Source organism: Stegostoma tigrinum, chromosome 7 (assembly GCF_030684315.1).
Source record: "Stegostoma tigrinum isolate sSteTig4 chromosome 7, sSteTig4.hap1, whole genome shotgun sequence".
NCBI lineage: Eukaryota > Metazoa > Chordata > Chondrichthyes > Orectolobiformes > Stegostomatidae > Stegostoma > Stegostoma tigrinum.
The window spans coordinates 19450437-19574965 of record NC_081360.1 but is presented as its reverse complement, the minus strand read 5'-3'; the positions used below and the strand labels follow the sequence as shown (position 1 = coordinate 19574965).

The 124529-nt window shown below is 55.6% G+C and overlaps 1 protein-coding gene across 2 annotated transcripts; it reads left to right on the top strand.

Moving 5' to 3' along the window:
* Positions 1–15569: 15569 nt before the first annotated feature.
* Positions 15570–123967, top strand: cdk15 (cyclin-dependent kinase 15). Of its 2 annotated transcripts, XM_048535285.2 has the most exons (15): positions 15570–16225; positions 24162–24193; positions 28524–28673; positions 29283–29377; positions 29572–29651; positions 30766–30860; positions 32706–32768; positions 33897–34020; positions 108289–108409; positions 111859–111952; positions 112443–112506; positions 113181–113229; positions 114976–115115; positions 117902–118023; positions 121409–123966. In XM_048535285.2, exons 1-14 carry the CDS (start codon positions 16180–16182, stop codon positions 118000–118002), a joined length of 1254 nt encoding a protein of 417 aa, XP_048391242.1. In that variant the 5' UTR covers positions 15570–16179; the 3' UTR covers positions 118003–118023; positions 121409–123966. The 2 variants fall into 2 exon arrangements, with proteins under 2 accessions (XP_048391242.1, XP_048391243.1); XM_048535286.2 differs by lacking the exon at positions 28524–28673 and having other exon boundaries at positions 121409–123967.
* The last annotated feature ends 562 nt before the right edge of the window (positions 123968–124529 follow it).

Sequence of the window (124529 nt, the reverse complement as noted above, 5' to 3'; positions counted from 1 at the left end):
GGCAGCTTGGCTGTATCTCCTAGGGGAGCCAATTCTGGCATCTATCGGCCCCTTTCTCAGACACACGGAGTTGGGTGGGGGTGAGGGGTGGTTAATGGTTTGCGGCGGGGCAATGGATTTGGCGGTTGGGGCTTGCTTCCAGCCCCGCCACCTCAACAGGGTCCAAACAACAGTCAGTTGGTGATCAGAGATAATGGGAACTGCAGATGCTGGAGAATCTGAGATAACAAAGTGTGAAGCTGGATGAACACAGCAGGCCAAGCAACATCTTAGGAGCACAAAAGCTGACGTTTCGGGCCGAGACCCTTTATCAGAGAGGGGGATGGGGAGAGGGTTCAGGAATAAATAGGGAGAGAGGGGGAGGCGGACCGAAGATGGATAGAGGAGAAAATAGGTGGAGAGGAGAGTATAGGTGGGGAGGTAGGGAGAGGATAGGTCAGTCCGGGGAGGACGGACAGGTCAAGGAGGCGGGATGAGGTTGGTAGGTGGGAAATGGAGGTGCGACTTGAGGTGGGAGGAGGGGATACGTGAGAGGAAGAACAGGTTAGGGAGGCGGGGATGAGCTGGGCTGTTTTGGTGATGCAGTGTGGGGAGGGGATGAGCTGGGCTGGTTTTGAGTTGAGTTGATAGCCGCTCACGGGATGACAGTCAATTAGTGGGGAGTCAGGAGGTGAGTGAGTGACAGGTTTAGAAGGCTGCGAAGGGTGGTTTGGGGGCGTGGTGTGTCCGGGGAGTTGGGAGGGTGTGAGTGAAGGGGTGCAGGGAGGTTTTCAGAGGGAAGTGGGTGGGGGTAGAGGAGAGTGGGGAGATTGGGGAGGGGTTGTGAAAGTAGAGGTGGGAGGAGATGGGGTGGAGAATGGAGGGGAGAGTGTGGGAAGTAGTTAGTGGAGAGAGTGTGGGGATTTGGGGAGAATCTATGCAGCTGGGGTTGGGGGGGAGAGTGGGGCTGGGGTGTTGGGGAAGGGGGTGGGGGCTGGGAAATGGAGGGGTAGTGTGGGGATGGGGAGTAAAGGAGGAGTGGGGGAAACGTGTGGACGGTGTGGAGTGGGGCAGAGAGTGTGGGTTTTGGGAATAGAGTGTAGGGGCTGGGAAATGAGGGAGAGTGTGGGAGCTAGAGTGTGGGGGTACAGTGTGGAAGCTGGGGAATGAGGGGAGAGTGTGAGGGTGGGGAGTGGGGATAGAGTGTGGGGGCTGGGGAATGGGGGTGAGAGCGTTGGAGTGGGCAGTAGGGGGAGTGGAGGGGTTGGGGAGGACGGAGACTGGGAGTAGGGAGTGGAGGATGTGCATGAGGAGTGGGCCGACAATGGGGTGATGAGTGGGGGTTGGGGAGATGGGAGAGTGGGGGTGGGAGGGGTGGGAGCAGGCGGGCAGATAGTGGGTAGTGAGAGTGTGGGAAATAAAGTGTGGGGGTGTATAGGAAGCAGGGAAATGCGGGGTGGTGAGTAGGGGGTGGGGTGAGAGCAGGGGTTGGGGAATGGGGGAGGGTGGGGGTGGGAGTATGGGGGTGGGACGTGGGAGTGGGCGTTAGAAAGTGGGTTTGAGGGGAGTAGGAAGCAGGGAAAATGGAGTGGGAGGCGGTAAGTGGGGGTAGGATTGAGATGGTGGGGTGGGGGCTTGTTGGTGGACACCACATCTAATCAGGTGTCTAGGCAGAGCACCATCAGGAGTTTTGGGGTGGGGGTAGTTTATTCTGTGGTTGACAGCATCCTGAGACACCCAGTCTCACAGTCTCTCCTGGCTTTTTATTGGGAGCCTCAGGACAGTGAGTGAATGGTGTCAGGTACACAGTGCCACCTTTCCCAGCTGACACTGCCATGTTGTGCAGTCATAGTCCCATTGATGGGTGTCTTCCACCCGGTGTGAAGCATTGCCGAACCTCATCCCAGCCAGCTCCCGGGAAATGCAATGAAGTGACACAGAAAAAAAAAACAATTGCAGGTGATCGGATCTTTGGCACACTCAATACCTATTTCCATAATTGGTTATTTTGCAAGGTGAGGGTCTTTTGATTTCAACTTGCTCGAAAACACAGTCCCTTTGTCGTCACCCAGCAACTGTCAATCTCCCACTGCCCAGAAGGAAAAAAACCAGTGAAAGTGATGAATGAGACAAACTGGCCCATATTGTCTTGTGAGAGTTGAGTTCCCCCAGCTCCACACTGTGTTACTCATATCATCTTGTGTTCTTCAAAACGGTGCTCCAGTATGACCAGTATGTTCATTTCCACGATGACTGGTTCTTCACTGGTTCTTATGTGATGATGCAGTGCTGTCCTACCTGCTTTTTAGCCAATTGTTCATATCAGATGGAGGGTTTGACAATAATGGCATCAGAAAGCAAGCTTGCACCAAGGGACAATTGCTACAAAATTAAAATGAAAGACGCTACAAGCAAATTCACAGATTGGGGAAGTCAGCAAAGTGTTTTGATACACTTCTCATGTCTTTTTCCTTTAATCACTCACTTGATGTGGGCATCACTGGCTAGGCCAGCATTTATTGCCCATCCCTAATTGCCCAGAGTGTGGTTAAGAGTTCACAACATTATCGTGGGTCTGAAGTCATATGTAGGCCAGCCCAGGGAAGGATGTGAACCAGATAGGTTTTTCCAACAATCGACAATGGATTCGTGGTCATCACTAGATTCTTAATTCCAGATATGTACTGCATTCAACTTCAGACACCTGCCATGGCAGGATTCAAACCCCGGGTCCCCAGAACATTAACTAGGTTAACAGTTCAGTGAAAATACCACTAGGCCATCACCTTTCCCTGACTGAAAGGTGCTTGCACCTGGATTAATCCATGTTCGTAACAGGGAACATGGTGGGCATATGTTTACCCACTCAAAGGTCCTGGTGAGACCATCACTACAGGTTTCCCCAAAGCCATTTATGGAAAGCCATCTACTCCACCTTGCAGTATGAGTCAGCATCCCAGTCTGTGTGTTGAAGCCCTCAACATGCCTTAATGTCCTCCTGTACTGGGACCAGAGTATCTGGACCATTGAGAGGAACAGGTAAGGGAGATAGAGAGGACCCTCTTCCATCGCTGGCAATTCTAGGACATGGTCAAAACAAAAAACAGACTTTTTATGGGTGAAATTAAGAGGATTTTCTTTTGTAAAGGGTGGTAGAAGTTTGGAACTCTGCAACAAATGGCAACTATTCAGATTATTTGTCAAATTTAAATCTGAGTTGGATGGATGTGTTATCCAAAGGTATTAAATGTTATGGGTATATAGACAGGCAAATGGAATGGATCAACCCTGATCTCACTGAATGGCAGTACGGATTCAAGAGTTGAATACTTATATGTTTTGTGGGAGATTGTGGTATAGTGGTAATGACCAGAAATCCCATAGCTCAGATTATGCTCTAGGTACATACATTCAAATCCCACACTGGCAGCTGGTGAGTTTGATGCATAAATCTGAAATGTAAAGCTAATCTCAGTAATGGTAACCATGAAAGTATTGTAGAAACCCATCTGATTCACTCACATTCTTGGGAAGGAAATATGCCAGTCTTACTTGGTCTGGGTCTGCAGATGCCTGCAGAATCCAAAGCAAATTGGTTGACTCTTAACTGCCCTCTAGAAACGTCCTAATCCTAATCATATAGCTCAAGGTCAATTAGGGATGGTCAACAACTGCTGCATTTGTCAACAATGCCCACTTTCCATAAAAGAAAAAATTCTCCTATGACCACAAAACTAAAGTAGTCCACTCAGCTTGTTGAGCCTACCCTACCATTCTATAAGATTGTGGCTGAATTGATTTTAACATCAGCTCTATGTTCCTACGTATCGCCAATAGTCTTTCATCCCCTTGGTAATCAAGAATTTATCTACCTCTGCCCTAAAATATTTAAAGATTCTGCATCCACTGCTTTTTGAGGAAGGGAATTCCAAAGACTCATAACGCTCTGAGAAAAATATGTTTCCTCATCTTTTTTTTTAAATGGGCATCTCCTCACTTTTAAACAACATAGAGCATAGAACATTACAGCGCAGCGCAGGCCCTTTGGCCCTTGATGTGCACCAACCTGTGAAACCAAACCCCAGGTTTGGATTCTCCCACAAGAAACATCCTTTCTACAGCCACCAGGTCATGTCCCCTCAGGATCTTAGATATTTCAATTAAGTCAGCTCTGATAGGCCTATCTGATTTGATTTGATTGATTTATTGCCATGTGTACCTAAGTACAGTGAAAAGCTTTGTTTGCAAGCAGTATGGGTAGATCATAGCAGGCAAGGACATACAGATCATGTGGTGAAGAAAACTAGACAGAGGCATACAAGTCACATCGCACAGGGCATGTGCAAGGCAAGATCAACATTAACTTCAAATAATGCTGATCTTGCTAGACAGTCCATCTGTCAGTCTAATAACAGCAGGGAACAAGCTGTTCTTGACCCTGCTGGTGTGTGTGTTGAAGCTTCTGTATCTACTGCCTGAGATTAAGGGGTCATAGGAAAGCATTGCTGGGGTACAATGGTTCTTTGATGATGTTGGCAGCCTTTCTGCAGCAACGGGCTGTGTAAATGGAGTCCAGGGATAGAAGGTTGGCTTCCGTGATGGTCTGGGCTGTGTACAAAACCTTCTGTAGTTTCTTACGGTCCTGGGCAGAGCAGTTGCCATACCAGGCTGTTATGCACCTGAACAGTATGTTTCAATGGTGCATCTGTAGAAGTTGGTCAGGGTCCTTATGGACATGGCAAATTTCCTGAGCTGCCTCTGGAAGAAGAGGCATCGTTGTGTCTTCTTGACCGTCACATCTACTTGGGAAATCCAGAACAGGTTGTCCATTGTTGTCACAGGTTGTTTAGCGTTTCCTTCAATCTGCTCACTCCAAGTATTAGCTGTTAAAAATCCACTCAGACCATTGATTTTGGTCCTCTTACTTGAGAAGAATGTAATTGTAATGGAGGCAGTTCTGAGGAGGTTTACTCTCTTGATTCCAGAAGTGGATTGTTTGATTTATGAAGAGAAATTGAGCAGCTTAGGCCAGTATTGAGGATATAGAAAGACCTCACATATGGACCAGATACTCAATTACACTAGCAACCTCCCCTACACTCACAAATAGCACTGCATCAGGACATACTTAAATGAGCCACAACACATTGCAGCAACCCGGAACTATGCAAAACAGAACAGGAGCACCAACATGGGGTTTTCAAAAGGAATGGATACCCGTAAAGCACAATCCACCTTTATCTCCGAGACAGACCACAAAAGGAAGACACAACACGACCAGACACACTAGTCACCCTACTGTACATCAAGGAGATTTCAGCGATGAACACAAGCCTACTCAGGCCCCTAGGTATCAAGGTAGCCAACAAACCAACAACCACCCTACGAAATCTAATGACGAATGTAAAGGATCCCATATTCAAACCCAGCTAAACCGATGTAATATAGAAAATAACATACAAGGACCGTGAGAAACACTACACAGGCCAAACTGGAAGAAAACTGATAATATGGATACATGCACATCAACTAGCCGCCACGAGACATGACCAATTCTCACTTTGTCTCACTACACACACCGATAACGAGAGACACGAATTCAATTGGGACAACACATCCATAATTGCACAAGCCAAACAGAGACATGCCAGGAAATTCCTGAAGGCCTGGTATTCCAACCAGAATTTTGTCAACAAACACATTGAATTAGACCATGGGTACAAACTACTGAAAAACGGAACAGGAAGTAGTACTAGCCACCCCAGCAAACTGAGGCATATAAATAACACACAAGACAGAACACAGACGCTTCACCAGAGACATACTGACGATGTTACCTAGCAGGGTGACGAGACGTCGGCAACCAAACTCACAGCTTGGCAAGCAAAGTCTACAACCTCATCCATAATCTGAGCTACAAATCTTCTCGAAAACTTTAAAGAATAGGCAAGACTGGGACATGGGCAGTAGGCATGGTCAGAGATAGGGCAGGGGTCCCATGTCAACTTAAACCAACTGTTACTTAGTAGTTAGGGCAGGAAGTCACTGATTGTTTGGGACAAGGGGATGTAATGATGCAACAGAGACAGGATGGCCAAAGAGAGATGTTCACAGCTGCTGAACTGCCAAAGCAGCTGCCAGTGATGAAGACTAGTTACACCTCAATAACGAATTAAAGTTCACGATATTAGCCACCTGAAAGCAACATTGAATCCTACAAAATCAAAGTGTATTGAGTTGGTCAACTTGCTGTCTCCTTCTGTCTCTGCCTCTGTCTCTCTCGCCATCATCATCACCACCACCATTGGTCAGATGTTAGGAGTTCACTGCTCTGCATTTGGTTGGTCAATTTGTACAGCTCAATTTGTAAAAGTCTATTCTGTCCAATCCTTATGAATAATAGTGAAACGAGTAAATGCCAAGTAGTGAGGGTAGGATGGGACTACTGGTGGCTACCCATATACAGGAACCAGAAAAATTACAGGGGAGGCATACATGTTTGCACCCATGTTACAGGCTCTGCACACTACCTGTTAACCAATCTACACACATATCATTTGAAACTGAGAAAAATGCATGGCACAATATTACTGATGTCAACTAGTATGTGGAACTGAGTCAAGTTTTGTCTTAATTTTGAATAAGATACTGGAGGAACCTGAACATGTCTGATTGCATCTGTGGAGAGAGAAACAGTTAATGTTTCAAATCCAGTACGAATCTTGTTCAGAATTGCTTCTGTCACCACAAATGCTGCCAGACCTGTTGAGGCTGTTTCTGTTTTCTTTCAGCTTTCCTCCATCCACTGTATTTTGCTTTTGTTGTCCTAATTTCTCTTTGCTTTAGCTTTTAAGCACTGAAGAGAAATCACGTGATTCTAGGTGCAAATGCTGAAATGCTGTGATATTCCATTAAATGGCAATGATGCCAGTTGATAACCACTTGGTTCATTTCATAGTGGTTGTTCTTCACTAAAGTTGAGATCAACTGATTGCATTTCAATGCAAATTAGATCAAGTGATGCCTGAACGATTATCTTTAGTGGCAAAAGGAAAATACTGCAGATGCTGGAAATTTGGAAAATAAAGAACACTTTTGGAGATCATCAATAATATTCCAGCATCTGTGGAAGGAGAAAAATAGACCTCGACTCCCCCATGCTGTAAGGATGTCTCACTTTGATGAGGGTTTGAGGACTAGGTTTAAAAATAAGGACCCTCCCAGATATTTGAGCTGAAGAGGAGCAGAATTTTTGCCTGTGAATCTGCTGAACCACCTTCTCCAGAGTTCAGTGGAGGTGCGTTAATTAAACGTTTTTTAAAGCTGAGGTACATGGACCAGCTCAGTTGGCTAGCACTACTGCCCCACAGCGCCGGGGACCCAGGTTCAATTCCACTATGGGGGTGACAGTCCGTGTGGAGTGTGCACATTCTCCCTGTGAATGGTGTGTTTCCTCCGGGTGCTCTGGTTTCCTCCCACAATCCAAAGATGTGCAGATCAGGTGGATTGGCCATCTGCCCTGTAATGCCCACGCAAGTGCAGGCTTGGTGGGATTAGCCACAGGAAATGCAAGTTACAGGGATAGGTTAAGGGACTGAGCCTGGATAGGATGCTGTTCAGAGGGTCAGTGCAGACTCAATGGTTAGAATGGCCTCTTTCCGCACTGTAGGCATGCTACGACTCTAACAAAAGAGTCCAATATTAGCCAGGTAGGCGGCAGTGTGAAATTCAAACCACAATCAGATCATCCACAATCTCACTAAATTGCAAAGCAGGCTGGAAGGGCCAAGGAGCTTACTTCTGCCCCACTGACATATCAGACACAAACTATGTTAAATCTGTGTCTGATTATTGTCCTCTCTGCTGAAGGAGAAAGATGCTTCCCAGAAAGTTCTCACAGGTATCGCAAAGTTGTGTTTCAGGCCAATTCAACTTGGTCTCAGGCTCCTCTACAGTCCACCCAGTTGTCTTCAGCGCTAAAGTTTACAATGTAAGGGAACATAGATGCAAATTGTTAATCATTTAAGCCGGCAAACATTCGGAATTTACAAAAACATTCTTGGAAGAAGGCAGTTGTGTTTTCATTGGATGAGTCTGACAGTCAGTCCCTGTTGTTGTGTGAATGATTTTGCTGTGATGTGCTTAGGGGTGCAAATCCAGCTCTGACCGAGATGCAGTTGCTTGGTGTGACACCGACATGTCAGTAACGTTTATTTGAGAAGTAGAAACACATAGCCCTGTACCGGGAATACAGGCCTTCTGCGCCCGGTGAAGTCAACAAACTCGTCTTCAATTAGCTGCAGAGGAAGGTGAGAAGGTGCGAGCTATGTAAAAGTCAGACAGCCCGGGTTGCAAAGCGAAGTCCCACTCGGAAAACTTGGCCCTGGTTGTAGATTCCAATGTTGCGCCAATGGCTTGCTGCGCCATCCGAGTTGCTGGAGTTGGTGGACCTGCCCCATTGCGGGTAAAAATCCTGGCCATCAGGCGTGAGCCACTCTCTCTGTTGTTGTGCACGGTGAAGGTCTGGCTCATTCCCCAAAACTGGGCTGTTCCACTCACCCGAGCCGTCTTCCACGTTACCCGGAGGTTTGAGGTGGACTGAGTCTGCGGGGACCCCACGTACAGAACTCTGGATAAGATGGGCCGAAAGGCTACAAGTTACTGACGATATTCAGCAGTTGCATGAGAAAACAGGTCTCACAGAATGGGAAAATAGACTGGGAAAGTTTAGAACGATACTTGACAAGCTGCGTGACTTTGAATGAATCCTGGGAGCATTCCCTTATGAGCCGAAGATGACACCCCGCAGCTGGTTTTCGCATCCTGTGTTTTCTGTACCAGCCAACAGTTTTGTCTTTTTCTCTATCTGCTTTCTTTGTGCTGGCTGCTTGTTACATTGTATAAGAGAGAGAGAGTTTTCATTCCAAATCATGGGACTTCACGTCGGACTGGGATCGCGAACGGTGCTTCCAGACCAGTTATCAATCGAGGGGCTCCCGGTGGGCAGAAGGGCGTGAGATTTGTTTCTTTTTTGCTTCCCTCTTCCATTTATTACTATCTCTATAATCGTCATTATTACTTAATAAATATTCATTTTTAACCAAATTGTTGCGGTCGAGCCTTTTCTTAAATATTTTCCCAAATCCCGTCCCTCGCCACCAAAAATGTGCCTTGGATCACAGCGTGTATCCGAATGGTTCTTTTCAGGTTCAGGAAAATATAATCAAGAGAAGGTTCGACAGTAGAGACTGTCACACACCTCCTTTCGGGTTGTGCCTTTGCAAAGGAAGTCTGGAGAGAGGTGCAGCAGTTCTTGTCGAGGTTCTTCCCCAGCAGCTCCATGGTGCAGCTCTCTCTGCTCCACCATCTGTTCCGTGTGACGCACACCGAGACAAACATTGACCATACCTGGAGCACCATCAACTTGGTGAAAGCCGCTCTTTGGTTTGCCTGAAACATGTTAGTCTTCCAGTGCAAGGAGTTGACCCTGACTGAGTGTTGCAGACTGGCACGTCCAGGGCTACGTGCTGAGGGACGCACTAAAGCTTTGGGCAGCTACCGCCAAGGCTCAGTGGGGAAGGACTACGTCTGAGGTCTTTCTGCTGAAGTTAAATGGGAGTTTGTTTAGTTATTGGACCCTCCTGGTACCTCAAATATAATTAAACATAGTCTTGCACAAGTAAGTGATATCTTTGGTCTTGTTTATAGGATAGAGTCAAACTCCCATATTTATTTATTTTCTTCATATGCCTCTGTATAGAACCAAACTCTTTAGTGCCTACCATTTGTATATATTTTTGAAATATAAAATAAACGTTGCTGGAGATGGTGAAGCCCCATGAAGAAGGATGAAGGGGAACTCTTCCCAGTGGCCTGGCCAATATCACTCTCCAAATAATGTCACAAAAGCAGATTGGCTGATGGTTTCTCATTGTTGATTGCAAGGTCTTGCTGTATCCACACTTGTGGGTTGCTTGCTACATTAAAGCAAAACTACACTTCAAAAGGAACACCCTTAACTGTAAAATATGTTCAGAAAGATGGATCAGATGTATGCAGTGTTTTGTTTTAAATGTAGCAAGTGTTTAGAATCTGGAAAACTGTTGCCTGACAGTGTGGTGAGGGCAGGTTCATCTGCTTTCAAATGGGAAATTGAGCAAGGAGCTATAGAGCCTGTGGAGGAATGGACAATGCAGTGGGGTGAGGCAATTTGCTCCTGCAGCAAGCTGACATACGCATAGCAGGGCCGAATGGCCTCCCCCCATGCTGTAACTGTCCTGTGACTCTACAATGAATCTTTCATTTCAAGCAGTCAATCTGTTCCACTCTGATCTGTTTTAAATACATTTTAATGTGTGGTATGGCGTTTAAATACTATTCAGGAGGGACTGGGATTTATAGACAGGTGTAAAATAAAACAAAAACAGAAAAACGCAGCATGAAAGCTTGGTAGTTTTCAGGGTGGTCATCACTAACAGAATTGTGGTTAAATGTTGGGAGCACTTTTCCAATATCTTAGCCACCTCTGGATGATATCCTATCTCTAAGACTATCCAATTTTGCATGCTTATGTTTCAGTGAGAGACTACCTTGTTAAACAAAACAAAATAAAATATGATTTATGAAGCAAAGTTGCAGTCTGGGATCTAACTTGTCCAGTAATAACATCGACTGGGATCATAACACATGTCCTTTAGGGAAGGAAATCTGCCATCTTTACCCAGTCAGGCCTACATGTGACTCCAGGCCCACAGTGATATGGTTGACTCTGAACTGTTTTGAGGTGGCCCTGCAAGCCAATCAGTTCAAGGACAATTGGGGATGGGGAGCAAATGCTGGGCTTTCGCATAATACACATATGTCTGAAAGAATAAAGAAAATGAGTTGCCACAAACCTGTCCTGAATGGTGTTGTAAATCTCTTTAAATAACATTCAGCCCTCAATCACCCACCTGTATTGCATAAGATGATGGTTCCAAAACAGTTAACATTGAAGCTGCAATAAACTTCACTGAACCCTTTGATGTCGCACAGTCTTTGTGCAAAGAAGAGGGAGTCTAGCACAAAGTTCTGATGAAAACAGACATTTCTGGCTCCTTGAGATAACAAGGTGCAGAGCTGGATGAACACGGCAGGCCAAGCAGCATCAGAGGACCAGGAAGGCTGACATTTCGGGCCTAGACCTTATAGTTTCTGCAATTAAGCCAAGTCTATCAATGAAACTTTTACCTATTGCTGAATAAGAACCAAAAGAACTGCAGATGCTGTAAATAAGGAATATTTACAGAGGTTGTTGGAAAAGCTCAGCAAGTCTGACAGAAACAAAATCAGAGTTAACGTTTCGGGTCAGTGACTCTTCCTCAAAACTTTGTTTGAGGTGTCCCTGCAAGCCAATGACTTCAAGGTCAATCAGTTGCCAACGGCAACTGTGTTGTGAGGAAGGGTCACCAGACCCAAAAGTGCTAACTCTGATCTTTTCTTCACAGATGCTGCCAGACCTGTTGAGCTTTTCCAGAAACTTCTGTTTTTGTTGTCTTGCACACATTGGGAGCAGCCTCATGGGACTAGGATGCTGTGAGCTGAGTTTTCACTTAACCCTCTATTCCCCGAGTCATAGGAAATACAGAAATAACTTTCCTCCTGATGACTGGGTCATTTTTAACGTGGAAGTTTCCCTCCACCCCAAAGTTTCCCTCTCCTCCCCCGAAACGTTAACTCTGATCTTTCTTCACAGATGCCGCCAGACTTGTTGAGCTTTTCCAGCAACTTCTGTTCTTGTTCCTTTTTTAAAGAACCTATAGCTACCACACAATAAACTACATCTTATATAAGACAAGGGCCCCATCTCATGAAGACTCAGTAGTGGTTTATCCTGAATTACTATGAGTTAATCAGTCCCTTAGACTCAGCAAAGAGAGGATGATTGACTTTAGGGACTGGTGGGCACCGCTGCGGCTGGGATGCACTATCCACTGGATAATGATATTTTGGTTGGACTCGATGAGTTTCTGTTCCAGTACTGTAAGTTTCTATTAACCATTTGATTCTGTCACAATGCCCTACCAAATGCTGTCCAACCTTTTTGGTTATTTAACTGAACAATCGTCACCTCAGATGACAATGCTTTGATTTAAGTTTGTTAAGTTTCTGGCGCAGTTCTGTAATTTAGTGTTGGCACTTTGATTTAGTTCCACTGCAGTGCCCCACTGGGAACTGTCCAATCTGTTTACATTTTGTTTTGGAACAGGGGAGCCCTGGCTTCTAACTACAAGCCTAGTACCGCAACATCTGACATGCGTTTCCATATGGTTAATGGACAGGTTGAAGTAACAAAAATGGGATGGTGAATTGGCAGGAAAAGAGTATAGAGGGCTCTACCCATATTAATTAACACCTACTTAAATTTGCAATTTCACGACATCAGCCTTGCAAATCTGCTTTCCTTGGAAACGCTGGAAGCTAAGGAAAAGCAAGGAGGAAATTGCACTTCTCTGGGCTCTTTCAAAACCTTGTATCATCTAAGAGAAAATGATCAGTACTTTTGACATTTAGTTACTGTGGAAAAGTGGGAGATGATAAGCTCAGTTGGCGAATGTTTAGAATGTGATACAGAACAATTCTGCACAGATGTAACTCCCTGTACAGAACACGTAATAAATCAAAGAAATGCATGTGTTGAAGATCTGAAACAAAAACAGAAATTTCCGGAAAATTAGCAAGCCCGGCTGCATCTGTGGAGAGAAAGCAGTTAACATTTTGGGTCCAGTGACCTTTCTTCATAAGCTCATATGCTGCCAGAGCATCTCCCTTCCCCCACTGCATCCCAAAACCAGACCAGCTTATCTCCGCCTCCCTAACCTGTTCTTCCTCTCACCTATCCCCTCCTCCCACCTCAAGCCGCACCCCCATTTACTGCCCACTAACCTCATCCTGCCCCCTTGACCTGTCGGTCCTCCCTGGACTGACTTATCCCCTCCCTACCTCCCTATCTACACTCACCTCTACAGGCTCCATTCCAACCTCTTTAACTTGCCTGTCTCCTCTCCACTTATCTTCTCCTCTATCCATCTTCGATCTGCCTCCCCCTCTCTCACTATTTATTTCAGAACCGTCTCCCCCTCCCCCTTTTCCGATGAAGCGTCTAGGCCCGAAACGTCAGCTTTTAAGCTCCTAGCATGCTGCCTGGCCTGCTGTGTTCATCTAGCTCCACACTTTGTTATCTCTCTTTCTCCAAAAGATTCGGCTTTTATCACATACAAACTGTTGTCACTCCACTTTCAGATGTAATCAAAATGTTGTGAGGCGAGTAAAATCAGCTCCATTCAAACTAGTTTTTATTGGAACAAGTCTGCAGATCTGAACTTTTTATAATTGATTCTTTACAGATAATAGTTTGGACAATGTCTAAGAAAATACTTAAAGGACTATTCACGGGATCTTTCTACACATGATGTCCCTGTCAGCTGATAATGTGGTAATTTATTTATAATTATTTCAATGTGAAGACAGCCAGCACGACAACTTCAAACCATGATTTGTTTTTCTAACTTCCGAAACAGTTCACTCAAACATAAAAGATGTTTAAATTATTTTTCCCTCACTCCTAAGGAAGGTTTCTCCCAGTGATGACATCATGGAAAGGTTTACTTTTTCTTTAACAGGCTAGTTTAACATAATCAATATGGAATCAAACTGGAATGTAAGCACAGAGTCTAGCTGGATGCTCAGAGCAGCACTGGGGGATCATCATACTGTTGAATGAAACTGTTATTAGCATAGGATCAACAGAAAGCAATTTCACCCCCTTGATCATGTTAAGCATTTCAATGCGATCCTGACCGAACAATGACTTATCTCCATTTCCCTAAATCCATTTGATTAACAAAAAAGGCACAGATCTAAAATTGCTGACAACAATCTTGCAGAAAATGCTCGAAGAAGGTTTCAAATATTTGCCATTCTAATATTTGTAGTGCACGAGTGCTGTCTCCAATAAGACAGAATCTAATAACCATCATCCCTTGACGTTCAGTGGTGTTACCATCACTGAGTCCCTCGCCGTCAACATACTGAAGATTTTCATTGGCCAGGGACTGAAGTGGACGAGCTACATAAGTACTGCAGCTACCAGAGCAGATCAGAGGCTGTCAATTCTGCAGCGACTAATTCACCCTGTCTCTCCAAAGGTTTCTCCAACATCTAGAAGGCACAAGTCAGGAGTACGATGAAATCCTCGATGATTGCAACTTCAAAGGAGCCTAACACCGGGACAAAGCAGCCCGGTTGTTCAGCACTCCACCATACATTTTCTGCCTTCACCCTGAATCCCAGTGGCAGCTGTGCACACCATCCCGAGAGGCACTAAAACAACTCACCAAAGTCTCCTTCACAGCACCTTCCAAGCTTGCAACCTCTACTGGCGAGGAGGAATGGGGCAGAGGTACACACAAACATCACCACCTTCCCTTCCGTGCCACACACTATCCTCTCCTAGAAATATATTGCAACTCTTGGGCGGGTTGAAACCCCGGAACTGCCTTCCTAAAAGCATTGTCGATGCACTTCCATCCCATGGCTCGCAGTGGAGGGAGGGAGTGGCTCACCAGCACCTTTTCAGGGGTAATTAGGAAGGAGCATTAAATGCTGGTCTTGTCAGCAAAGTCTACATCCCTCGAATGAATAAAAGAATTTCTATCAATTTTTGCATCTAAAAGTGCTTTTCAGTTTCATTCCTGAAAGATCTTTCTAAAAAAAAATTACACTATGCCCACAATCTCAGACTCCCCAACCATTGACAATAGTTCTTTTTTGCTCTATCTAATCTAAATCGAGACCTTTTGGGTCTAGACCCTTCTTCAGAAAGTCTTCAGATTTCTGAAGGGTCTAAGCCCGAAACGTCAGCTTTCCTGCTCCTCTGATGCTGCTTGGCCCGCTGTGTTCATCCAGCTCTACACCTTGCTATATCTTTTTACATTGCATAGTACCATTTTAACTAGTAAAGCATCCCAAGGGCTCTTATCAAACAAAAATCTGACACTGAACCACATAAATTGATGCAAGGACATGTGATCAAAGAGGTTGGTTTTAAAGGAACATCTTAAAAGGAAAGATAAAGTTACGCAGGGAGATTTACAGAAGGAATTACATCACTTAGGACCCAGGCAACAGAGAATACAGGCTCTAATTGTGGAGTGAAAATTGGGAGTTCTCAAAAGATCGAATTAATGGAATGTAGTATCCTTGGATCAACGTGGTACCAGACTGGGAATCAGTGTAGGTCAATGAGCACAGAGCTAATGAATAAATGGGAATTGAAGTGATCGGCAAACAACCAGGACAGTTTTATGGCAACAGTGTTCTACAAACCACTCCTCTTTTCTCCCCCCCGCCTAAAGTACAGACCATCTGGGAGAAAAACAAGATTTAACTTAAGAGTTCCATAGACAGTGCTGACAATTATTTCTGAACAAAGATAACTTGTAGGCATGACTGCAGAGTCTAATTAGTATTGGTTATATTTTGCTCAAAGCTCTGGTGGGAGTTGCTTGGAACCTGAGCTTCAAGACAAGCCTCCATTAGCTTGGATAACGTTCAGTCCGATCATCCCGATCTAACAAGAAACAGATAGAATTAGCCCTTCGGGTTGCATCTCCAACCCTTTTGTCAGTGCATTCCAAGCCAAATCAGATTGGAAGTGAAATCCACCCCCAACCCCCACTCTGGCTCTTTGCTGGATGGTTTATTAACAACTGGTCCTGCCTGGTTCAGTTTATGTGGGGCTGCTCGGGGAGCTGTGGACCACATGATATCCGTCCTTCTGAGAAAGTGGGCCCTGTGTACGTTGGGGGCAATCTGCTGGGGCCGGTTTACTTTCCAGTGTATAGTTTATGGTGTGAATACTGAGAATAATTAAGCAAAAAAAGAACCGTGCCTGGGATTAGTTAATCAGTGTGTTGTTTTTAATGTGCCCGCTGGGAAGAGAGTGTGCTTGTTGTGCTGGTTTTTTTTGAAAGGACAGCTGGATTCAGTCATGTGCCTGGACTAGTTATTACGAACACACAGGCAGTGTGGGCCGGCAGCCTGAGTGCTTGCATGGATCCGGTGAGACAGAGTGGAGCTGCCATCTGTGGGCTGCTGGAGCGCCGGGATGCTCTGCTGGTTTAGACTCAGTGCCTCCTTCATCGAAGCAGTGTCTCCGGAATGAAGACCCTCAGGCAGGCTGCAGCGGAGACTCTGAGCCGGTTAGGTGAGCCCTCACTGAACCCATGGTTATTCCCGCCCGATGTCTGTCTGCCTCGCACTCCCACCTCAATGTTATATACACACACTCACACAGAGACAGCATCTTAGCAAGGCTCCCGGCTCTGGATACGCTGCCGATCACTGTTAACCCCTTCCAGGTCAAGGACGGAGGGTTCATGTCCTATCCTCCGAGATGGAGGAGAAAGCGGCTGCGGCATTTCCTCCAGATCCGGGCATCGTTGCAGAAAAGATTGAGGCACTTGCAAACCCCGAAACCCAGTGCAGAGATTACTGCATGATCTTGTGCAGATCCCAATCTGCAGTGCCTTGCTGTGGGATGTTTTGTGTGTGCGTTTGTTTTTGCATATTTTTATCGGTATCATCTTGTCTATGTATGTATGTGAATGTGTTGCTATGTTTCTACGTTTTTTTTGTATGCAGGTGTGTGTATCTGCATGCGTAGATGTGTTTCTATGTGGATGTGTGTTTGCATGTGTGGATATGAATCTGTGAGTTTCAATATATGTATGTATATCTGTGTGTGTTGTGTAAATGGATGTATATCTGTGTGTAGATGTATGTTTCTGTGTAAGTGTGTGTGTATATTTGGAAATGTATCATTGTGTGGATATGCATTAATTTCTCTGTGTATGGTTGCATGCATGGATGTGCGTGTGTGTGTATATGTGTGTGTTTCGGATGCATGTCTGTGTGTGTGTGTGCAGGGCTGTGTCTCTGTGCTGGTGTGTCTATGTTGCTGTGTCTCTGACTCCAGACCCACAGCAAAATGGCTGATACTTAACTGCATCTGAAATGATCCAGGAAGCTGCTTGATCAGATCAAACCCACTGCCATTAGTTCCTGAAGGCCCTGACTCAGCAGCACCATCTCGGGGCAACTGGGGACGAAGAGCTGTAAATAGACTCCCTGGCTAGGACGATTAGATTAGATTAGATTAGATTACCTACATTACCTACAGGCCCTTCGGCCCAACAAGCCCACACCGCCCCTTGAAGCATCCCACCCAAACCCATCCCCATTCCCCTATAACCCACATACACCCAAACACTACGGGAAATTTAGCACGGCCAATCCACCTAGTCTGCACATCTTTGGGCTGTGGGAGGAAACCGGAGCACCCAGAGGAAACCCACACAGGCACGGGGAGAATGTGCAAACTCCACACAGACAGTCACCTGAGGCTGGAATCGAACCCGGGTCCCTGGCGCTGTGAGATAGCAGTGCTAAGCACTGAGCCACCGTGCCGCCCCTATCCTGCAAATGAGTCACCTGCCATGGTTCCACATCTCCAACTACCATTACCTGAATCGTAGAATCATAGGGTCCCTACAGTGTGGAAACAGGCCCTTCGACCCAACACGTCCACAACGACACTCAGAGCATCCCACCCAGACCCGCCCCCCTAATCTACATATCCCTGAACACCATGGGCAATTTCCCATGGCCAATCCACCTAGTCTTGTAACGGCTTGTCTCCACCTGCCCCAATTCACACCTAAATTCTATCACCCCTTTCATCTTTTTCATTTCAGCACTAGTTTTATCCGACTTCTCCTCATTATTTTTCATATTTTAGCCCCAGGATCATTCTGATCCAACTATACTCCCTCCAAAGCCATTATGTCCTCCCTGAGTTATGGAATCCAGTCCCATCACCCTCTCTCTGTGCCATAATCTGATTGGCCGCAGGCCCCAACTGTGAATGAATTGATCCTCTTGGGTTCCGTGTGGGCCTATTCAAAGGGAGATTTCGAGTCCTTGAGGCTATAGAAACTAAACGAAAAGCAGGATTAGGCCATTCAGCCCATCAAGCCTTCTCCATCATTTGATAAGATCATGGCTTATTTGACTGTGGCCTTAAATTCCTGCCAACACCGACAACCCCTAACTCCCATATCGATTAAAAGGCTGTCTATCTCAGCCTTGGACAAACTCAATGACCCAGAACTTCCACTGCTGTCAATTGAAGAGAATTCCAAGGGCTGAGGATCCTCTGAGAAGAGATTTTTCCTCATCTCCCTCTGAAATGGGAAACCCTTAAACTGTGCCCACACTTCTCGTGCCCCCACACAAGGGCAAACATCCTCTAAGCATGGAGTGCTTCGCAGGGCGGCTGCCTGGATCCCCTTGGGGTCGGGGAATGAAGGGCCAGGAGAAGCAAGAAAATCCTATCTTTGAGTGATGTTGGAGAAGCCTTGTAGTGAATCTGCCTTCCGACTTGCTGAGCCTTTGCGGCCCATTCTATCTCGGTCAGGGTTTCGCTTATAGATTCTGGTCTTTCCATGTCCTGGGCCATGTGACCCACCACAAGCAAAATATGGTCACTTTCTCAGAAATGGAAGGGAGACCTGGGATTGAAAATGACCTGCAGCAGGATGTAGAAGGAGATTGCCATGGAAACTATAAGGGTTGCCATGGCGAGTACTCCTTCTCACAGGATAAATGTGTTCTTACTTCACACTTTTGAAGGGGTTGCTCATTGGGTCTTGTGACAGGAATGAGAAGACATCAATGCAGCTTGGTTAAAGACCAAGAGAGCTGAATTAAAGGTAGGGGCTGTGGATTTCCCCTTCAATATTAGGCAGGAGTTGGAGTGTAATGCAGAATCTTTTCTGTTCTCATGTATCATCAGCTCCTACCCCACTTAAAGCATTTACAGATATCACACCAAGATGGAGACTGCCGATCACTGCTGGAGAAAGTGGGGAAAGGCTTAGGGAAGTTCAACATCCAGAGTCAGGAGGAGTGAAGGGTTCAGACTGTACTCCCTGAAGATCAGACCATGAGACGCAGTAGACCATTTGACCCATTGACCTGCTCCATCATTTCATGAAGTCATAGCTGATCTGGTAATTCTGAATTCCCTTTACCCCAATAGCCCTTGACACCCTTACAGAAGAAAAATTTGTCTTGCTGAACTGTGACAGCCCTCGGCAGTGAAAAATTCCACAGATTCACTATCTCGAGAGAAGAAATTCCTCCTGATCTGTCTTAAATGGGTGACTCCTTACTCTGAGACCATGTCCCCTGGTACAGTGCTAATGTACTATTTCCAACACAGTGGGCTGTTAATAAATAGTCTTACATGTTGTACCTTAAACACCTGAAAATGCAAATACATCACATCCACTATTTTTCCTTTATCCATCCTTCTTGTCACCTCCTCAAATAATTCTAATAAATTTGACAGGTATGATTTTCCCTTCATGAAGTCATGCTGACTCTGCTCAATCATGTTGTGTCTTTCTAAATCCCCTGTTATTACTTGTTTTATGACAAGCTGTAATATTTTCCCAATAACTGGCTATTAGGAGGTTAAAGCCAATCTGATCGAAGTCTTCAAGTTATTAACAGGAAAAACACAGGGTAGATAAAGATAAACAACTTCCACTGGTTGGGGATTCTAGAAGTAGGGGACAGAGTCTGAGAATTAGGATTTGACCATTGGGAAGAGACGATAGGATGCACTTCCACCCATAAAGAGTAGGAGAGGTTTGGAACTCTCTTTAGATAAATCCTTGTTAAACAAAAATATTAAGGGGTATGGGCTGAAGGAAAGTATATGGAGTTAGGCCACAGATCAGGTATGATCTTAGTGAATGGCAGAACATGCTCAAGGAGTTGAATAGCCTACCCCTTTTCTTATAGGTACCTATTTCTTGTCTCTTCTCCTTCCTATTAACATAATTGAGATTTTTGAAGAAGTGATGACGAGGATTGGTGAAGGCAGAGTGGATCGGCGTGGTCTATATGGACTTCAGTGAGGCATTCAACAATGTTCCTCATGGTAGACGTGTTAGCAAGGTTAGATCACCAAGTATACAGGGAGAACTAGCCATTTGGTTGCAGAACTGGCTTGAAGGAAGACGACAGAGAGTGGTGGTGGGGTGTTACTATTCAGACTGGAGGCCTGTGGCAGCTGTGTGTCACAAGGATCAGGGCTGGGTCCACTGCTTTTTGTCATTATATGTGTGATTTAGATGTGCACATAGAAGGTACGGTTAGTGAGTTTGAAGATGACACCAAAATTGGCGTTGTAGTGAAGAAGGTTACTTCAGGGTACAATGGGATCTCGATCAGATGGCGCAATAGGCTGAGGAGTGGCAGATAGAGTTTAATTTAGGTAAATATGAGGTGCTGCATTTTGGAAAGGATTATCAGAGCAGGACTTGTACACTTAAGGGTAAAGTCCTGGGCAGTGTTGCTGAACAAAGAGACCTTGGAATACAAGTTCATAGTTCATTGAAAGTCGAATCACAGGGGTAGGCAGGATAGTGAAGGCGGAATTTGATAACAGTTGCTTTTTTTGGTCAGTGCATTGAGTATAGGAGTTGGGACAGTTGCAGTTGTACAGGACATTGGCTAGGCCACTTTTGGAATACTGTGTTCTATTCTGGTCTCCCTGCTTTAGGAAGGATGTCATGAAATTTGAAAGGGTTCAGAAAAGATTTACAAGGATGTTGCCAGGGTTTGAGCTATAGGGAGAGGCTGAATAGGCCGGGTCTATTTTCCCCGGAGTATTGGAGCCTGATGGGTGATCTTATAGCAGTATGCAAAATCATGAGGGGGCATAGATAGGGTGAATTGCCAAGGTCTTTCTCCTAGGGTAGCAGAGTCCAAAACTAGAGGGCATAGGTTTAAGGTGAGAGGGGAAAGATTTAAAAGGGACCTGAAGGGCATAGGGCGGTGCGTTTATGGAATGAGCTGCCAGAGGAGGCGGTGGAGGCTGGTACAATTACAACATTTAAAAGGCATCTGGATGGGTAGGTGAATAGGAAGGGTTTAGAGGGATATGGGTCAAATGTTGGTAAGTGGTACTAGATTAATTTAGGATATCTGGTCAACATTGACAAGTTAGACTGAAAGGTCTGTTTCCATGCTGTACAACTCGATGATCCTTTAAGTAAAAGGTGTTACATTGGCAGTTTTGTAATCCTCTGGGACTTTTTCTATGTTTTTTAGTGCAGTTTCTTCCACTCTGGGTTTTGCTATCCAAATAGCTGCCCTCTAATGTCGCAATATGCTTTTGCTTTGTAGGCCTACATTTCCCCTCTCCCAAACCCTTCCCCCTCGATAACCTCAGACTAGACAGGACACTGGTGCCAGCACAGTTTAAGTGAGGTCCATTCCAGCAGAACAGCTCCCTTCTACCCCGGTACTGGTGCCATTGTCCCGTGAACTGAAACCCACTCCACACACACCAATCTTTAAACCACCCATGTTCACTGCTTGACTTTATTTACCCTCATCCAGTCTGCCTGTGGTTCAGACAGTAATCCAGAGAATATCACTAAAAGGGTTCCGCCTTCTAATTTAGCTCCTAGCTGTTCAAAACCTTTCAGCAGAACCTCCTTTCCAGTTCTATCAATGTTGCTGGTACCAACATGTTTGACAATAACTAGGTCCCTCCCATTTCCTCCCATTCCACCTTCTGCAGGGCTGGAGAAGATGCCCTTAATCTGGCACTGAGCAGGCATCACACCCTTTGAGATTCCGGCTCACGGCTGCAGAGATCACTATCTACCCCCTAAAATCATTCTGACCCCTGCCCCCACCCAGTTCCTCCTCCAACTGAATGGCACTCTGTACGAAGCTACTGTGGCCAGTTTACTCAACTCTCTGCAGTCTCTATTCTCATCCATACAGCTTGCCTCATAACTGTTGGACAACTGCAGGGGTCAAGGATCCTCAGTTGCAACTCCAACCCCTGTCCTCATACTTGCCTTATCCTGTTGACCTGAATTGCAGAGCAGCTTTGAATGACCGAGCCTGAGGGCTGTCTGACTGCCGTCAAGTGAAAAGTGTCCAGGTAACTTCCCGTTTCCCTGATCTGGCGCAACATCTGCAGTTCTGAATGGACCTCCCTACCTCAGATCTGAAGCTGCTCGATCTGCAAACGCTTGGATTCAGACGTGCTTGCTCCAGGATACATTAGTGTCCAGCTGCATACACATGCTATAGCCACAACGCATCACCCATCCTCCCTTCACCATTGTGTCTGATTCAATTCAAAAATTAATTATTTTAGATTTGCTACATTTTACACTTGAATGATATTTTTTGTGTTTATAAAATAAGAAAAATCACCAGCATCAATTTGACACTTAGGTAGCTATGAGAAGGAAAGAGAGATGAGAAGAAGAAAACCACTAGGGGCCGAAACACAAACTGAAAACCTTACTTTTACTTGGAAGGCTAGAAACATTGACTGATCCGACTCTGCTATTAGCTCCTTCCCTTGTTCTCACCTGGTGCTGTGGATTGGGACATCTCTCTGCTGCTGGTCTCACTGTAGGTCGGCCTCTCAGTCCTCGACTTTATCCTCTCCCACTTACGTCTTGATCTGAAGGGTTCGCTCCTTTCAGTAAAGCCTTAGATAAAGCACCACTGCCCCATTCTGCAGTGAACTCCCAAAGTGAACCAAATTTCCAACAGGATAGTCACTTACCCAGCTTTCGTCTCACTCCTGCGCCCTGACTGTGCACCTTATTGACCATGCAGTGGAAGTATTTCCTTTCTTATATGGATCTGCTTAGAGACACCTTTTAGCTTCAGTGATAATGCCTCATTTAGTTAGAGGAAATTCAGGTGCTTGAATTTTAACAGTCAGATTCAGGCAGGAATTACTTCCTTTAATTAGGCTGCTTTAAATTACTTTAAAGGCTACTGTCTAAATTTGACCTTCAAACTGAACTTGAAAAGGGTCCTACCAGTTGAATTGCTTTTGAACCAAATTTCCAAGAGCACTCTCATTCAGACTTCATCTCCCTCCACTGAGATCTGCTGTACTCTGACCATTACTGATATACTTGCCATGGGGGAAGTGCAGTGAGCGTTCACCAGACTGATCCCTGGGGCCTTGGAGTTGACATCTGGGGTAAGATTGAGCAGGCTGGATTTGTATTCCCTGGAGTTTCGAAGAACCAAGAGACCGTCTCATAGGAACTTGCAAAATTCTTAGGGGGCTCAACAGTGCAGATGCAGGAAGGATCAATCGGGACACACAATCTCACAATAAGATGCAGACCGTTTGGGATTGTGATGAACAGGCACTTCTTCACTTAGAGGGTAGTTAATCTGTGGATTTCACTACCTGAGAGGGCTGTGGAGGCTCAGCGGTTGAATATGTTCAAGACAGAGCTCAATAAATTTCTGTATTTGAAGATAGCGAGATATGGGGACAGTGTGGGAAAATGGCATTGATTGTGGTGGATTGATCATGATCTAGGTGGAACCGGCTCAAGGAGCTGAGTGGATTATTCCTGTTCCTGTGCTCTTGTCACCTCTAAACACAACTACTCCAGTGCACTGCTGGATGCTCCCCCATGTTGTACCGTTGACGTCATCCCAAGCCCTGCTTCCTATGGCCTGACTTGCACTAAGTCCCATTCCCCTACCAGCTCTGTCCTCATCCGGTCCAATACCCTAGTGAAGCAACTCTTTGATTTAAATATTCACGCCCTTGTTTTTAAAAGGCCTCACTCCTCTCTCTCTCTGCGATCCTACAACTCTTCTGGTCTCTTGCGCGTCCCGGGTATGTATCACTTCACCATCACTAACTGTGGTTTCAACCAGTTTCACGTGCGAATTCCTTCCCAAACCTCTTCAACTCTCAACCTGTCTTTTTTTAAAAAAGAAATCCCATAAACCTGCCCTTGTGCAGAAGATTTTGACCACTTGACCTTACAAGGCAGATTGTCGCACTTTTGTTTCATTGTGTTGTTGTGAAGTGGATTACTTTGTTATTTTACAGGAGCTGTATAATTATAAGCTGTAACTGTTGGCCAGCTATTGAGATGTGCAGTGAAATCCGAATATTTGCCATTCTTATTTCTGTTTCTGCTTTTCCTTGTTCTCTTACAATTGACTATATTGACCAAGTTCTTCAGAACATTCACTTTGCTGTTTATTCTTAACAGGTCTGACCCAGCGACACCCTGGATACAATGAGGTAAAGGGTTTCTGCTGCTCACAGACAGTGAGGTTGAGGCCACTGAGTTTTTAAATTGGCTCTTGCTTTACTGAGGGCTGACCTATGTTGTTTGCCTTGGGAGAAGACTGAGGGTTTGAGAGTGCTGAATCGATTGGGCAGATGAGGAAGAATGGAGAGGATAGTACAGATCTTCCCTGTATCCCGTCACTTCCATCCACAAATTGACTGAAACCCAACTCTGGGGGGTGGCAGGGAGTGGCCTGGCTCCAGGGGTGTTTAGCCTCACCCCCTCCGTTCTGGCCCCACCCCTTCCATTGGCTGCTTCCCTTAGCACCACCCTTCTCTCGAGCCCCACCTCTTCTTTGTCACAGTCATAGAATCCCAACAATGCAAATGGAGACCATTTGGCCCATCAAGTCCGCCCTGATCCCCTGAACAGCATCTCACCCAGATCCACTCTGCCACCCTATCCCTGTAACTCTGCCTAAACACGGCTAATCCACCCAGCCTGCACATCCCTAGCTCCACCTCCTCTTCCCTACCTCCACCCTGTCCTCAGAACCACCTTACTCTTCCCTAGCTTCTTCCTCCCACACCACCCCTGTGCCCTGACTCCACCCCAATGGTCTCTAACTGCTCCCCGAGGACCTGACACACTCCACCCTCTTCGGGCTAATGTTCCTCTCTGCGCTCTCCTCTCCTCTCATCTCCATCTAGCCTTTTCTTTATTGCAGCCCCCCCCCCACATCTCGGGGGAAAAGCTCCATTCCACACTGGGCTTCACTCCAACGACCTGCTGTATTCCCTGGGTCGTTAGCTCTTCCCTTGCTGAAGAATGGTCGGTTGCCTGGGCAATAGCACCCCAGCCCCGGCACCTTTTAGTCCCAGCTCTCCCTCCTTGGGAATAGCCCCCCACCCCCAACTTTAACTCCACTCTGCTGGGTTCCTGTTCCAACCTTCCAGCTATTTCAAAGCAAAGTTCCAAACTCACGCGACAATCCCAGTTCCTTTCCTGACTCCATCCGTTTTGTCCATCTCTTTACCTCATCTTTGAAATCTCTATTATCTCGGCAGGAATTTGGTTACGTGGAATATCTCCTGAATTCTTGTCCGACATCGCCATTATATTCTCTCATCCTGACCAGCCAGCTTGCCTGGTAAATGATGGGCTTGATGCTCGGTCTGTTTTGTGATATTTTTGTCTCCTGACGAGAGAGAGAGAGAAAGAGAGAGCCTTGTTGTAACAAGTCATGGGACTGTAGCCCTGTGCCTGAGCAGTGATAGGTTTAAAGTCTAGCTCTACGGCTTCTGTACAGTGAGGAAGATAATGTCCAAGAGAAGGGCCTGGGGAAGAATCTGCTGCTGCAGTTCAGGCTCTGAGCGCAGTCTGGCGAATGGAGGGGATGCTTCCTTTGAGGTAACTGCACCCTGTCAGCGATCACCAAACATGGGGAAAGAAAAACACCAGCAATGAGATGTTGGTGTTAATGCTTTGAAGGGGAAGCCCTTTCGCAGCGGAAGCACGTGGAGAGTTGTACTGATTGGGTGGGATGAGGAAGTTTGGAGAATAGGCTCAAGTGGGTTTCGTCTGAAGAAGTTACCTTCCTCCCTTCACCCATTATCTCTCTTCCTCTGGGTACTCTCAGTTTCCTCCCACAGTCTAAAGATGTGCAGGTTAGTGGATCGACCGTAATAAATTGCCCGTAGTGTTCAAGGATGTGTAGCTTAGGTGGGTTATAGGGGGATGGGTTTGGGTGGGATGCTCCAAGGGTCAGTGTGGATTTGTTGGGCCGACAGTAGGGATTCTATGGTAAACCCTGGCTATGGGAGGGTTGGGACGAGTGGTCTATTTCTGAGATAATAAAATGTGAGGCTGGATGAACACAGCAGGCCAAGCAGCATCTCAGGAGCACAAAAGCTGACGTTTCGGGCCTAGACCCTTCATCAGAGAGGGGGATGGGGGCAGGGAACTGGAATAAATAGGGAGAGAGGGGGAGGCGGACCGAAGATGGAGAGTAAAGAAGATAGGTGGAGAGAGTGTAGGTGGGGAGGTAGGGAGGGGATAGGTCAGTCCAGGGGAGACGGACAGGTCAAGGAGGTGGGATGAGGTTAGTAGGTAGCTGGGGGTGCGGCTTGGGGTGGGAGGAAGGGATGGGTGAGAGGAAGAACCGGTTAGGGAGGCAGAGACAGGTTGGACTGGTTTTGGGATGCAGTGGGTGGGGGGGAAGAGCTGGGCTGGTTGTGTGGTGCAGTGGGGGGAGGGGATGAACTGGGCTGGTTTAGGGATGCAGTAGGGGAAGGGGAGATTTTGAAACTGGTGAAGTCCACATTGATACCATATGGCTGCAGGGTTCCCAGGCGGAATATGAGTTGCTGTTCCTGCAACCTTCGGGTGGCATCATTGTGGCAGTGCAGGAGGCCCATGATGGACATGTCATCAAGAGAATGGGAGGGGGAGTGGAAATGGTTTGCGACTGGGAGGTGCAGTTGTTTGTTGCGAACTGAGCGGAGGTTTTGCAGAACACCTCCGCTCAGTTCGCAACAAACAACTGCACCTCCCAGTCGCAAACCATTTCCACTCCCCCTCCCATTCTCTTGATGACATGTCCATCATGGGCCTCCTGCACTGCCACAATGATGCCACCCGAAGGTTGCAGGAACAGCAACTCATATTCCGCCTGGGAACCCTGCAGCCATATGGTATCAATGTGGACTTCACCAGTTTCAAAATCTCCCCTTCCCCTACTGCATCCCTAAACCAGCCCAGTTCATCCCCTCCCCCCACTGCACCACACAACCAGCCCAGCTCTTCCCCCCCACCCACTGCATCCCAAAACCAGTCCAACCTGTCTCTGCCTCCCTAACCGGTTCTTCCTCTCACCCATCCCTTCCTCCCACCCCAAGCCGCACCCCCAGCTACCTACTAACCTCATCCCACCTCCTTGACCTGTCCGTCTCCCCTGGACTGACCTATCCCCTCCCTACCTCCCCACCTACACTCTCTCCACCTATCTTCTTTACTCTCCATCTTCGGTCCGCCTCCCCCTCTCTCCCTATTTATTCCAGTTCCCTGCCCCCATCCCCCTCTCTGATGAAGGGTCTAGGCCCGAAACGTCAGCTTTTGTGCTCCTGAGATGCTGCTTGGCCTGCTGTGTTCATCCAGCCTCACATTTTATTATCTTGGAATCTCCAGCATCTGCAGTTCCCATTATCTCTGGTCTATTTCTGAGCTGCACGTTCCGTGCAATTTTACATGAAACACTCGGTGGTCTGTCCGCACGAGAACTGTGCATGACAAAGGCCCATCCTTTGGGTAGCATTGCGAGGGGAACTCCAACCGTACAAGGCAGGAAAGGTCAGGGAGGGGGCAGCAAATAGGAGCTGCAGTCGCTGGGAGACCGGGAATTAAGCGCAGTGCTCAAAGTGGCCCCAATTGTTGGTCTGCATTTGAAATCTTCAGATTTGAACCACTGTCATCTAAAGCCTTGCTCGGGTTTTCGCCCTGTGTTATGCATTGTGAAGGGGAAGGTCCCAGCAGGGGTACTGTTTCTTTAATGGCTTAATAATTGTGCGGGTCATTATCGCTGTTTTCAGCCCGGCCTGCATGGAATCACGAGCTGGCAATGGCCCTACTCACTGAATCGGGCCTGGGTGGTGGGGGGGGTGGTGGTGGGTGTGGGGGCGGTAATCCCTTCCTCAACAACAAGCCCCTCCCATGTGAGGGACTGGGGTAACCACACCCACTAACAACAGGCCCCTCCCACATCAGGTGCTTGGCTCCCCCCCACCAGCAAGCCCTGTCCAGTTTGAGCTGGGGTAACCACACCTCCTAACAACAGGCCCCACCCACATCAGGTGCTGGGGCTATGCCCCACCAGCAAGCCCCTCCCAGTTTGAGCTGGGGTAACCACACCCCCTAACAACAGGCCCCTCCCACATCAGGTGCAGCAGCTATCCCCCACCAGCAAGCCCCTCCCAAGCTGGGGTAACCCTGCTCCTTACTGTAGGAGCTGGAAGAACCTTAATTATAACATCCACCGCCCCCTGCCCCCCCATATTATGGGAGCCTAGCTGGTCGTGTCCTGTGCCTACCTGGATGATGCACTGAAGTCTCCGGAATAATGGGCCTTGAATCCATGACCTTCTCTCCCAGAGAGTGCGCTGCCCATTGAGCCGAGCTGCAAGGGGGCAGGAAGGGCGAGGGTGGTCGCTGGTGGTCATGTGCCGTTGACCGGGGAGGAGGCCCGTGGGCTGTCTTGAGGCTGACGTTTGTCACAGCGGTGGGCGGTTAACTCGGCATGTGTCCCCAGCACTGTCTCGATACGAACGCTGTTTTCTCTTTTTGCAGCTGACTGAGGTTGCTGAGTCGCCGAGAAGTCCGTTTGTCTGCGAGCCCCGTCTCTACCACACACTGCAGGCCCAAAAACCCAGCAGGCACAGGAACCGCAGCCACAGCATTCCGATAGGGTGCAAGAACTACACCCAGGGCCTCCAATGGGTACGCTGCATCAACACTAATCTCCATACAACAGCCACTATCCTGTACAATAGGTCGCCTCCTCCCCAGGTCCGCTAATCCTTAAGATAATTCTTCCTGTTACTGTGTTTCCCCCTCCCCCGATTCCAAAACCGGGAGCCCTCCCTGGACCTGTCTGTGGGTTGAGCAGTGTCAGCTGTGGCTCAATGGGTATCACTCTCGTCTCTGAGTCAGGGAAGTTCTGGGTTCAAGTCCTGCCCCGGAGAATTGAGCTCGAAAGTCAGGGCTGCAGCACCAACGCAGCGCAGAGCTGTAGGAGGTGTCATCGTCCAGACAGCCTGTTAAATGGTGAGCGCCCCCCCCCCCCCCCCCAAGCCCCGTCTGCCTTCTTGGAATAGCTGAAACGTTGACCCTGGTGTCTTGGCCAACATTCGTCCCTCGACCTACATCATTAGAGCAGATTATTTTGCTGTTAGTGGGGGCCTGCTGTGCGCCGATTGGCAGGTGTGTGTTTACAACACTAACTGCACTTGAGGGAGCACTTTATTGGCGACAGGTTGGTCCTCAGGCTGGCAAAATGTAAGCCTTTCGTTGAAAGAAAACTGCAATGTTAGTTCTTGTGTATTTCAGAGAAGTGGCCTACGATTTGGGACCGCAGCCTCCTATCTAAACCTGGAGAAACTGGGGGAAGGATCCTACTCCACCGTGTACAAGGGGATCAGCAGGTTAGTCGGTGATGTTTTTCATCATCCTCCTTGTCTCCATTCCACCTGCCGCGGTCCGCTAAAGACTGCGTTCCCTAGCCTTCCAAACCTTCCCCCCAACTCCCCAGCGTCCCTCCAAGAGAAGGAATCAGTGTTTGAAGATGCGCTTAAAACAAAAATGAAACAGATGTTAACCGTCCTCTCACTCTGCGCAGGATAAATGGCAACCTCGTTGCCTTGAAGGTGATTAAAATGCAAGAAGAAGAAGGTGTCCCTTTCACTGCAATCCGTGAGGGTAGGTATACAGTGAGGGTGTGTAATATATAGCATAATGCACTCCAGTCAAGCATGGTACAGAATAGCAGTGTAAGTCAAGGCAGTGGGTACAGATGAGTTGCACATACCATAATTGTAGGTGATCATACGACGTGAGTGTTATATGTACCGTAATTCAAAGTGGTCAGGGTGGGATGAGGGTGAGTTACATATACTGTAATTAATTCCAGTGTGGGATTGTGCAGAGTAAGAGTGCAATATCTGTGCCATAGTTCACAGGAGTGAGGAGTGGTACAGAGTGAGGATGTGTTATATGTGCTGTAATGCACTCTAGTAAGGGGTAATACAGATTGAGGGTGTGTTAAGAGCACTGAAATTTACACCGTGGAGAGATGGCAGGGTACGTTACATATACTGTGTGTCTTTGCAATGTGTGGTAGCTCAGAGTGAGGGTATGCAATATATATTCAATATAAATCATTGTGGTGTGTGGATACAGAATGAGGGTGTGTCATATATACTGTAATTTGTAGCAGAGGTGTTAGGGACAGACTGAAGGCGTGTACAATTCACTCCAGTGAGTAATGGTAGAGATTGAGGATGTGTTTTGTATGTCATAATTTGCTTCTGTAAATAATTATACAATGGGGCTGTGTTATGTATACTGTAATTCACAGTAGATTTAGAATGAGCGTGAGTACATTTACCGCAATTCACTGCAGTGAGGGTAGGTACAGAGTGAAGATGTGTTAGAGATACCATAATTCATTGCAGCAAGAGATTGTATGGATTGAGGATATGTTATATATGCCATAATGCCCCCTCCTGAGGTTGGGTACACAGTGACAGAGTACTGTATATGCGGTGCATCATTGCAGTGGGGGATGAGTTGGAGTGAAGGTCTGAAATGATTATCATACATCATGGCAGGCCCCAGAGTAAGGAAATGTTATTCAGTACAGTAGGGGGGGGGGAATGGTACAAAGATGGAGTTATTCGGTGCGGTGGGTGGATCAATGTGAGTGAATACTGCAGGGAAACAGGGTGGACTTGCTATTCTGCATGACCTTTTCTCTATTCCTGGGAACGAAAGAAGGCCTCGACTCTGAATGCTTTTCCCCTTCTGTCTGCAGCCTCGCTACTGAAGGGTTTAAAACACAGCAACATTGTGCTTCTGCACGACATCATCCACACGCAGGAGACTCTCACCTTTGTCTTTGAGTATGTGGTGAGTTTACAGCAGCCAGAAGGGACAGGGTGAAGTGTGTGTGTGTGTGTGTAAAATCAAACAGAGCTGCGGTGTGGCGATTCAACACTAGTTTGTATTCAGGAGCAAAGAGAAAGGGGAAAGCCAACTTTTTTTGTGCAGAGACTGGAAGGAGTGAACTGTGTGATGTAGTCATTAGTGAACAAGACTTAAAAAAATATATACAGAGCCCGTGGACAGGATTTGGAGCTTGGTGCCCTGAGTTAAGAACTAGTATCGCTCATGCTCATACAGTAAAATGACACATGGTATTTCACAGGGGTGAGCTGGGACAAAACGTTGACGTCCAGTCACACAAGGAAATCGTCAGGACGGGCGTCCAAGAGCTGGCCCCAGCTTCCTGCGTTTCAAGAAGGGTCTCAAAAAGGGGGAAGAGGGAGGTAAAAGAAAATTCCAGAATCCAGGCCCACAGGACACGGCCGCCGATGGATGGGGTCGGGGGGGGGGTGTAGAGCTGCAGAAATAGACTCAGGGTTGTATGAGAGTTCTGGGGAAGGCAGAGGATTTCGGAGACATGAGATTTGATTTCTGCTGAGGCAGGAGGTGGTGGGAACAAGGGCGGTTCACCCCTGGAGGTTGTCTGGTTGGTCCAGGGCTTCAGCCCCAGGAGGCACCGTGTGGTAGCCTGCGATACAGCGACAGAACCACCACAGACACAATAACGTGGAAAGCTCACAGCAGGCGGGGAGCGAGAGGACGAGGCACAGATGCCGTGATCCACAGGGCTGTGCCTGGGAGCGGGGGCCCGGGAGGGCAGGGGGGGAGATGGCCCACAATCAGGGTGCGGATCAGATTTCCCTTGGACATGTTTTGCAAAGGGGCAGATGCGACTGAGGACCTCTGTCCTGGGGAGAAGTGAAGATGTACATACAGGACAGGGCAAAGCAGGGAGAGAGGATTTTTTGTTTGGTGCTTGTGGTCGTGAGAATTGCCGATACCTCAAAGAAGTAGTCGACTGTATTCCGAGACATTAAGGATCCCGAAGTCAATTCAGCGGGAGCAAGAGCCCAGTGGAGATGGGGGGGCATGGTGGGACGGAGAGGACGGAGAGTCCAGCGAGGGTCGGGGGTATCAGCCCTGGGATTTTCGAGCTGACACGTGGGGGTGAGAGGAAGCGTTCAGGCTGGTGGGGCCTGTGTTTGGATGCGCCGAGGCATCTTAGCTGGGCACTCCGAAGCACGTTAACGGGATCTATAAGAACCCCGGGCCGAATGGACTGTTTCTGAGTTATGGATGAAGAGGGGAAGAAGTGACCAGTTGGGCCTGTGCGGGTAATCTTAGGCACCATGTGAGATCCCGAAGGTACTTGGGAGAATGGATGTTGAAAGGAATTTTTCCTCATTATGAGGGGAGACTAGAACTAAGGGACACAGTTTCAAAATAACAGTTCTCCCTGTTATTGGCAGATGAGATTAGTTTATGGAGCTCTGTGGGGGTGTTATTCAATATTTTTAAAGGCAGAAATAGATAAATTTGTGACCTACAAGGGAGTTAAGGTTTTACAGTGCAGACCGGCTGAGTCCCGATTCGATCAGCTGTGATATTAATGCATGGCAGAATGGGTTTGAGGGAGCTGAATATTGCCCCCCCCCCACAGCCGGCTTGTGGCCGCATGTCTGTACTTTTAAAGGAGAGAGGGAGGAGGGGCAGCTGAAGCGAAGAGAAAATTGCCCTCAGCGAGGGTAAAATTGACAACAGCAACAGGCAGCTGGACCAAGAAAGGGGAAGCAGGGCTGCAGCACGCATTAGCATTGCACTGCTACTCGGCATTGCTTGCGGCTCATTGCAGTTTCTTCCTCCCCCTAGCAAACTGACCTCGCACAGTACATGACCCAGCACCCAGGAGGCCTGCACACGCACAACGTCAAGGTAAGATGTAGTACCAGGCGCAGAGTTTCCCTGCCCCCCAACAATTGACAAGGCCGGCACCCGTGAGCGAGGGTGAAGAAGTGACCCACCATTCTACGATAACAAATTGTGGAGCTGGATGAACACAGCAGGCCAAGCAGCACCTCAGGAGCACAAAAGCTGACGTTTCGGGCCTAGACCCTTCATCAGAGAGGATTTGTTCTCTTGGATTCTCCAGCATCTGCAGTTCCCATTATCTCTCTCACCCACCGTTCTACGACGAGTCCCAAGTTGAGCCTGTAAAGTGCAGCATTAACCCGACGACGATGCGCCCGAACTGCACCTCCTCCCGTTTGTTCCATTCACCCTCCAAACGTCCCTTCCCTGAAGATGCTATCACAGACAGCAGTGAGTCTCCATTGCTACTTGGTGGTCACACGTTGGCATCATCAGCCTACACGTCTCCTAAAGGCCTGCGTGTCCTTCCAAACATATTCCACTGACAGCGCTTTCCCCTGACTGATTCTGTGCCAGTAAACCATTTTTGTTTTGGGGCACCTCTTTCCCAACGTGTGCATTGTCTTACTTTCACCTGCCCCTGAAACCCTGTCCTTCCACAGTTTCCCGCTGTCTGTTGGGCATTGAACACAGTTAGTCCGGGTGTAATCTGTTCAAAACTGTACACAACCAAAGTGCATTAGTTTCCCTTTGAGACAGCAAGAGCTGCCGATGCTGGAGTCAGAGATAACTCAGTGTGGAGCTGGAGGAACACAGCAGGTCCAGGCAGCATCAGAGGAGCAGGAAGGCTGACGTTTCGGGCCGGGACCCTCCTTCCTGATCCGAAGTGTCAACTTTCCTGCTCCTCTGATGCTGCCTGGCCTGCCGTGTTCCTCCAGCTCCACACTGTGTTATCATTGTTTCCCTTTGAATTCTTGCCCCTTTGGGAGTAAGGTCAACATGCCATTAGCTTTTATGATCAAATTGGGACTATGATTCAGATAAACAGGATGGACAGTGAAACCGGTTACAGGGGCAGCTGAAAATGCTGACCATTCCTGATGTCAACTTGCCAGACTGGCCTCAGCTCTGAGAACCCTGTTTACGGCGCTGTTTCCTGAATAACAAACCAGCAGGTTTCTTCCCTTCCAGCTCTTTCTCTTTCAACTCCTGCGAGGCCTAGCATACATTCATCACTGCCACATCCTTCATCGTGATCTGAAACCACAGAACCTGCTCATCAGCTGTGTTGGGGAGCTCAAGCTGGCAGACTTTGGTCAGTCTATTATATGCGTGTGGGTGCATGCACACACGTGTGTATGTGTGGGAATGTGTGTATGTGCGGGAATGGGTTTGTGTGGGAATGTGCGTGTGGGTGTGCGCGGGAATGTGCGTGTGGGTGTGTGCGGGAATGTGCGTGTGTGTGTGCATGGGAATATGTGTGTGTGCGCGGGAATGTGTGTGTGCGCGCGCGCGGGAATGTGTGCGCGCGCGCGGGAATGTGTGCGCGCGCGCGGGAATGTGTGCGCGCGCGCGAGAATGTGTGTGGGTGTGCGCGAGAATGTGTGTGTGGGTGTGCGCGAGAATGTGTGTGTGGGTGTGCGCGAGAATGTGTGTGTGGGTGTGCGCGAGAATGTGTGTGTGGGTGTGCGCGCGAGAATGTGTGTGTGGGTGTGCGCGCGAGAATGTGTGTGTGGGTGTGCGCGCGGGAACATGCGTGTGGGTGTGCGCATGGGAGCTTGTGTGTGTGTGCGCGCGCGGGAGTGTGTGTGCGCGCAGGAATGTGTGTGTGCGCGCGCGGGAATGTGTGTGTGCGCGCGGGAATGTGTGCGCGCGCGCGCGGGAATGTGTGTGCGCGCGCGCGGGAATGTGTATGCGCGCGCGCGGGAATGTGTGTGTGTGCGCGCGGGAATGTGTGCGCGCGCGCGCGGGAATGTGTGTGAGCGTGTGTGTGTGCGGGAATGCGCGCACGTGTGTGTGTGTGCGGGAATGCGCGCGTGTGTGTGTGTGCGGGAATGCGCGCGTGTGTGTGTGTGCGGGAATGCGCGCGTGTGTGTGTGTGCGGGAATGCACGCGTGTGTGTATGTGTGCGGGAATGCGCGTGTGTGTGTGTGTGCGGGAATGTGTGTGTGTGTGCGGGAATGTGTGTGTACGCGCGCGTGTGTGTGTGTGCGGGAAAGTGTGTGTGTGTGTGTGCGGGAATGTGTGTGTGCGCGCGCGTGTGTGTGTGTGTGGGGATGTGCGTGTGTGTGTGCGGGAATGTGCATGTGTGTGTGCGTGTGGGTATGTGCATTGCGTGTGCGTGTGTGCGTGTGGGTATGTGCGTGTGTGTGTGCGGGAATGTGCGTGTGTGGGAATCTGCGTGTGGGTGTGCAGGAATGCGTGTGTGCGTGTGTGCGTGTGTGTGTATGTGTGTGTGCGTGCGGGAATGTGCGTGTGTGCGTGCGGGAATGTGCGTGTGTGCGTGCGGGAATGTGTGCGTGCGGGAATGTGTGCGTGCGGGAATGTGTGCGTGCGTGTGCGGGAATGTGCGTGAGCGTGTGTGTGTGCGTGTGTGCGTGTGGGTGTGTGCGTGTGTGTGTGTGTGTGTGTGGGAATGAGCGTGTGTGTGTGCGGGAACGTGCGTGTGTGTGTGCGGGAACCTGCGTGTGTGCGTGCGGGAACGTGCGTGTGTGTGAGCGCGCGGGAACGTGCGTGTGGGTGTGCGCGCGGGAACGTGCGTGTGGGTGTGCGCGCGGGAACGTGCGTGTGGGTGTGCGCGCGGGAACGTGCGTGTGGGTGTGCGCGCGGGAACGTGCGTGTGGGTGTGCGCGCGGGAACGTGCGTGTGTGTGTGCGCGCGGGAGTGTGCATCTGTGTGTGTGCGGGAATGTGTGTGCGCGTGCGGGAATATGCGTGTGTGCGTGCATGTGCGCGGGAATGTGCATGTGTGTGTGCATGCGGGAATGTACTTGTGTGCGTGTGTGTGCGCGCGGGAATGTGTGTGTGCGCACGGGAATGTGTGTGCGTTCGCGAGTGCGTGCGGGAATGTGTGTGTGTGCAGCAACGTGAGTGTGGGTGTGCGGGAATGAGTGTGGGTGTGCGGGAATGAGTGTGGGTGTGCGGGAATGAGTGTGGGTGTGCGGGAATGAGTGTTTGTGTGCGGGAATGAGTGTTTGTGTGCGGGAATGATTGTTTGGGTGCAGGAATGTGTGTGTGTGCGCGGGAATGTGTGTGTGTGCGTGTGGGAGTGTGTGTGCGGGAATGTGTGTGTGTGTGCGGAAATGTGTGTGTGTGTGCGGGAATGTGTGTGTGTGTGCGGGAATGTGTGTGTGTGCGGGAATATGTGTGTGTGTGCGGGAATGTGTGTGTGTGTGCGGGAATGTGTGTGTGTGTGCGGGAATGTGTGTGTGTGTGCGGGAATGTGTGTGTGTGTGCGGGAATGTGTGTGTGTGTGCGGGAATGTGTGTGTGTGTGCGGGAATGTGTGTGTGTGTGCGGGAATGTGTGTGTGTGTGCGGGAATGTGTGTGTGTGTGCGGGAATGTGTGTGTGTGCGTGTGCGGGAATGTGTGTGTGTGTGTGGGAATGTGTGTGTGTGCGTGCGGGAACGTGTGTGTGCGCGTGCGGGAACGTGTGTGTGCGCGTGCGGGAACGAGCGTGTGCGCGTGCGGGAATGTGTGTGTGCGCGTGCGGGAACGAGCGTGTGGGTTCGCGTGCGGGAACGAGCGTGTGGGTGCGCATGCGGGAACGAGCGTGTGTGTGCACGCAGGAGTGTGTGTGTGCACGCGGGAGTGTGTGTGTGCGCGCGCGGGAGTGTGTGTGCGCGCGCGCGGGAATGTGTGTGGGTGTGCAGGAATGTGCGTGCGTGTGTGCGGGAATGTGCGTGCGTGTGTGTGTGTGTGTGTGGGAATGTGCGTGCGGGTGTGTGCGTGTGGGTGTGCGGGAATGTGCGTGTGTGTGTGTGCATGTGTGTGCGTGTGCGCGTGCGGGAACGAGCGTGTGTGTGTGCACGCGGGAGTGTGTGTGTGCGCGCGGGAGTGTGTGTGCGCGCGCACGGGAATGTGCGTGCGTGCGGGAATGTGCGTGCGTGTGTGCGGGAATGTGCGTGCGTGTGTGTGTGTGTGTGTGTGCGGGAATGTGCGTGTGTGTGTGTGTGTGTGCGGGAATGTGCGCGTGTGTGTGTATGTGTGTGTGCGGGAATATGCGTGCGGGTGTGTGCGTGTGGGTGTGCGGGAATGTGCGTGTGTGTGTGTGCATGTGTGTGCGTGTGTGTGTGCGGGAATGTGCGTGTATGTGTGCGTGTGGGTATGTGCATTGCGTGTGCGTGTGTGCGTGTGGGAATGTGCGTGTGTGTGTGGGAATGTGTGTGCGTGTGGGTGTGCGGGAATGTGCGTGTGCGTGTGTGCATGTGTGTGCGTGTGTGTGTGCGGGAATGTGCGTGTGTGTGTGCGTGTGGGTATGTGCATTGCGTGTGCGTGTGTGCGTGTGGGAATGTGCGTGTGTATGTGCGGGAATGTGCGTGTGTGTGTGCGGGAATGTGCCTGTGTGTGTGCGGGGAATGTGCGTGTGTGTGTGCGGGTGTGTGCGTGCGGGTGCGTGCATGTGTGGGAATCTGCGTGTGGGTGTGCAGGAATGCGTGTGTGTGTATGTGCGTGTGGGTGTATATGTGTGTGTGCGTGCGGGAATGTGCGTGTGTGTGTGCGGGAATGTGCGAGTGTGTGCGTGTGTGTGTGTGTGTGCGGGAATGTGCGTGTGTGTGTGCGGGAATGTGCGTGTGTGTGTGTGGGAATGTGCGTGTGTGTGTGCGGGAATGTGCGTGTGTGTGCGGGAATGTGCGTGTGTGTGCGGGAATGTGTGTGTGCGCGCATGCCGGAATGTGTGTGCGCGCGCGTGCCGGAATGTGTGTGTGGGTGTGCGCGCGGGAACATGCGTGTGGGTGTGCGCGCGGGAACGTGCGTGTGGGTGTGCGCGCGGGAACGTGCGTGTGGGTGTGCGCGCGGGAACGTGCGTGCGGGTGTGCGCGCGGGAACGTGCGTGTGTGTGCGTGCGGGAATGTGTGTGTGCGCGCGCGGGAATGTGCGTGTATGTGCGTGTGCGCGGGAATGTGCGTGTGTGTGCGTGTGCGCGGGAATGTGCGTGTGTGTGCGTGTGTGCGGGAATGTGCGTGTGTGTGTGCATGCGGGAATGTACGTGTGTGCGCGCGGGAATGTGTGTGCGCGCGGGAATGTGTGTGTGCGTGCGGGAATGTGTGTGTGCGTGCGGGAATGTGTGCGTGTCTGTGCGGGAATGCGTGCGTGTCTGTGCGGGAATGCGTGCGTGTCTGTGCGGGAATGTGTGCGTGTCTGTGCGGGAATGCGTGCGTGTGTGTGCGGGAATACGTGCGTGTGTGTGCGCACGGGAATGCGTGTGCGTGCGCGTGCGGGAATGCGTGTGCGTGCGCGCGCGGGAATGCGTGTGCGCGCGCGCGCGGGAATGCGTGTGCGTGCGCGCGCGGGAATGCGCGCGCGTGTGTGTGTGCGGGAATGCGCGTGTGTGTGTGTGCGCGGGAAAGTGTGTGTGTGTGCGTGTGCGCGGGAATGTGCGTGTGTGTGCGTGTGCGCGGGAATGTGCGAATGTGTGTGTGCGTGCGGGAATGTGTGCGTGTCTGTGCGGGAATGCGTGCGTGTCTGTGCGGGAATGCGTGCGTGTCTGTGCGGGAATGCGTGCGTGTGTGTGCGGGAATACGTGCGTGTGTGTGCGCGCGGGAATGCGTGTGCGTGCGCGTGCGGGAATGCGTGTGCGTGTGCGCGCGGGAATGCGTGTGCGTGCGCGCGCGGGAATGCGAGTGCGTGCGCGCGCGGGAAAGTGTGTGTGTGTGCGTGCGGGAATGTGTGTGTGCGTGCGGGAATGTGTGTGTGCGCGCGCGTGTGTGTGTGTGCGGGAATGTGCGTGTGTGTGTGCGTGTGGGTATGTGCATTGCGTGTGCGTGTGTGCGTGTGGGAATGTGCGTGTGTGTGTGTGGGAATGTGCGTGTGCGTGTGGGTGTGCGGGAATGTGCGTGTGTGTGTGTGCATGTGTGTGCGTGTGTGTGTGCGGGAATGTGCGTGTGTGTGTGCGTGTGGGTATGTGCATTGCGTGTGCGTGTGTGTGTGTGGGAATGTGCGTGTGTGTGTGCGGGAATGTGCGTGTGTGTGTGCGGGAATGTGCGTGTGTGTGTGCGGGAATGTGCGTGTGTGTGTGCGGGTGTGTGCGTGCGGGTGCGTGCGTGTGTGGGAATCTGCGTGTGGGTGTGCAGGAATGTGTGTGTGTGTATGTGCGTGTGGGTGTATATGTGGGTGTGCGCGCGGGAACGTGCATGTGGGTGTGCACGCGGGAACGTGCGTGCGGGTGTGTGCGCGGGAACGTGCGTGTGTGTGTGCGTGCGGGAATGTGTGTGTGCGCGCGCGGGAATGTGCGTGTGTGTGCGTGTGCGCGGGAATGTGCGTGTGTGTGTGCGTGCGGGAATGTACGTGTGTGCGCGCGGGAATGTGTGTGTGTGCGCGCAAATGTGTGTGCGTGCGGGAATGTGTGTGTGCGTGCGGGAATGTGTGTGTGCGTGCGGGAATGTGTGTGCGTGCGGGAATGTGTGTGTGCGTGCGGGAATGCGTGCGTGTGCGTGCGGGAATGCGTGCGTATGCGTGCGGGAATGCGTGCGTGTCTGTGCGGGAATGCGTGCGTGTCTGTGCGGGAATGCGTGCGTGTGTGTGCGGGAATACGTGCGTGTGTGTGCAGGAATGCGCGCGGGAATGCGCGCGGGAATGCGTGTGTGTGCACGCGTGGGAATGCGTGTGCGTGCGCGGGAATGCGTGTGTGTGTGTGTGTGTGTGCGGGAATGCGCGCGCGTGTGTGTGTGCGGGAATGCGCGTGTGTGTGTCTGTGTGCGGGAATGTGGGTGTGCGCGGGAAAGTGTGTGTGTGTGCGTGCGGAAATGTGTGTGCGCGCGTGTGTGTGTGTGCGGGAAAGTGTGTGTGTGTGTGTGTGTGTGCGGGAATGTGTGTGTGCGCGCGCGTGTGTGTGTGTGTGGGAATGTGCGTGTGTGTGTGCGGGAATGTGCGTGTGTGTGTGTGTGTGTGTGGGTATGTGCATTGCGTGTACGTGTGTGCGTGTGGGTATGTGCGGGAATGTGCGTGTGTGTGTGCGGGAATGTGCGTGTGTGTGTGTGCGGGAATGTGCGTGTGTGTGTGTGCGTGTGGGTGTGTGCGTGTGTGTGTGCGGGAATGTGCGTGTGGGTGTGCGGGAATGTGCGTGTGGGTGTGCGGGAATGTGCGTGTGTGTGTGCAGGAATGTGCGTGTGTGCGTGCGTGTGTGCGGGAATGTGCGTGCGTGTGTGCAGGAATGTGCGTGCGCGTGTGTGTGTATGTGCGTGCGGGAATGTGCGTGTGGGTGTGTGCGTGTGGGTGTGCGGGAATGTGCGTGTGGGTGTGCGGGAATGTGCGTGTGGGTGTGCGGGAATGTGCGTGTGTGTGTGTGCATGTGTGTGCGTGTGTGTGTGCGGGAATGTGCGTGTGTGTGTGTGGGAATGTGCGTGTGTGTGTGCGGGAATGTGCATGTGTGTGTGCGTGTGGGTGTGTGCGTGTGTGTGCGCGGGAATGTGCGTGTGTGCGTGCGGGTGTGTGCGTGTGTGTGTGGGAATCTGTGTGTGGGTGTGCAGGAATGCGTGTGTGCGCGTGTGTGTGTATGTGTGTGTGCGTGCGGGAATGTGCGTGTGTGTGCGCGGGAATGTGCGTGTGTGTGGGAATGTGCGTGTGTGTGTGTGTGTGTGTGTGTGTGTGTGCGGGAATGTGTGTGTGTGTTCGGGAATGTGCGTGTGTGTGTTCGGGAATGTGCGTGTGTGTGTTCGGGAATGTGTGTGTGTGTGTGCGGGAATGTGCGTGTGTGCGTGCGGGAATGTGCGTGTGTGCATGCGGGAATGTGCGTGTGTGCGTGCGGGAATGTGCGTGTGCGTGCGGGTGTGTGTGTGTGTGCGCGCGTGCCGGAATGTGTGTGTGTGCGGGAATGTGTGTGCGCGCGTGTGCCGGAACGTACGTGTGGGTGTGCGCGCGGGAACGTGCGTGTGGGTGTGCGCGCGTGAACGTGCGTGTGGGTGTGCGCGCGTGAACGTGCGTGTGGGTGTGCGCGCGGGAACGTGCGTGTGGGTGTGCGCGCGGGAACGTGCGTGTGGGTGTGCGTGCGGGAACGTGCGTGTGTGTGTGCGTGTGGGAATGTGTGTGTGTGCGCGCGGGAATGTGCGTGTGTGTGTGTGTGCGCGCGGGAATGTGCGTGTGTGTGTGCGTGTGCGCGGGAATGTGCGTGTGTGTGTGCGTGCGGGAATGTACGTGTGTGTGCAGGAACGTGCGTGTGTGCATGTGTGTGTGCGCGGGAATGTGTGTGTGCGCACGGGAATGTGTGTGCGTTCGCGAGTGCGTGCGGGAATGTGTATGTGTGTGCAGGAACGTGAGTGTGGGTGTGCGGGAATGAGTGTTTGTGTGCGGGAATGAGTGTGTGTGTGCGGGAATGTGTGTGTGTGTGCGGGAATGTGTGTGTGTGTGCGGGAATGTGTGTGTGTGCGGGAATGTGTGTGTGTGCGGGAATGTGTGTGTGTGTGCGGGAATGTGTGTGCGTGCGTGTGCGGGAATGTGTATGTCTGTGCGGGAGTGTGTGTGTGTGTGGGGAAATGTGTGTGTGTGTGTGTGTGTGCGGGAATGTGTGTGTGTGGGGAAATGTGTGTGTGTGTGTGCGGGAATGTGTGTGTGTGTGCGGGAATGTGTGTGTGTGTGTGGGGAAATGTGTGTGTGTGTGTGTGTGTGTGTGTGCGCGGGAATGTGTGTGTGGGGAAATGTGTGTGTGTGTGTGTGTGTGTGCGGGAATGTGTGTGTGTGTGTGCGGGAATGTGTGTGTGTGTGTGTGTGTGTGTGTGTGTGTGTGTGTGCGGGAATGTGTGTGTGTGCGTGCGCGTGCGGGAACGAGCGCGTGTGCGTGCGGGAACGAGCGAGTGCGCGTGCGGGAATGTGTGTGTGCGCGTGCGGGAACGAGCGTGTGTGTGTGCGCGTGGGAGTGTGTGTGTGTGCGCGGGAGTGTGTGCGTGTGCGCGGGAGTGTGTGCGTGTGCGCGGGAGTGTGTGCGTGTGCGCGGGAGTGTGTGCGCGCCCGCGGGAATGCGTGTGTGCGGGCATGTGCGTGTGTGCGGGCATGTGCGTGTGTGCGGGAATGTGCGAGTGCGGGACTGTGCGAGTGTGTGTGTGCGGGAATGTGCGTGTGTGCGTGCGGGAATGTGCATACGGGAATGTGCGTGTGGGTGTGTGCTTGTGGGTGTGGGTGTGCTGGAATATGTGTGTGGGTGTGCGGGAATGTGCGTGTGGGTGTGTGCATGTGTGTGCGTGTGTGTGTGCGGGAATGTGCGTGTGTGTGTGCGGGAATGTGCGTGTGTGTGTGCGGGAATGTGCGTGTGTGTGTGCGGGAATGTGCGTGTGTGTGTGTGCGTGTGTGTGTGTGCGTGTGGGTGTGCGGGAATGTGCGTGTGGGTGTGCGGGAATGTGCGTGTGGGTGTGCGGGAATGTGCGTGTGTGTGTGCAGGAATGTGCGTGTGTGCGTGCGTGTGTGCGGGAATGTGCGTGCGTGTGTGCAGGAATGTGCGTGCGTGTGTGTGTATGTGCGTGCGGGAATGTGCGTGTGGGTGTGTGCGTGTGGGTGTGCCGGAATGTGCATGTGGGTGTGCGGGAATGTGCGTGTGTGTGTGTGCATGTGTGTGCGTGTGTGTGTGCGGGAATGTGCATGTGTGTGTGTGGGAATGTGCGTGTGTGTGTGCGGGAATGTGCATGTGTGTGTGCGTGTGGGTGTGTGCGTGTGTGTGCGCGGGAATGTGCATGTGTGCGTGCGGGTGTGTGCGTGTGTGTGTGGGAATCTGTGTGTGGGTGTGCAGGAATGCGTGTGTGCGTGGGAATGTGTGTGTGTGTGTGTGTGTGTGTGTGTGTGTGTGCGGGAATGTGTGTGTGTGTTCGGGAATGTGCGTGTGTGTGTGTTCGGGAATGTGCGTGTGTGTGTTCGGGAATGTGTGTGTGTGTGTGCGGGAATGTGCGTGTGTGCGTGCGGGAATGTGCGTGTGTGCATGCGGGATTGTGCGTGTGTGCGTGCAGGAATGTGCGTGTGCGTGCGGGAATGTGTGTGTGCGCGCGTGCCGGAATGTGTGTGTGTGCGGGAATGTGTGTGCGCGCGTGTGCCGGAACGTACGTGTGGGTGTGCGCGCGGGAACGTGCGTGTGGGTGTGCGCGCGGGAACGTGCATGTGTGTGTGCGCGCGGGAGTGTGCATCTGTGTGTGCGTGCGGGAATGTGCATGTGTGTGTGCATGCGGGAATGTACTTGTGTGCGTGTGTGTGCGCGCGGGAATGTGTGTGTGCGCACGGGAATGTGTGTGCGTTCGCGAGTGCGTGCGGGAATGTGTGTGTGTGCAGCAACGTGAGTGTGGGTGTGCGGGAATGAGTGTGGGTGTGCGGGAATGAGTGTGGGTGTGCGGGAATGAGTGTTTGTGTGCGGGAATGAGTGTTTGTGTGCGGGAATGATTGTTTGGGTGCAGGAATGTGTGTGTGTGCGCGGGAATGTGTGTGTGTGCGTGTGGGAGTGTGTGTGCGGGAATGTGTGTGTGTGTGCGGAAATGTGTGTGTGTGTGCGGGAATGTGTGTGTGTGTGCGGGAATGTGTGTGTGTGTGCGGGAATGTGTATGTGTGTGCGGGAACGTGTGTGTTTGTGCGGGAATGTGTGTGTGTGTGCGGGAATGTGTGTGTGTGTGCGGGAATGTGTGTGTGTGCGGGAATGTGTGTGTGTGCGTGTGCGGGAATGTGTGTGTGTGTGTGGGAATGTGTGTGTGTGCGTGCGGGAACGTGTGTGTGCGCGTGCGGGAACGTGTGTGTGCGCGTGCGGGAACGTGTGTGTGCGCGTGCGGGAACGAGCGTGTGCGCGTGCGGGAATGTGCGTGTGCGCGTGCGGGAACGAGCGTGTGGGTTCGCGTGCGGGAACGAGCGTGTGGGTGCGCGTGCGGGAACGAGCGTGTGTGTGCACGCAGGAGTGTGTGTGTGCACGCGGGAGTGTGTGTGTGCGCGCGCGGGAGTGTGTGTGCGCGCGCGCGGGAATTTGTGTGGGTGTGCAGGAATGTGCGTGCGTGTGTGCGGGAATGTGCGTGCGTGTGTGTGTGTGTGTGCGGGAATGTGCGTGCGGGTGTGTGCGTGTGGGTGTGCGGGAATGTGCGTGTGTGTGTGTGCATGTGTGTGCGTGTGCGCGTGCGGGAACGAGCGTGTGTGTGTGCACGCGGGAGTGTGTGTGTGCGCGCGGGAGTGTGTGTGCGCGCGCGCGGGAGTGTGTGCGCGCGCGCGGGAATGTGCGTGCGTGCGGGAATGTGCGTGCGTGTGTGCGGGAATGTGCGTGCGTGTGTGTGTGTGTGTGTGTGTGCGGGAATGTGCGTGTGTGTGTGTGTGTGCGGGAATGTGCGCGTGTGTGTGTATGTGTGTGTGCGGGAATATGCGTGCGGGTGTGTGCGTGTGGGTGTGCGGGAATGTGCGTGTGTGTGTGTGCATGTGTGTGCGTGTGTGTGTGCGGGAATGTGCGTGTATGTGTGCGTGTGGGTATGTGCATTGCGTGTGCGTGTGTGCGTGTGGGAATGTGCGTGTGTGTGAGTGGGAATGTGTGTGCGTGTGGGTGTGCGGGAATGTGCGTGTGCGTGTGTGCATGTGTGTGCGTGTGTGTGTGCGGGAATGTGCGTGTGTGTGTGCGTGTGGGTATGTGCATTGCGTGTGCGTGTGTGCGTGTGGGAATGTGCGTGTGTATGTGCGGGAATGTGCGTGTGTGTGTGCGGGAATGTGCCTGTGTGTGTGCGGGGAATGTGCGTGTGTGTGTGCGCGTGTGTGCGTGCGGGTGCGTGCATGTGTGGGAATCTGCGTGTGGGTGTGCAGGAATGCGTGTGTGTGTATGTGCGTGTGGGTGTATATGTGTGTGTGCGTGCGGGAATGTGCGTGTGTGTGTGCGGGAATGTGCGTGTGTGTGCGTGTGTGTGTGTGTGCGGGAATGTGCGTGTGTGTGTGCGGGAATGTGCGTGTGGGTGTGTGGGAATGTGCGTGTGTGTGTGCGGGAATGTGCGTGTGTGTGCGGGAATGTGCGTGTGTGTGCGGGAATGTGTGTGTGCGCGCATGCCGGAATGTGTGTGTGCGCGCGTGCCGGAATGTGTGTGTGGGTGTGCGCGCGGGAACATGCGTGTGGGTGTGCGTGCGGGAACGTGCGTGTGGGTGTGCGCGCGGGAACGTGCGTGTGGGTGTGCGCGCGGGAACGTGCGTGCGGGTGTGCGCGCGGGAACGTGCGTGTGTGTGCGTGCGGGAATGTGTGTGTGCGCGCGCGGGAATGTGCGTGTATGTGCGTGTGCGCGGGAATGTGCGTGTGTGTGCGTGTGCGCGGGAATGTGCGTGTGTGTGCGTGTGTGCGGGAATGTGCGTGTGTGTGTGCATGCGGGAATGTACGTGTGTGCGCGTGGGAATGTGTGTGTGTGCGCGCGGGAATGTGTGTGTGTGCGCGAATGTGTGTGTGCGTGCGGGAATGTGTGTGTGCGTGCGGGAATGTGTGCGTGTCTGTGCAGGAATGCGTGCGTGTCTGTGCGGGAATGCGTGCGTGTCTGTGCGGGAATGTGTGCGTGTCTGTGCGGGAATGCGTGCGTGTGTGTGCGGGAATACGTGCGTGTGTGTGCGCACGGGAATGCGTGTGCGTGCGCGTGCGGGAATGCGTGTGCGTGCGCGCGCGGGAATGCGTGTGCGCGCGCGCGCGGGAATGCGTGTGCGTGCGCGCGCGGGAATGCGCGCGCGTGTGTGTGTGCGGGAATGCGCGTGTGTGTGTGTGCGCGGGAAAGTGTGTGTGTGCGTGTGCGCGGGAATGTGCGAATGTGTGTGTGCGTGCGGGAATGTGTGCGTGTCTGTGCGGGAATGCGTGCGTGTCTGTGCGGGAATGCGTGCGTGTGTGTGCGGGAATACGTGCGTGTGTGTGCGCGCGGGAATGCGTGTGCGTGCGCGTGCGGGAATGCGTGTGCGCGCGCGCGGGGGAATGCGTGTGCGTGCGCGCGCGGGAATGCGCGCGCGTGTGTGTGTGCGGGAATGCGCGTGTGTGTGTGTGCGCGGGAAAGTGTGTGTGTGCGTGTGCGCGGGAATGTGCGAATGTGTGTGTGCGTGCGGGAATGTGTGCGTGTCTGTGCGGGAATGCGTGCGTGTCTGTGCGGGAATGCGTGCGTGTGTGTGCGGGAATACGTGCGTGTGTGTGCGCGCGGGAATGCGTGTGCGTGCGCGTGCGGGAATGCGTGTGCGCGCGCGCGCGGGAATGCGTGTGCGTGCGCGCGCGGGAATGCGCGCGCGCGTGTGTGTGCGGGAATGCGCGTGTGTGTGTGTGCGCGGGAAAGTGTGTGTGTGTGCGTGCGGGAATGTGTGTGTGCGTTCGGGAATGTGTGTGTGCGCGCACGTGTGTGTGTGTGCGGGAATGTGCGTGTGTGTGTGCGTGTGGGTATGTGCATTGCGTGTGCGTGTGTGCGTGTGGGAATGTGCGTGTGTGTGTGTGGGAATGTGCGTGTGCGTGTGGGTGTGCGGGAATGTGCGTGTGTGTGTGCATGTGTGTGCGTGTGTGTGTGCGGGAATGTGCGTGTGTGTGCGTGTGGGTATGTGCATTGCGTGTGCGTGTGTGTGTGTGGGAATGTGCGTGTGTGTGTGCGGGAATGTGCGTGTGTGTGTGCGGGAATGTGCGTGTGTGTGTGCGGGAATGTGCGTGTGTGTGTGCGGGTGTGTGCGGCGGGTGCGTGCGTGTGTGGGAATCTGCGTGTGGGTGTGCAGGAATGTGTGTGTGTGTATGTGCGTGTGGGTGTATATGTGGGTGTGCACGCGGGAACGTGCGTGCGGGTGTGCGCGCGGGAACGTGCGTGTGTGTGTGCGTGCGGGAATGTGTGTGTGCGCGCGCGGGAATGTGCGTGTGTGTGCGTGTGCGCGGGAATGTGCGTGTGTGTGTGCGTGCGGGAATGTACGTGTGTGCGCGCGGGAATGTGTGTGTGTGCGCGCAAATGTGTGTGCGTGCGGGAATGTGTATGTGCGTGCGGGAATGTGTGTGTGCGTGCGGGAATGTGTGTGCGTGTGGGAATGTGTGTGTGCGTGCGGGAATGCGTGCGTGTGCGTGCGGGAATGCGTGCGTATGCGTGCGGGAATGCGTGCGTGTCTGTGCGGGAATGCGTGCGTGTCTGTGCGGGAATGCGTGCGTGTGTGTGCGGGAATACGTGCGTGTGTGTGCAGGAATGCGCGCGGGAATGCGCGCGGGAATGCGTGTGTGTGCACGCGTGGGAATGCGTGTGCGTGCGCGGGAATGCGTGTGTGTGTGTGTGCGGGAATGCGCGCGCGTGTTTGTGTGCGGGAATGCGCGTGTGTGTGTCTGTGTGCGGGAATGTGTGTGTGCGCGGGAAAGTGTGTGTGTGTGCGTGCGGAAATGTGTGTGCGCGCGTGTGTGTGTGTGCGGGAAAGTGTGTGTGTGTGTGTGTGTGTGCGGGAATGTGTGTGTGCGCGCGCGTGTGTGTGTGTGTGGGAATGTGCGTGTGTGTGCGGGAATGTGCGTGTGTGTGTGTGTGTGTGTGTGGGTATGTGCATTGCGTGTGCGTGTGTGCATGTGGGTATGTGCGGGAATGTGCGTGTGTGTGTGCGGGAATGTGCGTGTGTGTGTGTGCGGGAATGTGCGTGTGTGTGTGTGCGTGTGGGTGTGTGCGTGTGGGTGTGCGGGAATGTGCGTGTGGGTGTGCGGGAATGTGCGTGTGGGTGTGCGGGAATGTGCGTGTGTGTGTGCAGGAATGTGCGTGTGTGCGTGCGTGTGTGCGGGAATGTGCGTGCGTGTGTGCAGGAATGTGCGTGCGCGTGTGTGTGTATGTGCGTGCGGGAATGTGCGTGTGGGTGTGTGCGTGTGGGTGTGCGGGAATGTGCGTGTGGGTGTGCGGGAATGTGCGTGTGTGTGTGTGCATGTGTGTGCGTGTGTGTGTGCGGGAATGTGCGTGTGTGTGTGTGGGAATGTGCGTGTGTGTGCGCGGGAATGTGCGTGTGTGCGTGCGGGTGTGTGCGTGTGTGTGTGGGAATCTGTGTGTGGGTGTGCAGGAATGCGTGTGTGCGCGTGTGTGTGTATGTGTGTGTGCGTGCGGGAATGTGCGTGTGTGTGCGCGGGAATGTGCGTGTGTGTGGGAATGTGCGTGTGTGTGTGTGTGTGTGTGTGTGTGTGCGGGAATGTGTGTGTGTGTTCGGGAATGTGCGTGTGTGTGTTCGGGAATGTGTGTGTGTGTGTGCGGGAATGTGCGTGTGCGCGCGTGCCGGAATGTGTGTGTGTGCGGGAATGTGTGTGCGCGCGTGTGCCGGAACGTACGTGTGGGTGTGCGCGCGGGAACGTGCGTGTGGGTGTGCGCGCGGGAACGTGCATGTGTGTGTGCGCGCGGGAGTGTGCATCTGTGTGTGCGTGCGGGAATGTGCATGTGTGTGTGCATGCGGGAATGTACTTGTGTGCGTGTGTGTGCGCGCGGGAATGTGTGTGTGCGCACGGGAATGTGTGTGCGTTCGCGAGTGCGTGCGGGAATGTGTGTGTGTGCAGCAACGTGAGTGTGGGTGTGCGGGAATGAGTGTGGGTGTGCGGGAATGAGTGTGGGTGTGCGGGAATGAGTGTTTGTGTGCGGGAATGAGTGTTTGTGTGCGGGAATGATTGTTTGGGTGCAGGAATGTGTGTGTGTGCGCGGGAATGTGTGTGTGTGCGTGTGGGAGTGTGTGTGCGGGAATGTGTGTGTGTGTGCGGAAATGTGTGTGTGTGTGCGGGAATGTGTGTGTGTGTGCGGGAATGTGTGTGTGTGTGCGGGAATGTGTATGTGTGTGCGGGAACGTGTGTGTTTGTGCGGGAATGTGTGTGTGTGTGCGGGAATGTGTGTGTGTGTGCGGGAATGTGTGTGTGTGCGGGAATGTGTGTGTGTGCGTGTGCGGGAATGTGTGTGTGTGTGTGGGAATGTGTGTGTGTGCGTGCGGGAACGTGTGTGTGCGCGTGCGGGAACGTGTGTGTGCGCGTGCGGGAACGTGTGTGTGCGCGTGCGGGAACGAGCGTGTGCGCGTGCGGGAATGTGCGTGTGCGCGTGCGGGAACGAGCGTGTGGGTTCGCGTGCGGGAACGAGCGTGTGGGTGCGCGTGCGGGAACGAGCGTGTGTGTGCACGCAGGAGTGTGTGTGTGCACGCGGGAGTGTGTGTGTGCGCGCGCGGGAGTGTGTGTGCGCGCGCGCGGGAATTTGTGTGGGTGTGCAGGAATGTGCGTGCGTGTGTGCGGGAATGTGCGTGCGTGTGTGTGTGTGTGTGCGGGAATGTGCGTGCGGGTGTGTGCGTGTGGGTGTGCGGGAATGTGCGTGTGTGTGTGTGCATGTGTGTGCGTGTGCGCGTGCGGGAACGAGCGTGTGTGTGTGCACGCGGGAGTGTGTGTGTGCGCGCGGGAGTGTGTGTGCGCGCGCGCGGGAGTGTGTGCGCGCGCGCGGGAATGTGCGTGCGTGCGGGAATGTGCGTGCGTGTGTGCGGGAATGTGCGTGCGTGTGTGTGTGTGTGTGTGTGCGGGAATGTGCGTGTGTGTGTGTGTGTGCGGGAATGTGCGCGTGTGTGTGTATGTGTGTGTGCGGGAATATGCGTGCGGGTGTGTGCGTGTGGGTGTGCGGGAATGTGCGTGTGTGTGTGTGCATGTGTGTGCGTGTGTGTGTGCGGGAATGTGCGTGTATGTGTGCGTGTGGGTATGTGCATTGCGTGTGCGTGTGTGCGTGTGGGAATGTGCGTGTGTGTGAGTGGGAATGTGTGTGCGTGTGGGTGTGCGGGAATGTGCGTGTGCGTGTGTGCATGTGTGTGCGTGTGTGTGTGCGGGAATGTGCGTGTGTGTGTGCGTGTGGGTATGTGCATTGCGTGTGCGTGTGTGCGTGTGGGAATGTGCGTGTGTATGTGCGGGAATGTGCGTGTGTGTGTGCGGGAATGTGCCTGTGTGTGTGCGGGGAATGTGCGTGTGTGTGTGCGGGTGTGTGCGTGCGGGTGCGTGCATGTGTGGGAATCTGCGTGTGGGTGTGCAGGAATGCGTGTGTGTGTATGTGCGTGTGGGTGTATATGTGTGTGTGCGTGCGGGAATGTGCGTGTGTGTGTGCGGGAATGTGCGTGTGTGTGCGTGTGTGTGTGTGTGCGGGAATGTGCGTGTGTGTGTGCGGGAATGTGCGTGTGGGTGTGTGGGAATGTGCGTGTGTGTGTGCGGGAATGTGCGTGTGTGTGCGGGAATGTGCGTGTGTGTGCGGGAATGTGTGTGTGCGCGCATGCCGGAATGTGTGTGTGCGCGCGTGCCGGAATGTGTGTGTGGGTGTGCGCGCGGGAACATGCGTGTGGGTGTGCGTGCGGGAACGTGCGTGTGGGTGTGCGCGCGGGAACGTGCGTGTGGGTGTGCGCGCGGGAACGTGCGTGCGGGTGTGCGCGCGGGAACGTGCGTGTGTGTGCGCGCGGGAATGTGTGTGTGCGCGCGCGGGAATGTGCGTGTATGTGCGTGTGCGCGGGAATGTGCGTGTGTGTGCGTGTGCGCGGGAATGTGCGTGTGTGTGCGTGTGTGCGGGAATGTGCGTGTGTGTGTGCATGCGGGAATGTACGTGTGTGCGCGTGGGAATGTGTGTGTGTGCGCGCGGGAATGTGTGTGTGTGCGCGAATGTGTGTGTGCGTGCGGGAATGTGTGTGTGCGTGCGGGAATGTGTGCGTGTCTGTGCAGGAATGCGTGCGTGTCTGTGCGGGAATGCGTGCGTGTCTGTGCGGGAATGTGTGCGTGTCTGTGCGGGAATGCGTGCGTGTGTGTGCGGGAATACGTGCGTGTGTGTGCGCACGGGAATGCGTGTGCGTGCGCGTGCGGGAATGCGTGTGCGTGCGCGCGCGGGAATGCGTGTGCGCGCGCGCGCGGGAATGCGTGTGCGTGCGCGCGCGGGAATGCGCGCGCGTGTGTGTGTGCGGGAATGCGCGTGTGTGTGTGTGCGCGGGAAAGTGTGTGTGTGCGTGTGCGCGGGAATGTGCGAATGTGTGTGTGCGTGCGGGAATGTGTGCGTGTCTGTGCGGGAATGCGTGCGTGTCTGTGCGGGAATGCGTGCGTGTGTGTGCGGGAATACGTGCGTGTGTGTGCGCGCGGGAATGCGTGTGCGTGCGCGTGCGGGAATGCGTGTGCGCGCGCGCGGGGGAATGCGTGTGCGTGCGCGCGCGGGAATGCGCGCGCGTGTGTGTGTGCGGGAATGCGCGTGTGTGTGTGTGCGCGGGAAAGTGTGTGTGTGCGTGTGCGCGGGAATGTGCGAATGTGTGTGTGCGTGTGGGAATGTGTGCGTGTCTGTGCGGGAATGCGTGCGTGTCTGTGCGGGAATGCGTGCGTGTGTGTGCGGGAATACGTGCGTGTGTGTGCGCGCGGGAATGCGTGTGCGTGCGCGTGCGGGAATGCGTGTGCGCGCGCGCGCGGGAATGCGTGTGCGTGCGCGCGCGGGAATGCGCGCGCGCGTGTGTGTGCGGGAATGCGCGTGTGTGTGTGTGCGCGGGAAAGTGTGTGTGTGTGCGTGCGGGAATGTGTGTGTGCGTTCGGGAATGTGTGTGTGCGCGCACGTGTGTGTGTGTGCGGGAATGTGCGTGTGTGTGTGCGTGTGGGTATGTGCATTGCGTGTGCGTGTGTGCGTGTGGGAATGTGCGTGTGTGTGTGTGGGAATGTGCGTGTGCGTGTGGGTGTGCGGGAATGTGCGTGTGTGTGTGTGCATGTGTGTGCGTGTGTGTGTGCGGGAATGTGCGTGTGTGTGCGTGTGGGTATGTGCATTGCGTGTGCGTGTGTGTGTGTGGGAATGTGCGTGTGTGTGTGCGGGAATGTGCGTGTGTGTGTGCGGGAATGTGCGTGTGTGTGTGCGGGAATGTGCGTGTGTGTGTGCGGGTGTGTGCGGCGGGTGCGTGCGTGTGTGGGAATCTGCGTGTGGGTGTGCAGGAATGTGTGTGTGTGTATGTGCGTGTGGGTGTATATGTGGGTGTGCACGCGGGAACGTGCGTGCGGGTGTGCGCGCGGGAACGTGCGTGTGTGTGTGCGTGCGGGAATGTGTGTGTGCGCGCGCGGGAATGTGCGTGTGTGTGCGTGTGCGCGGGAATGTGCGTGTGTGTGTGCGTGCGGGAATGTACGTGTGTGCGCGCGGGAATGTGTGTGTGTGCGCGCAAATGTGTGTGCGTGCGGGAATGTGTATGTGCGTGCGGGAATGTGTGTGTGCGTGCGGGAATGTGTGTGCGTGTGGGAATGTGTGTGTGCGTGCGGGAATGCGTGCGTGTGCGTGCGGGAATGCGTGCGTATGCGTGCGGGAATGCGTGCGTGTCTGTGCGGGAATGCGTGCGTGTCTGTGCGGGAATGCGTGCGTGTGTGTGCGGGAATACGTGCGTGTGTGTGCAGGAATGCGCGCGGGAATGCGCGCGGGAATGCGTGTGTGTGCACGCGTGGGAATGCGTGTGCGTGCGCGGGAATGCGTGTGTGTGTGTGTGCGGGAATGCGCGCGCGTGTTTGTGTGCGGGAATGCGCGTGTGTGTGTCTGTGTGCGGGAATGTGTGTGTGCGCGGGAAAGTGTGTGTGTGTGCGTGCGGAAATGTGTGTGCGCGCGTGTGTGTGTGTGCGGGAAAGTGTGTGTGTGTGTGTGTGTGTGCGGGAATGTGTGTGTGCGCGCGCGTGTGTGTGTGTGTGGGAATGTGCGTGTGTGTGCGGGAATGTGCGTGTGTGTGTGTGTGTGTGTGGGTATGTGCATTGCGTGTGCGTGTGTGCATGTGGGTATGTGCGGGAATGTGCGTGTGTGTGTGCGGGAATGTGCGTGTGTGTGTGTGCGGGAATGTGCGTGTGTGTGTGTGCGTGTGGGTGTGTGCGTGTGGGTGTGCGGGAATGTGCGTGTGGGTGTGCGGGAATGTGCGTGTGGGTGTGCGGGAATGTGCGTGTGTGTGTGCAGGAATGTGCGTGTGTGCGTGCGTGTGTGCGGGAATGTGCGTGCGTGTGTGCAGGAATGTGCGTGCGCGTGTGTGTGTATGTGCGTGCGGGAATGTGCGTGTGGGTGTGTGCGTGTGGGTGTGCGGGAATGTGCGTGTGGGTGTGCGGGAATGTGCGTGTGTGTGTGTGCATGTGTGTGCGTGTGTGTGTGCGGGAATGTGCGTGTGTGTGTGTGGGAATGTGCGTGTGTGTGCGCGGGAATGTGCGTGTGTGCGTGCGGGTGTGTGCGTGTGTGTGTGGGAATCTGTGTGTGGGTGTGCAGGAATGCGTGTGTGCGCGTGTGTGTGTATGTGTGTGTGCGTGCGGGAATGTGCGTGTGTGTGCGCGGGAATGTGCGTGTGTGTGGGAATGTGCGTGTGTGTGTGTGTGTGTGTGTGTGTGCGGGAATGTGTGTGTGTGTTCGGGAATGTGCGTGTGTGTGTTCGGGAATGTGTGTGTGTGTGTGCGGGAATGTGCGTGTGTGCGTGCGGGAATGTGCGTGTGTGCGTGCGGGAATGTGCGTGTGTGCGTGCGGGAATGTGTGTGTGCGTGCGGGTGTGTGTGTGTGTGCGCGCGTGCTGGAATGTGTGTGTGTGCGGGAATGTGTGTGCGCGCGTGTGCCGGAACGTACGTGTGGGTGTGCGCGCGGGAACGTGCGTGTGGGTGTGCGCGCGGGAACGTGCGTGTGGGTGTGCGCGCGTGAACGTGCGTGTGGGTGTGCGCGCGTGAACGTGCGTGTGGGTGTGCGCGCGGGAACGTGCGTGTGGGTGTGCGCGCGGGAACGTGCGTGTGGGTGTGCGTGCGGGAACGTGCGTGTGTGTGTGCGTGTGGGAATGTGTGTGTGTGCGCGCGGGAATGTGCGTGTGTGTGCGTGTGCGCGGGAATGTGCGTGTGTGTGTGCGTGCGGGAATGTACGTGTGTGTGCAGGAACGTGCGTGTGTGCATGTGTGTGTGCGCGGGAATGTGTGTGTGCGCACGGGAATGTGTGTGCGTTCGCGAGTGCGTGCGGGAATGTGTATGTGTGTGCAGGAACGTGAGTGTGGGTGTGCGGGAATGAGTGTGTGTGTGCGGGAATGTGTGTGTGTGTGCGGGAATGTGTGTGTGTGCGGGAATGTGTGTGTGTGTGCGGGAATGTGTGTGTGTGCGGGAATGTGTGTGTGTGCGGGAATGTGTGTGTGTGTGCGGGAATGTGTGTGCGTGCGTGTGCGGGAATGTGTATGTCTGTGCGGGAGTGTGTGTGTGTGTGGGGAAATGTGTGTGTGTGTGTGTGTGTGCGGGAATGTGTGTGTGGGGAAATGTGTGTGTGTGTGTGCGGGAATGTGTGTGTGTGTGCGGGAATGTGTGTGTGTGTGTGGGGAAATGTGTGTGTGTGTGTGTGTGTGTGCGGGAATGTGTGTGTGTGTGTGCGGGAATGTGTGTGTGTGTGTGTGTGTGTGTGTGTGTGTGCGGGAATGTGTGTGTGTGCGTGCGCGTGCGGGAACGAGCGCGTGTGCGTGCGGGAACGAGCGAGTGCGCGTGCGGGAATGTGTGTGTGCGCGTGCGGGAACGAGCGTGTGTGTGTGCGCGTGGGAGTGTGTGTGTGTGCGCGGGAGTGTGTGTGTGCGCGCGGGAGTGTGTGTGTGTGCGCGGGAGTGTGTGCGTGTGCGTTCGCGAGTGCGTGCGGGAATGTGTATGTGTGTGCAGGAACGTGAGTGTGGGTGTGCGGGAATGAGTGTGTGTGTGCGGGAATGTGTGTGTGTGTGCGGGAATGTGTGTGTGTGTGCGGGAATGTGTGTGTGTGTGCGGGAATGTGTGTGTGTGCGGGAATGTGTGTGTGTGCGGGAATGTGTGTGTGTGTGCGGGAATGTGTGTGCGTGCGTGTGCGGGAATGTGTATGTCTGTGCGGGAGTGTGTGTGTGTGTGGGGAAATGTGTGTGTGTGTGTGTGTGTGCGGGAATATGCGTGTGTGCGGGCATGTGCGTGTGTGCGGGCATGTGCGTGTGTGCGGGAATGTGCGAGTGCGGGACTGTGCGAGTGTGTGTGTGCGGGAATGTGCGTGTGTGCGTGCGGGAATGTGCATACGGGAATGTGCGTGTGGGTGTGTGCTTGTGGGTGTGGGTGTGCTGGAATATGTGTGTGGGTGTGCGGGAATGTGCGTGTGGGTGTGTGCATGTGTGTGCGTGTGTGTGTGCGGGAATGTGCGTGTGTGTGTGCGGGAATGTGCGTGTGTGTGTGTGCGGGAATGTGCGTGTGTGTGTGTGCGTGTGGGTGTGTGCGTGTGTGTGTGCGGGAATGTGCGTGTGGGTGTGCGGGAATGTGCGTGTGGGTGTGCGGGAATGTGCGTGTGTGTGTGCAGGAATGTGCGTGTGTGCGTGCGTGTGTGCGGGAATGTGCGTGCGTGTGTGCAGGAATGTGCGTGCGTGTGTGTGTATGTGCGTGCGGGAATGTGCGTGTGGGTGTGTGCGTGTGGGTGTGCCGGAATGTGCATGTGGGTGTGCGGGAATGTGCGTGTGTGTGTGTGCATGTGTGTGCGTGTGTGTGTGCGGGAATGTGCATGTGTGTGTGTGGGAATGTGCGTGTGTGTGTGCGGGAATGTGCATGTGTGTGTGCGTGTGGGTGTGTGCGTGTGTGTGCGCGGGAATGTGCATGTGTGCGTGCGGGTGTGTGCGTGTGTGTGTGGGAATCTGTGTGTGGGTGTGCAGGAATGCGTGTGTGCGCGGGAATGTGTGTGTGTGTGTGTGTGTGTGCGGGAATGTGTGTGTGTGTTCGGGAATGTGCGTGTGTGTGTTCGGGAATGTGCGTGTGTGTGTTCGGGAATGTGTGTGTGTGTGTGCGGGAATGTGCGTGTGTGCGTGCGGGAATGTGCGTGTGTGCATGCGGGATTGTGCGTGTGTGCGTGCAGGAATGTGCGTGTGCGTGCGGGAATGTGTGTGTGCGCGCGTGCCGGAATGTGTGTGTGTGCGGGAATGTGTGTGCGCGCGTGTGCCGGAACGTACGTGTGGGTGTGCGCGCGGGAACGTGCGTGTGGGTGTGCGCGCGGGAACGTGCATGTGTGTGTGCGCGCGGGAGTGTGCATCTGTGTGTGCGTGCGGGAATGTGCATGTGTGTGTGCATGCGGGAATGTACTTGTGTGCGTGTGTGTGCGCGCGGGAATGTGTGTGTGCGCACGGGAATGTGTGTGCGTTCGCGAGTGCGTGCGGGAATGTGTGTGTGTGCAGCAACGTGAGTGTGGGTGTGCGGGAATGAGTGTGGGTGTGCGGTAATGAGTGTGGGTGTGCGGGAATGAGTGTGGGTGTGCGGGAATGAGTGTTTGTGTGCGGGAATGAGTGTTTGTGTGCGGGAATGATTGTTTGGGTGCAGGAATGTGTGTGTGTGCGCAGGAATGTGTGTGTGTGCGTGTGGGAGTGTGTGTGCGGGAATGTGTGTGTGTGTGCGGAAATGTGTGTGTGTGTGCGGGAATGTGTGTGTGTGTGCGGGAATGTGTGTGTGTGTGCGGGAATGTGTATGTGTGTGCGGGAATGTGTGTGTGTGTGCGGGAATGTGTGTGTGTGTGCGGGAATGTGTGTGTGTGTGTGGGAATGTGTGTGTGTGTGCGGGAATGTGTGTGTGTGTGCGGGAATGTGTGTGTGTGCGGGAATGTGTGTGTGTGCGTGTGCGGGAATGTGTGTGTGTGTGGGAATGTGTGTGTGTGCGTGCGGGAACGTGTGTGTGCGCGTGCGGGAACGTGTGTGTGCGCGTGCGGGAACGTGTGTGTGCGCGTGCGGGAACGAGCGTGTGCGCGTGCGGGAATGTGTGTGTGCGCGTGCGGGAACGAGCGTGTGGGTTCGCGTGCGGGAACGAGCGTGTGGGTGCGCGTGCGGGAACGAGCGTGTGTGTGCACGCAGGAGTGTGTGTGTGCACGCGGGAGTGTGTGTGTGCGCGCGCGGGAGTGTGTGTGGGTGTGCAGGAATGTGCGTGCGTGTGTGCGGGAATGTGCGTGCGTGTGTGTGTGTGTGTGTGCGGGAATGTGCGTGCGGGTGTGTGCGTGTGGGTGTGCGGGAATGTGCGTGTGTGTGTGTGCATGTGTGTGCGTGTGCGCGTGCGGGAACGAGCGTGTGTGTGTGCACGCGGGAGTGTGTGTGTGCACGCGGGAGTGTGTGTGTGCGCGCGGGAGTGTGTGTGCGCGCGCGCGCGGGAATGTGCGTGCGTGCGGGAATGTGCGTGCGTGTGTGCGGGAATGTGCGTGCGTGTGTGTGTGTGTGTGTGCGGGAATGTGCGTGTGTGTGTGTGTGTGTGCGGGAATGTGCGCGTGTGTGTGTATGTGTGTGTGCGGGAATATGCGTGCGGGTGTGTGCGTGTGGGTGTGCGGGAATGTGTGTGTGTGTGTGTGCATGTGTGTGCGTGTGTGTGTGCGGGAATGTGCGTGTATGTGTGCGTGTGGGTATGTGCATTGCGTGTGCGTGTGTGCGTGTGGGAATGTGCGTGTGTGTGTGTGGGAATGTGTGTGCGTGTGGGTGTGCGGGAATGTGCGTGTGCGTGTGTGCATGTGTGTGCGTGTGTGTGTGCGGGAATGTGCGTGTGTGTGTGTGCGTGTGGGTATGTGCATTGCGTGTGCGTGTGTGCGTGTGGGAATGTGCGTGTGTATGTGCGGGAATGTGCGTGTGTGTGTGCGGGAATGTGCCTGTGTGTGTGCGGGGAATGTGCGTGTGTGTGTGCGGGTGTGTGCGTGCGGGTGCGTGCATGTGTGGGAATCTGCGTGTGGGTGTGCAGGAATGCGTGTGTGTGTATGTGCGTGTGGGTGTATATGTGTGTGTGCGTGCGGGAATGTGCGTGTGTGTGTGCGGGAATGTGCGTGTGTGTGCGTGTGTGTGTGTGTGCGGGAATGTGCGTGTGTGTGTGCGGGAATGTGCGTGTGTGTGTGGGAATGTGCGTGTGTGTGTGCGGGAATGTGCGTGTGTGTGCGGGAATGTGCGTGTGTGTGTGCGGGAATGTGTGTGTGCGCGCATGCCGGAATGTGTGTGTGCGCGCGTGCCGGAATGTGTGTGTGGGTGTGCGCGCGGGAACATGCGTGTGGGTGTGCGCGCGGGAACGTGCGTGTGGGTGTGCGCGCGGGAACGTGCGTGTGTGTGTGCGGGAATGTGCGTGTGTGTGCGTGTGTGTGTGTGCGGGAATGTGCGTGTGTGTGTGCGGGAATGTGCGTGTGTGTGTGTGGGAATGTGCGTGTGTGTGTGCGGGAATGTGCGTGTGTGTGCGGGAATGTGCGTGTGTGTGCGGGAATGTGTGTGTGCGCGCATGCCGGAATGTGTGTGTGCGCGCGTGCCGGAATGTGTGTGTGGGTGTGCGCGCGGGAACATGCGTGTGGGTGTGCGCGCGGGAACGTGCGTGTGGGTGTGCGCGCGGGAACGTGCGTGTGGGTGTGCGCGCGGGAACGTGCGTGCGGGTGTGCGCGCGGGAACGTGCGTGTGTGTGCGTGCGGGAATGTGTGTGCGCGCGCGGGAATGTGCGTGTATGTGCGTGTGCGCGGGAATGTGCATGTGTGTGCGTGTGCGCGGGAATGTGCGTGTGTGTGCGTGTGTGCGGGAATGTGCGTGTGTGTGTGCATGCGGGAATGTACGTGTGTGCGCGCGGGAATGTGTGTGTGTGCGCGTGGGAATGTGTGTGTGTGCGCGCGGGAATGTGTGTGTGCGTGCGGGAATGTGTGTGTGCGTGCGGGAATGTGTGCGTGTCTGTGCGGGAATGCGTGCGTGTCTGTGCGGGAATGCGTGCGTGTCTGTGCGGGAATGTGTGCGTGTCTGTGCGGGAATGCGTGCGTGTGTGTGCGGGAATACGTGCGTGTGTGTGCGCACGGGAATGCGTGTGCGTGCGCGTGCGGGAATGCGTGTGCGTGCGCGCGCGGTAATGCGTGTGCGTGCGCGCGCGGGAATGCGCGCGCGTGTGTGTGTGCGGGAATGCGCGTGTGTGTGTGTGCGCGGGAAAGTGTGTGTGTGTGCGTGCGGGAATGTGTGTGTGCGTGCGGGAATGTGTGCGCGCGCGTGTGTGTGTGTGCGGCAATGTGCGTGTGTGTGTGCGTGTGGGTATGTGCATTGCGTGTGCGTGTGTGCGTGTGGGAATGTGCGTGTGTGTGTGTGGGAATGTGCGTGTGCGTGTGGGTGTGCGGGAATGTGCGTGTGTGTGTGTGCATGTGTGTGCGTGTGTGTGTGCGGGAATGTGCGTGTGTGTGTGCGTGTGGGTATGTGCATTGCGTGTGCGTGTGTGTGTGTGGGAATGTGCGTGTGTGTGTGCGGGAATGTGCGTGTGTGTGTGCGGGAATGTGCGTGTGTGTGTGCGGGAATGTGCGTGTGTGTGTGCGGGTGTGTGCGTGCGTGTGTGGGAATCTGCGTGTGGGTGTGCAGGAATGTGTGTGTATGTGCGTGTGGGTGTATATGTGGGTGTGCGCGCGGGAACGTGCATGTGGGTGTGCACGCGGGAACGTGCGTGCGGGTGTGTGCGCGGGAACGTGCGTGTGTGTGTGCGTGCGGGAATGTGTGTGTGCGCGCGCGGGAATGTGCGTGTGTGCGCGTGTGCGCGGGAATGTGCGTGTGTGTGTGCGTGCGGGAATGTACGTGTGTGCGCGCGGGAATGTGTGTGTGTGCGCGCAAATGTGTGTGCGTGCGGGAATGTGTGTGTGCGTGCGGGAATGTGTGTGTGCGTGCGGGAATGTGTGTGCGTGCGAGAATGTGTGTGTGCGTGCGGGAATGCGTGCGTGTGCGTGCGGGAATGCGTGCGTATGCGTGCGGGAATGCGTGCGTGTCTGTGCGGGAATGCGTGCGTGTCTGTGCGGGAATGCGTGCGTGTGTGTGCGGGAATACGTGCGTGTGTGTGCAGGAATGCGCGCGGGAATGCGCGCGGGAATGCGTGTGTGTGCACGCGTGGGAATGCGTGTGCGTGCGCGGGAATGCGTGTGTGTGTGTGTGCGGGAATGCGCGCGCGTGTGTGTGTGCGGGAATGCGCGTGTGTGTGTCTGTGTGCGGGAATGTGTGTGTGCGCGGGAAAGTGTGTGTGTGTGCGTGCGGAAATGTGTGTGCGCGCGTGTGTGTGTGTGCGGGAAAGTGTGTGTGTGTGTGTGTGCGGGAATGTGTGTGTGCGCGCGCGCGTGTGTGTGTGTGGGAATGTGCGTGTGTGTGTGTGTGTGGGTATGTGCATTGCGTGTGCGTGTGTGCGTGTGGGTATGTGCGGGAATGTGCGTGTGTGTGTGCGGGAATGTGCGTGTGTGTGTGTGCGGGAATGTGCGTGTGTGTGTGTGCGTGTGGGTGTGTGCGTGTGTGTGTGCGGGAATGTGCGTGTGGGTGTGCGGGAATGTGCGTGTGGGTGTGCGGGAATGTGCGTGTGTGTGTGCAGGAATGTGCGTGTGTGCGGGAATGTGCGTGCGTGTGTGCAGGATTGTGCGTGCGCGTGTGTGTGTATGTGCGTGCGGGAATGTGCGTGTGGGTGTGTGCGTGTGGGTGTGCGGGAATGTGCGTGTGGGTGTGCGGGAATATGCGTGTGTGTGTGTGCATGTGTGTGCGTGTGTGTGTGCGGGAATGTGCGTGTGTGTGTGTGGGAATGTGCGTGTGTGTGTGCGGGAATGTGCATGTGTGTGTGCGTGTGGGTGTGTGCGTGTGTGTGCGCGGGAATGTGCGTGTGTGCGTGCGGGTGTGTGCGTGTGTGTGTGGGAATCTGTGTGTGGGTGTGCAGGAATGCGTGTGTGTGCGTGCGGGAGTGTGCGTGTGTGTGCGCGGGAATGTGCGTGTGTGTGGGAATGTGCGTGTGTGTGTGTGTGTGTGTGTGTGTGCGGGAATGTGTGTGTGTGTTCGGGAATGTGCGTGTGTGTGTTCGGGAATGTGTGTGTGCGGGAATGTGCGTGTGTGCGTGCGGGAATGTGCGTGTGTGCGTGCGGGAATGTGCGTGTGTGCGTGCGGGAATGTGCGTGTGCGTGCGGGTGTGTGTGTGTGTGCGCGCGTGCTGGAATGTGTGTGTGTGCGGGAATGTGTGTGCGCGCGTGTGCCGGAACGTACGTGTGGGTGTGCGCGCGGGAATGTGCGTGTGGGTGTGCGCGCGTGAACGTGCGTGTGGGTGTGCGCGCGGGAACGTGCGTGTGGGTGTGCGCGCGGGAACGTGCGTGTGGGTGTGCGTGCGGGAACGTGCGTGTGTGTGTGCGTGTGGGAATGTGTGTGTGCGCGCGCGGGAATGTGCGTGTGTGTGTGCGTGTGCGCGGGAATGTGCGTGTGTGTGTGCGTGCGGGAATGTACGTGTGTGTGCAGGAACGTGCGTGTGTGCATGTGTGTGTGCGCGGGAATGTGTGTGTGCGCACGGGAATGTGTGTGCGTTCGCGAGTGCGTGCGGGAATGTGTATGTGTGTGCAGGAACGTGAGTGTGGGTGTGCGGGAATGAGTGTGTGTGTGCGGGAATGTGTGTGTGTGTGCGGGAATGTGTGTGTGTGTGCGGGAATGTGTGTGTGTGTGCGGGAATGTGTGTGTGTGTGCGGGAATGTGTGTGTGTGCGGGAATGTGTGTGTGTGTGCGGGAATGTGTGTGCGTGCGTGTGCGGGAATGTGTATGTCTGTGCGGGAGTGTGTGTGTGTGTGGGGAAATGTGTGTGTGTGTGTGTGTGTGTGCGGGAATGTGTGTGTGTGGGGAAATGTGTGTGTGTGTGTGCGGGAATGTGTGTGTGTGTGCGGGAATGTGTGTGTGTGTGCGGGAATGTGTATGTGTGTGCGGGAATGTGTGTGTGTGTGCGGGAATGTGTGTGTGTGTGCGGGAATGTGTGTGTGTGTGCGGGAATGTGTGTGTGTGCGGGAATGTGTGTGTGTGCGTGTGCGGGAATGTGTGTGTGTGTGTGGGAACGAGCGTGTGCGCGTGCGGGAATGTGTGTGTGCGCGTGCGGGAACGTGTGTGTGCGCGTGCGGGAACGAGCGTGTGCGCGTGCGGGAACGAGCGTGTGCGCGTGCGGGAACGAGCGTGTGGGTTCGCGTGCGGGAACGAGCGTGTGGGTGCGCGTGCGGGAACGAGCGTGTGTGTGCACGCAGGAGTGTGTGTGTGCACGCGGGAGTGTGTGTGTGCGCGCGCGGGAGTGTGTGTGGGTGTGCAGGAATGTGCGTGCGTGTGTGCGGGAATGTGCGTGCGTGTGTGTGTGTGTGTGTGCGGGAATGTGCGTGCGGGTGTGTGCGTGTGGGTGTGCGGGAATGTGCGTGTGTGTGTGTGCATGTGTGTGCGTGTGCGCGTGCGGGAACGAGCGTGTGTGTGTGCACGCGGGAGTGTGTGTGTGCACGCGGGAGTGTGTGTGTGCGCGCGGGAGTGTGTGTGCGCGCGCGCGCGGGAATGTGCGTGCGTGCGGGAATGTGCGTGCGTGTGTGCGGGAATGTGCGTGCGTGTGTGTGTGTGTGTGTGTGCGGGAATGTGCGTGTGTGTGTGTGTGTGTGTGCGGGAATGTGCGCGTGTGTGTGTATGTGTGTGTGCGGGAATATGCGTGCGGGTGTGTGCGTGTGGGTGTGAGGGAATGTGCGTGTGTGTGTGTGCATGTGTGTGCGTGTGTGTGTGCGGGAATGTGCGTGTATGTGTGCGTGTGGGTATGTGCATTGCGTGTGCGTGTGTGCGTGTGGGAATGTGCGTGTGTGTGTGTGGGAATGTGTGTGCGTGTGGGTGTGCGGGAATGTGCGTGTGCGTGTGTGCATGTGTGTGCGTGTGTGTGTGCGGGAATGTGCGTGTGTGTGTGCGTGTGGGTATGTGCATTGCGTGTGCGTGTGTGCGTGTGGGAATGTGCGTGTGTATGTGCGGGAATGTGCGTGTGTGTGTGCGGGAATGTGCCTGTGTGTGTGCGGGGAATGTGCGTGTGTGTGTGCGGGTGTGTGCGTGCGGGTGCGTGCATGTGTGGGAATCTGCGTGTGGGTATGTGCATTGCGTGTGCGTGTGTGTGTATGTGCGTGTGGGTGTATATGTGTGTGTGCGTGCGGGAATGTGCGTGTGTGTGTGCGGGAATGTGCGTGTGTGCGCGTGTGTGTGTGTGCGGGAATGTGCGTGTGTGTGTGCGGGAATGTGCGTGTGTGTGTGTGGGAATGTGCGTGTGTGTGTGCGGGAATGTGCGTGTGTGTGCGGGAATGTGCGTGTGTGTGCGGGAATGTGTGTGTGCGCGCGTGCCGGAATGTGTGTGTGGGTGTGCGCGCGGGAACATGCGTGTGGGTGTGCGCGCGGGAACGTGCGTGTGGGTGTGCGCGCGGGAACGTGCGTGTGGGTGTGCGCGCGGGAACGTGCGTGTGTGTGCGTGCGGGAATGTGTGTGTGCGCGCGCGGGAATGTGCGTGTATGTGCGTGTGCGCGGGAATGTGCGTGTGTGTGCGTGTGCGTGGGAATGTGCGTGTGTGTGCGTGTGTGCGGGAATGTGCGTGTGTGTGTGCATGCGGGAATGTACGTGTGTGCGCGCGGGAATGTGTGTGTGTGCGCGCGGGAATGTGTGTGTGCGTGCGGGAATGCGTGCGTGTCTGTGCGGGAATGCGTGCGTGTCTGTGCGGGAATGCGTGCGTGTCTGTGCGGGAATGCGTGCGTGTGTGTGCGGGAATACGTGCGTGTGTGTGCGCACGGGAATGCGTGTGCGTGCGCGTGCGGGAATGCGTGTGCGTGCGCGCGCGGGAATGCGTGTGCGCGCGCGTGCGGGAATGCGTGTGCGCGCGCGCGGGAATGCGTGTGCGCGCGCGCGCGGGAATGCGTGTGCGCGCGCGCGGGAATGCGCGTGTGTGTGTGCGCGGGAAAGTGTGTGTGTGTGCGTGCGGGAATGTGTGTGTGCGTGCGGGAATGTGTGTGCGCGCGCGTGTGTATGCGGGAATGTGCGTGTGTGCGTGTGGGTATGTGCATTGCGTGTGCGTGTGTGCGTGTGGGAATGTGCGTGTGTGTGTGTGGGAATGTGCGTGTGCGTGTGGGTGTGCGGGAATGTGCGTGTGTGTGTGTGCGTGTGTGTGTGCGGGAATGTGCGTGTGTGTGTGCGTGTGGGTATGTGCATTGCGTGTGCGTGTGTGTGTGTGGGAATGTGCGTGTGTGTGTGCGGGAATGTGCGTGTGTGTGTGCGGGAATGTGCGTGTGTGTGCGGGTGTGTGCGTGCGGGTGCGTGCGTGTGTGGGAATCTGCGTGTGGGTGTGCAGGAATGTGTGTGTGTGTATGTGCGTGTGGGTGTATATGTGGGTGTGCGCGCGGGAACGTGCATGTGGGTGTGCACGCGGGAACGTGCGTGCGGGTGTGTGCGCGGGAACGTGCGTGTGTGTGTGCGTGCGGGAATGTGTGTGCGCGCGCGGGAATGTGCGTGTGTGTGCGCGGGAATGTGCGTGTGTGTGTGCGTGCGGGAATGTACGTGTGTGCGCGCGGGAATGTGTGTGTGTGCGCGCAAATGTGTGTGCGTGCGGGAATGTGTGTGTGCGTGCGGGAATGTGTGTGTGCGTGCGGGAATGTGTGTGCGTGCGGGAATGTGTGTGTGCGTGCGGGAATGCGTGCGTGTGCGTGCGGGAATGCGTGCGTATGCGTGCGGGAATGCGTGCGTGTCTGTGCGGGAATGCGTGCGTGTGTGTGCGGGAATACGTGCGTGTGTGTGCAGGAATGCGCGCGGGAATGCGCGCGGGAATGCGTGTGTGTGCACGCGTGGGAATGCGTGTGCGTGCGCGGGAATGCGTGTGTGTGTGTGTGGGAATGCGCGCGCGTGTGTGTGCGGGAATGCGCGTGTGTGTGTCTGTGTGCGGGAATGTGTGTGTGCGCGGGAAAGTGTGTGTGTGCGTGCGGAAATGTGTGTGCGCGCGTGTGTGTGTGTGCGGGAAAGTGTGTGTGTGTGTGTGTGTGTGCGGGAATGTGTGTGTGCGCGCGCGTGTGTGTGTGTGTGGGAATGTGCGTGTGTGTGTGCGGGAATGTGCGTGTGTGTGTGTGTGTGTGTGTGGGTATGTGCATTGCGTGTGCGTGTGTGCGTGTGGGTATGTGCGGGAATGTGCGTGTGTGTGTGCGGGAATGTGCGTGTGTGTGTGTGCGGGAATGTGCGTGTGTGTGTGTGCGTGTGGGTGTGTGCGTGTGTGTGTGCGGGAATGTGCGTGTGGGTGTGCGGGAATGTGCGTGTGGGTGTGAGGGAATGTGCGTGTGTGTGTGCAGGAATGTGCGTGTGTGCGTGCGTGTGTGCGGGAATGTGCGTGCGTGTGTGCAGGAATGTGCGTGCGCGTGTGTGTGTATGTGCGTGCGGGAATGTGCGTGTGGGTGTGTGCGTGTGGGTGTGCGGGAATGTGCGTGTGGGTGTGCGGGAATGTGCGTGTGTGTGTGTGCATGTGTGTGCGTGTGTGTGTGCGGGAATGTGCGTGTGTGTGTGTGGGAATGTGCGTGTGTGTGTGCGGGAATGTGCATGTGTGTGTGCGTGTGGGTGTGTGCGTGTGTGTGCGCGGGAATGTGCATGTGTGCGTGCGGGTGTGTGCGTGTGTGTGTGGGAATCTGTGTGTGGGTGTGCAGGAATGCGTGTGTGCGCGTGTGTGTGTATGTGTGTGTGCGTGCGGGAATGTGCGTGTGTGTGCGCGGGAATGTGCGTGTGTGTGGGAATGTGCGTGTGTGTGTGTGTGTGTGTGTGTGCGGGAATGTGTGTGTGTGTTCGGGAATGTGCGTGTGTGTGTTCGGGAATGTGTGTGTGTGTGTGCGCGCGTGAACGTGCGTGTGGGTGTGCGCGCGGGAACGTGCGTGTGGGTGTGCGCGCGGGAACGTGCGTGTGGGTGTGCGTGCGGGAACGTGCGTGTGTGTGTGCGTGTGGGAATGTGTGTGTGCGCGCGCGGGAATGTGCGTGTGTGTGTGCGTGTGCGCGGGAATGTGCGTGTGTGTGTGCGTGCGGGAATGTACGTGTGTGTGCAGGAACGTGCGTGTGTGCATGTGTGTGTGCGCGGGAATGTGTGTGTGCGCACGGGAATGTGTGTGCGTTCGCGAGTGCGTGCGGGAATGTGTATGTGTGTGCAGGAACGTGAGTGTGGGTGTGCGGGAATGAGTGTTTGTGTGCGGGAATGTGTGTGTGTGTGCGGGAATGTGTGTGTGTGTGCGGGAATGTGTGTGTGTGTGCGGGAATGTGTGTGTGTGTGCGGGAATGTGTGTGTGTGCGGGAATGTGTGTGTGTGTGCGGGAATGTGTGTGCGTGCGTGTGCGGGAATGTGTATGTCTGTGCGGGAGTGTGTGTGTGTGTGGGGAAATGTGTGTGTGTGTGTGTGTGTGTGCGGGAATGTGTGTGTGTGGGGAAATGTGTGTGTGTGTGTGCGGGAATGTGTGTGTGTGTGCGGGAATGTGTGTGTGTGTGCGGGAATGTGTATGTGTGTGCGGGAATGTGTGTGTGTGTGCGGGAATGTGTGTGTGTGTGCGCGGGAATGTGTGTGTGTGTGCGGGAATGTGTGTGTGTGCGGGAATGTGTGTGTGTGCGTGTGCGGGAATGTGTGTGTGTGTGTGGGAACGAGCGTGTGCGCGTGCGGGAATGTGTGTGTGCGCGTGCGGGAACGTGTGTGTGCGCGTGCGGGAACGAGCGTGTGCGCGTGCGGGAATGTGTGTGTGCGCGTGCGGGAACGAGCGTGTGGGTTCGCGTGCGGGAACGAGCGTGTGGGTGCGCGTGCGGGAACGAGCGTGTGTGTGCACGCAGGAGTGTGTGTGTGCACGCGGGAGTGTGTGTGTGCGCGCGCGGGAGTGTGTGTGGGTGTGCAGGAATGTGCGTGCGTGTGTGCGGGAATGTGCGTGCGTGTGTGTGTGTGTGTGTGCGGGAATGTGCGTGCGGGTGTGTGCGTGTGGGTGTGCGGGAATGTGCGTGTGTGTGTGTGCATGTGTGTGCGTGTGCGCGTGCGGGAACGAGCGTGTGTGTGTGCACGCGGGAGTGTGTGTGTGCACGCGGGAGTGTGTGTGTGCGCGCGGGAGTGTGTGTGCGCGCGCGCGCGGGAATGTGCGTGCGTGCGGGAATGTGCGTGCGTGTGTGCGGGAATGTGCGTGCGTGTGTGTGTGTGTGTGTGTGTGCGGGAATGTGCGTGTGTGTGTGTGTGTGTGTGCGGGAATGTGCGCGTGTGTGTGTATGTGTGTGTGCGGGAATATGCGTGCGGGTGTGTGCGTGTGGGTGTGAGGGAATGTGCGTGTGTGTGTGTGCATGTGTGTGCGTGTGTGTGTGCGGGAATGTGCGTGTATGTGTGCGTGTGGGTATGTGCATTGCGTGTGCGTGTGTGCGTGTGGGAATGTGCGTGTGTGTGTGTGGGAATGTGTGTGCGTGTGGGTGTGCGGGAATGTGCGTGTGCGTGTGTGCATGTGTGTGCGTGTGTGTGTGCGGGAATGTGCGTGTGTGTGTGCGTGTGGGTATGTGCATTGCGTGTGCGTGTGTGCGTGTGGGAATGTGCGTGTGTATGTGCGGGAATGTGCGTGTGTGTGTGCGGGAATGTGCCTGTGTGTGTGCGGGGAATGTGCGTGTGTGTGTGCGGGTGTGTGCGTGCGGGTGCGTGCATGTGTGGGAATCTGCGTGTGGGTATGTGCATTGCGTGTGCGTGTGTGTGTATGTGCGTGTGGGTGTATATGTGTGTGTGCGTGCGGGAATGTGCGTGTGTGTGTGCGGGAATGTGCGTGTGTGCGCGTGTGTGTGTGTGCGGGAATGTGCGTGTGTGTGTGCGGGAATGTGCGTGTGTGTGTGTGGGAATGTGCGTGTGTGTGTGCGGGAATGTGCGTGTGTGTGCGGGAATGTGCGTGTGTGTGCGGGAATGTGTGTGTGCGCGCGTGCCGGAATGTGTGTGTGGGTGTGCGCGCGGGAACATGCGTGTGGGTGTGCGCGCGGGAACGTGCGTGTGGGTGTGCGCGCGGGAACGTGCGTGTGGGTGTGCGCGCGGGAACGTGCGTGTGTGTGCGTGCGGGAATGTGTGTGTGCGCGCGCGGGAATGTGCGTGTATGTGCGTGTGCGCGGGAATGTGCGTGTGTGTGCGTGTGCGTGGGAATGTGCGTGTGTGTGCGTGTGTGCGGGAATGTGCGTGTGTGTGTGCATGCGGGAATGTACGTGTGTGCGCGCGGGAATGTGTGTGTGTGCGCGCGGGAATGTGTGTGTGCGTGCGGGAATGCGTGCGTGTCTGTGCGGGAATGCGTGCGTGTCTGTGCGGGAATGCGTGCGTGTCTGTGCGGGAATGCGTGCGTGTGTGTGCGGGAATACGTGCGTGTGTGTGCGCACGGGAATGCGTGTGCGTGCGCGTGCGGGAATGCGTGTGCGCGCGCGTGCGGGAATGCGTGTGCGCGCGCGCGGGAATGCGTGTGCGCGCGCGCGCGGGAATGCGTGTGCGCGCGCGCGGGAATGCGCGTGTGTGTGTGCGCGGGAAAGTGTGTGTGTGTGCGTGCGGGAATGTGTGTGTGCGTGCGGGAATGTGTGTGCGCGCGCGTGTGTATGCGGGAATGTGCGTGTGTGCGTGTGGGTATGTGCATTGCGTGTGCGTGTGTGCGTGTGGGAATGTGCGTGTGTGTGTGTGGGAATGTGCGTGTGCGTGTGGGTGTGCGGGAATGTGCGTGTGTGTGTGTGCGTGTGTGTGTGCGGGAATGTGCGTGTGTGTGTGCGTGTGGGTATGTGCATTGCGTGTGCGTGTGTGTGTGTGGGAATGTGCGTGTGTGTGTGCGGGAATGTGCGTGTGTGTGTGCGGGAATGTGCGTGTGTGTGCGGGTGTGTGCGTGCGGGTGCGTGCGTGTGTGGGAATCTGCGTGTGGGTGTGCAGGAATGTGTGTGTGTGTATGTGCGTGTGGGTGTATATGTGGGTGTGCGCGCGGGAACGTGCATGTGGGTGTGCACGCGGGAACGTGCGTGCGGGTGTGTGCGCGGGAACGTGCGTGTGTGTGTGCGTGCGGGAATGTGTGTGCGCGCGCGGGAATGTGCGTGTGTGTGCGCGGGAATGTGCGTGTGTGTGTGCGTGCGGGAATGTACGTGTGTGCGCGCGGGAATGTGTGTGTGTGCGCGCAAATGTGTGTGCGTGCGGGAATGTGTGTGTGCGTGCGGGAATGTGTGTGTGCGTGCGGGAATGTGTGTGCGTGCGGGAATGTGTGTGTGCGTGCGGGAATGCGTGCGTGTGCGTGCGGGAATGCGTGCGTATGCGTGCGGGAATGCGTGCGTGTCTGTGCGGGAATGCGTGCGTGTGTGTGCGGGAATACGTGCGTGTGTGTGCAGGAATGCGCGCGGGAATGCGCGCGGGAATGCGTGTGTGTGCACGCGTGGGAATGCGTGTGCGTGCGCGGGAATGCGTGTGTGTGTGTGTGGGAATGCGCGCGCGTGTGTGTGTGCGGGAATGCGCGTGTGTGTGTCTGTGTGCGGGAATGTGTGTGTGCGCGGGAAAGTGTGTGTGTGCGTGCGGAAATGTGTGTGCGCGCGTGTGTGTGTGTGCGGGAAAGTGTGTGTGTGTGTGTGTGTGTGCGGGAATGTGTGTGTGCGCGCGCGTGTGTGTGTGTGTGGGAATGTGCGTGTGTGTGTGCGGGAATGTGCGTGTGTGTGTGTGTGTGTGTGTGGGTATGTGCATTGCGTGTGCGTGTGTGCGTGTGGGTATGTGCGGGAATGTGCGTGTGTGTGTGCGGGAATGTGCGTGTGTGTGTGTGCGGGAATGTGCGTGTGTGTGTGTGCGTGTGGGTGTGTGCGTGTGTGTGTGCGGGAATGTGCGTGTGGGTGTGCGGGAATGTGCGTGTGGGTGTGAGGGAATGTGCGTGTGTGTGTGCAGGAATGTGCGTGTGTGCGTGCGTGTGTGCGGGAATGTGCGTGCGTGTGTGCAGGAATGTGCGTGCGCGTGTGTGTGTATGTGCGTGCGGGAATGTGCGTGTGGGTGTGTGCGTGTGGGTGTGCGGGAATGTGCGTGTGGGTGTGCGGGAATGTGCGTGTGTGTGTGTGCATGTGTGTGCGTGTGTGTGTGCGGGAATGTGCGTGTGTGTGTGTGGGAATGTGCGTGTGTGTGTGCGGGAATGTGCATGTGTGTGTGCGTGTGGGTGTGTGCGTGTGTGTGCGCGGGAATGTGCATGTGTGCGTGCGGGTGTGTGCGTGTGTGTGTGGGAATCTGTGTGTGGGTGTGCAGGAATGCGTGTGTGCGCGTGTGTGTGTATGTGTGTGTGCGTGCGGGAATGTGCGTGTGTGTGCGCGGGAATGTGCGTGTGTGTGGGAATGTGCGTGTGTGTGTGTGTGTGTGTGTGCGGGAATGTGTGTGTGTGTTCGGGAATGTGCGTGTGTGTGTTCGGGAATGTGTGTGTGTGTGTGCGGGAATGTGCGTGTGTGCGTGCGGGAATGTGCGTGTGTGCGTGCGGGAATGTGCGTGTGTGCGTGCGGGAATGTGCGTGTGCGTGCGGGTGTGTGTGTGTGTGCGCGCGTGCCGGAATGTGTGTGTGTGCGGGAATGTGTGTGCGCGCGTGTGCCGGAACGTACGTGTGGGTGTGCGCGCGGGAACGTGCGTGTGGGTGTGCGCGCGGGAACGTGCGTGTGGGTGTGCGCGCGGGAACGTGCGTGTGGGTGTGCGGGTGTGTGCGTGTGTGTGTGGGAATCTGTGTGTGGATGTGCAGGAATGCGTGTGTGCGCGTGTGTGTGTATGTGTGTGTGCGTGCGGGAATGTGCGTGTGTGTGCGCGGGAATGTGCGTGTGTGTGGGAATGTGCGTGTGTGTGTGTGTGTGTGTGTGTGTGTGTGTGCGGGAATGTGTGTGTGCGTGCGGGAATGTGCGTGTGTGCGTGCGGGAATGTGCGTGTGTGCGTGCGGGAATGTGCGTGTGCGTGCGGGTGTGTGTGTGTGTGCGCGCGTGCCGGAATGTGTGTGTGTGCGGGAATGTGTGTGCGCGCGTGTGACGGAACGTACGTGTGGGTGTGCGCGCGGGAACGTGCTTGTGGGTGTGCGCGCGTGAACGTGCGTGTGGGTGTGCGCGCGGGAACGTGCGTGTGGGTGTGCGCGCGGGAACGTGCGTGTGGGTGTGCGTGCGGGAACGTGCGTGTGTGTGTGCGTGTGGGAATGTGTGTGTGTGCGCGCGGGAATGTGCGTGTGTGTGTGCGTGTGCGCGGGAATGTGCGTGTGTGTGTGCGTGCGGGAATGTACGTGTGTGTGCAGGAACGTGCGTGTGTGCATGTGTGTGTGCGCACGGGAATGTGTGTGCGTTCGCGAGTGCGTGCGGGAATGTGTATGTGTGCAGGAACGTGAGTGTGGGTGTGCGGGAATGAGTGTTTGTGTGCGGGAATGAGTGTGTGTGTGCGGGAATGTGTGTGTGTGTGCGGGAATGTGTGTGTGTGTGCGGGAATGTGTGTGTGTGCGGGAATGTGTGTGTGTGCGGGAATGTGTGTGTGTGTGCGGGAATGTGTGTGCGTGCGTGTGCGGGAATGTGTATGTCTGTGCGGGAGTGTGTGTGTGTGTGGGGAAATGTGTGTGTGTGTGTGTGTGCGGGAATGTGTGTGTGTGGGGAAATGTGTGTGTGTGTGTGCGGGAATGTGTGTGTGTGTGCGGGAATGTGTGTGTGTGTGTGGGGAAATGTGTGTGTGTGTGTGTGTGTGTGTGTGCGCGGGAATGTGTGTGTGGGGAAATGTGTGTGTGTGTGTGTGTGTGCGGGAATGTGTGTGTGTGTGTGCGGGAATGTGTGTGTGTGTGTGTGTGTGCGGGAATGTGTGTGTGTGCGTGCGCGTGCGGGAACGAGCGCGTGTGCGTGCGGGAACGAGCGAGTGCGCGTGCGGGAATGTGTGTGTGCGCGTGCGGGAACGAGCGTGTGTGTGTGCGCGTGGGAGTGTGTGTGTGTGCGCGGGAGTGTGTGTGTGTGCGCGGGAGTGTGTGTGTGTGCGCGGGAGTGTGTGCGTGTGCGCGGGAGTGTGTGCGTGTGCGCGGGAGTGTGTGCGCGCGCGCGGGAATGCGTGTGTGCGGGCATGTGTGTGTGTGCGGGCATGTGCGTGTGTGCGGGAATGTGCGAGTGCGGGACTGTGCGAGTGTGTGTGTGCGGGAATGTGCGTGTGTGCGTGCGGGAATGTGCATACGGGAATGTGCGTGTGGGTGTGTGCTTGTGGGTGTGGGTGTGCTGGAATATGTGTGTGGGTGTGCGGGAATGTGCGTGTGGGTGTGTGCATGTGTGTGCGTGTGTGTGTGCGGGAATGTGCGTGTGTGTGTGTGGGAATGTGCGTGTGTGTGTGCGGGAATGTGCGTGTGTGTGTGCGGGAATGTGCGTGTGTGTGTGCGGGAATGTGCGTGTGTGTGTGTGCGGGAATGTGCGTGTGTGTGTGTGCATGTGGGTGTGTGCGTGTGTGTGTGCGGGAATGTGCGTGTGGGTGTGCGGGAATGTGCGTGTGGGTGTGCGGGAATGTGCGTGTGTGTGTGCAGGAATGTGCGTGTGTGCGTGCGTGTGTGCGGGAATGTGCGTGCGTGTGTGCAGGAATGTGCGTGCGTGTGTGTGTATGTGCGTGCGGGAATGTGCGTGTGGGTGTGTGCGTGTGGGTGTGCCGGAATGTGCATGTGGGTGTGCGGGAATGTGCGTGTGTGTGTGTGCATGTGTGTGCGTGTGTGTGTGCGGGAATGTGCATGTGTGTGTGTGGGAATGTGCGTGTGTGTGTGCGGGAATGTGCATGTGTGTGTGCGTGTGGGTGTGTGCGTGTGTGTGCGCGGGAATGTGCATGTGTGCGTGCGGGTGTGTGCGTGTGTGTGTGGGAATCTGTGTGTGGGTGTGCAGGAATGCGTGTGTGCACGGGAATGTGTGTGTGTGTGTGTGTGTGTGTGTGTGCGGGAATGTGTGTGTGTGTTCGGGAATGTGCGTGTGTGTGTTCGGGAATGTGCGTGTGTGTGTTCGGGAATGTGCGTGTGTGTGTGCGGGAATGTGCGTGTGTGCGTGCGGGAATGTGCGTGTGTGCATGCGGGATTGTGCGTGTGTGCGTGCAGGAATGTGCGTGTGCGTGCGGGAATGTGTGTGTGCGCGCGTGCCGGAATGTGTGTGTGTGCAGGAATGTGTGTGCGCGCGCGTGTGCCGGAACGTACGTGTGGGTGTGCGCGCGGGAACGTGCGTGTGGGTGTGCGCGCGGGAACGTGCATGTGTGTGTGCGCGCGGGAGTGTGCATCTGTGTGTGCGTGCGGGAATGTGTATGTGTGGGATTGTGTGTGTGCGGGAATGTGCGTGTGCGCGCGGGAACATGCGGGTGTGTGTGTGTGCGCACGGGAGTGTGTGTGTGTGCGTGGGAATGTGCGTGTGTGTGCGGGAATGTGCGTGTGTGTGCGGGAATGTGCGTGTGTGTGCGGGAATGTGTGTCTGTGTGCGGGAATGTGTGTGTGCAGGAATGCGTGCGGGAGTGTGCGTGTGTGCGTGCGCGCGGGAGTGTGCGTGTGCGCGGGAGTGTGCGTGCGCGGGAGTGTGCGTGTGTGTGCGCGCGCGGGAGTGTGCGTGTGTGTGCGCGCGGGAATGTGTGTGCGTGTGTGCGGGAAAGTGCGTGTGTGTGCGGGAAAGTGCGTGTGTGTGCGGGAATGTGTGTGTGTGCGCGGGAATGTGCGTGTGTGTGTGCGGGAATGTGCGTGGGTGTGCGGGAATGAGTGTTTGTGTGCGGGAATGTGTGTGTGTTTGCGCGGGAGTGTTTGTGTGTGTGCGGGAATGTGTATGTGTACGCGCGGGAGTTTGCATGTGTGTGTGTGCGTGCGCTGTAATGTGTGTGCAGGTGCGTGCGGGAGTGTGTGCGCGCGCGGGAGTGTGTGTGTGTGTGCAGGAATGTGTGTGTGTGTGCAGGAATGTGTGTGTGTGCGGGAATGTGTGTCCGTGTGCGGGAATGTGTGCGGGCATGTGCGCGGGAGTATGTGTGTGTGCGCGGGAGTGTGTGTGCGCGGGAGTGTGTGCGCGTGAGTGTGTGTGCGCGCGCGCGGGAGTGTGCGTGTGTGTGTGCGCGGGTGTGTGCGTGTGTGTGTGCGCGGGAGTGTGCGTGTGTGTGTGCGCGGGAATGTGCGTGTGTGTGTACGGGAATGTGGGTGTGGGTGTGCGCGAGGGAGTAGGTGTGTCTGTGCAGGAATGTGTGTGTGTCTGTGTGGGAATGTGTGTGTGTGCACGCGGGAACGTGCATGAGGGTGTGCGTGCAGGAACGTGCGTGTGCGTGTGTGCGCGCGCGGGAATGTGTGCGCGTGAGGGTGTGCGCGCGGGAACGCGCGTGAGGGTGTGCGCGCGGGAACGCACGTGTGTGCGCGCGCAGGAATGTGTATGTGTGCGCGCGGGAATGTGTGTGTGTGTATGCACGCAAGAGTGTGCGTGTGTGTGTGCGCGCGGGAGTGTGCGTGTGGGTGTGCGCGTGGGAGTGTGCGTGTGGTTGTGCGCGCGGGAACGCGCGCGTGTGTGTGCGTGCGGGAACGCGCGGGTGTGTGTGCGTGCGGGAACGCGCGTGTGTGTGCGTGCGCAGGAATGTATGTGTGCGCGTGGGAATGTGGTGTGTGCGCGCGGGAACGCGTGTGTGTGTGCGTGCGGGACCCTGCGTGTGGGTGTGCGCGCGGGAACCTGCATGTGGGTGTGCGCGCGGGAGTGTGCGTGTGGGTGTGCGCGCGGGAGTGTGCGTGTGCGTGTGGGTGTGCGCGCGGGGGTGTGCGCGTGGGAGTGTGCGTGTGGGTGTGTGCGTGGGAGTGTGCGCGTGGGAGTGTGCGTGTGTGCGTGCGCGGGAATGTGTGTGCGCGCGGGAATGTGTGTGTGCGCGCGGGAGTGTGTGTGTGTGCCGGTGTGTGTGTGTGTCTGTGCGGGTGTGTGTGTGTTTCTGTGTGGGAGTGTGTGTGTGCGGGAGTGTGTGTGTGTGTGCGGGAGTGTGTGTGTGTGTGTGCGGGAGTGTGTGCGTGTGTGTGCGGGAGTGTGTGCGTGTGTGCGCAGGAGTATGTGTGTGTGTGCGTGGGAGTGTGTGTGCGCGCGCGGGAGTGTGTGTGTGTGCGCGGGAGTGTGTGTGTGTGCGCGGGAGTGTGTGTGCGCGGGAGTGTGTGCGCGGGAGTGTGTGTGTGTGCGCGCAGGAGTGTGCGTGTGGGTGTGCGCGCGGGAACGCACGTGTGTGTGCGCGCGCAGGAATGTGTATGTGTGCGCGCGGGAATGTGTGTTTGTGCGCACGGGAACGCGTGTGTGTGCGCGCACGGGAACGCGTGTGTGTGTATGCACGCGAGAGTGTGCGTGTGTGTGTGTGCGCGGGAGTGTGCGTGTGGGTGTGCGCGCGGGAATGTGCGTGTGGTTGTGCGCGCGGGAACGCGCGCGTGTGTGTGCGTGCGGGAACGCGCGTGTGTGTGTGCGTGCGGGAACGCGTGTGTGTGTGCGCGCGCAGGAATGTATGTGTGCGCGTGGGAATGTGGTGTGTGCGCGCGGGAACGCGTGTGTGTGTGCGTGCGGGACCCTGCGTGTGGGTGTGCGCGCGGGAACCTGCATGTGGGTGTGCGTGTGGGTGTGCGCGCGGGAGTGTGCGTGTGGGTGTGCGCGTGGGAGTGTGCGTGTGGGTGTGTGCGTGTGTGTGCGTGCGCGGGAATGTGTGTGCGCGCGGGAATGTGTGTGCGCGCGCGGGAATGTGTGTGTGCGCGCGGGAGTGTGTGTGTGCGCGCGGGAGTGTGTGTGTGCGTGCGGGTGTGTGTGTGTTTCTGTGCGGGAGTGTGTGTGTGTGCGGGAGTGTGTGTGTGTGCGGGAGTGTGTGCGTGTGTGCGCGGGAGTATGTGTGTGTGTGCGTGGGAGTGTGTGTGTGTGCGCGGGAGTGTGTGTGTGTGTGCGCGGGAGTGTGTGTGCGCACGGGAGTGTGTGCGCGCGCGGGAGTGTGTGTGTGCGCGCGGGAATGTGTGTGCGCGGGAATGTGTGTGTGCGCGCGGGAATGTGTGTGCGCGGGAATGTGTGTGTGCGCGGGAATGTGTGTGTGCGGGTGTGTGTGTGTGTGCACGGGAATGTGTGTGTGTGTGTGCACGGGAATGTGTGTGTGTCTGTGCGGGAATGTATGTGCGCGCGGGAATGTGTGTCTGTGTGCGGGAATGTGTGTCTGTGTGCGGGAATGTGTGTCTGTGTGCGGGAATGTGTGTGTGCGCGGGAATGTGTGTGTGCGCGGGAATGTGTGTGTGTGCGGGAGTGTGCGCGCGGGAGTGTGTGTGCGCGCGGGAATGTGTGTCTGTGTGTGGGAATGTGTGTCTGTGTGCGGGATTGTGCGTCTGTGTGCGCGGGAGTGTGTGTGTGCGTGTGGGTGTGTGCGCGGGAGTGTGTGTGTGAATGCGGGAATGTGTGTGTGTGCGGGAATGTGTTCGGGAATGTGTGTGTGTCTGTGCGGGAATGTGTGTGTGTCTGTGGGGAAATGTGTGTGTGTCTGTGCGGGAATGTGTGTGTGCGTGCAGGAACGCGCGTGTGTGTGCGCGCGCAGGAATGTATGTGTGCGCGTGGGAATGTGGTGTGTGCGCGCAGGAACGCGTGTGTGTGTGCGTGCGGGACCCTGCGTGTGGGTGTGCGCGCGGGAACCTGCATGTGGGTGTGCGCGCGGGAGTGTGCGTGTGGGTGTGCGCGCGGGAGTGTGCGTGTGGGTGTGCGCGCGGGAGTGTGCGTGTGGGTGTGCGCGTGGGAGTGTGCGTGTGGGTGTGTGCGTGGGAGTGTGCTTGTGGGTGTGCGCGCGGGAGTGTGCGTGTGTGCGTGCGCGGGAATGTGTGTGTGCGCGCGCGGGAACGCGTGTGTGTGTATGCACGCAAGAGTGTGCGTGTGTGTGTGCGCGCGGGAGTGTGCGTGTGGGTGTGCGGGAATGTGTGTGTGTGTGCCGGAATGTGTGTGTGTGGGGAAATGTGTGTGTGTGTGTGTGCGTGTGTGTGTGCGGGAATGTGTGTGTGTGTGCGGGAATGTGTGTGTGTGTGCGGGAATGTGTGTGTGTGCGGGAATGTGTGTGTGTGTGCGGGAATGTGTGTGCGCGCGCGGGAATGTGTGTGTGCGCGCGGGAGTGTGTGTGTGCGCGCGGGAGTGTGTGTGTGCGTGCGGGTGTGTGTGTGTTTCTGTGCGGGAGTGTGTGTGTGTGCGGGAGTGTGTGTGTGTGCGGGAGTGTGTGCGTGTGTGCGCGGGAGTATGTGTGTGTGTGCGTGGGAGTGTGTGTGTGTGCGCGGGAGTGTGTGTGTGTGCGCGGGAGTGTGTGTGCGCACGGGAGTGTGTGCGCGCGCGGGAGTGTGTGTGTGCGCGCGGGAATGTGTGTGCGCGGGAATGTGTGTGTGCGCGGGAATGTGTGTGCGCGGGAATGTGTGTGTGCGCGGGAATGTGTGTGTGCGGGTGTGTGTGTGTGTGCACGGGAATGTGTGTGTGTGTGCACGGGAATGTGTGTGTGTCTGTGCGGGAATGTATGTGCGCGCGGGAATGTGTGTCTGTGTGCGGGAATGTGTGTCTGTGTGCGGGAATGTGTGTGTGCGCGGGAATGTGTGTGTGCGCGGGAATGTGTGTGTGTGCGGGAGTGTGCGCGCGGGAGTGTGTGTGCGCGCGGGAATGTGTGTCTGTGTGTGGGAATGTGTGTCTGTGTGCGGGATTGTGCGTCTGTGTGCGCGGGAGTGTGTGTGTGCGTGTGGGTGTGTGCGCGGGAGTGTGTGTGTGAATGCGGGAATGTGTGTGTGTGCGGGAATGTGTTCGGGAATGTGTGTGTGTCTGTGCGGGAATGTGTGTGTGTCTGTGGGGAAATGTGTGTGTGTCTGTGCGGGAATGTGTGTGTGCGTGCAGGAACGCGCGTGTGTGTGCGCGCGCAGGAATGTATGTGTGCGCGTGGGAATGTGGTGTGTGCGCGCGGGAACGCGTGTGTGTGTGCGTGCGGGACCCTGCGTGTGGGTGTGCGCGCGGGAACCTGCATGTGGGTGTGCGCGCGGGAGTGTGCGTGTGGGTGTGCGCGCGGGAGTGTGCGTGTGCGTGTGGGTGTGCGCGCGGGAGTGTGCGTGTGGGTGTGCGCGTGGGAGTGTGCGTGTGGGTGTGTGCGTGGGAGTGTGCTTGTGGGTGTGCGCGCGGGAGTGTGCGTGTGTGCGTGCGCGGGAATGTGTGCGCGCGGGAATGTGTGTGCGCGCGCGGGAATGTGTGTGTGCGCGCGCGGGAACGCGTGTGTGTGTATGCACGCAAGAGTGTGCGTGTGTGTGTGCGCGCGGGAGTGTGCGTGTGGGTGTGCGGGAATGTGTGTGTGTGTGCCGGAATGTGTGTGTGTGGGGAAATGTGTGTGTGTGTGTGTGCGTGTGTGTGTGCGGGAATGTGTGTGTGTGTGCGGGAATGTGTGTGTGTGTGCGGGAATGTGTGTGTGTGCGGGAATGTGTGTGTGTGTGCGGGAATGTGTGTGTGTGTGCGGGAATGTGTGTGTGTGTGCGGGAATGTGTGTGTGTGCGGGAATGTGTGTGTGTGTGCGGGAATGTGTGTGTGTGTGCGGGAATGTGTGTGTGTGTGTGTGTCTGTGTGCGGGAATGTGTGTGTGTGTGCGCGCGCGTGCGGGAACGAGCGCGTGCGCGTGCGGGAACGAGCGCGTGCGGGAACGAGCGAGTGCGCGTGCGGGAATGTGTGTGCGCGTGCGGGAACGAGCGTGTGGGTGCGCGTGCGGGAACGAGCGTGTGGGTGCGTGTGCGGGAACGAGCATGTGTGTGTGCGCGCGGGAGTGTGTGTGTGCGCGCGGGAGTGTGTGTGCGCGCGGGAGTGTGTGTGTGCACGCGGGAGTGTGTGTGTGCACGCGGGAGTGTGTGCGCGCGTGCGGGAATTTGTGTGTGCGGGCATGTGCGTGTGTGCGGGCATGTGCATGTGTGCGGGCATGTGCGTGTGTGCGGGAATGTGCGTGTGTGCGGGAATGTGCGAGTGCGGGACTGTGCAAATGTGTGTGTGCGGGACTGTGCGAATGTGTGTGTGCGGGACTGTGCAAATGTGTGTGTGTGCGGGAATGTGCGTGTGGGTGTGTGCGTGTGGGTGTGGGTGTGCTGGAATGTGCGTGTGGGTGTGCGGGAATGTGCGTGTGGGTGTGTGCATGTGTGTGTGTGCGGGAATGTGCGTGTGTGTGTGCGGGAATGTGCGTGTGTGTGTGCGGGAATGTGCGTGCGGGTGTGTGTGTGTGTGCGGGAATGTGCGTGTGGGTGTGCGGGAATGTGCGTGTGTGTGTGCAGGAATGTGCGTGTGTGCGTGTGCGTGAGCGGGAATGTGCTTGTGTGCGTGTGTGTGTGCGGGAATGTGCGTGCGTGTGTGTGTGTATGTGCGTGCGGGAATGTGCGTGTGGGTGTGTGCGTGTGGGTGTGCGGGAATGTGCGTGTGGGTGTGCGGGAATGTGCGTGTGTGTGTGTGTGCATGTGTGTGCGTGTGTGTGTGCGGGAATGTGCGTGTGTGTGTGCGGGAATGTGCATGTGCGTGTGCGTGTGGGTGTGTGCGTGTGTGTGTGCGGGAATGTGCGTGTGTGCGTGCGGGTGTGTGCGTGCGGGTGTGTGCATGTGTGTGTGTGGGAATCTGCGTGTGGGTGTGCAGGAATGCGTGTGTGTGTATGTGTGTGTGCGCGCGGGAATCTGCGTGTGTGTGTGCGGGAATCTGCGTGTGTGTGCGCGGGAATGTGCGTGTGTGCGTGCGGGAATGTGCGTGTGCGTGCGGGAATGTGCGTGTGCGTGCGGGAATGTGCGTGTGCGTGCGGGAATATGCATGTGCGTGCGGGAATGTGCGTGTGCGTGCGTGCCGGAATGTGTGTGTGTGCGGGAATGTGTGTGCGTGCGTGTGCCGGAATGTGTGTGTGGGTGTGCGCGCGTGAACGTGCGTGTGGGTGTGCGCGCGGGAACGTGCGTGTGGGTGTGCGTGCGGGAACGTGCGTGTGTGTGTGCGTGTGGGAATGTGTGTGTGTGCGCGCGGGAATGTGCGTGTGTGTGTGCGTGTGCACGGGAATGTGCGTGTGTGTGTGCGTGCGGGAATGTACGTGTGTGTGCAGGAACGTGCGTGTGTGCATGTGTGTGTGCGCGGGAATGTGTGTGTGCGCACGGGAATGTGTGTGCGTTCGCGAGTGCATGTGGGAATGTGTGTGTGTGTGCAGGAACGTGAGTGTGGGTGTGCGGGAATGAGTGTTTGTGTGCGGGAATGAGTGTGTGTGTGCGGGAATGTGTGTGTGTGTGCGGGAATGTGTGTGTGTGCGGGAATGTGTGTGTGTGTGCGGGAATGTGTGTGTGTGCGGGAATGTGTGTGCGTGTGCGGGAATGTGTGTGCGTGCGTGTGCGGGAATGTGTGTGTATGTCTGTGCGGGAGTGTGTGTGTGTGTGTGCGGGAATGTGTGTGTGTGGGGAAATGTGTGTGTGGGGAAATGTGTGTGTGTGTGTGTGCGGGAATGTGTGTGTGTGTGTGGGGAAATGTGTGTGTGTGTGTGGGGAAATGTGTGTGTGTGTGTGTGTGTGCGCGCGCGGGAATGTGTGTGTGTGGGGAAATGTGTGTGTGTGTGTGTGTGTGCGGGAATGTGTGTGTGTGTGCGGGAATGTGTGTGTGTGTGCGGGACTGTGTGTGTGTGTGTGTGCGGGAATGTGTGTGTGTGTGCGTGTGCGTGCGGGAACGAGCGCATGTGCGTGCGGGAACGAGCGCGTGTGCGTGCGGGAACGAGTGAGTGCGCGTGCGGGAACGTGTGTGTGCGCGTGCGGGAACGAGCGTGTGGGTGCGCGTGCGGGAACGAGCGTGTGTGTGTGCGGGAGTGTGTGTGTGTGCGCGGGAGTGTGTGCGTGCGCGCGGGAGTGTGTGCGTGCGCGCGGGAGTGTGTGCGCGCGCGCGGGAATGTGTGTGTGCGGGAATATGCGTGTGTGCGGGCATGTGCGTGTGTGCGGGCATGTGCGTGTGTGCGGGAATGTGCGAGTGCGGGACTGTGCGAGTGTGTGTGTGCGGGAATGTGCGTGTGTGCGTGCGGGAATGTGCATACGGGAATGTGCGTGTGGGTGTGCGTGTGGGTGTGGGTGTGCTGGAATGTGTGTGTGGGTGTGCGGGAATGTGTGTGTGTGTGCGTGTGGGTGTGTGCGTGTGTGTGTGCGGGAATGTGCGTGTGGGTGTGCGGGAATGTGCGTGTGGGTGTGCGGGAATGTGCGTGTGGGTGTGCGGGAATGTGCGTGTGTGCGTGCCTGTGTGCGGGAATGTGCGTGCGTGTGTGCAGGAATGTGCGTGCGTGTGTGTGTATGTGCGTGCGGGAATGTGCGTGTGGGTGTGTGCGTGTGGGTGTGCGGGAATGTGCGTGTGGGTGTGCGGGAATGTGCGTGTGTGCATGTGTGTGCGTGTGTGTGTGCGGGAATGTGCGTGTGTGTGTGTGGGAATGTGCGTGTGTGTGTGCGGGAATGTGCGTGTGTGCGTGCGGGTGTGTGCGTGTGTGTGTGGGAATCTGTGTGTGGGTGTGCAGGAATGCGTGTGTGCGCGTGTGTGTGTATGTGTGTGTGCGTGCGGGAATGTGCGTGTGTGTGTGGGGGAATGTGTGTGTGCGCGGGAATGTGCGTGTGTGTGTGTGTGTGTGTGCGGGAATGTGTGTGTGTGTTCGGGAATGTGCGTGTGTGTGTTCGGGAATGTGTGTGTGTGTGTGCGGGAATGTGTGTGTGTGCGTGCGGGAATGTGCGTGTGTGCGTGCGGGAATGTGCGTGTGCGTGCGGGTATGTGTGTGTGTGCGCGCGTGCCGGAATGTGTGTGTGTGCGGGAATGTGTGTGCGCGCGTGTGCCGGAACATACGTGTGGGTGTGCGCGCGGGAACGTGCGTGTGGGTGTGCGCGCGTGAACGTGCGTGTGGGTGTGCGCACGTGTACGTGCGTGTGGGTGTGCGCGCGTGTATGTGCGTGTGGGTGTGCGAGCGTGAACGTGCGTGTGGGTGGGCGCGCGTGAACGTGCGTGTGGGTGTGCATGCGGGAACGTGCGTGTGGGAATGTGTGTGTGTGCACGCGGGAATGTGCGTGTGTGTGTGCGTGTGCGCGGGAATGTGCGTGTGTGTGTGCGTGTGGGAATGTACGCGTGTGTGCAGGAACGTGCGTGTGTGCATGTGTGTGTGCGCGGGAATGTGTGTGTGCGCACGGGAATGTGTGTGCGTTCGCGAGTGCGTGCGGGAATGTGTGTGTGTGTGCAGGAACGTGAGTGTGTGTGTGCGGGAATGTGTGTGTGTGTGTGCGGGAATGTGTGTGTGTGTGCGGGAATGTGTGTGTGTGTGCGGGAATGTGTGTGTGTGTGCGGGAATGTGTGTGTGTGCGGGAATGTGTGTGCGTGTGCGGGAATGTGTGTTCGTGCGTGTGCGGGAATGTGTATGTCTGTGCGGGAGTGTGTGTGTGTGGGGAAATGTGTGTGTGTGTGTGCGGGAATGTGTGTGTGTGGGGAAATGTGTGTGTGTGTGTGTGCGGGAATGTGTGTGTGTGCGGGAATGTGTGTGTGTGTGTGGGGAAATATGTGTGTGTGTGTGTGGGGAAATGTGTGTGTGTGTGTGTGTGTGCGCGCGGGAATGTGTGTGTGGGGAAATGTGTGTGTGTGTGTGTGTGTGTGTGTGTGTGCGGGAATGTGTGTGTGTGTGCGGGAATGTGTGTGTGTGTGTGTGTGTGCGGGAATGTGTGTGTGTGCGTGCGCGTGCGGGAACGAGCGCGTGTGCGTGCGGGAACGAGCGAGTGCGCGTGCGGGAATGTGTGTGTGCGCGTGCGGGAACGAGCGTGGGTGCGCGTGCGGGAACGAGCGTGTGGGTGCGCGTGCGGGAACGAGCGTGTGTGCACGCGGGAGTGTGTGTGTGCGCGGGAGTGTGTGTGTGTGCGCAGGAGTGTGTGTGTGTGCGCAGGAGTGTGTGCGTGTGCGCGGGAGTGTGTGCGCGCGCGCGGGAATGTGTGTGTGCGGGAATATGCGTGTGTGCGGGCATGTGCGTGTGTGCGGGCATGTGCGTGTGTGCGGGAATGTGCGAGTGCGGGACTGTGCGAGTGTGTGTGTGCGGGAATGTGCGTGTGTGCGTGCGGGAATGTGCATACGGGAATGTGCGTGTGGGTGTGTGCTTGTGGGTGTGGGTGTGCTGGAATATGTGTGTGGGTGTGCGGGAATGTGCGTGTGGGTGTGTGCATGTGTGTGCGTGTGTGTGTGCGGGAATGTGCGTGTGTGTGTGCGGGAATGTGCGTGTGTGTGTGCGGGAATGTGCGTGTGTGTGTGTGCGGGAATGTGCGTGTGTGTGTGTGCGTGTGGGTGTGTGCGTGTGTGTGTGCGGGAATGTGCGTGTGGGTGTGCGGGAATGTGCGTGTGGGTGTGCGGGAATGTGCGTGTGTGTGTGCAGGAATGTGCGTGTGTGCGTGTGTGTGTGTGCGGGAATGTGCGTGCGTGTGTGCAGGAATGTGCGTGCGTGTGTGTGTCTGTGCGTGCGGGAATGTGCATGTGCGTGTGTGCGTGTGTGTGTGTGCGGGAATGTGCGTGCGTGTGTGCAGGAATGTGCGTGCGTGTGTGTGTCTGTGCGTGCGGGAATGTGCGTGTGGGTGTGTGCGTGTGGGTGTGCGGGAATGTGCGTGTGGGTGTGCGGGAATGTGCGTGTGTGTGTGTGCATGTGTGTGCGTGTGTGTGTGCGGGAATGTGCGTGTGTGTGTGTGGGAATGTGCGTGTGTGTGTGCGGGAATGTGCATGTGTGTGTGCGTGTGGGTGTGTGCGTGTGTGTGCGCGGGAATGTGCATGTGTGCGTGCGGGTGTGTGCGTGTGTGTGTGGGAATCTGTGTGCGTGTGCAGGAATGCGTGTGTGCGCGTGTGTGTGTATGTGTGTGTGCGCGGGAATGTGTGTGTGTGTGTGTGTGTGTGTGTGCGGGAATGTGTGTGTGTGTTCGGGAATGTGCGTGTGTGTGTTCGGGAATGTGTGTGTGTGTGCGGGAATGTGCGTGCGGGAATGTGCGTGTGTGCATGCGGGAATGTGCGTGTGTGCGTGCGGGAATGTGCGTGTGCGTGCGGGAATGTGTGTGTGCGCGCGTGCGGGAATGTGTGTGCGCGCGTGTGCCGGAACGTACGTGTGGGTGTGCGCGCGGGAACGTGCGTGTGGGTGTGCGCGCGGGAACGTGCATGTGTGTGTGCGCGCGGGAGTGTGCATCTGTGTGTGCGTGCGGGAATGTGTATGTGTGGGATTGTGTGTGTGCGGGAATGTGCGTGTGCGCGCGGGAACATGCGGGAGTGTGTGTGTGCGCACGGGAGTGTGTGTGTGTGCGTGGGAATGTGCGTGTGTGTGCGGGAATGTGCGTGTGTGTGCGGGAATGTGTGTCTGTGTGCGGGAATGTGTGTCTGTGTGCGGGAATGTGTGTGTGCAGGAATGCGTGCGGGAGTATGCGTGTGTGCGTGCGCGCGGGAGTGTGCGTGTGCGCGGGAGTGTGCGTGTGTGCGCGCGCGGGAGTGTGCGTGTGTGTGCGCGCGCGGGAGTGTGCGTGTGTGTGCGTGCGCGAGGGAGTGTGCGTGTGTGTGTGCGCGCGGGAATGTGTGTACGTGTGTGCGGGAAAGTGCGTGTGTGTGCGGGAAAGTGCGTGTGTGTGCGGGAATGTGTGTGTGCGCGGGAATGTGCGTGTGTGTGTGCGGGAATGTGCGTGGGTGTGCGGGAATGAGTGTTTGTGTGCGGGAATGTGTGTGTGTTTGCGCGGGAGTGTTTGTGTGTGTGCGGGAATGTGTATGTGTACGCGCGGGAGTTTGCATGTGTGTGTGTGTGTGTGCGCTGTAATGTGTGTGCAGGTGCGTGCGGGAGTGTGTGTGCGCGCGGGAGTGTGTGTGTGTGTGCAGGAATGTGTGTGTGTGTGCAGGAATGTGTGTGTGTGCGGGAATGTGTGTCCGTGTGCGGGAATGTGTGCGGGCATGTGCGCGGGAGTGTGTGTGCGCGCGCGGGAGTGTGTGTGCGCGGGAGTGTGTGCGCGTGAGTGTGTGTGCGCGCGCGCGCGGGAGTGTGCGTGTGTGTGTGCGCGGGAATGTGCGTGTGTGTGTACGGGAATGTGGGTGTGGGTGTGCGCGAGGGAGTAGGTGTGTCTGTGCAGGAATGTGTGTGTGTCTGTGTGGGAATGTGTGTGTGTGCATGCGGGAACGTGCATGAGGGTGTGCGTGCAGGAACGTGCGTGTGCGTGTGTGCGCGCGCGGGAATGTGTGCGCGTGGGAACGCGCGTGAGGGTGTGCGCGCGGGAACGCACGTGTGTGTGTGCGCGCAGGAATGTGTATGTGTGCGCGCGGGAATGTGTGTTTGTGCGCGCGGGAACGCGTGTGTGTGTGCGCGCGTGGGAACGCGTATGTGTGTATGCACGCGGGAGTGTGCGTGCGTGTGTGCGCGCGGGAGTGTGCGTGTGGGTGTGCGCGCGGGAACGCACGTGTGTGTGCGCGCGCAGGAATGTGTATTTGTGCGCGCGGGAATGTGTGTTTGTGCGCGCGGGAACGCGTGTGTGTGCGCGCGCGGGAACGCGTGTGTGTGTATGCACGCAAGAGTGTGCGTGTGTGTGTGTGCGCGTGGGAGTGTGCGTGTGGGTGTGCGCGTGGGAGTGTGCGTGTGGTTGTGCGCGCGGGAACGCGCGCGTGTGTGCGTGCGGGAACGCGCGTGTGTGTGTGCGTGCGGGAACGCGCGTGTGTGCGCGCGTGCAGGAATGTGTATGTGTGCGCGCGGGAATGTGTGTTTGTGCGCGCGGGAACGCGTGTGTGTATGCACGCAAGAGTGTGCGTGTGGGTGTGCGCGTGGGAGTGTGCGTGTGGTTGTGCGCGCGGGAACACGCGTGTGTGTGTGCGTGCGGGAACGCGCGTGTGTGTGCGCGCGCAGGAATGTATGTGTGTGCGTGGGAATGTGGTGTGTGCGCGCGGGAACGCGTGTGTGTGTGCGGTCGGGACCCTGCGTGTGGGTGTGCGCGCGGGAACCTGCATGTGGGTGTGCGCGCGGGAGTGTGCGTGTGGGTGTGCGCGCGGGAGTGTGCGTGTGCGTGTGGGTGTGCGCGCGGGAGTGTGCGTGTGGGTGTGCGCGTGGGAGTGTGCGTGTGGGTGTGTGCGTGGGAGTGTGCGTGTGTGCGTGCGCGGGAATGTGTGTGCGCGCGGGAATGTGTGCGTGTGTCTGTGCGGGTGTGTGTGTGTTTCTGTGCGGGAGTGTGTGTGTGCGGGAGTGTGTGTGTGTGCGGGAGTGTGTGTGTGTGCGGGAGTGTGTGTGTGTGTGTGCGGGAGTGTGCGTGTGTGTGCGGGAGTGTGTGCGTGTGTGTGCAGGAGTGTGTGCGTGTGTGCGCGGGAGTGTGTGCGTGTGTGCGCGGGAGTGTGTGTGTGCGCGCGGGAGTGTGTGTGTGTGCGCGCGGGAGTGTGTGTGTGTGCGCGCGGGAGTGTGTGTGTGCGCGCGCGGGAGTGTGTGTGTGTGCGCGGGAGTGTGTGTGTGTGCGCGGGAGTGTGTGTGCGCGGGAGTGTGTGCGCGGGAGTGTGTGTGTGTGCGCGCAGGAGTGTGCGTGTGGGTGTGCGCGCGGGAACGCACGTGTGTGTGTGCGTGCAGGAATGTGTATGTGTGCGCGCGGGAATGTGTGTTTGTGCGCACGGAAACGCGTGTGTGTGCGCGCACGGGAACGCGTGTGTGTGTATGCACGCGAGAGTGTGCGTGTGTGTGTGCGCGCGGGAGTGTGCGTGTGGGTGTGCGCGCGGGAGTGTGCGTGGTTGTGCGCGCGGGAACGCGCGCGTGTGTGTGCGTGCGGGAACGCGCGTGTGTGTGCGTGCGGGAACGCGTGTGTGTGTGTGCGCGCAGGAAAGTATGTGTGCGCGTGGGAATATGGTGTGTGCGCGCGGGAACGCGTGTGTGTGTGCGTGCGGGACCCTGCGTGTGGGTGTGCGCGCGGGAACCTGCATGTGGGTGTGCGTGCGGGAGTGTGCGTGTGGGTGTGCGCGCGGGAGTGTGCGTGTGGGTGTGTGCATGGGAGTGTGCGTGTGTGTGCGTGCGCGGGAATGTGTGCGCGCGCGGGAATGTGTGTGTGCGCGCGGGAGTGTGTGTGCGTGCGGGTGTGTGTGTGTGCGGGTGTGTGTGTGTTTCTGTGCGGGAGTGTGTGTGTGCGGGAGTGTGTGTGTGTGTGTGCAGGAGTGTGTGTGTGCGCGCGCGGGAGTGTGTGTGCGCACGGGAGTGTGTGTGCGCGCGCGGGAAAGTGTGTGTGCGCGGGAATGTGTGTGCGCGTGGGAGTGTGTGTGTGTGCACGGGAATGTGTGTGTGCACGGGAATGTGTGTGTGTGTGCACGGGAATGTGTGTGTGTGTGCACGGGAATGTGTGTGTGTCTGTGCGGGAATGTATGTGCGCGCGGGAATGTGTGTCTGTGTGCGGGAATGTGTGTGTGCACGGGAATGTGTGTGTGCGCGGGAATGTGTGTGTGCGCGGGAATGTGTGTGTGCGGGAATGTGTGTGTGTGCGGGAGTGTGTGCGCGCGGGAGTGTGTGTGCGCGCGGGAATGTGTGTCTGTGTGTGGGAATGTGTGTCTGTGTGCGGGATTGTGCGTCTGTGTGCGCGGGAGTGTGTGTGTGCGTGTGGGTGTGTGCGCGGGAGTGTGTGTGTGAATGCGGGAATGTGTGTGTGTGCGGGAATGTGTTCGGGAATGTGTGTGTGTCTGTGCGGGAATGTGTGTGTGCGTGCAGGAACGCGCGTGTGTGTGCGCGCGCAGGAATGTATGTGTGCGCGTGGGAATGTGGTGTGTGCGCGCGGGAACGCGTGTGTGTGTGCGTGCGGGACCCTGCGTGTGGGTGTGCGCGCGGGAACCTGCATGTAGGTGTGCGCGCGGGAGTGTGCGTGTGGGTGTGCGCGCGGGAGTGTGCGTGTGCGTGTGGGTGTGCGCGCGGGAGTGTGCGTGTGGGTGTGCGCGTGGGAGTGTGCGTGTGGGTGTGTGCGTGGGAGTGTGCGTGTGGGTGTGCGCGCGGGAGTGTGCGTGTGAGCGTGCGCGGGAATGTGTGTGCGCGCGGGTGTGTGTGTGTGTGTCTGTGCGGGTGTGTGTGTGTTTCTGTGCGGGAGTGTGTGTGTGTGCGGGAGTGTGTGTGTGTGTGCGGGAGTGTGTGTGTGTGTGCGGGAGTGTGTGCGTGTGTGTGCGGGAGTGTGTGCGTGTGTGCGCGGGAGTATGTGCGTGTGTGCGCGGGAGTGTGTGTGTGCGCGCGGGAGTGTGTGTGTGTGCGCGCGGGAGTGTGTGTGTGCGCGCGGGAGTGTGTGCGCGGGAGTGTGTGTGTGTGCGTGCGGGCGTGTGGGTGTGCGCGCGGGAACACACGTGTGTGTGCGCGCGCAGGAATGTGTATGTGTGCGCGCGGGAATGTGTGTTTGTCCGTACGGGAATGTGGGTGTGGGTGTGCGCGCGGGAGTAGGTGCGTCTGTGCAGGAATGTGTGTGTGTCTGTGTGGGAATGTGTGTGTGCGTGCAGGAACGTGCATGTGCGTGTGTGCGCGCGCGGGAATGTGTGCGCGTGGGAACACGCGTGAGGGTGTGCGCGCGGGAACGCGCGTGAGGGTGTGCGCGCGGGAACACACGTGTGTGCGTGCGCGCAGGAATGTGTATGTGTGCGCGCGGGAATGTGTGTTTGTGCGCGCGGGAACGCGTGTGTGTGCGCGCGCGGGAACGCGTGTGTGTGTATGCACGCGGGAGTGTGCGTGTGGGTGTGCGCGCGGGTACGCACGTGTGTGTGCGCGCGCAGGAATGTGTATGTGTGCGCGCGGGAATGTGTGTTTGTGCGTGCGGGAACGCGTGCGCGGGTACGTGTGTGTGTGTATGCACGCGGGAGTGTGCGTGTGTGTGTGCGCGCGGGAACGCGCGTGTGGGTGTGCGCGCGGGAACGCGCGTGTGGGTGTGCGCGCGGGAACGCGCGTGAGGGTGTGTGCACGGGAACGCGCGTGAGGGTGTGCGCACGGGAACGCGCGTGTGTGTGCGCGCGCAGGAATGTATGTGTGCGCGTGGGAATGTGGTGTGTGCGCGCGGGAACGCGTGTGTGTGTGCGTGCGGGAACCTGCGTGTGGGTGTGAGCGCGGGAACCTGCATGTGGATGTGTGCGCGGGAGTGTGCGTGTGGGTGTGTGCGTGTGGGTGTGTGCGTGTGGGTGTGCGCGTGGGAGTGTGCGTGTGGGTGTGTGCGTGGGGGTGTGCACGCGGGAGTGTGCGTGTGGGTGTGCGCGCGGGAGTGTGCGTGTGGGTGTGTGCGTGGGAGTGTGCGTGTGTGCGTGCGCGGGAATGTGTGTGCGCGCGGGAGTGTGTGCGCGCGGGTGTGTGTGTGTGTCTGTGCGGGAGTGTGTGTGTGTGTGCGGGAGCGGGAGTGTGTGTGTGCGCGGGAGTATGTGTGTGTGTGCGTGGGAGTGTGTGTGTGTGCGCGGTAGTGCGTGTGTGTGCGCGCGGGAGTGTGTGTGTGCGCAGGAATGTGTGTGCGCGCGGGAATGTGTGTGTGCGCGGGAATGTGTGTGTGCGCGGGAATGTGTGTGTGCGGGAGTGTGTGTGTGTGCACGGGAATGTGTGTGTGTGTGCACGGGAATGTGTGTGTGTCTGTGCGGGAATGTGTGTGCGCGCGGGAATGTGTGTCTGTGTGCGGGAATGTGTCTGTGTGCGGGAATGTGTCTGTGTGCGGGTATGTGTGTGTGCGCGGGAATGTGTGTGTGTGTGCGGGAATGTGTGTGTGTGCGGGAGTGTGTGCGCGCGGGAGTGTGTGTCTGTGTGCGGGAATGTGTCTGTGTGCGGGTATGTGTGTGTGCGCGGGAATGTGTGTGTGTGTGCGGGAATGTGTGTGTGTGCGGGAGTGTGTGCGCGTGGGAATGTGTGTCTGTGTGCGGGATTGTGCGTCTGTGTGCGCGGGAGTGTGTGTGTGCGTGTGGGTGTGTGCGCGGGAGTGTGTGTGTGTGAATGCGGGAATGTGTGTGTGTGCGGGAATGTGTTCGGGAATGTGTGTGTGTCTGTGCGGGAATGTGTGTGTGTCTGTGGGGAAATGTGTGTGTGTCTGTGCGGGAATGTGTGTGTGTGTGCGGGAATGTGTGTGTGTGCGGGAATGTGTGTGTGTGTGCGGGAATGTGTGTGTGTGTGCGGGAATGTGTGTGTGTGTGTGCGGGAATGTGTGTGTGAGCGGGAATGTGTGTGCGTGCGGGAATGTGTGTGTGTGCGTGCGGGAATGTGTGTGTGCGGGAGTGTGTGTGAGCGCGCGGGAATGTGTGTGTGAGCGCGCGGGAATGTGTGTGTGCACGCGCGGGAATGTGTGTGTGTGCGCGGGAATGTGTGTGTGTCAGCGCGGGAATGTGTGTCTGTGTGCGGGAATGTGTGTCTGTGTGCGGGAATGTGTGTCTGTGTGCGGGAATGTGCGTGTGGGTGTGTGCGCGAGAGTGTGTGTGTGCGTGTGGGTGTGTGCGTGGGAGTGTGTGTGTGAATGCGGGAATGTGTGTGTGTGCGGGAATGTGTTCGGGAATGTGTGTGTGTCTGTGCGGGAATGTGTGTGGGGGAATGTGTGTGTGTGCGGGAATGTGTGTGTGGGGGAATGTGTGTGTGTGGGGGAATGTGTGTGTGTGTGCGGGAATGAGTGTGTGTGTGTGCGGGAATGTGTGTGTGTGCGGGAATGAGTGCGCGTGCGGGAATGTGTGTGTGTGCGCGTGCGGGAATGTGTGTGTGTGCGTGCGTGCGGGAATGTGTGTGCGTGCGTGCGGGAATGTGTGTGTGTGCAGGAATGTGCGTGTGTGCGCGGGAATGTGTGTGTGTGTGCGGGAATGTGTGTGTGTGCGGGAGTGTGTGCGCGCGGGAATGTGTTTGTGTGCGCGCGGGAATGTGTGTCTGTGTGTGGGAATGTGTGTGTGTGCGCGCGGGAATGTGTGTGTGTGCCAGCGCGGGAATGTGTGTGTGTCAGCGCGGGAATGTGTGTCTGTGTGCGGGAATGTGTGTCTGTGTGCGAGAATGTGTGTCTGTGTGCGGGAATGTGTGTCTGTGTGCGGGATTGTGTGTCTGTGTGCGGGAATGTGCGTGTGGGTGTGTGCGCGGGAGTGCGTGTGTGCGTGTGGGTGTGTGCGCGGGAGTGTGTGTGTGAATGCGGGAATGTGTGTGCGCGTGCGGGAATGTGTGTGTGTGCGCGTGCGGGAATGTGTGTGTGTGCGCGTGCGGGAATGTGTGTGTGTGCGTGCGTGCGGGAATGTGTGTGTGTGCGTGCGTGCGGGAATGTGTGTGCGTGCGTGCGGGAATGTGTGTGTGTGCAGGAATGTGCGTGTGTGCGCGGGAATGTGTGTGTGTGCGGGAATGTGTGTGTGTGCGGGAGTGTGTGCGCGCGCGTGAATGTGTGTCTGTGTGTGGGAATGTGTGTCTGTATGCGGGATTGTGCGTCTGTGTGCGCGGGAGTGTGTGTGCGCGCGGGAGTGTGTGTGAATGCGGGAATGTGTGTGTGTGCGGGAATGTGTTCGGGAATGTGTGTGTGTCTGTGGGGGAATGTGTGTGTGTCTGTGGGGGAATGTGTGTGTGTCTGTGCGGGAATGTGTGTGCGTGTGCGGGAATGTGTGTGCGTGCGGGAATGTGTGTGTGTGCGTGCGGGAGTGTGTGTGTGCGCGCGCGGGAATGTGTTTGTGTGCGCGCGGGAATGTGTGTGTGTGCGCGCGGGAATGTGTGTGTGTGCGCGCGGGAATGTGTGTGTGTGCCAGCGCGGGAATGTGTGTGTGTCAGCGCGGGAATGTGTGTCTGTGTGCGGGAATGTGTGTCTGTGTGCGGGATTGTGTGTCTGTGTGCGGGAATGTGCGTGTGGGTGTGTGTGCGGGAGTGCGTGTGTGCATGTGGGTGTATGCGCGGGAGTGTGTGTGTGAATGCGGGAATGTGTGTGTGTGCGGGAATGTGTTCAGGAATGTGTGTGTGTCTGTGCGGGAATGTGTGTGTGGGAATGTGTGTGTGTGCGGGAATGAGTGTGTGTGTGTGCGGGAATGTGTGTGTGTGTGCGGGAATGTGTATGTGTGTGCGGGAATGTGTGTGCGTGCGGGAATGTGTGTGCGTGCGGGAATGTGTGTGTGCGCGTGCGGGAATGTGTGTGTGCGCGTGCGGGAATGTGTGTGCGTGCGGGAATGTGCGTGTGTGTGTGGGGGAATGTGTGTGTGCGCGGGAATGTGCGTGTGTGTGTGTGTGTGTGTGTGTGTGTGCGGGAATGTGTGTGTGTGTTCGGGAATGTGCGTGTGTGTGTTCGGGAATGTGTGTGTGTGTGTGCGGGAATGTGCGTGTGTGCGTGCGGGAATGTGCGTGTGTGCGTGCGGGAATGTGCGTGTGCGTGCGGGTGTGTGTGTGTGTGCGCGCGTGCCGGAATGTGTGTGTGTGCGGGAATGTGTGTGCGCGCGTGTGCCGGAACGTACGTGTGGGTGTGCGCGCGGGAACGTGCGTGTGGGTGTGCGCGCGTGAACGTGCGTGTGGGTGTGCGCGCGTGTACGTGCGTGTGGGTGTGCGCGCGTGTACGTGCGTGTGGGTGTGCGAGCGTGAACGTGCGTGTGGGTGTGCGCGCGTGAACGTGCGTGTGGGTGTGCGTGCGGGAACGTGCGTGTGTGTGTGCGTGTGGGAATGTGTGTGTGTGCGCGCGGGAATGTGCGTGTGTGTGTGCGTGTGCGCGGGAATGTGCGTGTGTGTGTGTGCGTGTGGGAATGTACGTGTGTGTGCAGGAACGTGCGTGTGTGCATGTGTGTGTGCGCGGGAATGTGTCTGTGCGCACGGGAATGTGTGTGCGTTCGCGAGTGCGTGCGGGAATGTGTGTGTGTGTGCAGGAACGTGAGTGTGTGTGTGCGGGAATGTGTGTGTGTGTGCGGGAATGTGTGTGTGTGTGCGGGAATGTGTGTGTGTGTGCGGGAATGTGTGTGTGTGTGCGGGAATGTGTGTGCGTGTGCGGGAATGTGCGTGCGTGCGTGTGCGGGAATGTGTATGTCTGTGCGGGAGTGTGTGTGTGTGTGGAAATGTGTGTGTGTGTGTGTGTGTGTGCGGGAATGTGTGTGTGTGGGGAAATGTGTGTGTGTGTGTGCGGGAATGTGTGTGTGGGGAAATGTGTGTGTGTGTGTGGGGAAATGTGTGTGTGTGTGTGTGTGCGCGCGGGAATGTGTGTGTGGGGAAATGTGTGTGTGTGTGTGTGTGTGCGGGAATGTGTGTGTGCGTGCGGGAACGTGCGTGTGTGTGTGCGTGTGGGAATGTGTGTGTGTGCGCGCGGGAATGTGCGTGTGTGTGTGCGTGTGCGCGGGAATGTGCGTGTGTGTGTGCGTGTGGGAATGTACGTGTGTGTGCAGGAACGTGCGTGTGTGCATGTGTGTGTGCGCGGGAATGTGTGTGTGCGCACGGGAATGTGTGTGCGTTCGCGAGTGCGTGCGGGAATGTGTGTGTGTGTGCAGGAACGTGAGTGTGTGTGTGCGGGAATGTGTGTGTGTGTGCGGGAATGTGTGTGTGTGTGCGGGAATGTGTGTGTGTGTGCGGGAATGTGTGTGTGTGTGTGGGAATGTGTGTGTGTGTGCGGGAATGTGTGTGTGTGCGGGAATGTGTGTGTGTGTGCGGGAATGTGTGTGCGTGCGTGTGCGGGAATGTGTATGTCTGTGCGGGAGTGTGTGTGTGTGTGGGGAAATGTGTGTGTGTGTGTGTGTGTGTGCGGGAATGTGTGTGTGTGGGGAAATGTGTGTGTGTGTGTGTGCGGGAATGTGTGTGTGTGCGGGAATGTGTGTGTGTGTGTGGGGAAATGTGTGTGTGTGTGTGTGTGGGGAAATGTGTGTGTGTGTGTGCGCGCGGGAATGTGTGTGTGGGGAAATGTGTGTGTGTGTGTGTGTGTGTGTGTGTGCGGGAATGTGTGTGTGTGTGCGGGAATGTGTGTGTGTGCGTGCGCGTGCGGGAACGAGCGCGTGTGCGTGCGGGAACGAGCGAGTGCGCATGCGGGAATGTGTGTGTGCGCGTGCGGGAACGAGCGTGTGGGTGCGCGTGCGGGAACGAGCGTGTGGGTGCGCGTGCGGGAACGAGCGTGTGTGCACGCGGGAGTGTGTGTGTGTGCGCGGGAGTGTGTGTGTGTGCGCAGGAGTGTGTGTGCGCAGGAGTGTGTGCGTGTGCGCGGGAGTGTGTGCGCGCGCGCGGGAATGTGTGTGTGCGGGAATATGCGTGTGTGCGGGCATGTGCGTGTGTGCGGGCATGTGCGTGTGTGCGGGAATGTGCGAGTGCGGGACTGTGCGAGTGTGTGTGTGCGGGAATGTGCGTGTGTGCGTGCGGGAATGTGCATACGGGAATGTGCGTGTGGGTGTGTGCTTGTGGGTGTGGGTGTGCTGGAATATGTGTGTGGGTGTGCGGGAATGTGCGTGTGGGTGTGTGCATGTGTGTGCGTGTGTGTGTGCGGGAATGTGCGTGTGTGTGTGCGGGAATGTGCGTGTGTGTGTGCGGGAATGTGCGTGTGTGTGTGTGCGGGAATGTGCGTGTGTGTGTGTGCGTGTGGGTATGTGCGTGTGTGTGTGCGGGAATGTGCGTGTGGGTGTGCGGGAATGTGCGTGTGGGTGTGCAGGAATGTGCGTGTGTGCGTGTGTGTGTGCGGGAATGTGCGTGCGTGTGTGCAGGAATGTGCGTGCGTGTGTGTGTATGTGCGTGCGGGAATGTGCGTGTGGGTGTGTGCGTGTGGGTGTGCGGGAATGTGCGTGTGGGTGTGCGTGTGTGTGTGTGCATGTGTGTGCGTGTGTGTGTGCGGGAATGTGCGTGTGTGTGTGTGGGAATGTGCGTGTGTGTGTGCGGGAATGTGCATGTGTGTGTGCGTGTGGGTGTGTGCGTGTGTGTGCGCGGGAATGTGCATGTGTGCGTGCGGGTGTGTGCGTGTGTGTGTGGGAATCTGTGTGTGCGTGTGCAGGAATGCGTGTGTGCGCGTGTGTGTGTATGTGTGTGTGCGCGGGAATGTGTGTGTGTGTGTGTGTGTGTGCGGGAATGTGTGTGTGTGTTCGGGAATGTGCGTGTGTGTGTTCGGGAATGTGTGTGTGTGTGCGGGAATGTGCGTGTGTGCGTGCGGGAATGTGCGTGTGTGCATGCGGGAATGTGCGTGTGTGCGTGCGGGAATGTGCGTGTGCGTGCGGGAATGTGTGTGTGCGCGCGTGCCGGAATGTGTGTGTGTGCGGGAATGTGTGTGCGCGCGTGTGCCGGAACGTACGTGTGGGTGTGCGCGCGGGAACGTGCGTGTGGGTGTGCGTGCGGGAACGTGCATGTGTGTGTGCGCGCGGGAGTGTGCATCTGTGTGTGCGTGCGGGAATGTGTATGTGTGGGATTGTGTGTGTGCGGGAATGTGCGTGTGCGCGCGGGAACATGCGGGAGTGTGTGTGTGCGCACGGGAGTGTGTGTGTGTGCGTGGGAATGTGCGTGTGTGTGCGGGAATGTGCGTGTGTGTGCGGGAATGTGCGTGTGTGTGCGGGAATGTGTGTCTGTGTGCGGGAATGTGTGTGTGCAGGAATGCGTGCGGGAGTATGCGTGTGTGCGTGCGCGCGGGAGTGTGCGTGTGCGCGGGAGTGTGCGTGCGCGGGAGTGTGCGTGTGTGTGCGCGCGCGGGAGTGTGCGTGTGTGTGCGCGCGCGAGGGAGTGTGCGTGTGTGTGTGCGCGCGGGAATGTGTGTGCGTGTGTGCGGGAAAGTGCGTGTGTGTGCGGGAAAGTGCGTGTGTGTGCGGGAATGTGTGTCTGTGTGCGGGATTGTGTGTGTGTGCGGGAATGTGCGTGTGGGTGTGTGCGCGGGAGTGCGTGTGTGCATGTGGGTGTATGCGCGGGAGTGTGTGTGTGAATGCGGGAATGTGTGTGTGTGCGGGAATGTGTTCGGGAATGTGTGTGTGTCTGTGCGGGAATGTGTGTGTGGGGGAATGTGTGTGTGTGCGGGAATGTGTGTGTGTGTGCGGGAATGTGTGTGTGTGTGTGTGCGGGAATATGTGTGTGTGTGTGGGAATGTGTGTGTGTGTGCGGGAATGTGTGTGCGTGCGGGAATGTGTGTGCGTGCGGGAATGTGTGTGTGTGTGTTCGGGAATGTGTGTGTGTGTGTGTGTGTGTGTGTGTGTGTGTGTGCGGGAATGTGTGTGTGTGTTCGGGAATGTGCGTGTGTGTGTTCGGGAATGTGTGTGTGTGTGTGCGGGAATGTGCGTGTGTGCGTGCGGGAATGTGCGTGTGTGCGTGCGGGAATGTGCGTGTGCGTGCGGGTGTGTGTGTGTGTGCGCGCGTGCCGGAATGTGTGTGTGTGCGGGAATGTGTGTGCGCGCGTGTGCCGGAACGTACGTGTGGGTGTGCGCGCGGGAACGTGCGTGTGGGTGTGCGCACGTGAACGTGCGTGTGGGTGTGCGCGCGTGTACGTGCGTGTGGGTGTGCGCGCGTGTACGTGCGTGTGGGTGTGCGAGCGTGAACGTGCGTGTGGGTGTGCGCGCGTGAACGTGCGTGTGGGTGTGCGTGCGGGAACGTGCGTGTGTGTGTGCGTGTGGGAATGTGTGTGTGTGCGCGCGGGAATGTGCGTGTGTGTGTGCGTGTGCGCGGGAATGTGCGTGTGTGTGTGCGTGTGGGAATGTACGTGTGTGTGCAGGAACGTGCGTGTGTGCATGTGTGTGTGCGCGGGAATGTGTGTGTGCGCACGGGAATGTGTGTGCGTTCGCGAGTGCGTGCGGGAATGTGTGTGTGTGCAGGAACGTGAGTGTGTGTGTGCGGGAATGTGTGTGTGTGTGCGGGAATGTGTGTGTGTGTGCGGGAATGTGTGTGTGTGTGCGGGAATGTGTGTGTGTGCGGGAATGTGTGTGCGTGTGCGGGAATGTGTATGTCTGTGCGGGAGTGTGTGTGTGTGTGGGGAAATGTGTGTGTGTGTGTGTGCGGGAATGTGTGTGTGTGGGGAAATGTGTGTGTGTGTGTGTGCGGGAATGTGTGTGTGTGTGCGGGAATGTGTGTGTGTGTGTGTGGGGAAATGTGTGTGTGTGTGTGTGTGTGCGCGCGCGTGGGAATGTGTGTGTGGGGAAATTGTGTGTGTGTGTGTGTGTGTGCGGGAATGTGTGTGTGTGTGTGCGGGAATGTGTGTGTGTGTGTGCGGGAATGTGTGTGTGTGCGTGCGCGTGCGGGAACGAGCGCGTGTGCGTGCGGGAACGAGCGAGTGCGCGTGCGGGAACGAGCGTGTGGGTGCGCGTGCGGGAACGAGCGTGTGTGCACGCGGGAGTGTGTGTGTGTGCGCGGGAGTGTGTGTGTGTGCGCAGGAGTGTGTGTGTGCGCAGGAGTGTGTGCGTGTGCGCGGGAGTGTGTGCGCGCGGGCGGGAATGTGTGTGTGCGGGAATATGCGTGTGTGCGGGCATGTGCGTGTGTGCGGGCATGTGCGTGTGTGCGGGAATGTGCGAGTGCGGGACTGTGCGAGTGTGTGTGTGCGGGAATGTGCGTGTGTGCGTGCGGGAATGTGCATACGGGAATGTGCGTGTGGGTGTGTGCTTGTGGGTGTGGGTGTGCTGGAATATGTGTGTGGGTGTGCGGGAATGTGCGTGTGGGTGTGTGCATGTGTGTGCGTGTGTGTGTGCGGGAATGTGCGTGTGTGTGTGCGGGAATGTGCGTGTGTGTGTGCGGGAATGTGCGTGTGTGTGTGTGCGGGAATGTGCGTGTGTGTGTGTGCGTGTGGGTGTGTGCGTGTGTGTGTGCGGGAATGTGCGTGTGGGTGTGCGGGAATGTGCGTGTGGGTGTGCGGGAATGTGCGTGTGTGTGTGCAGGAATGTGCGTGTGTGTGTGCGGGAATGTGCGTGTGTGTGTGCAGGAATGTGCGTGCGTGTGTGTGTATGTGCGTGCGGGAATGTGCGTGTGGGTGTGTGCGTGTGGGTGTGCGGGAATGTGCGTGTGGGTGTGCGGGAATGTGCGTGTGTGTGTGTGCATGTGTGTGCGTGTGTGTGCGGGAATGTGCGTGTGTGTGTGTGGGAATGTGCGTGTGTGTGTGCGGGAATGTGCATGTGTGTGTGCGTGTGGGTGTGTGCGTGTGTGTGCGCGGGAATGTGCATGTGTGCGTGCGGGTGTGTGCGTGTGTGTGTGGGAATCTGTGTGTGCGTGTGCAGGAATGCGTGTGTGCGCGTGTGTGTGTATGTGTGTGTGCGCGGGAATGTGTGTGTGTGTGTGTGTGTGCGGGAATGTGTGTGTGTGTTCGGGAATGTGCGTGTGTGTGTTCGGGAATGTGTGTGTGTGTGCGGGAATGTGCGTGTGTGCGTGCGGGAATGTGCGTGTGTGCACGCGTGGGAATGCGTGTGCGTGCGCGGGAATGCGTGTGTGCGGGAATGCGCGCGCGTGTGTGTGTGCGGGAATGCGCGTGTGTGTGTCTGTGTGCGGGAATGTGTGTGCGCGCGGGAAAGTGTGTGTGTGTGCGTGCGGAAATGTGTGTGCGCGCGTGTGTGTGTGTGCGGGAAAGTGTGTGTGTGTGTGTGTGCGGGAATGTGTGTGTGCGCGCGCGTGTGTGTGTGTGTGGGAATGTGCGTGTGTGTGTGCGGGAATGTGCGTGTGTGTGTGTGTGTGTGTGTGGGTATGTGCATTGCGTGTGCGTGTGTGCGTGTGGGTATGTGCGGGAATGTGCGTGTGTGTGTGCGGGAATGTGCGTGTGTGTGTGTGCGGGAATGTGCGTGTGTGTGTGTGCGTGTGGGTGTGTGCGTGTGTGTGTGCGGGAATGTGCGTGTGGGTGTGCGGGAATGTGCGTGTGGGTGTGCGGGAATGTGCGTGTGTGTGTGCAGGAATGTGCGTGTGTGCGTGCGTGTGTGCAGGAATGTGCGTGCGCGTGTGTGTGTATGTGCGTGCGGGAATGTGCGTGTGGGTGTGTGCGTGTGGGTGTGCGGGAATGTGCGTGTGGGTGTGCGGGAATGTGCGTGTGTGTGTGTGCATGTGTGTGCGTGTGTGTGTGCGGGAATGTGCGTGTGTGTGTGTGGGAATGTGCGTGTGTGTGTGCGGGAATGTGCATGTGTGTGTGCGTGTGGGTGTGTGCGTGTGTGTGCGCGGGAATGTGCGTGTGTGCGTGCGGGTGTGTGCGTGTGTGTGTGGGAATCTGTGTGTGGGTGTGCAGGAATGCGTGTGTGCGCGTGTGTGTGTATGTGTGTGTGCGTGCGGGAATGTGCGTGTGTGTGCGCGGGAATGTGCGTGTGTGTGGGAATGTGCGTGTGTGTGTGTGTGTGTGTGTGTGTGTGTGCGGGAATGTGTGTGTGTGTTCGGGAATGTGCGTGTGTGTGTTCGGGAATGTGTGTGTGTGTGTGCGGGAATGTGCATGTGTGCGTGCGGGAATGTGCGTGTGTGCGTGCGGGAATGTGCGTGTGTGCGTGCGGGAATGTGCGTGTGCGTGCGGGTGTGTGTGTGTGTGCGCGCGTGCTGGAATGTGTGTGTGTGCGGGAATGTGTGTGCGTGCGTGTGCGGGAATGTGTATGTCTGTGCGGGAGTGTGTGTGTGTGTGGGGAAATGTGTGTGTGTGTGTGTGTGTGTGTGCGGGAATGTGTGTGTGTGGGGAAATGTGTGTGTGTGTGTGCGGGAATGTGTGTGTGTGTGCGGGAATGTGTGTGTGTGTGTGGGGAAATGTGTGTGTGTGTGTGTGTGCGCGGGAATGTGTGTGTGGGGAAATGTGTGTGTGTGTGTGTGTGTGTGTGTGCGGGAATGTGTGTGTGTGTGTGTGTGTGTGCGGGAATGTGTGTGTGTGCGTGCGCGTGCGGGAACGAGCGCGTGTGCGTGCGGGAACGAGCGAGTGCGCGTGCGGGAATGTGTGTGTGCGCGTGCGGGAACGAGCGTGTGTGTGTGCGCGTGGGAGTGTGTGTGTGTGCGCGGGAGTGTGTGTGCGCGGGAGTGTGTGCGTGTGCGCGGGAGTGTGTGCGTGTGCGCGGGAGTGTGTGCGCGCGCGCGGGAATGCGTGTGTGCGGGCATGTGCGTGTGTGCGGGCATGTGCGTGTGTGCGGGAATGTGCGAGTGCGGGACTGTGCGAGTGTGTGTGTGCGGGAATGTGCGTGTGTGCGTGCGGGAATGTGCATACGGGAATGTGCGTGTGGGTGTGTGCTTGTGGGTGTGGGTGTGCTGGAATATGTGTGTGGGTGTACGGGAATGTGCGTGTGGGTGTGTGCATGTGTGTGCGTGTGTGTGTGCGGGAATGTGCGTGTGTGTGTGCGGGAATGTGCGTGTGTGTGTGCGGGAATGTGCGTGTGTGTGTGTGCGGGAATGTGCGTGTGTGTGTGTGCGTGTGGGTGTGTGCGTGTGTGTGTGCGGGAATGTGCGTGTGGGTGTGCGGGAATGTGCGTGTGGGTGTGCGGGAATGTGCGTGTGTGTGTGCAGGAATGTGCGTGTGTGCGTGCGTGTGTGCGGGAATGTGCGTGCGTGTGTGCAGGAATGTGCGTGCGTGTGTGTGTATGTGCGTGCGGGAATGTGCGTGTGGGTGTGTGCGTGTGGGTGTGCCGGAATGTGCATGTGGGTGTGCGGGAATGTGCGTGTGTGTGTGTGCATGTGTGTGCGTGTGTGTGCGTGTGTGTGTGCGGGAATGTGCATGTGTGTGTGTGGGAATGTGCGTGTGTGTGTGCGGGAATGTGCATGTGTGTGTGCGTGTGGGTGTGTGCGTGTGTGTGCGCGGGAATGTGCATGTGTGCGTGCGGGTGTGTGCGTGTGTGTGTGGGAATCTGTGTGTGGGTGTGCAGGAATGCGTGTGTGCGCGGGAATGTGTGTGTGTGTGTGTGCGGGAATGTGTGTGTGTGTTCGGGAATGTGCGTGTGTGTGTTCGGGAATGTGCGTGTGTGTGTTCGGGAATGTGTGTGTGTGTGTGCGGGAATGTGCGTGTGTGCGTGCGGGAATGTGCGTGTGTGCATGCGGGATTGTGCGTGTGTGCGTGCAGGAATGTGCGTGTGCGTGCGGGAATGTGTGTGTGTGCGCGCGCGTGTGTGTGTGTGCGGGAATGTGCGTGTGTGTGTGCGTGTGGGTATGTGCATTGCGTGTGCGTGTGTGCGTGTGGGAATGTGCGTGTGTGTGTGTGGGAATGTGCGTGTGCGTGTGCGGGAATGTGCGTGTGCGTGTGCATGTGTGTGCGTGTGTGTGTGCGGGAATGTGCGTGTGTGTGTGCGTGTGGGTATGTGCATTGCGTGTGCGTGTGTGTGTGTGGGAATGTGCGTGTGTGTGCAGGAATGTGTGTGTGTGCGGGAATGTGTGTCCGTGTGCGGGAATGTGTGCGGGCATGTGCGCGGGAGTGTGTGTGTGTGCGCGGGAGTGTGTGCGCGTGAGTGTGTGTGCGCGCGCGCGGGAGTGTGCGTGTGTGTGTGCGCGGGAATGTGCGTGTGTGTGTACAGGAATGTGGGTGTGGGTGTGCGCGAGGGAGTAGGTGTGTCTGTGCAGGAATGTGTGTGTGTCTGTGTGGGAATGTGTGTGTGTGCATGCGGGAACGTGCATGAGGGTGTGCGTGCAGGAACGTGCGTGTGCGTGTGCGCGCGCGGGAATGTGCGCGTGGGAACGCGCGTGAGGGTGTGCGCATGAGGGTGTGCGCGCGGGAACGCACGTGTGTGTGTGCGCGCAGGAATGTGTATGTGTGCGCGCGGGAATGTGTGTTTGTGCGCGCGGGAATGCGTGTGTGTGCGCGCGGGAATGCGTATGTGTGTATGCACGCGGGAGTGTGCGTGTGTGTGTGCGCGCGGGAGTGTGCGTGTGGGTGTGCGCGCGGGAACGCACGTGTGTGTGCGCGCGCAGGAATGTGTATTTGTGCGCGCAGGAATGTGTGTTTGTGCGCGCGGGAACGCGTGTGTGCGCGCGCGCGGGAACGCGTGTGTGTGTATGCACGCAAGAGTGTGCGTGTGTGTGTGTGCGCGCGGGAGTGTGCGTGTGGCAGTGTGCGTGTGGTTGTGCGCGCGGGAACGCGCGCGTGTGCGTGCGTGCGGGAACGCGCGTGTGTGTGTGCGTGCGGGAACGCGCGTGTGTGCGCGCGCGCAGGAATGTGTATGTGTGCGCGCGGGAATGTGTGTTTGTGCGCGCGGGAACGCGTGTGTGTGTGCGCGCGCGGGAACGCGTATGTGTGTATGCACGCGGGAGTGTGCGTGTGGGTGTGCGCGCGGGAACGCACGTGTGTGTGCGCGCGCAGGAATGTGTATTTGTGCGCGCGGGAATGTGTGTTTGTGCGCGCGGGAACGCGTGTGTGTGTATGCACGCAAGAGTGTGCTTGTGGGTGTGCGCGTGGGAATGTACGTGTGTGTGCAGGAACGTGCGTGTGTGCATGTGTGTGTGCGCGGGAATGTGTGTGTGCGCACGGGAATGTGTGTGCGTTCGCGAGTGCGTGCGGGAATGTGTATGTGTGTGCAGGAACGTGAGTGTGGGTGTGCGGGAATGAGTGTTTGTGTGCGGGAATGAGTGTGTGTGTGCGGGAATGTGTGTGTGTGTGCGGGAATGTGTGTGTGTGCGGGAATGTGTGTGTGTGCGGGAATGTGTGTGTGTGCGGGAATGTGTGTGTGTGTGCGGGAATGTGTGTGCGTGCGTGTGCGGGAATGTGTATGTCTGTGCGGGAGTGTGTGTGTGTGTGGGGAAATGTGTGTGTGTGTGTGTGTGTGCGGGAATGTGTGTGTGTGGGGAAATGTGTGTGTGTGTGTGCGGGAATGTGTGTGTGTGTGCGGGAATGTGTGTGTGTGTGTGGGGAAATGTGTGTGTGTGTGTGTGTGTGTGTGCGCGGGAATGTGTGTGTGGGGAAATGTGTGTGTGTGTGTGTGTGTGTGTGCGGGAATGTGTGTGTGTGTGTGCGGGAATGTGTGTGTGTGTGTGTGCGGGAATGTGTGTGTGTGCGTGCGCGTGCGGGAACGAGCGCGTGTGCGTGCGGGAACGAGCGAGTGCGCGTGCGGGAATGTGTGTGTGCGCGTGCGGGAACGAGCGTGTGTGTGTGCGCGTGGGAGTGTGTGTGTGTGCGCGGGAGTGTGTGTGTGTGCGCGGGAGTGTGTGTGTGTGCGCGGGAGTGTGTGCGTGTGCGCGGGAGTGTGTGCGTGTGCGCGGGAGTGTGTGCGCGCGCGCGGGAATGCGTGTGTGCGGGCATGTGCGTGTGTGCGGGCATGTGCGTGTGTGCGGGAATGTGCGAGTGCGGGACTGTGCGAGTGTGTGTGTGCGGGAATGTGCGTGTGTGCGTGCGGGAATGTGCATACGGGAATGTGCGTGTGGGTGTGTGCTTGTGGGTGTGGGTGTGCTGGAATATGTGTGTGGGTGTGCGGGAATGTGCGTGTGGGTGTGTGCATGTGTGTGCGTGTGTGTGTGCGGGAATGTGCGTGTGTGTGTGCGGGAATGTGCGTGTGTGTGTGCGGGAATGTGCGTGTGTGTGTGTGCGGGAATGTGCGTGTGTGTGTGTGCGTGTGGGTGTGTGCGTGTGTGTGTGCGGGAATGTGCGTGTGGGTGTGCGGGAATGTGCGTGTGGGTGTGCGGGAATGTGCGTGTGTGTGTAGGAATGTGCGTGTGTGCGTGCGTGTGTGCGGGAATGTGCGTGCGTGTGTGCAGGAATGTGCGTGCGTGTGTGTGTATGTGCGTGCGGGAATGTGCGTGTGGGTGTGTGCGTGTGGGTGTGCCGGAATGTGCATGTGGGTGTGCGGGAATGTGCCTGTGTGTGTGTGCATGTGTGTGCGTGTGTGTGTGCGGGAATGTGCATGTGTGTGTGTGGGAATGTGCGTGTGTGTGTGCGGGAATGTGCATGTGTGTGTGCGTGTGGGTGTGTGCGTGTGTGTGCGCGGGAATGTGCATGTGTGCGTGCGGGTGTGTGCGTGTGTGTGTGGGAATCTGTGTGTGGGTGTGCAGGAATGCGTGTGTGCGCGGGAATGTGTGTGTGTGTGTGTGTGTGTGTGTGCGGGAATGTGTGTGTGTGTTCGGGAATGTGCGTGTGTGTGTTCGGGAATGTGCGTGTGTGTGTTCGGGAATGTGTGTGTGTGTGTGCGGGAATGTGCGTGTGCGTGCGGGAATGTGCGTGTGTGCATGCGGGATTGTGCGTGTGTGCGTGCAGGAATGTGCGTGTGCGTGCGGGAATGTGTGTGTGCGTGCGGGAATGTGTGTGTGCGCGCGCGTGTGTGTGTGTGCGGGAATGTGCGTGTGTGTGTGCATTGCGTGTGCGTGTGTGCGTGTGGGAATGTGCGTGTGTGTGTGTGGGAATGTGCGTGTGCGTGTGGGTGTGCGGGAATGTGCGTGTGTGTGTGTGCATGTGTGTGCGTGTGTGTGTGCGGGAATGTGCGTGTGTGTGTGCGTGTGGGTATGTGCATTGCGTGTGCGTGTGTGTGTGTGGGAATGTGCGTGTGTGTGCAGGAATGTGTGTGTGTGCGGGAATGTGTGTCCGTGTGCGGGAATGTGTGCGGGCATGTGCGCGGGAGTGTGTGTGTGTGCGCGGGAGTGTGTGCGCGTGAGTGTGTGTGCGCGCGCGGGGGAGTGTGCGTGTGTGTGTGCGCGGGAATGTGCGTGTGTGTGTACGGGAATGTGGGTGTGGGTGTGCGCGAGGGAGTAGGTGTGTCTGTGCAGGAATGTGTGTGTGTCTGTGTGGGAATGTGTGTGTGTGCATGCGGGAACGTGCATGAGGGTGTGCGTGCAGGAACGTGCGTGTGCGTGTGTGCGCGCGCGGGAATGTGTGCGCGTGGGAACGCGCGTGAGGGTGTGCGCGTGAGGGTGTGCGCGCGGGAACGCACGTGTGTGTGCGCGCAGGAATGTGTATGTGTGCGCGCGGGAATGTGTGTTTGTGCGCGCGGGAACGCGTGTGTGTGTGTGCGCGCGGGAATGCGTATGTGTGTATGCACGCGGGAGTGTGCGTGTGTGTGTGCGCGCGGGAGTGTGCGTGTGGGTGTGCGCGCGGGAACGCACGTGTGTGCGCGCGCGCAGGAATGTGTATTTGTGCGCGCGGGAATGTGTGTTTTTGCGCGCGGGAACGCGTGTGTGTGCGCGCGCGGGAACGCGTGTGTGTGTATGCACGCAAGAGTGTGCGTGTGTGTGTGTGCGCGCGGGAGTGTGCGTGTGGGTGTGCGCGTGGGAGTGTGCGTGTGGTTGTGCGCGCGGGAACGCGCGCGTGTGCGTGCGTGCGGGAACGCGCGTGTGTGTGTGCGTGCGGGAACGCGCGTGTGTGCGCGCGCGCAGGAATGTGTATGTGTGCGCGCGGGAATGTGTGTTTGTGCGCGCGGGAACGCGTGTGTGTGTGTGCGCGCGCAGGAACGCGTATGTGTGTATGCACGCGGGAGTGTGCGTGTGTGTGCGCGCGGGAGTGTGCGTGTGGGTGTGCGCGCGGGAGTGTGCGTGTGGGTGTGCGCGCGGGAGTGTGCGTGTGCGTGTGGGTGTGCGCGCGGGAGTGTGCGTGTGGGTGTGCGCGTGGGAGTGTGCGTGTGGGTGTGTGCGTGGGAGTGTGCGTGTGGGTGTGCGCGCGGGAGTGTGCGTGTGTGCGTGCGCGGGAATGTGTGTGCGCGCGGGAACGTGTGTGTGCGCGCGGGAACGTGTGTGTGCGCGCGGGAATGTGTGTGTGCGCGCGGGAGTGTGTGTGTGTGCGGGTGTGTGTGTGTCTGTGCGGGTGTGTGTGTGTTTCTGTGCGGGAGTGTGTGTGTGTGCGGGAGTGTGTGTGTGTGTGCGGGAGTGTGTGTGTGTGCGGGAGTGTGTGTGAGCGCGCGGGAATGTGTGTGTGAGCGCGCGGGAATGTGTGTGTGCACGCGCGGGAATGTGTGTGTGTGCGCGGGAATGTGTGTGTGTCAGCGCGGGAATGTGTGTCTGTGTGCGGGAATGTGTGTCTGTGTGCGGGAATGTGTGTCTGTGTGCGGGAATGTGCGTGTGGGTGTGTGCGCGAGAGTGTGTGTGTGCGTGTGGGTGTGTGCGTGGGAGTGTGTGTGTGAATGCGGGAATGTGTGTGTGTGCGGGAATGTGTTCGGGAATGTGTGTGTGTCTGTGCGGGAATGTGTGTGGGGGAATGTGTGTGTGTGCGGGAATGTGTGTGTGGGGGAATGTGTGTGTGTGTGGGGGAATGTGTGTGTGTGGGGGGGAATGAGTGTGTGTGTGTGCGGGAATGTGTGTGTGTGCGGGAATGTGTGCGCGTGCGGGAATGTGTGTGTGTGCGCGTGCGGGAATGTGTGTGTGTGCGTGCGTGCGGGAATGTGTGTGTGTGCAGGAATGTGCGTGTGTGCGCGGGAATGTGTGTGTGTGTGCGGGAATGTGTGTGTGTGCGGGAGTGTGTGCGCGCGGGAATGTGTTTGTGTGCGCGCGGGAATGTGTGTCTGTGTGTGGGAATGTGTGTGTGTGCGCGCGGGAATGTGTGTGTGTGCCAGCGCGGGAATGTGTGTGTGTCAGCGCGGGAATGTGTGTCTGTGTGCGGGAATGTGTGTCTGTGTGCGGGAATGTGTGTCTGTGTGTGAGAATGTGTGTCTGTGTGCGGGAATGTGTGTCTGTGTGCGGGATTGTGTGTCTGTGTGCGGGAATGTGCGTGTGGGTGTGTGCGCGGGAGTGCGTGTGTGCGTGTGGGTGTGTGCGCGGGAGTGTGTGTGTGAATGCGGGAATGTGTGTGCGCGTGCGGGAATGTGTGTGTGTGCGCGTGCGGGAATGTGTGTGTGTGCGTGCGTGCGGGAATGTGTGTGCGTGCGTGCGGGAATGTGTGTGTGTGCAGGAATGTGCGTGTGTGCGCGGGAATGTGTGTGTGTGCGGGAATGTGTGTGTGTGCGGGAGTGTGTGCGCGCGCGTGAATGTGTGTCTGTGTGTGGGAATGTGTGTCTGTATGCGGGATTGTGCGTCTGTGTGTGCGGGAGTGTGTGTGAATGCGGGAATGTGTGTGTGTGCGGGAATGTGTTCGGGAATGTGTGTGTGTCTGTGCGGGAATGTGTATGTGTCTGTGGGGGAATGTGTGTGTGTCTGTGCGGGAATGTGTGTGCGTGTGCGGGAATGTGTGTGTGTGCGGGAATGTGTGTGTGTGTGCGGGAATGTGTGTGTGTGTGCGGGAATGTGTGTGTGAGCGGGAATGTGTGTGCGTGCGGGAATGTGTGTGTGTGCGTGCGGGAGTGTGTGTGTGTGTGAGCGCGCGGGAATGTGTGTGTGCGCGCGCGGGAATGTGTTTGTGTGCGCGCGGGAATGTGTGTGTGTGCGCGCGGGAATGTGTGTGTGTGCGCGCGGGAATGTGTGTGTGTGCCAGCGCGGGAATGTGTGTGTGTCAGCGCGGGAATGTGTGTCTGTGTGCGGGAATGTGTGTCTGTGTGCGGGAATGTGTGTCTGTGTGCGGGATTGTGTGTCTGTGTGCGGGAATGTGCGTGTGGGTGTGTGCGCGGGAGTGCGTGTGTGCATGTGGGTGTATGCGCGGGAGTGTGTGTGTGAATGCGGGAATGTGTGTGTGTGCGGGAATGTGTTCGGGAATGTGTGTGTGTCTGTGCGGGAATGTGTGTGTGGGGGAATGTGTGTGTGTGCGGGAATGAGTGTGTGTGTGTGCGGGAATGTGTGTGTGTGTGTGTGTGTGCGGGAATGTGTGTGTGTGTGTGCGGGAATGTGTGTGCGTGCGGGAATGTGTGTGTGCGCGTGCGGGAATGTGTGTGTGTGCGCGTGCGGGAATGTGTGTGCGTGCGTGCGTGCGGGAATGTGTGTGTGTGCGTGCGGGAATGTGTGTGTGTGCAGGAATGTGCGTGTGTGCGCGGGAACGTCTGTGTGTGCGCGGGAATGTGTGTGTGGGTGCGCGCGGGAATGTGCGTGTGGGTGCGCGCGGGAATGTGCGTGTGGGTGCGCGCGGGAACGTGCGTGTGGGTGCGCGCACGGGAACGTGCGTGTGGGTGTGCGCGCGGGAACGTGCATGTGGGTGTGCGCGCGGGAACGTGCGTGTGGGTGTGCGCGCGGGAACGTGCGTGTGGGTGTGCGCGCGGGAGCGTGCGTGTGGGTGTGCGCGCGGGAGCATGCATCTGTGTGTGTGTGCGGGAAAGTGTGTGTGTGCGGGAATGTGCGTGTGCACGCAGGAATGTGCGTGTGGGTGTGCGCGCGGGAACGTGCGTGCGGGAGTGTGCGTGTGTGTGTGCGCCTGCGCGGGAGTGTGTGTGCGCACGCGCGGGAGTGTGCGTGTGTGTGCACGCGGGAATGTGTGTGTGCGCACAGGAATGTGTGTGTGCGTGTGTGTGTGCGGGAATGTGCGTGTGTGTGTGCGGGAATGTGCGTGTGTGTGTGTGCGGGAATGTGCATGTGCGTGCGGGAATGTGCGTGTGCGTGCGGGAATGTGTGTGTGCGCGCGTGCCCGAATTTGTGTGTGTGCGGGAATGTGTGTGTGCGCGCGTGCCGGAATGCGTGTGTGGGTGTGCGCGCGGGAACGTGCGTGTGTGTGTGCGCGCGGGAGTGTGCATCTGTGTGTGTGCGGGAATGTCTTTGTGTGTGCGGGAATGTCTGTGTGTGTGTGTGTGTGTGTGTGTGTGTGTGTGTGTGTGTGTGTGTGGCAGGGTGGGGAATGTGTGTGTGTGTATGGGTGCGTCTGTGTGCCGGAATGTGTGTGGGAATGTGTTTGTGTGGGAATGTGTGTGGGTGTGTGTGGGAGTGTGTTTGTGTATGGGATTGTGTGTGTGTGTATGCGGGAATGTGTGTGTATGTGTGTGTAGGCATGTTTGTGTGTGTGAAGGAATGTGTGTGTGCCTGCGGGAGTGTGTGTGTGTGTATGTGTGTGTGTGTGTGTGTGTAAATGTATTGGTTGTGGAGCTTTCACTGCGAGAGGTGATGGAGAGTTCTGTGCAATAACAGAGTGTTTGGTCTCAGATTACCCTGTGTGAACAAACCAACTTTTATGGATCATCGTTATTTTGGTGAGCATTTTCTCCTTCCCATCTCGCGTTCCTGAAACAGATCCTTCCAGCCATTCTGTCAGCTCCTTTGTTTGAGATCCTCTGTTTCTCCCAGTCAGTTCTCTCTTTGTTCTGACCAACAGGACTTGCACGTGCGAAGTCTGTGCCCAGTCAGACCTACTCCTCCCAGGTGGTGACACTGTGGTACCGGCCCCCGGACGTGCTCCTCGGGGCCACCGATTACTCCACCGCCCTGGACATCTGGTGAGGGACTCTTCCCGTCCTTTCTGATGAAGGCGTCTGGTGATACACCGGGAATGTTTCCGCTAAGGGGGAGTCTACAATTAGCAGCGCACTGACAGTTAGTGTAGGAATATTGGGAGGCCATTCATCCCCTAGGTGGCCAGCTCCACTGTTCCATTCGATCTTATCGACCTCACTTCCGCCATCCTTCATACCTTTGCGCAACAAACATCTAACAGCCTCATTTTTGAAACATTCAGTTGTCCTCCAGTCCCTATGACATTTTTGGTGGTGCTGGTGGCTGCGTTGGGTGCACGGTACACAGTTCCAGTTCCTCCCCTATCCTTCCTGCATTTCCTGACTCTGAGCAAAGTCCAAATCTGTGTTCTGCCCTGGACTCCTGTTTTCTTCAAGGTTCTGCTCTTTATCAACATCATTAAACACCTCAAGCAACTATCTTCTGCACTTGACGAAACACAAGCTCAGACTGTGCAAACTATCCTCATAAGATAACCCTTCGAACCCAAGTATATTCTGGTAAATCTGCTCCGTGCTGTCTTCAAGACCATTACCAGTCTCCGTCCTTGTGTCACCTCGAGTATGAAGGAAAGGGCCCCTTGTAGGGGCAAGTTGCGTGTCAATCATGGCTCGGTGGACAGCAGTCTCTCACACACCACCCCAACCCCCCCCCCCCCCCCCCCGCCTCAAACTGAGGCAGATGGATGTGGGTTCAAGTCTCACTCCAGCACTCGCGCACAAAAACTCCAGGCTGACCCTCAAGAACAGTACTGAGGGAGTGCTGCACTGTCGGATGTGTTGACTTTCGGGCGAGACGTCGGGCCAGGATCCCGTCTAAATCCCTCAGGGCAGTCGTGAAAGATCCCCTTGCATTTTTCCCGGAGAGGTACGGAATTCCTACCCGATGTTCTGGCCGCTATTTATCTTCCAATTGACATGATAACAAAAAAAAAGGGCGACCTAGTCATTATCACATTGCCTTCTGCAGGAGCCTGCTGGGTGCAAATTGGCTACACATCAAGAGTCCTTTGTTAGCTGTAACGTGCCTTGACGCGTCAAGTGGTCATCAAAGGTGCTACAGAAATGCAGGTCTTTTATCACTGCAACCGAAGCTCATCTTCCCATCGGAAGCGGCTGTCCTGTCAGTTGGTTGTTCCTGAGGGAAGTCATGGTGCCCCTAAACCAAAGACAAACACCCACTTTTAAAAAAAAATTAAATCAAGAACAAAAACAGAAGCTGCCGGTAAAGCTCAGCAGGTCTGGGAGCGCCTGTGAAGGGAAAAACAGGGTTAACGTTTCAGGCCTAGTGACCCCTTCCTCAAACAACCGCTATCTCCTGTCCCACTCCCACCAAGTCTCCTGTGTTCCGCAGAGCTGTTCATGCTACCGTGGGTGGTCTAGTTCCCAATTCTGTAACATCCTCTCCCATCTGAAACTAAATTGCCCAGGCCTGTCCTCCCAAACTCCATCTAACTCTCTCTGGTTCACGCTAGCCGTTCTCCCATTGCCAGTAACAGGCAGCAAGATGCTCAGCCAACAGTCACAGGGTGACGACTGGGGTAATGGGGAGCTGACCCATCCTTCCACCTCACAAGTATCGAGGTCAGGTTCTTGGGCTTGGTTGAGAGGAGCTAACTGCTCGTTCTGAGGAAGGGTCATCGGACCCAAAATATTTTACCAGGATGCTGCCTGGACTGGAGGGCTCCTCTTATCAGGAGATGTTGACTGAGCTCAGACTTTTCTCTCTGGAGAGAAGGAGGAAGAGAGGTGACCTGATCGAGGTGTACAAGGTAATGAGAGGCATGGATAGAGTCGATAGCCAGAGACCCTTCCCCAGGGCAGGATTGAGTGCCACGAGGGGTCATAGTTTTAAGGTGTTAGGAGGAAGGTATAGAGGAGTCGTCAGAGGGAGGTTCTTCACCCAGAGAGTTGTGAGCGCATGGAATAGTTTGCTAGTGGTAGTCATGGAAGTGGAGTCATTAGTGACACATAAGCGACTGCTGGACATGCACATGGACAGCAGTGAATTGAGGGGAATGTAGGTTAGGTTATTTTATTTTTGGATTAGAATTATTCCACGGCACAACATCGTGGGCCAAAGGGCCCGTACTGTGCTGTACTTTTCTATGTTCTATGTTAACCCTGATTTTCTCTTCGCCCGGACCTGCTGAGCTTTTCCAGCAACTTCTGTTTATTTTGTTTCTGACTTACAGCGTCCGCAGTTCTTTCGGTTTTTACTTCATAACTAACTGCTTTCTTGTTTCATTTTGTCGTGCAAGTACCAATGTCAATGACAGCAGTGCAGAAACTCCAGGGAGCGCCAGCTTTTGGAGTTGGTTTAGGCCCGCAAGCCTGCTCTGCTTTTTGATGAGAGACACGTTGTCATCTCCGCTTTCCCTGTCTTTTCTGCTCGTGATCCTGGTCGGCCTTGACGATATTCAGGACCAAGCCTCCAGTGCTGTCCAGGGAAGAGTATTCCACAGCCTTAACTCCCTGAGAGAGGAAGAAGGATCCTCATTCCATCTTAACAGGACAGCCTGCGCTTTTAACCTGCATTTGCTACTTCCCCAACAAGGGAAACCCTACCTTCCCAGAGTCCAGCCTATCAGTCCCCTCGCCAAAGATCCTTCAAGTTTCCAGGAGATCACCTCTCATTGTTCCATACTCCATGAGGTGCAGATTCAACCTGTTCAACCCTTTCTTGTGGGGTGGGCCTTATTCTGCAGGATCACATCCTTGACTTTCACGGATTCGTATTGCTCAATCTAACATGACTGCTCAATCAATGGTTCAAGCCACCTCTTTATTTTGGGATTCTTTGTGAGTTCAGTATTGACTATACTAGTTTTCAGTGCTCACGCTCCATGTCTATTACCGCTAATTGACGATGCGTTAAAAGATACACAGTACAGACTTTAAGTACGCAGTACAGTCTTTAGGTACGCAGTACAGACTTTAGGTACACTACAGATTTTAGATAAACATGCAGCTGAGAAGTCGCACTCATGTTCATCAGTCTCTCCCAGTGATGTAGTTACCATGGTTACACAATCTGCCTGAACGCTTTATTCCCACAAACAGTGTCTTGTAGTCTTAAAAGCTTTAATGAGTGGCATCTCCAGTTCTTCAGCATTTCACCTTTGAGCGAGCCTCTCTGTCGAACAGAACTGGAAGCTGTGATAAGCCATCTTACAACAGCCCAACCTCTGCCTCGCTCTCTCACACATACACACACACACAGCAACACATACACACAGCAACACATACACAGTCCCCTTAGTGAGATGCACGTCGATTGTGCACCTGTACTCACAGGCACCAGTGAGAATACTAGCGTGTAGACCTCATTTGCGCCTGGGTTTAGCCACATTTCCTGGAACAAGCTGGCTACATGTTCTGCCCGTGCCACTGTAGTGACGGTGAAGGCGAGTAACTCTGTCCTTCCTTGGCAGGGGAGCGGGTTGCATATTCATTGAGATGGTGGAAGGTTGTCCAGCTTTTCCTGGTGTGTCTGATATCATGGAGCAGCTCCGGAGAATCTGGGCAGTAAGTGACTTCGGATATTGCGTTAACCCAGGAAGACACTGTCATTCGGGTTTGAACTCGGTTCGGGCTAAGGGAGGGAGTGAATTTCCAGACTTGAAACTAGCCGAAGGGCCTTGGTTTGGAGCTTGATCTAAGGCAAGAGAGTGACTCCTTCCCATTTCGCACAATTCCCTTTAATACGCAATGAAGCAGAGGTCTTATATTTCAGAGACTGTAGTGACATGTAAAGTCATTTCACCTTGGTTTGCAGAAGCATCGATTGGCTCATGCCCATTTCCCGAAATAATTCTGGACAACAGGATTCTGGTCAGTGTGACCTGAGACCCACTCTTTTGGGTCCCCAATTTCAAAGTGTGGAGAGAATGAGGCCCTCATTGTTGGTGATGAGTCTGAAGCGTGCCTGCTGGAACTGCATGTTTCCAGTGTATAAGCTTTGAGAGGGCAGTGCGCGATCAACATTGCAATCTGACTGGGGAATCTCTGTTTTCAGGTCCTGGGACTTCCCACAGAAGAGAGTTGGCCTGGAGTCACAGCACTCCCAAACTACCGCACAGGTAAACCCTTAAAAATCGGCCATCAATATGGAGTGATCTGTCATGAAGGGGTTCAGCCTGAGTGAGATATGGGGGTTCAGTCCGTGGTATGTTGGGGTACAGCTTCGCCGACACACTGGGGTTCGCTCTGGGTCATATATTAACATACAGTCTGTCACGTGTTGAGTTTCAGCATGGGTGAGATATTTGGATTCAGTCCAAACGATATACTGGGATTCATTTTGGGGTTCAGTCTGAGTGAAATTGGGGTTCAGTCTGTAATATTTGCGCTTGGGTCTAAGTGATATGTTGGGCATTCAGTCTGTGGCACATCAACTTTCAGTCGGGATGAAGTGTTGGGGATCAATCTGAGCGATGTTCCCTGTTGGGGTTCAGATTTGGGCTGCTCCATTTGGCTCACCTAGAGTAACATGTCAGGCTTTGGCTGGGTGGTGAGTGTAAGTCTGTATTCAAGCGCTTGTGTGTTGGTGCGTTCTCTCTGGATTGGTATGCAAGAGTCGATCGTGGGAAAGTTTCTGTGAGATTATGTGCGGAATGAGTTTGATTCTGTACCGTGTGTGCTGGGGTGGGAAGAGGTAAATGAAGAGGTTTGTGTGTACACCCCCTACTGGTGGGTCTGCTGCGGATAATATTGGATCAGTCCTGAAACATGCTTTCCTCTTTACTCCTCACAGAGCACTTTATACCTCAGCCACCTCAGAAGCTGGGCCATGTTTGGAAAAGGTGAGCATTGCTTTGCACAAACCTACACCAGGGAGCTGGTGGCACATTGAGTGACGAAAGCTGTCTGCCCACGTTCTGGTTCCTTTCCTGACTCTGGTTCTCATTTTGTTCACTTCGGCTGTTTCTCAGTTCGAACAGAAACGTAGCAAGTCCTGCTGGGAATATTGGGGGAGGGGGAGGCATGAAGTGTATCACCAGCTCAATCCAAACTCTCATAAAATCTCACCTTCACCCTCTTTTCTCTTGCCCCCTGCTTCTTTCTCACTCACTGTCTCTCTATTTATTGCCCTCTCTGTTTTTCCATCCTTCCCTCCGCTCTCTTCAAGGTCCTCTTCCTCTTTATCCTGTGGTATCAGGAGGAGCTAATCTCTGTCTCTAAAGACGAGATGCAGGAGAGGTTCATTAGTCATCAATGAGAGCCATGCTTGCTGACCACTGTAACATCAATGAGTGATGTGATGGGAAGAGTCATCAGTGATGCTCCCCCCCATATCTGCGGCCAGCGAGCAAAAGCTGCAGAACTCATCACCCAGTCATTTCATTGGATCATAGAACCCCTACAGAGTGGAAGCAGGTTGTTTGGCCCATCAAGTCCACGTCGACCCGCTGAACAGCATCCCCTACCCTATCCCTGTAACCCTGCATTTCCCATAGCTAATGCACCGAGCTTGTACTGTGGCAGGAAACTGGAGGAAACCCACGCAGACATGGGGGAAGAACATGCAAACTCCACGCAGTCACCTGGGGTTGGTATCGAACCAGGGGCCCTGGTGCTCTGAGGCAGCGGTGTTAATCTCTGAGCTACCATGCCGTCCCATTTCTGGCTGGCATCAGTCTGAACACTGTTGCTGATCCTGACGAAGAACCCACACGTCTCCAATAAGTATCTGCGAGCTGCTGCTGACAATGAGATCGCGCTCGTGTCTTGAGCAGATCCCTGGAAGGATCTAAAGTCTGAGAGGTCGAAGGTGGTGATGTCTTTGACACCATTGGGCTCAGTCAGTAGCTCTTGTTCCAGAGTCTGTATGTTATCTGACACAGATTGTCATGACTCCCTGCAGTTCTGACAAATCTGGCTGAAGATACAGTGTAGTGGGTATGGCTTCCTGTGAGCTGCATTCCTCTGTTCACCTCCTGGCTCCTGTAGAGATTCTGGTCTGTGAGCAGGCATCTACTGCTGTTCTGTTCTTCCTCATCTGAGGTCCTACGGAAAGCACCCTAAGTAGTGTACGTGTGGATCGGAATGCATAGAGCCCAACACGTTGGAGTGAAATTTTCAATTTCGCTGCCAAACTCAACACGCAATCAGATCAGTGCAGTTACCCACACTATTTGTCTCGCCTCGATTTGTCTTGCTGTCTCTCTCCGTCCGTCTCTTGCTCTCACTCTCTATGTTTTTTTCTCTCTAGCTGTGCCTTTCCTGTTTGTCTGAGTCTCTGTTTATTTATCTAAGCAAAACCTAAACTTTGGAATTCCTTCTCCCGATCTCTATGCCTGTCTTCGCTCTGTTTGTTCGAAGTTTTTCTTTCAACCCTGATCTCCTCGATTTGTCCTCATTGCCTCTTCGTGGGCTTCGGGGCCGGGTTCGATCTGCCGACAGTCCTGGGAAGCGCTGTGACACACTCTGCTGCGTTAACAGGGGCTCCACAGAAATGCATGTTGTTGTCTTGAGGTGGGCTGACGGCGCGCCGCTGCAGTGTGGTCCTTGTGTCTCACCTGATGGCCCTTCTCCTTCCCCCTGTTCAGATTAGGCCTGGTTCCTCAGGCAGAGTCTCTAACATCGCAGCTCCTCCAGTGCTACCCGCGGGACAGGAGCTCGGCAGAAGATGCCCTGGCACACGAGTACTTCAGCAGCCTACCCCCTGCGCTGTTCCAGCTCCCCGACAGTACGTACACATTTGTTCCTGTCACACCTCGACTTTGGCCGTGCCTCACCACCAGTTCAGTAGATTATTGGGACCAGGTCAGCAATTGCCAACCAGAGTGGCATTAATGAAAGGAGGATTGCACTCAGCAGCTAAAAATGAAAATCACCACGTTTAATCGTAAAGCGAAGGAATCAGAGGACAATAATAAATTCAGAACGAGAGGACCATAATTAAACTTTGAGTGAACTATAACATTATGTGACCAAATGCTCACCCTCCTGGTAAATACTGACAGAACTGGGAGTGATCGAGTCAAAGTCTGGGTGTGATACAGAGTTATGGCTTTTATGTTATTGACCAGTCGACTCAGTGATAGTGTATGATAGAATCCATGTCAGTTCTGATGTATATGATTCATGGAGCATTTGTTGCCCATCCCTATGGTGGTGATAGTAATGAGATCAGCCAGACGGACCTCAGAAAATATGAGTTCCCTGATTGGGGCTGTTAATCTGGTCCAATCAGGGAGCCCTGGCTGACAGATATAAACAGGAGTGTCAGGAGTTCTGCTCTCTCTGACAGCTGGCTCTGAGGAAGCAGGGTCAGTGTCAAGGACCCTGGACATGAATAATGGGTGACTTGGTGACAGGACAAGAGTCAAGCTGACACAGAAAGAGGCCAGTTAGCCCATTGAGACCATGTTGGCTCTTCGTGGAGCACCTGGTCTGTCCTGTACACCTGTTCTATCCCTTTAGTCCCACAAGGCTATTGTACTGATAAGGTTCCCCACAGCAGGCTCATTCATAAAGTCAGGAGGTATGGGATACATGGTAATTTGGCTGTCTGGATTCAGAATTGGTTGGCTGACAGGAGGCAGAGAGTGTTTGTAGATGGTAAGTATTCTGCCTGGAGGTCAGTGCTGAGTGGTGTCCCGCAGGGCTCTGTTCTTGGGCCTCTGCTGTTTGTAGTTTTTATAAATGACTTGGATGAGGAGGTTGAGGGGTGGGTTAGTATGTTTGCTGATGACACCAAGGTTGGAGGTGCCGTTGATAGTATCGAGGGCTATTGCAGGCTTCAGCGAGACATTGACAGAATGTAGAGCTGGGCTGAGAAATGGCAGATGGAGTTCAACCTGGATAAGTGCGAAGTGATGCATTTTGGAAGGTCGAACTTAAAGTCTCAATATAGGATTAAAGGCAGGATTCTCGGCAGTGTGGAGGAACAGCAGGATCTTGGTGTTCAAGTGCATAGCTCCCTCAAAGTTGCCACCCAAGGGGATAAGGTTGTTAAGAAAGCATATGATGTTTTGGCTTTCATTAACAGTCGGATCAAGTTTAAGAGCCGTGAGGTTATGCTGCACCTCTACAAAACCCTGGTGCAACCACACTTGGAATATTGTGTCCAGTTCTGGTCGCCCTATTATAGGAAAGATGTGGAGGCTTTGGAGAGGGTTCAAAGGAGGTTCACCAGGATGCTGCCTGGACTGGAGGGCTTGTCTTACGAGGAGAGGTTGATTGAGCTTGAACTTTTCTCTCTGGAGAGAAGGAGGAAGAGAGGTGACCTGATCAAGGTGTTCAAGGTAATGAGAGGCATGGATAGAGTCGATAGCCAGAGACTTTTCCCCAGGGCAGGATTGACTGCCACAAGGGGTCATAGTTTTAAGGTGTTAGGAGGAAGGTATAGAGGAGACGTCAGAGGGAGTTTCTTCACCCAGAGAGTTGTGAGCGCATGGAATAGTTTACCAGTGGTAGTCGTGGAAGCAGAGTCATTAGTGACATTTAAGCAACTGCTGGACATGCACATGGACAGCAGTGAATTGAGGGGAATGTATGTTAGGTTATTTTATTTATGGATTAGGATTATTCCACGGCACAACATTGTGGGCCGAAGGGCCTGTACTGTGCTGTACTATTCTGTGTTCTGTGACACTGACCTCTGTGGAATTATTAAACAAAGCCAGGCAATAGCCAAACGGTTACAATTTTCTTCAGAATCCGAGCCAGCGAGCCATTGCAGCTCCTGCTGGTATTTGGACAGCAAGGGAGTCCCACCAGTCCTGAACTGACAGAGAACTCACAAGCCCGGATGCAGGAGAGTGCACACCCTGGAAAGTCCAGCTATATCTGGTTTGGAACAGTTAAATTACTCAGCAACATCCAAATCAGAACCAATCAAAATAAACATTTGGTTAAATGATCACCTTGTCCTGATGAAGGTCGATACCAGCTCGGCTGTAGCAGTGATCGCAGGACCAGTCTTTAACAAAATTCGCTCGGGACTCCAAACCTTAGGTTTGCACATGACCTCAGCTAGACTGAGAACCTGTACCGAGGAACCTTTACAGTCGAAGGGTACAACTTTGGTTCCAGTCTCTCACGGGAAGCAGCTGGTTCAGTTAACACTGACTGTAGTTTTTTCTAGTTGAAGAATCAACTAGAGTTTATTAAAACTATTTTAGATTTAGCATTGTTCTGATTCTAGCTAATGTTACTATTGGACAAATCAAATCACCGTCTTAAAATCTGGCCTGATAGCTCGTATTTTGATTTTGTTTTTAACATGGCAGTTTTTCACTGATAACTAAAGATTCAGGGCTGCAAAGTTAGTTGCAACAACATGACAGCAGTTTAAAACAGAGTGACGGAGAATATGGCATTAATCTCCGTTTTTGTCCGGGAATCGAGCCTTAGTCACAGTCAGTCAATGAGTCTTGCTTTTGCTGCCTGTGTGGAAAGGCAGCGCTAGCGTTGAGTTCTCCAGCATTCTCGGTTCCGTTGCTGACTGCTTACCCGTATCTCTTGCAGTGGTTTCCATCTTCACTGTGGCTGGAGTCCGCTTGGAGCCTGAAGCCCGGAATGCTTTCCATCCCTTTCGGAAGGTCAGATGCACATCAATCCTTGCCTGACATGGAGGGAGAACGGTACAGGTAGGGAGCGGACTGGAGACCATTCGTGACCCCAGGAGAGTGAAGGGGAGAAGAAAGCACAAATTGGATGAATTGTTCCACCCTCGTGCCCTTTCTCTGGGAGTGGGGCTTGGGGCATTCCCAGGATCTGTAAGACATAGAAGTGACTGTCAGTGTAGCCAGGGGGGGGGGGGGGGGGGGGGAAACATTCCTTTTAAAACCACTACGGGGGCAAGCTTTTTATTCCAGATTCTATTTGACTTCAAATTCCACGTGACCAAGGTGGGGAGGCTGACTGCATCAGGCCTCCAGCCATTGTCCTCCTTACCATGTGCGGAACAAGCCTGACTGACAGTTGATGGAGGCAACTAAGGGGGGGGTCTTTCTTAGACAAAGATAGCCCCTGTCAGTGAGTCTCAACACGGACCTGAAACTCGGGATTATCCAGGGAAAAAGCTGGGATTTAACAGTGGGGGAAGATGAACGTGACATTCTGCTTAACCCCCACATTAATTCTGTACTAACCCTGAGCTGCCTGTGCTCTCCCTCTCTCGCTGTGCCTACCAACCCTAAACCTACCTGTCCGTCTCCTTGTGATGTCACTCTCTTCCCCCCCAATCCTGTGCTGTCCACCTTCTATCTCTCTCTGAGCTATCCTCTCCCTCTCTCTGTGCTGCTGTCTTCCTCTTTCTTTCTCTCTCTCTCTATCTCTCTTTCTCTTCTCTCTGTTCCTTTATCTCTCACACTCTCTGTCACTGTCTCGTTTTTTTTCTCTCTCTCTCTCTCTCTCACACACACTCACTCACTCTCACTCTCTTTGTCTCCTGGTGTTGCATATTCTGGCATTTGCATTTGTGCAATCTTGGGAAGGCTCCCTCTAGCCCAGGAAGCTCACATGTCTGACAATTGGATGCATTTTAAGTCTGCCTCGAATGTCTTTATAGGCAACGGGACCTATGAAAATCTTCAGGTGACCTTCCCTCTGACATTACTCCCACTCCCAACCTCCAGCCCCATCCCCATCATGCTGTACATGTACCTTGTGTTCAAGTGGGTTGCCTTTAAGGATCCCGTGAACTGTGTGCATACAGTATTGGAATTGTGCCTGGGTGCCAGAGATATTCAACCTGGTAGACACTGCTGGACTAGCGGTTGCAAGGTGTAGCAGCATGTCCTAGCTTATGCCAGCCACAAAATCTGAGATCAATCAAACATCAGGGATCGCAACAAAAATTGCAGCCTATTATTCCAGAAACACTTGCTGGACTGCGCACAAAAGTAGAATGGACACGTGACTTTCTCACGAATTGTTGGAGCTAAAGTCTCAGCTGTTTGCTGTGGAGAGAAAAATGAACACTCTCCAAGAGGAAAAAGCTGATAAACTAATTCAGGATAAATCCAAACTTTTGAATACCATCTCTGCAGTGATGAGATCTTAAGGGGAAACCCTCAGTCATCTCACAAAGATGAATGAAGAGCTAGAAAAGAAGGAAAGTAAGTGGGTTGAATTACAAATTGTGTACAGTCAGACCAGTGAAAAGATTGTATCAGTGATAACGGGAACTGCAGATGCTGGAGAATCCAAGATAACAGTGGAGCTGGATGAACACAGCAGGCCAAGCAGCATCTCAGGAGCACAAAAGCTCTTTTCTCTCCATCTTCGGTCCGCTTCCCCCTCTCTCCCTATTTAGTCCAGAACCCTCTCGCCATCCCCCTCTCCGGTGAAAAGATGGCTGGTTTACAGGATGATCTGGAGCAACTCTTAATGTAAAACAGATCAGGCTTAACAGGAGCAACTACACAAACATAAGCTTGAGCTCGAAACAATATTGGAGAAGATGACAGACCTGCAAAAATAATAACAGCTAGAAATGCACAGGAGACACAAAAAAGGGACATAAATCATTCACAAGGCAGTCATTTCAACCAGCATTGATGCCTCAGTGACAGAACATAACAGGACTTAGAAGGATACAAACAACCACTGAAGTAGAAATTGTAAAAGGTCAAGATTTCAAAGAAGACCAAAGTTGGGGAGGCGTGGGTTTTGTTAGGAACAAAAAACAGATGTTGCTGGAAAAGCTCAGCAGGCCTGGCAGCATCTGTGAAGAAAAATGTCAGAGCTAACACTTCGGATCTGGTGACCCTCCCTCAGAACTGTGGAACCAGGCCCGAAATGTTAACTCTGATTTTTTTTTCTTCGCAGATGCTGCCAGACCTGCTGAGCTTTTCCAGCAACTTGTTTCTGTTCCTGATTTACAGCATCCACAGTTCTTTTGGCTTTTATGGGTTTTGCTGGACAGGTTATGAAAGAAGAAGTATGCTAGAACAACAGAAGGCTAAAATATTTTATAGATTTGGAAGAATCCAAGGTGTGAAACCAGCAGCTTTGAAATAACATGGAAGGACTTCGGGAACAAAGCAGTAAAAGCGAAGAAATTTCAAACATCTTGAGGAGCAAGACCATCCAGTGACTGATTAGGAATGAAACTTGTCTGCAGTGCTTCGTGATAACAAATTCTGGCACAGCAACTGAAATCCATGAAAGAAAATCCTGATGTAATGAGCAGGAATGACAAGACCATTTCAATGCTGACTGTGAAATCAACACCACCTCTGGGCAAAGTTATCTTATTGATATCTGGGCATACAACAATTGACCTATGCATTTATTAAGAGATTCAGACTCGCTTGTTATTGTAACTAGTTAAACTTCATTTCAGAAAGGAGGGGGTATGTTGTATGTGCACCTTGTCTTGCAGAGTGTTAACCTTCCAGGACTTCATGAGCTGTGTGTATACAATGTTGTGACCCTGCCTAACGGTTAGACTGCTCGGAGTCTGAAAGCAGCACATACACAAATCAATTAGTTTGCTGCAATATCTGCTTCATAACTTGTAACGTGTTTTACAGTTTTAAATAAACTAACCCACAGGGTTTACCAATCCCAGGTGAGCGACTGAGTATTGGACCATTATTATTAAGCTGGCACCCTCCCTGCCATGACACCCCCACATTTGCCTGGCCCTGGACTTGGGCTTTAGATTCTGTCCCCTGCAGGGTTGACAGAGCTGCTGGATGGGCCTGTAACTCTCTGACTAAGGCTGTTCTGATGGAGGTCAGACATCTGGTTTCTAGCCAGTTAAAACACTCCTGCGAGTTATAGGTGGTGGTTGAGCAGCTGATATTGGCAGGGATGCATTCCCTCACTCATTCCCATGACAGGCAAAGCAATTGGTTATGAACAGTTGTTAGAAACTTTCAGTTTATTGATTTTGAGCCTCACTGGCCTGTGGTTTGCTGTGGGGATTCACTCGTCTTCCCCCTTCACACAAGTGAGGATAATTCTACGTGATAGGGTTATCAGTGACTTCACTTACCTAACACTCCACTCTCTCCTTTGCAGATTGCTTTCTGTGAATCACTGCCATTTAACCATCCAGAGCCCTAACATCAAGAGACTGAAGACCCTTGAACATGTAACCGTGCTTCATCTTCTAAGTTCAGAGTGGACCAACCTCTCATCCACAATGCTTTACTGTGCTGAACCTGCCCCAGGAATGTTTAATAAGACAGTGTAGAGGGGACTTTACTCTGTATCTAACCTAGTGTTGTACCTGTCCTGGGAGTATTTGATGGGAAGAGTGTAGGTTGAGCTTTGCTCTGTATCTAGTCCCATGCTGTGCCTGAACTTGGAGTGTATGCAGAAGCAGTTTTACTCTGTATGTAGTCCCTGTGTGCTGTCCCTGTCCTGGGAGTGTTTGATGGGGACAGTGTCAAGGGAACGTTAATTTCAGTTTAAGAGAGTGCAGGAGCTTTACTCTATATCTAACCCCATGCTGTACCTGTGTTGGAGTGTTTGATGGGTACAGGGTAGAGGAGACTTTACTCTGTGTTTAACCCCTGCTGTCCCTGTCCTGGGAGTATTTGTTCGGGAATGGTATTGATGCAACTTTACTTTCAATTTATAAGAGGGATATATACTTTGTTTAAAAGAGTAAATGTACCTTTGCTCTGTATCTAAGCTTGTGCTATCCCTGACCTGGAAGCATTTTAATGGGGACAGTGACGAAGGAGCTTTACTTTCAGTTTGAAAGAGTAGAAATCCTTACTCTGTCTCTTACCCTGTTCTGTCCCTACCCTGGGAGTGTTTGATGGGACAGCGTAGAGTTGCTTCACTTACAGTTTAAAAAAGTAGATGGAGTCTTAATCTCTGCTGTCCTTGTCTTGGGAATATTTATTGAGATAGTGTGGACGAAGCTTTGTTTATGTTGGAAAGAGTAGAGAAAGTTTTACTCTGTGTCAAACCCCATGTTATACCTGTTGTGGAAGCGTTTGGTGGGGATATTGTAGAGTGAGCTTTACTTTGTATCTAATGCCATGCCGGCCTGTCCTGGGAGTGTTTAATGGGACAGTACAGAGGGAACTTTATTCTGTATGTAACCCCATGCTGTCCCTGTCCTGGGAGTGTTTAATGGGGCAGTGTAGAGAGGATCTTTACTTTTTATCGAATCCTGCGCTGTTCCTGTCCCGTTGTTGTGGAAATAAGTGCCAGAATTTAAGTGCAGTGTCACTTGTTTGCATGTTGAACTCATGACTATTTTAAAAACACAATGGAGAGTTTTGGTGGCTGGAGCATATGTGGGTTTGTTGAGGGAGGTGGTGGGAGATTTTAGTTAGTTTCAATACTAGTCTCTGGAGCTGACTCAAAACCCATGCTGTTGACCAATCAGCGTGAGCGACGCCCAAAGGTCACTTTGCCTCCCCTCACTCACAATCCCAGTTGACATTTGAGCACTGGGACACCTGAATGGGCTATGGACAACAGCTTTCCCTCTGAACCATATTTTAGCAGGTCAGCACCTCCCCAACCCCAGGGTGAAGGCTGGGATGGATTTGGGGCTTTGATGAAATTGGAACCAGGTTGCTTATTCTATCCTACTGTGCAGATCACCACAGTGTATTGGAGGAAGTTCAATCCTAGTGGCCCTCCCAGTGTGCCTCAGCTGAAGGCCTGTTGCTTCACTCACAATTGATGTACCAAGAGGCGCAGTCAGTGGGCCACATCTGGGCTGGTTTTACATAGGATAATTAGGCCAAGTTAGGCATGCCAATTCAAACGAGTTCACCTTCCTGTTTATGAAATAAAGTTCCACGTGTGACTATCTTTCACCTGCAGAATGGAATGATTCCGAGGCTTGTGTTTTGGGAATGATTGGGAATGATTTTCCATTACTGCTCCGCACAATCCTTGGACAACTTCTCAATGTACAGGAATGGCTTTACCCTGTGCATGTACAGGGTCAGAAGTGGACCTCCTTTAACATCTTTCTGACTCCCTCAGGAGAGAAATAAATGAAAATATTAGCTGTAGCAGAATCTAGGATGAACAAGTTTATTTTGAAGTGTCTGGAAGTCCCTCCCCATTCTGCTGACCCAACCAACATTTATGAAAAGTTTATTTGATCATCATCTGCATGCCATTTTATAGGATTTTCTTGCACAAAAACTGTTGGATTGAAATTCCCACATTACTACCGTGCATACACTTCAAAATGCTCCATGAGCTACAAAGTGCTTTGGGACACAGTGAAGTCATGAAAAGCACTGTATACATGCGAGCCCTTCTGAAGCTATTCCCCATATGTTCCATCCTCACTGCCCCATGTTCATCTGATACCCGGATATGAGGCACAGTCAGCTTGGATGGCTAGTTTGTGATACAATGTGACACCAATGGCATGCGTTCAATTCCCACATCAGCTGAGGTCACCATCAAGACTTCTCCTCAATTTCTCCCCTTGCTGGAGAAGTGCTGACCCTTAGGTTAAACCACCACCAGTCCTCTCTCTGTAATGAGAACGTAAGTGCGGGGCACTGTAAGTGCAGGGCTCTCTCCCTCCCACATACCGATCCCTTCTCAGATAGAGATGGCACAGTGTGGAGCTGGAGGAACACAGCAGGCCAGGCAGCATCAGAGGAGCAGGAAAGCTGATGTGTCAGGTCGGGACCTGAAATGTCAACTTTCCTGCTCCTCTGATGCCTGGCCTCCTGCATTCCTCCAACTCCACACTATGTTATCTCTGACTCTAGCATCGACAGTTCTTAGTATCCCTTCTCAGATGGAAACTGGTTCTTATAAATAATTGAATCTGCCTGTACAGACATGTCATGATATACCTCTGGAGTAGGTGAGACTTGAAACTAGGCCTCCAGGCTCAGGAGTAGGAAAGCTTTCATAGTGTTACAAGATCCCTCTTGAATTTTGTCCTGTATCTGTGCCCCGACCCTTATCACATTACTGTCAGCTGCTCTTAGTCACAAGTAGAGCATGTACAGATACACACTCAATTGATTCAACACTAGCACCAACAGCCCAGGTGGAGACCTTGTACAGGAACTGCAATGTCCACCCATCATCCATGGATGGAACATTACTTCTAGACTTCCACACCTCTGGCCTGATGAGTGGGAGCTTGTTTCTGCTGGAAATGCAAGCAGTGAAGTTCAAGGACCAGAGGAGACCC

Bases quoted from the DNA above. Each gene is read 5' to 3' on its own strand.
- cdk15 (XM_048535285.2), top strand. From the start codon at position 16,180: ATGAAGACCCTCAGGCAGGCTGCAGCGGAGACTCTGAGCCGGTTAG. The intron at 29,652-30,765 runs GTAGGTATACAG...TTCTGTCTGCAG, and splicing joins TTTCACTGCAATCCGTGAGG to CCTCGCTACTGAAGGGTTTA. The intron at 108,410-111,858 runs GTGAGGGACTCT...CTTCCTTGGCAG, and splicing joins TCCACCGCCCTGGACATCTG to GGGAGCGGGTTGCATATTCA.